This window comes from Panulirus ornatus, chromosome 2, assembly GCF_036320965.1.
Source record: "Panulirus ornatus isolate Po-2019 chromosome 2, ASM3632096v1, whole genome shotgun sequence".
Classification (NCBI taxonomy): domain Eukaryota; kingdom Metazoa; phylum Arthropoda; class Malacostraca; order Decapoda; family Palinuridae; genus Panulirus; species Panulirus ornatus.
Window position 1 is genome coordinate 26,019,939 of NC_092225.1, and position 111,170 is coordinate 26,131,108.

Consider the following 111,170-nt stretch of genomic DNA (forward strand, 5'->3'; position numbering starts at 1 on the left):
CAATACAAATGAGGACTGTCCGTCTTTTTTTTTCACCCCCCTTTGCGGCAGGGACCACCGGCACAACACGTAATCACCGCCTTTGGTTTGAGTGATAATTGATGTCCTCTCCAAACACATGTCGGTCTTCGTGTATGGAGTCGCGCTTGATCACGTGTTCTAAATGTGTTTCAATTTTTATCCCTCTTTTTCCCACGGACCTTGATTACATATGAAGCCCAGGTAACTGGTTCGTACTGATGAGGTGTTGGGCCGGATCGTCATCTGTGTGTTGGTGTTGCACATACGCCTTAATTTTAATCTTTTTTTTTTTTTCGTCCATGTTAACAGAGAACGCACGAGCAAGTTAAATGCCCTTAAAAAGGGCATCTCATCAACGATATATATATATATATATATATATATATATATATATATATATATATATATATATATATATATACATTTCTTGTAACTCCCCTGATGATGATGTGATTATTACACGAAAGTGCACTTGGGAACTTATCGTGTTTCATTTCCCCGTGGACTCATAGGAATATACTTGATCACGCGCAAAACTCTGGTCCTTTCCTATATATATAAAATATATATATATATATATATATATATATATATATATATATATATATTTCATTTCCCCGTGGACTCAGGAATATACTTGATCACGCGCAAAACTCTGGTCCTTTCCTATATATATATATATATATATATATATATATATATATATATATATATATATATATATATACATATACATATATATATACATATATATATATATATATATATATATATATATATATATATATATATATATATATATATATATACACCCAGGCGGGTAGTACAGGTAATGTACCTACCTGGTCGGAGGCTGCCTGCCACCTACTACCTTTCAGAGAGAGAGAGAGAGAGAGAGAGAGAGAGAGAGAGAGAGAGAGAGAGAGAGAGAGAGAGAGAGAATGGCCGTGTGTTCCTGAATCACACGAAGCTAAAAATATTTAATCTTTCTATTCTTTCGGGAATAGAAATTGCTCATAAAAGGTCGTGGCCAACCTCGGGTCATGGCCATTCTCGGGACACGACCTTCCTGGAGTCCTGGCCATCCTAGGGGTATGGCCATCCCCACCCCACACACACACACACACACACACACACACACGTGTACAAATTAGGTCATTACACACCTGAACCAATGCCCCGTACGATTATGAATAGGTAGTTATTAACCTGAACTCCCACACTCACCTGAGGCAGGTCTAACCTACTGTTATGGAAGCAACAAGCTAATTAACTGTTATTCTTAGACGTTGAAGAACAAGCTAAGAACCTTAAGTGTGAACACATCATGCAAACAGGTGTCCATAAACCAAGGTAAGGAACACACACACACACACACACACACTACGCACTACTACTGAACCACCACACAATGTGGACGACCACAAACACCTGTACCACCACAGGGAGGGCCGTGTTTACCACCAGGGCACACCACTAGCCACATCATCTTCCTCAGTTTCGCCAGGTTTTTACCGCCGAGTTTACCCCCTCACTTTACGAACAACAGCGGTCAGACTCCATCGTTTTTTAATCAGTTATTCATCACCTTTTTATTTTTCGTTTGATCTTCACAGCAACCACTTTAAGCTCTCACACGCAGCTAAACCAGACACGAGTGAAATTTTTCTATTGATCAGTAATCATCTTTTTTCTCCCGTGATTAACATCTGCACTCATTAACATCTGATATTTCTTTTCTTTAATCGTTATGTTGAACTGTGTTTGCTGGCTATAATCTCCAGGCGTCGGGGTGTTTTTTTTCTCCATGTCCTTCTAATGGTTTGAATATACCCACAAGACATTTGCTTGCCTTCATCCAATCAGCGAACGACGACAACCTTCACTAGGTTACACTACATATGACTAATACTCCTTTGCTTTTAAAGGTTCTTCTCCCACATCACTGCACAGGGAAGGCGGCCGTACAACTGCTGTCACATGTTACAGCTTGGGTGAGGGATAACCTCGTACGTGTTTGTTGTTGTTCTTAAATGACAGTCCAGCTTGCCTGCCTGCCTCTTGTTTACACGGTGTAAACAACACTGGTTTACCGAACTGACGAGAGCTGGAGCCAACGTGGCGCTCCAGCAGACATGACACCGTGTCGTCCTATGCCAAGATCTGAGGGGGGGGGGGGGCAGGAGGTGACACCTAGACGCTTTATGACACCTGTTGCGAGACACGACATCTGTGTGACACCTGTCGCGAGACACGACATCTGTGTGACACCTGTCGCGAGACACGACATCTGTGTGCACCTGTTGCGAGACACGGCGTCTGTGTGACACCTGTTACGAGACACGACATCTGTGTGCACCTGTTACGAGACACGACATCTGTGTGGCACCTGTTACGAGACACGACATCTGTGTGCACCTGTTACGAGACACGACATCTGTGTGGCACCTGTTACGAGACACGACATCTGTGTGGCACCTGTTACGAGACACGACGTCTGTCGAGACATCTCTGGTGTGTTCACACACACACACACGGAATCAGCTGTAACAGGTGTTCGTTACACACGTCCGGGGAAAACCTGTTCGTAACAAAAGTCACTAATTCATTACCGGGCAATAAAAAGGTGTCAGCAAGTCAACATGGGGGGGTGTCAATACAGGTGTTACCAGTGTCAACACTTGTGTCAACAGTACGTACCAACACAGGAGGCAGGGGGGGGGGATGATGGTGTCAACACTGGGTGTCAATACGGGGTGGCAACAGCTGTATCAACAACAGGTGTCACCAGTTCTGTCAACGGGAGGTGTCAACAAACGGTGGCAGCGACAGGCGTCATAATCAGGGTGTAAATGCGTGATGCCAACACGGGGTGCTAACAGTAGATGTCAGCACAGATGGCAACAGCTGGTGTCAGCACAGGATGCCAACAGCTGGTGTCAGCACAGGATGCCAACAGGTGGTGTCAGCACGGGCTGCGAACAGCAGGTCTCAGCACGCGGTACCAACGGTAGATGCCAACAGTAGGGGTGAACAGGTGATGCCAACAGTAAGTGTCAACATACGGTGGCAGCAGTAGGTGTCAACAAACGGTGTCACCAATACCTGCCAACAAATCGTGCCGACAGTAGGCGTGAACACGTGATGCCAACAGTGTCAACACATGGTGCCAACAGCAGGTGTCAACACATGGTGCCACCACTGGTGCCAACACGGGGCATGTCAGGAGGTAGCAGCTACACACCCACACACACACACACAGTATAGCCTGGCAAGGTTAGGTCGTCGGCCGGTGTGTGTGTGAGTATGTGTGCGTGCGTGTGTGTGCGTGTGTGTGTGTGTGTGTGTATGTGACGGTCGGGGGAGGCTGCGGGCGGGCGAGCGTGGCACTGGTGGCCCTGCCTGTCAGGGGTGCCACGCAAGACTGTGGTGCCAGCCAGAGGCGGCCAGGCCCGGCACCAGTGCCAGGACGATCCTCCCCTCTCCACTCCCTTCCTTCCCTCTCCCCCCAAGCACCACCCACCCCTGCCTCCAGCAACGCCGTCCTTAAAGGTCGCACAGGAGGTGGCGATGAGAGAGAGAGAGAGAGAGAGAGAGAGAGAGAGAGAGAGAGAGAGAGAGAGAGAGAGAGAGAGAGTTGCGTGGAGAGGAGCAACTTAGGGAAGACCCGTCGCCCGTCTTCCGTAACAGGTCTCCCGTCACCCGTCAACACCCTCCCCACCCGTCAACACCCTCCCAATCATTCCTCCTCCCCCACAAACACACCCTCCCTCCACCCGGTATTAACTCAAGCTTTGGTTGCCTCCTGCCGCCTCGCCCACAGGTAAGACACGGTGTGGGCGGCCTGGCGAGAGGGACGGAGGGACGAAGCGACGATGAAGCTACTCATAGGCGACGCAAACAGTGACCAGGGCGGCCGTGGAGACTGCGTGCCTACGGAGAGGAGGGAGGAGGTGGGGAAGGGGGGTTACGTGTCACGTGCCGCGGGACCTGAGCTAGCCAGAGTCACCGGGCGACTGAGTGGCTAACGATGATGACGATGATCCGTCTCGAGCACGAGCGGTCCCGGACCTGTCCATCACACACGCCACGGCACTCACGTCCACAGGGACCAGCAGTCAGACATGCTGCCTTGATCAATGCATAAAGGAGCGACCCAGGTAGTGCAAGAGGTGCTGTATTGATAGCCACACACACACACACACACACACACACACACCGTACCTACTTGCACACACACTGCACCTGCCCGTGGAAGGGGGGGGGTACTCAACCTTCTGTGCCATCTGGGTCGACTGTGGACCGACTGCCGCAACCAGGATTCGAACTCATGCCTTCGGTACCCCCCCAGCAGTCAGAGAACGTACAGTTGGAGGTGAAGCGCACTTTGGGCGTATGGCCGCCGGCCAGCCTGGCTCGTGGCGTATGTAGTAGACTGGAAGCTGAGACAAATAATGGTTCAGTTATTATCCACGATGGACCACCAGTCACACCAATAAGGGTACTGTCTGATTGTGGTGGAGGGATTCTCAGGTCTGTTTCTGGTGTTCCTACAGCCTTAGATCTGAATGGCATACAAAGCTAATATATAGATAACATATTACCCGGGATATAGGATCAGGGAGAGGTCTTAAAAGCAGTGGTGAAAGATACACACAAGTGTACGAAAAAGATCAATGAAATAACTCTTGTACCATAGAATAGTCAACAGACACCCTAGTAGACCACAGCCGAGATGAATACAGGAACCAGTTAAGTTCTCGCTCATCACAGTGTTGACAGATGAGCTCACAGCTCAGACGAACCATCTCACCACCCTCTCATGTGGGTCGAGGCGTCCTCCCCAACAAGAACACTGTCCAACTCTTTACCATCTGATCCCCTTCCCTCGTCATGCAAGGAATCGAAACACACAAAAGTGGACATAAATCTACAATCAGCCCTGCTCTCTCGCGCGCCAGGGTGACAGTGGCCGATCCCGACTACAGACGAGTGTAAGAGGATAAGAACAGACGATCTAGAGTACACTGATGCTCATCTTCTGACGTACCTCGCACACCGAGAACAACGTCGAACATCATCAGGAATTTCAGCACTCCCCCCCGACAGAAGTTTGCCTACTGCCAGGCCATTGTCCTAGCTGAAGTACGGTTCTGATCAGACAAGATACCCGGCCCTGATCTGAAGGTACAGCGAGTCTTGGCATTCGATGCTTCAGGTGGGGGATTCAATCCAACGTTCGACCAAAACCTACAGCTGGAAGTGTTCTACACCGTGTTGTTCTGGTGTCTTCCTTGTATAAGTGTAACATCATGATGTGAAGAAATGTTTGTCCATTATGCTGTCGAAATTATCTAGCGTTTTGAAAACTTCCGACTGATTTTTATCTGAGAATAACAACGTCATCACAGATGCACCACATCAGAGTTGGATCCGACACCAATGCACCTGGGTCCAACACCCTACCACGACATAGGAGGGCCCCCCCGACACCCAATAAGACGTGGGTCCGACACTCTGTAAAATCCCGGGTCCGAACACCTGAGAGCACTTGGGTCCGAAACCCGAGCAAAACGCAGGTCCGACACCCTACGAACATACGTGGGTCCGACACTCACTCACCTTCCCCTTGAGCATAATGGACCGGGAAAAGAAATAAAAAAAAATCAGTAACAAACATGACCATGTCTGGGGCTAACTGGAGGTGGGCGACAAGACGACGACGATGAGGACGACCATTCCACATACATGACAGGGGACAGGAGGAGGAGGAGGAGGAGGAGGAGGAGGAGAAGGAGAGGGGGAGTTAACAAAAATAAAACGACGCAGCCAATCAGGGACTCCCTGTGAGGCTGGAGAGACTGGCAGTTGAAGGAGGAAAAATAGGAAATGCGGAAGCCTCGCGTGCAATGATCACGTCTCTCACTCGTGAGGCAACGTCTCGCTTGAGACGCGGGTAATGTTCGTTTTAACTCCCTGAGTACGACAGTACACGACCCTCGAGTACGACAGTACACGACCCTCGAGTACGACAGTACACGACCCTTGAGTACGACAGTACACGACCCTCGAGTACGGCAGTACACGACCCTTGAGTACGACAGTACATGACCCTTGAGTACGACAGTACACGAACCTCTAGTAACACGACAGTACACGACCCTTGAGCTTGACAATACACGACCCTTGAACACGACAGTACACGACCCTTGAGTACGACAGTAGACGACCCTTGAGCACGACAGTACACGAACCTCGAGTACGACAGTACACAACCCTTGAGCATGACAGTACACGACCCTTGAACATAACAGTACACGACCCTTGAGCATGACAGTACACGACCCTTGAACACGACAGTACACGACCCTTGAGCACGACACTAGACGACCCTTGAACACGACAGTACACGAACCTCGAGTACGACAGTACACGACCCTCGAGTACGACAGTACACGCCCCTCGAGTACGACAGTACACGACCCTCGAGTACGGCAGTACACGACCCTTGAGTACGACAGTACACGACCCTTGAACACGACAGTACACGACCCTTGAGCACGACAGTAGACGACCCTTGAGCACGACAGTACACGAACCTCGAGTACGACAGTACACAACCCTTGAGCATGACAGTACACGACCCTTGAACATAACATTACACGACCCTTGAACACGACAGTACACGACCCTTGACACGACAGTAAAAGACCTCCGAGCAAGAGGGTACACGGCCGTTGAACGTGACAGTAAACGACCTTTGGCTTATGATGACCTTTGACCTGACCCATGAACCCCTTCCAGACCTTCTCCTGACCACCACGCTGCCAGGAAACCTCCAAACAAACCCCTTCTCAGACCTTCTGACCACCACACTGCCGACGACAACCCTCCCTCCCAGAAACTTCCCTTAATCAAACTAGAAATGGGAAAAATCATGTACGACAAACCGTTTTTGAAAGACAGAGAATACCCGTGTAACACTAGACCTCCCGGTATAACTGGACGAGACAAATGAGAAACACCGTAGAACATCCTGCATGAAGCGATGTTGGTGGGTGTGGAAGGTCTTGTTCAGCGCAAGCTAACACAGGCAGCCACACAGGTGCGTGGCGGCATCGTAAAAGGTCGAGGATAGAGAGGTGATGGAATGAAGAATTTCCTTTTATTTTTTATTTTCAAAAAAGTTGTCTGTTAAGACAATGCGTTGCGCTGGTGAAATGCGTAGCCTTCCAGAAACCAGCGATGGACGTATGGCAAAACATTGGAAAATAAAATCCCGAATGAAAACGGGGGGGGGAAAAAAAGACTTGAATGTGAATGAAAGAAATGCAAATGAGGAGCTTTGGGGAAAAAGTCTGAATGGAAATCGAGAGGGGTGGAATAACAAGCCAGTGTCAAAGAAAGTAAATAGGTGAAGAGGGAAGACCTGTGTGTGTGTGTGTGTGTGTGTGTGTGTGTGTGTGTGTGTGTGTGTGTGTGTGAAGAGTGAACTAAGAGTGAACTAAGCCAGTCTAGAGGGGGAGAGGTTTGTCACACAGAATGATGCATGTTGAGAGAGAGAGAGAGAGAGAGAGAGAGAGAGAGAGAGAGAGAGAGAGAGAGAGAGAGAGAGAGAGAGAGAGAGAGAGAGAGAGAGAAACTAATTGGGGATGATGATAACGTGAGACACACACAGGCTCCACTTCTCGAATCAAAGACCAGATGAGTGACGAACAGGTGTCGAGGAGAGGAGGGAATCAGAGAGGAGTACAAGATTACACTGTAAGTAACGCGACCAGAAGTCAAATAATTGAGGGTGGATGATGATGATGGTGGTACTGTGACTGAAACGCTGAACAGACAACGGACATGACTTTAGTAAGCTACTTGAATGGACTTGGACAATATGAACAGGGAAGTATGGAATAGTGGCCGGGTGCCTGATTGCCTGGGCTGTTAAAAGTTATTGTAAGAATTACAAATGAACAAGTCTCCTTACCAGTAACCAGCTGTAGCAAAAGGTGGATAGTAAGATATTGATTGATGGCGTCGAAAAGATAAGCGAACCCTTTGGTAAAGAACACGATAGGCTTCGAATGGGAAAAGGGCGTGTACATCAGATATTTGCATTTAGATAACCAATGGAGAAAATTCTTGGGGAAAAAAAATATAACGGAATTTGTAAGCAACAATTACGGTTGTTAAAAACGCATATTGTTAAAGTTTACAGGGCAGAGGTCACTGGAAAGTTTTGACAGTTGCATATGGAACACTCTTCATTGTCTTTTAATATCGTTAAAAGCTTTCGTAAAGGAAGGTGTTCGCGTCATATTAAACGGTGTCACGGGTGAGTGATCTGAAATAAATATGGTAGGGCGTCTGGGCTGTGTAATATCACCGTAGGTTCAGTGATTTTATGGATGGGACATTGTCTTGCCTTAGCTTGGTCCTCCTGCAGGAACCATGAGTGGTCCTAACTCCCGCATGGACCCTTGATGGTCCATATTTTCTTTGTGTAAACTGACCACACGAGGCTAGACCGTTATGATACCTCCTCGCACAGAGATAACTGTGGAGTTCTCTTCCGTCTCTTTGTCTTTCACATATCCTTTCCATCTTTAAGAATCAGTTCTACGAACTTCTGAGGACCTCGAGTTAAATCATGCTACATGTTTCTGTTCCACTTCATCCACGATGGGCCATGAGTGCGAGGCTTCACAAAAAAAATAAAAACTCCCCTTTAATCCAGGTCAGGTCAAAGGCCAGACCTTCATACCCAAGAGTTGTACAGTCGTGTCATGCTGAAAAGGTTAATGCATGCAAGCGATAATTCACACGCGGCATTCGGTGTCACGAACTCTGCTGCTCCTAGCCATGTCCACACATTATTTTTTTCCCCTCGTTTCGCACAAGATATGGCGCATTGGTTTTGTATGAACTAAAATGCCATACTCTCAGGAAACCTCCCGTGATCTCTTCTCCACCACCACCAAGGAATAAATAACAAAATACTTCAATAATCATCGTTTCGTTATAGTGAAATGGTGGTACTATTGGTGTCGTGAAAGAACGATATACAGAAGCTGGTTTAGAGCAACTGCTTGCCTGACTTTCTTTTTTTCTTTTTTTTGGTACAATTTCTCAAAAACGAAATTTTGACGTGTACACGAAAGCTACACATTTAGCAAAGGCCACTGCCACAGGTAGAGTCCAACTCACTCGGCAACTAAAGAGTGGGTCGTTCTGATACCTATTTTCATATACCTGAAACCTTTGGACCCCTCTGCCCCCATAAGTCCTTCCAAACAACTATAACCTATTAGCTCTGTTAAAAGACACGTCTTTCATTTCCTCCGAAATTCTGAAGTTTTTTCACTAACTCTACAATTCAGTTAAGACCCGCATGGACGGACGGAACCTCCAACATAAATAGAAAACATCTCTAACAATGTTGCTGGGAGCAAAGCTAAACTAGTATTAATCTACAGTTAGAAAAAATGGAATGAATAACTGCTGCTGGCTTTAAGAAAGTCTTGTTAAGCCCTTTAGTCCCTTGATGATGAACATCACAAAACGGGACTCTTTTTTTCTTCTCCTCAGTCCCACAAACATCCATCTTTAAATGCCTCCTGGTTATCCATGAACTTCAGACGTTAACTCAAACCTCAAAAAATGTTGGTTGGAAAGAAGTTTGGGGTTTCGGGCCACTCAACTATCATTGAGACCGTCTACGTCACGCTACAACCACCAACCGAAAAACCTTCGACACCTTCTTCAGTTGTTAAGGATAATTCCAAAAGAACATATCCTCCCACTGGCCATATTGACGTCACATGAGCCTAGAACAACTCCCTGTGTTAGCGCTATTCTGGCGCAGCACCTGCGTACTGCCAGCTTCTTTACACTGTCTATCTTCTGCAAGTCACGAGATATGATACTCTTTCATTATCATATTAACTAAAAAAAAAAAAAAAACTCGCATTTCATCTTACCAAGGAAATTTTCTCGTCCAATAGTGGTTTTCACTTAAAGTTAAGGGGAACCTCAAGCTCCCCCAGACTTTCTTCTATCCTGCAACTTTCTCCTTGTTCCTACTTTCTTGTAAACTTTGCTTTGGCCAAAGAAAGTGTCTTTTGCTACACTTTACTCGAGAAAAACTCGGCAAGGAACCTCTAGACTTCTTTAAAGCCGCCATTACAAAGTAGAAGGGATGGAACCTACAATGGCTGGGTATTAATGATTACAAAAGAGAAAAATACCATCATGCACATACACATATAAATATGTATTTCAAAATATGTATATGTAACCATTTAATAATCGTATATATGGACATGATGTATTTTTTTCTGTATATTCATGATCCTTACGACGGATCAGCTGTAGTGTTGATACCGGTGGGGGATGGGAAGCGAGCAGCAGCCGCCACAAAACGTTTGACTTCCAGTAGATGGGAATGAGGCTAGTATTCAGCACTGATCATGGTAAGCCTTTTTCCTCAAGATTTTAGAATTCGAAAGGAAAGTTAACCTATGTTTTCTAAGGTTCTGACCGCAAGCCTTTTCCTAACGTTAGACATAGTGGAGTCGTGAACACCAATGATGGTTCTCCTCACCGAGTTCATTAAGGGACGAAGCGATGGGAACCTTTGGGGTATCAGAGTGGTATATTGGTCTATCAGAGTGGTATATGGTCTGCGTCATCCCATACATCACCTGTAACTAACACAGGCGTACCATCGTGTATTACATGGTAAATGTGTAGTTTCAGTCAGTACACACCTTGCAGGCGTGGTATGGGGTAGGTTAGGGTTGGGGGGAAGAGATATTCCTGCCTCACAGCATTCCTTACACCAAAGGGTTTATGAGGTAGTATAGGTCTGGCTTAATAGCTGGTGCTTATCGAGTCAGGCATGCATGTGCATTTTCTACCTTTGGTATCCTTATGAAATGGATGTTAGGTGTAGCAACTCTTAGTTCAAAGAGTTAAAGCCCTCACCAAGTGGGCAGAGCTTTGAATTAGAGGGAGGTAAGATCACTATATCAACAGGTCAGAGTGTAGGGATTCTTTTGGTATCACACGTGAAAATGAGTCTCCTAGAACATAAGGCGTCCCAAAGGAATTTCGTAATGTCCTCGTGTTACATTTGAACATCTACAAAATGACCGCTGCAGACAAGCATCAACATGACTGTTAGGATTCGGAAGAGCTTTACTTGGATTATAACTCGGTGGACAATGAAATGAAGGTGTCATAAAACAAAATTACCTGACTGTAGGGCCTAGGGGTGGCTAGCTCCTATATTATTTTTAAGACGTACTAAATCAGAAGCACCTGCTTTGTAACTCTGGATTGAATACAAATGAATCCAAGTCCTACAAGTTAATTGGAAGAATTCAAATAACTATAAATATAAATGGAACCTGATTTTTTACCTATGAATCATAAAGTTTATAGGTTGTGAAAACTACATTTTTTTTATCCATAACAGTAATGCTACATTTTTCATGATGAAAAAATAAGGTATATTGTGGAGCTTTTTTTTAGCACTTTTCCCACCTTTGCAAGCAGCCATTAATGGAAAATGTGTGCTTTATTCCTACTTCTGTACCTATGTTAAGAAAGTATAGTTAGTAATAGCACAGGGTGGGAGGATTCCCCCTCCCACCCCATTTAGTCAGCTCCTGTGACACAATGGATATACACAGATAGCATGCTTTTTACTTTCTCCTCTTTCCCTATGGATTATTATTATTATTATTATTATTATTATTATTATTATTATTATTATTAGTCAACTGACTTACTCCTAGAACTATGATTACCAAACTAGTACATATTATTGTTTTAGTGTGCACAATACATTAATCACAGGTTAAGTGATCACGCAACACTGGTATAAAACTCTTTCCCCATACCACACAAATAGTAACCACAGAAAAGTGGAAAATATATATAGTCTAGTTGTCAAATTGTGGGAGGTGTCATTAAGTGGCTTTGCTGGAAGTGTTTACATAAATATCCTTCACCCATGTTTTAGAAACAAAAAAAAAAAAAAAGGAGATCCAGAAGTGTGTAAGAAAGGCTATAAAGCTGTGATTCCTTTTCTTTGGTTCATATTTCTCCTATAGTAATACTTTAACTTTATAATTGGGTTCAGTCAATGTTATGTACATGCCACTACATATTCTTCCATAGAAAGCAAACAAGCATTTTTTATTCTTCAGTGGACTCGGCCATAAAATCCTGCTTTCCATATTGTGTGTACCATTTCTCTATATTTTTAATGAGTTTTAACATAATACTGATTAAAATTTTTTCTCAACAGTTGCCTTTATCTCTACTGAAGACTGCACAGAACCATCCTATGTTGGTGGAGTTAAAGAATGGAGAAACCTATAATGGTAATCTTGTTTCATGTGACAACTGGATGAACATTAACCTAAAGGATGTCATCTGCACCTCTCGGGTGAGTTACATAAACAGGTTAGCTTTATATTAGCAAGATGTATTGATATGCATTCAGGTACCTAACTTGGGCTTTTAGATTCTGTTTTATACACAAAAAGAAGGAGCAGAGAAGGAGGCCAAGTGAGGCTTTTCCCTCTTAGGCTCAGTCCTCTGTTCGTAACACTACCTCACTAACACGGGAAATGGCCAATATGTAAGGAGAAAAATATATATATATATATATATATATATATATATATATATATATATATATATATATATATATATAGGGGATGGGGAGAAAGAATACTTCCCACGTATTCTCTGCGTGTCGTAAAAGGCGACTAAAAGGGAAGGGAGCGGGGGCTTGGAAATCCTCCCCTCTCATTTTTTGATTTTCCAAAGGAAGGAACAGAGAAGGGGGCCAAGTGGGGATTTCCCTCAAAGGCTCAGTCTTCTGTTCCTAAAGCTACCTCGCTAATGCGGGAAATGGCGAATAGTATGAAAAGAAAAAAAAAAATATATATATGGATCTGGAGAAGGCATATGATATAGAGTTGATAGAGATGCTCTGTGGAAGGTATTAAGAATATATGGTGTGGGAGGAAAGTTGTTAGAAGCAGTGAAAAGTTTTTATCGAGGATGTAAGGCATGTGTACGTGTAGGAAGAGAGGAAAGTGATTGGTTCTCAGTGAATGTAGGTTTGCGGCAGGGGTGTGTGATGTCTCCATGGTTGTTTAATTTGTTTATGGATGGGGTTGTTAGGGAGGTAAATGCAAGAGTTTTGGAAAGAGGGGCAAGTATGAAGTCTGTTGGGGATGAGAGAGCTTGGGAAGTGAGTCAATTGTTGTTCGCTGATGATACAGTGCTGGTGGCTGATTCATGTGAGAAACTGCAGAAGCTGGTGACTGAGTTTGGTAAAGTGTGTGGAAGAAGAAAGTTAAGAGTAAATGTGAATAAGAGCAAGGTTATTAGGTACAGTAGGGTTGAGGGTCAAGTCAATTGGGAGGTGAGTTTGAATGGAGAAAAACTGGAGGAAGTGAAGTGTTTTAGATATCTGGGAGTGGATCTGGCAGCGGATGGAACCATGGAAGCGGAAGTGGATCATAGGGTGGGGGAGGGGGCGAAAATCCTGGGAGCCTTGAAGAATGTGTGGAAGTTGAGAACATTATCTCGGAAAGCAAAAATGGGTATGTTTGAAGGAATAGTGGTTCCAACAATGTTGTATGGTTGCGAGGCATGGGCTATGGATAGAGTTGTGCGCAGGAGGATGGATGTGCTGGAAATGAGATGTTTGAGGACAATGTGTGGTGTGAGGTGGTTTGATCGAGTGAGTAACGTAAGGGTAAGAGAGATGTGTGGAAATAAAAAGAGCGTGGTTGAGAGAGCAGAAGAGGGTGTTTTGAAGTGGTTTGGGCACATGGAGAGAATGAGTGAGGAAAGATTGACCAAGAGGATATATGTGTTGGAGGTGGAGGGAACGAGGAGAAGAGGGAGACCAAATTGGAGGTGGAAAGATGGAGTGAAAAAGATTTTGTGTGATCGGGGCCTGAACATGCAGGAGGGTGAAAGGAGGGCAAGGAATAGAGTGAATTGGAGCGATGTGGTATACCGGGGTTGACGTGCTGTCAGTGGATTGAATCAAGGCATGTGAAGCGTCTGGGGTAAACCATGGAAAGCTGTGTAGGTATGTATATTTGCGTGTGTGGATGTATGTATATACATGTGTATGGGGGGGGGGGTTGGGCCATTTCTTTCGTCTGTTTCCTTGCGCTACCTCGCAAACGCGGGAGACAGCGACAAAGTATAATAAAAAAAATAAAATAGTATATATATATATATATATATATATATATATATATATATATATATATATATATAGTAGGTACAGTAGGGTTGAGGGTCAAGTCAATTGGGAGGTAAGTTTGAATGGAGCAAAACTGGAGGAAGTAAAGTGTTTTAGATATCTGGGAGTGGATCTGGCAGCGGATGGAACCATGGAAGCGGAAGTGGATCATAGGGTGGGGGAGGGGGCGAAAATCCTGGGAGCCTTGAAGAATGTGTGGAAGTTGAGAACATTATCTCGGAAAGCAAAAATGGGTATGTTTGAAGGAATAGTGGTTCCAACAATGTTGTATGGTTGCGAGGCGTGGGCTATGGATAGAGTTGTGCGCAGGAGGATGGATGTGCTGGAAATGAGATGTTTGAGGACAATGTGTGGTGTGAGGTGGTTTGATCGTGTAAGTAACGTAAGGGTAAGAGAGATGTGTGGAAATAAAAAGAGCGTGGTTGAGAGAGCAGAAGAGGGTGTTTTGAAATGGTTTGGGCACATGGAGAGAATGAGTGATAAAAGATTGACCAAGAGGATATATGTGTCGGAGGTGGAGGGAACGATGAGAAGTGGGAGACCAAATTGGAGGTGGAAAGATGGAGTGAAAAAGATTTTGTGTGATCGGGGCCTGAACATGCAGGAGGGCAAGGAATAGAGTGAATTGGATCGATGTGGTATACCGGGGTTGACATGCTGTCAGTGGATTGAATCAGGGCATGTGAAGCGTCTGGGGTAAACCATGGAAAGCTGTGTAGGTATGTATATTTGCGTGTGTGGACGTATGTATATACATGTGTATGGGGGTGGGTTGGGCCATTTCTTTCGTCTGTTTCCGTGCGCTACCTCGCAAACGCGGGAGACAGCGACAAAGCAAAAATATATATATATATATCTTCTTTTCTTTTCTTTCAAACTATTCGCCATTTCCCGCATTAGCAAGGTAGCGTTAAGAACAGAGGACTGAGCCTTTGAGGGACTACCCTCACCTGGCCCAATTCTCTGTTCCTTCTTTTGGAAAATTAAAAAAAAAAAAAAACGAGAGGGGAGGATTTCCAGCCCCCCGCTCCCTCCCCTTTTAGTCGCCTTCTACGACACGCAGGGAATACGTGGGAAGTATTCTTGCTCTCCTATCCCCAGGGATATATATATATATATATATATATATATATATATATATATATATATATATATATATATATATATATGTTGAAATGTATAGGTATGTATATGTGTGTGTGTGTGTGTGTGTGTGTGGACGTGTATGTGGGTGGGTTGGGCCATTCTTTTGTCTCTCTCCATGCGCTACCTCGCTAATGCAGGAGACAGTGACAAAGTATAATGAATAAATAAATAACGTTGAAATGTATAGGTATGTATATGTGCATTAGTGGACATTTATGTATACGTGTGGGTGGGTTGGGCCATTCTTTCGTCTGTTTCCTTGCGCTACCTCACTAACGCGGGAGATAGCGACTAAGTATAATAAATATGAAATAAATATATATATATTATTATTATAATAATACTTGATTGCCATTTCCTGAGTAGCGCCAGGAAACAGACAAAGAAAGATTCATACACGTACATATACATAACACATACATATATACATACACATACTCAGCCATATACGTACTCATGTATATATTCACACTCGCTTGCCTTCATCCATTCCCGGCACCACCCCACCCTACAGGGCTCCTGAAATGCTCAGGAAGCCATTCACGTCCACTGAGCAGGACCACAGTCAAGAAGTATGGTAATGTGTGTCACTGTTGGTAAACTGTTTCTGACACTATGGGTCCTCAGATGACAAACTTATTTCTGTCACTTCTAATTAGGCATGATCACCCTTTATATTCTCCTTGAAATACCATTTGTGGCACTTTGGGAGAGATTTTTAGTAATTTTTGAAATTATTCATTATACTGAGTTGTATAAAAAATATGTCAAGGGATAGAGGGGATTGTGTGCTGACCAGAATTGGGACATTGCTCATTGTTTAATGTATCAAGATTGTGATTCAAATGATTTTTTGTATCATCTGAAATGATTTTGGTCAAATATACTATATGCTGGATGTTAGTGAATGATTAATCTTACTGCTGGTTTTTTAACATGTGCCCAGGATGGTGACAAGTTTTGGAGGATGCCAGAGTGCTACATTCGAGGTTCTACCATCAAATATTTACGACTGCCAGATGAGGTAATTGATCTTGTAAAGGAAGAAGTTGTTGCTCGCGGACGTGGTCGTGGTGAGAGCAGAGGTCGTGGTGGGCCTGGCCGTGGTCGTGGTGGACCTGGCAGAGGTGAGTTTGGGTTAATTGTATTTAAGTGGTGTTTATTCCATACTGTTTCATGTCGCTAAGTATGAAAATCAATGTACAGATTCTAATGGACTAAAGGCAAATATATATAACAACAGAAAAATTATAAATTTTGAACTGTATTGGGGATCCAGAGACAAAAATTACTCAAGCTTGTTTTCGTACAAGCTTCCCATATGTAAATGGAATCATATTCCCCATTTCATAAATCTTTTTATAATTGTTATGTACTTGCCTTGTCTCTTTAACAGTAAAATACAAAACTTTTTTATGATATGACTGGAATATGAACATTGCATTTTCCCTCATATGAGGTCATTAGTCTTGACCTGAACTAAAAAGTGCTTATATACATTCCTGGTTGGCACAAACCCAGTAACATGCATGATAATCACTGCCTCATTGCTGTGGATAATAATCACTCTATATTACTTGTTTTTCCTTCCCCCTTCTTTTTTCTTGGCCTTAAGCAAAAAATGATGCAGTTAATGGCCACAGAAATAACAAACATGATTTACAAAGTGAATACCAGTCGGATAGATAAATAAGTACAAGAGTACTGTTGTATTGGGTTGATCTGTTGTGAGGAGGAAAAGGATATGGAAGAAATGGTCATGTATCTATATAATTCTCATGAGATTAGTGGTAGTTAAAAACAGAAAAATTGGAAGATGGAGCTCGGGAGAAGACCTTAGGTCCAGTATTTATCGGTATGCAGAGACAAGATTTTAGAAATGTCTTAAGTTAGAGATTGTGTTAGCCATACTTTAGAAGCTGAAATTAGTAAATTTTAATAGCATTCTTCATATTTACTATTTAACGTTTTTCTTTTTTCTTAATAGGTGGTTTTGGAGGCCGTGGTCGAGGTGGACCACCAGGTGGTGGTCGTGGGGGCCCTGGGCGCGGTGGCATGAAGAAAAAAGAGGGTTATAAATAGCCCTTTACATTTAGATATCTCTCTTTTTTCATTTTTGTTGAATTATGAATGCAGGCTGTTCCAGTGAGATTGCTTGAAATAAAATTATAAAGATAATATTTCAGTAGCAGAGATTTAGTCTCATCACATTGGAATTTTGAGCTCTTTAATAATTTGTACATTACTGCTTCAGTATGAAAAATATAGTAATACCTTCCTCAGTTATGATTTGAGAATGATGAATTCATGGCTTCAGTAATAATGAAAGTGTATTGTGTATTGTGATAATGGAACAGCAGAAATTTTCATTTTTAAGGAAGAATAATTTTCAATAAAGGATTATCCTGTTGCTAGTGGCTAACATGGATTTTATTTTCTATACTCTAGTCAGAATAGAGTTAAAGGTCTGTCACAATCTTATTATGATTATTATAAATTGGTAAAAATTGAGAGGGTGCTCCTTACGCTCACAGTGCTTTGATCAAGGACAATTCAAATGAATTGTCATAGCATTCAGTTGGAAACTTATGTTCCAACATTGCAGAATTTTTGCATTGCATACACGTCTTACAACACTACGTCTTAATGTTGCCTCTTACCGAAAAAAGTTGTTCTTTTAATTTTGCTAAAAAGCAGGGAAGCATTTTATGTATAGAGGGAATGGAAAATAAAATGATGTATGTAAAAGTGGGTGCTTTGGAATTATTAGAATAGTAAAGGTACTTAAAATGGCAAAAGATCATGCAGTCAGAGTTCTTCACTAACAATATTGGTGAGTCTAAATGGTCAAAGTTTCATTGCTTTATAAAATTGCAACACTACATTGTGAACTTTTATTCCGTTCATTTTTTATCGAAGCCAAATAGCATTTTGTCTTTGATGTATATGTAATAGTTGGTACATAAAAAGTTCAAGTCCTGTTATTATATTGTCATTTAATTTTCATGAAGAATTCAACATGTGTTTCATTGTTGAGAAGTCAAAGAAGTTTTTATAGAAACAACTCCCTTTCTCAGTTTTATAAATAAACAGAAAAATTTGTTTGATTTTTCATGTCCATTATGATAGACATATATAAACTTTACACTGGACGCTGAACTTCAGGAATGCTTTTGAGGCATTTATAGACGAGCATTGATGTACACTCAGTAAAAAAGTATCTACACAATGCATGTGAAACATTATGACACCGGATCACGTAAATACTGAGGAAATTGTGTCTGACATGCTACACACTGGTAGCCCTGATGTCATGTGGGTACCAGATCAGCTACTAGTGACATATTCTGTCAAATATTTAGGGTATGTTCATCTGTAACACCTGTTCGGCATGTTGCCAAACCCACCATGATGTGTTTCAGTGAACAACAAGCTGCCGGGCAATATCACAAATGCTGCAGCCCTCATTATGAAAAGCTGCAATAGCTCTACTTGTTGTCTGTGAGGTTTCCATTATGACTGTGGCATTGGTAGCTGACAATGATTATATAAGCTGAAATGCCACAGTGTGGGGTGTTCCATGAGTCGAGTATGAAGCTATGAAGCAAATCTCAGGCTTCACAACATTCACTGTGTGGTTCAAACTTGAAGGACCAACCACTGCCAGTCTTACCAACCCTCCAAAAACATCAGGAAATAAGCAAATCATTACAAAAGGCATCGGACCCAATGTACACTGATACTTTTTTTTACCCGGCATACCTAGTATGCAGAAGCTTAAGATATATATCACTGAAATCTATTATTCTGCGCATGCCTTAATGTAGCTTTATGTATCCAAACATAACTGACCTCATTCTTGTGCTAACACATTAACAAGATTGTATCCCACATCATCTCGTATTAATACTCTGGTTTTCCTTTCCCAGGTTAGTGAAGTAGCGCCAGGGGTAGACAAGAAAAAAAAAAAATATATATGGATCTGGAGAAGGCATATGATAGAGTTGATAGAGATGCTCTGTGGAAGGTATTAAGAATATATGGTGTGGGAGGAAAGTTGTTAGAAGCAGTGAAAAGTTTTTATCGAGGATGTAAGGCATGTGTACGTGTAGGAAGAGAGGAAAGTGATTGGTTCTCAGTGAATGTAGGTTTGCGGCAGGGGTGTGTGATGTCTCCATGGTTGTTTAATTTGTTTATGGATGGGGTTGTTAGGGAGGTAAATGCAAGAGTTTTGGAAAGAGGGGCAAGTATGAAGTCTGTTGGGGATGAGAGAGCTTGGGAAGTGAGTCAATTGTTGTTCGCTGATGATACAGTGCTGGTGGCTGATTCATGTGAGAAACTGCAGAAGCTGGTGACTGAGTTTGGTAAAGTGTGTGGAAGAAGAAAGTTAAGAGTAAATGTGAATAAGAGCAAGGTTATTAGGTACAGTAGGGTTGAGGGTCAAGTCAATTGGGAGGTGAGTTTGAATGGAGCAAAACTGGAGGAAGTAAAGTGTTTTAGATATCTGGGAGTGGATCTGGCAGCGGATGGAACCATGGAAGCGGAAGTGGATCATAGGGTGGGGGAGGGGGCGAAAATCCTGGGAGCCTTGAAGAATGTGTGGAAGTCGAGAACATTATCTCGGAAAGCAAAAATGGGTATGTTTGAAGGAATAGTGGTTCCAACAATGTTGTATGGTTGCGAGGCGTGGGCTATGGATAGAGTTGTGCGCAGGAGGATGGATGTGCTGGAAATGAGATGTTTGAGGACAATGTGTGGTGTGAGGTGGTTTGATCGTGTAAGTAACGTAAGGGTAAGAGAGATGTGTGGAAATAAAAAGAGCGTGGTTGAGAGAGCAGAAGAGGGTGTTTTGAAATGGTTTGGGCACATGGAGAGAATGAGTGATGAAAGATTGACCAAGAGGATATATGTGTCGGAGGTGGAGGGAACGATGAGAAGTGGGAGACCAAATTGGAGGTGGAAAGATGGAGTGAAAAAGATTTTGTGTGATCGGGGCCTGAACATGCAGGAGGGCAAGGAATAGAGTGAATTGGATCGATGTGGTATACCGGGGTTGACATGCTGTCAGTGGATTGAATCAGGGCATGTGAAGCGTCTGGGGTAAACCATGGAAAGCTGTGTAGGTATGTATATTTGCGTGTGTGGACGTATGTATATACATGTGTATGGGGGTGGGTTGGGCCATTTCTTTCGTCTGTTTCCGTGCGCTACCTCGCAAACGCGGGAGACAGCGACAAAGCAAAAATATATATATATATATATATCTTCTTTTCTTTTCTTTCAAACTATTCGCCATTTCCCGCATTAGCGAGGTAGCGTTAAGAACAGAGGACTGAGCCTTTGAGGGACTACCCTCACCTGGCCCAATTCTCTGTTCCTTCTTTTGGAAAATTAAAAAAAAAAAAAACGAGAGGGGAGGATTTCCAGCCCCCCGCTCCCTCCCCTTTTAGTCGCCTTCTACGACACGCAGGGAATACGTGGGAAGTATTCTTGCTCCCCTATCCCCAGGGATATATATATATATATATATATATATATATATATATATATATATATATATATATATATATATATATGTTGAAATGTATAGGTATGTATATGTGTGTGTGTGTGTGTGTGTGGACGTGTATGTGGGTGGGTTGGGCCATTCTTTTGTCTCTCTCCATGCGCTACCTCGCTAATGCAGGAGACAGTGACAAAGTATAATGAATAAATGAATAACGTTGAAATGTATAGGTATGTATATGTGCATTAGTAGACATTTATGTATACGTGTGGGTGGGTTGGGCCATTCTTTCGTCTGTTTCCTTGCGCTACCTCACTAACGCGGGAGATAGCGACTAAGTATAATAAATATGAAATAAATATATATATATTATTATTATAATAATACTTGATTGCCATTTCCTAAGTAGTGCCAGGAAACAGACAAAGAAAGATTCATACACGTACATATACATAACACATACATATATACATACACATACTCAGCCATGTACGTACTCATGTATATATTCACACTCGCTTGCCTTCATCCATTCCCGGCACCACCCCACCCTACAGGGCTCCTGAAATGCTCAGGAAGCCATTCACGTCCACTGAGCAGGACCACAGTCAAGAAGTATGGTAATGTGTGTCACTGTTGGTAAACTGTTTCTGACACTATGGGTCCTCAGATGACAAACTTATTTCTGTCACTTCTAATTAGGCATGATCACCCTTTATATTCTCCTTGAAATACCATTTGTGGCACTTTGGGAGAGATTTTTAGTAATTTTTGAAATTATTCATTATACTGAGTTGTATAAAAAATATGTCAAGGGATAGAGGGGATTGTGTGCTGACCAGAATTGGGACATTGGTCATTGTTTAATGTATCAAGATTGTGATTCAAATGATTTTTTGTATCATCTGAAATGATTTTGGTCAAATATATTATATGCTGATGTTAGTGAATGATTAATCTTACTGCTGGTTTTTTAACATGTGCCCAGGATGGTGACAAGTTTTGGAGGATGCCAGAGTGCTACATTCGAGGTTCTACCATCAAATATTTACGATTGCCAGATGAGGTAATTGATCTTGTAAAGGAAGAAGTTGTTGCTCGCGGACGTGGTCGTGGTGAGAGCAGAGGTCGTGGTGGGCCTGGCCGTGGTCGTGGTGGACCTGGCAGAGGTGAGTTTGGGTTAATTGTATTTAAGTGGTGTTTATTCCATACTGTTTCATGTCGCTAAGTATGAAAATCAATGTACAGATTCTAATGGACTAAAGGCAAATATATATAACAACAGAAAAATTATAAATTTTGAACTGTATTGGGGATCCAGAGACAAAAATTACTCAAGCTTGTTTTCGTACAAGCTTCCCATATGTAAATGGAATCATATTCCCCATTTCATAAATCTTTTTATAATTGTTATGTACTTGCCTTGTCTCTTTAACAGTAAAATACAAAACTTTTTTATGATATGACTGGAATATGAACATTGCATTTTCCCTCATATGAGGTCATTAGTCTTGACCTGAACTAAAAAGTGCTTATATACATTCCTGGTTGGCACAAACCCAGTAACATGCATGATAATCACTGCCTCATTGCTGTGGATAATAATCACTCTATATTACTTGTTTTTCCTTCCCCCTTCTTTTTTCTTGGCCTTAAGCAAAAAATGATGCAGTTAATGGCCACAGAAATAACAAACATGATTTACAAAGTGAATACCAGTCGGATAGATAAATAAGTACAAGAGTACTGTTGTATTAGGTTGATCTGTTGTGAGGAGGAAAAGGATATGGAAGAAATGGTCATGTATCTATATAATTCTCATGAGATTAGTGGTAGTTAAAAACAAAAATTGGAAGATGGAGCTCGGGAGAAGACCTTAGGTCCAGTATTTATCGGTATGCAGAGACAAGATTTTAGAAATGTCTTAAGTTAGAGATTGTGTTAGCCATACTTTAGAAGCTGAAATTAGTAAATTTTAATAGCATTCTTCATATTTACTATTTAACATTTTTCTTTTTTCTTAATAGGTGGTTTTGGAGGCCGTGGTCGAGGTGGACCACCAGGTGGTGGTCGTGGGGGCCCTGGGCGCGGTGGCATGAAGAAAAAAGAGGGTTATAAATAGCCCTTTACATTTAGATATATCTCTTTTTTCATTTTTGTTGAATTATGAATGCAGGCTGTTCCAGTGAGATTGCTTGAAATAAAATTATAAAGATAATATTTCAGTAGCAGAGATTTAGTCTCATCACATTGGAATTTTGAGCTCTTTAATAATTTGTACATTACTGCTTCAGTATGAAAAATATAGTAATACCTTCCTCAGTTATGATTTGAGAATGATGAATTCATGGCTTCAGTAATAATGAAAGTGTATTGTGATAATGGAACAGCAGAAATTTTCATTTTTAAGGAAGAATAATTTTCAATAAAGGATTATCCTGTTGCTAGTGGCTAACATGGATTTTATTTTCTATACTCTAGTCAGAATAGAGTTAAAGGTCTGTCACAATCTTATTATGATTATTATAAATTGGTAAAAATTGAGAGGGTGCTCCCTATGCTCACAGTGCTTTGATCAAGGACAATTCAAATGAATTGTCATAGCATTAAGTTGGAAACTTATGTTCCAACATTGCAGAATTTTTGCATTGCATACACATGTCTTACAACACTACGTCTTAATGTTGCCTCTTACCGAAAAAAGTTGTTCTTTTAATTTTGCTAAAAAGCAAGGAAGCATTTTATGTATAGAGGGAATGGAAAATAAAATGATGTATGTAAAAGTGGGTGCTTTGGGATTATTAGAATAGTAAAGGTACTTAAAATGGCAAAAGATCATGCAGTCAGAGTTCTTCACTAACAATATTGGTGAGTCTAAATGGTCAAAGTTTCATTGCTTTATAAAATTGCAACACTACATTGTGAACTTTTATTCCGTTCATTTTTATACGAAGCCAAAATAGCATTTTGTCTTTGATGTATATGTAATAGTTGGTACATAAAAAGTTCAAGTCCTGTTATTATATTGTCATTTAATTTTCATGAAGCATTCAACATGTGTTTCATTGTTGAGAAGTCAAAGAAGTTTTTATAGAAACAACTCCCTTTCTCAGTTTTATAAATAAACAGAAAAATTTGTTTGATTTTTCATGTCCATTTATGATAGACATATATAAACTTACACTGGACGCTGAACTTCAGGAATGCTTTTGAGGCATTTATAGACGAGCATTGATGTACACTCAGTAAAAAAGTATCTACACAATGCATGTGAAACATTGACACCGGATCACGTAAATACTGAGGAAATTGTGTCTGACATGCTACACATTGGTAGCCCTGATGTCGTGGGTACCAGATCAGCTACTAGTGACATATTCCATCAAATATTTAGGGTATGTCATCTGTAACACCTGTTTCGGCATGTTGCCAAACCCACCATGATGTGTTTCAGTGAACAACAAGCTGCCGGGCAATATCACAAATGCTGCAGCCCTCATTATGAAAAGCTGCAATAGCTCTACTTGTTGTCTGTGAGGTTTCCATTATGACTGTGGCACTGGTAGCTGACGATGATTATGTAAGCTGAAATGCCACAGTGTGGGGTGTTCCATGAGCCAAGTACGAAGCTATGAAGCAAATCTCAGGCTTCACAACATTCACTGTGTGGTTCAAACTTGAAGGACCAACCACTGCCAGTCTTACCAACCCTCCAAAAACATCAGGAACTAAGCAAATCATTACAAAAGGCATCGGACCCAATGTACACTGATACTTTTTTTTTACCCGGCATACCTAGTATGCAGAAGCTTAAGATATATATCATTGAAATCTATTATTCTGCGCATGCCTTAATGTAGCTTTATGTATCCAAACATAAATGACCTCATTCTTGTGCTAACACATTAACAAGATTGTATCCCACATCATCTCATATTAATACTCTGGTTTTCCTTTTCCCAGGTTAGTGAAGTAGCGCCAGGGGTAGACAAGAAAAAAAAAAAAAAAGGCCTCATTCACTTGCATCCATTCTCTAGCTGTCATGTGTAATGCATCTAAACCACAGCCCCCCCTCTCCTTAACCAGACCCACAGTCTTTTCCATGGTTTCCCCTGAACATTTCGTGTGCCCTGGTTCAATCAGCATATCATTCCGTGTATATCACATCACTCCAGTTCACTCAATCCCAAGCACAGCTTACACTTTTCCACATGCTCTAGCCCGTTGGACTCCAAACCTTATTCAGTCAATCCTTCCATCTCCAATTCAGGCTTTCCACTTGTGACATATATTTCCTCTTTTTCAACCTTTCCTCACTCATTCTCTCAATATTTCCAAACCATTTCGCCACACCCACTTCAATTGCCCTAACCATACACTTCTTATTACCACACCTCTCTCTTACCCTATCATTACTTACTTGATCAACCCAACTCGCACTACACATTATCTTAAAACACTTCATTTCCAACACATTCACCCTCTTCAGTAAATTTGCATCTAAAGCCCATGCCTTGCATCCCAAAACCTTCGCTCTATCACCCACCCAATACTCATTTCAGCTCCAATGGTTTCATATTCACAGTCATGGTCATTCCCACATATCTACAACACTCCAAGTTTTCTCCACTCAAACTTACACCCCAATCATTCTCTGCACAGCTAAATCTAATAACCTTGCTTTTATTTATTTATGTATGTACATGATAAACATATGACAGAAAGTGTACGATATGAACACTCTAAAGACGGCAGTTCAGGCTGAATATCAAGACATTATGGTGAGATATGATGGAGCTTGGATGTAAGTGAGGGTGATAAAACAGTGATTCATTTGAATTTAATGCCCCTCTCCCTGGCTTTAATCCCCTTTTAGTGAGTTTTCAGAAAATGTTGCTTTTATGATATATAATATGTGCAAGCTTTTGTATCAATTCGTTATTTTTGGTTACACCCTCCGTACAGTAAAAATAATTAAGTCTACCCGCTAAGCAGAAAATGTTTTTTGTTGCGATGGTAAACTTAGTCATATGTAAAAGTCATTTAAACTATTGGAATGTACACAAAAAATATGAAATGTGTAGCTAAACTACATGTACATTATTTTTGTTTCAGGTTCGCTGTTTCCAGCCGCAGTGAAACATCGCCAGGAACTTAATATGTATAATAAAGAAAGCCTCTCTTATGGCCATTTTCTGGCTCATACATAACGCTCCACAACCAGGTCCTTATAAACTGTCGCTTGGTTTCACCCTACCGTTTCTTATTTCCTGGTTCAGCATATCGCCCCCCACCCCCCCGAACATCACATCAATCCAAATAATTCCATCCCATCCAAGGCTCTGTTCTCTCACCCTCTTGAATACTTAGGCCCAGGTAACTCTAAACCTCTTTCAATCTCTTCTCGGTCCCTACTTCTGCAACCTCCCTTCATCTCTGACACGTAGATCCTCTTTGTAAACTAGTCTTTGCTTATCCTGTCCATATTTCTCAATCACAGCGACACATCCTGGTCAGCTCTCTCAAATCATACTACCACATCCTGCTCTCACACTGCCATTCCTTACACGATCACCCCGCCTCGCAACATATAATAACGCAAAAGTATTTCATTTCAAACACGTCCACATTCCACATCGAACGTAACCATAAATAGTCGTCCCTTTTATCTCTTGATTATATTCATAAATCCTACTCCAATTTTTCCGTAATTTCAACTCTATCTATTTCCATCCTTCGTAATGCCCTTTTCTTTTGCTTCCTTCCTATGGGTAAAGCTTTCTAACACACACACACACGGGATGTTTATTTTTCCTTCCGTTTTCTTGCTAGCGCCCTACCATCTTGCCAGCCAACGCGGGTCCTTCCCTCGCTCACCTTTCATCACCCACACCACCTTCTGTGCCCTTCTTCTCACACACGCTGGCTGCCACCCACTGTAAATGCTGCCTCGGATATACGCCACATCCCACAATCCAACCTTCCACACGTCATCCTCAAAACTGTGGAGCCGGTCAGACATTTAGGAAGACCCAGACGACAAAGATTCTCCCTGGGCTAGAGTACTCTGCACCAGTTTGGTCTCCTCGTCTGAGGAACCACACGGAACTGCTGGAAAGCTTTTAGTGCAGAGGAATGCAACAAGAACTGTAGCAGACCTGAGTGGAATGAGCTACGAGGAGAGGAGGGAAGGGAGGCCCTCAGTCCACCTCTACTGTTTTAGACTAAAGGGAAGACTTGAATCGCTAAGGAAGCCGTGATGACGTTACCACAGAAGGAGGATCGACAAGATAAGACAACACAATGAGATGTGCACGAAGAGACGTGAGGAGGAGGTGTACAGAGGGGCCGTTGTGGACCCGTGGAACAAGCTGAGCCAACAGGAGGTAAATATGACTACCATCCTAAACCTCTGAAGAAAAAAAATCTGTAAAGCTTAAAAAATACGGAGGCGGGATGCGGGCATCTCAGGTGTCATGGGACAGCTCCCTACCCATACCGTACAGACGGGTAATAACACTGTCCATCCCATACACGCACACACATACACACACACATCCTGCTTGGCATTTCCGCTGGCAGACACACACACGTCCCCTCATACTGTCCCTCCCACACATGCTTTCCAACAACACGGCCCCTTCCCGAGACACATAACCCCCCACCTCCATGGCACACCTACTCCTAAACATACCCCCTTCAACCTACACAACCCCCCTCATCAGCCCACCCCATCATCCCACGCCCTCATCAGCCCACACCCAATCATCCCACGCCCTCATCAGCCCACACCCGTCCGGCACATACCCCTGGTCCCACGGGGCAGGCGACCCACTTCCTTCCTGTCAGTCTATATGTGGCGTGTTCCCGCAGCCGCCCACCACCTACCCTACACCACCCACCACTCACCCAGCAACACCTGGGATCTCTCCCTCGAACCTGCCTGACTCCTCTCTCTCTCTCTCTCTCTCTCTCTCTCTCTCTCTCTCTCTCTCTCTCTCTCTCTCTCTCTCTCTCTCATAACACTTTGATCTGATTTCCCTGCAACCCTTTGTCACTGCTCCTCCCACGAACCTTGGCGTTGTCTTAGTTCCTCTCACCACCTCCCTCCTGTCGTGACCCTGAATTTCCTCTCTGTCGTCGCACGCGCCCTCGGTCAACGCTCCTCCTCCTCCTCATCATCCCGTTCCAGGGGACACACAGATGGTAGGGAAAAAAAAAAAAAAAGGGCAAGACTGGCATGACCAGCCAACAACAACGGTCTGCTGACCACTGGGAGATACAGCAACCCAGGAGCGTCTCGGCGATCGTAGTCACAGGAGAGATAAGGAGAGAGGGGGGTCAGACGAGACAAGATTCTCAGAGGCGATCCACTGGTCACTGAGCAGCGAAGCAGCTCGAACGAAAACGTGAACCCGACCTAACCTACCCTAACCTGACGCTGGTCTTGTGAAACGCGACCCTTCCTCAGACCTAAAATCTTTAAACAGACACAGAAAAAAAAGGGAGAAAGTTCTGTCTCTTCACCTGCAGCAAAATGTCGTACGTGATGCTAGCGTCTCAACAGTGTCGGACACCTGCGAACTGCGCCGGGCCAAACACCAAAACCACCACCTCGGTACAACATGGCTACGACTGCCGTGGACGACCTCGATGCTTTGCACAACCTCACATTATTATCTCTCGGACGCAACAACACCACCACACTCCCCTCCCAACAGCCAGCCACGGCAATGCTTCATCGAACCCTCCCGTCATGGGATCGTAACTCACGCTATTTGATTCATGGCTGTAATTCGGGTTGGAGGTCACCCGTCTTCCTCCTCCTTCAGGAGTAGGCTTTACCTAACCTTCCGCCGTAATGCGTTGATTCTTGGCTACCGAATCCCCGTCTCCTGGTTCATGGCACTGCACGTATTGTTGAGGTCTATGTGTACTTGGCATCATTTTACTTCCTCTTCACGTCTGGTCTCATCTCTGATTTGCATGTAACCAATACTGACTGACCCTCCTGTATGGTCCTGACAATATCCAACAGTTTCCCCTCATAATCTTCATACTGTATGAGGAGGTGGCTTCACCTCTACTGTGATGTCCAATATTACTGTATCCTCATTCTGTGTATTCCATTCATTTCCGAGTCTTCTACTATGAACGTTCTTCTTCACATATATTCTAAATGTTCTCATATCATGGCCTCTAGTTTTGTTCCATCTCTGCATCTTTCAAGAGGGAAAAAAATTTGCACTGTCTACATGAAGCTGATCTAATACCTCAAGACTTGCGATTAGGCCACCCCTCGCTTTTTTTTTCTTAACATTTAATCTGGTAGCATTTCATTATCCATGTCTCAGACCAACTTTGAAGCCTGTCTGGGCTTTCTATATCCTTTGTAACACTCACATACCAGCCTATGGCAGGTGCCTGCTTTTCGACCGGCCCCGAGGGAGAGGATGAACGGCTGGGGTGGCTATAGTCCTACTTTCGCGCCCAGGCTTCGAACCCGGGACCGGATCGTGCGTGCAATCAATCAGGAACGCAAGCTATTACTCAGTGGTAACTCATGTATTACGAAATAACCGGATATATTGCAGCAGCAGGTGAAGGGAGGGAGGGAGGTGGAGATGTCTATGTTTACATCGCCGTGTTGTACAACTTCCAGTATTGGCAGAAGGTTTGATGGGCAGTCTTGTATTTAAAAAATTTATACGAACGCAAATATTTTGACTGAGTGCGTTCACGATTTGAAAAAAAAAGAAATACAAAAGCATATATAGCACTACTAGCAACATAAGTACGCAAATGAATATTTTAAGTTAATGAGTAAATATAATCTAAGCCATCGAACATCGATAATGGATTACAAAGGCAGAGGTACTGAAAATAATCACACTAATGAATGCCCACGAGATGTAAACAAAAGCGCGGAAGCGTCGGCCATGGCGGGGGCAATAAGACGGCCCGGGTCAGGGGAAGGCGGCCATTACTGTCGAACAAAGGAAGGTAACGTTCGGCCGTGTGGAGCCATGCAGCAGCAGGAAGTGGTGGCCACGTTAGCAATGATTACCTCGTTAACTGCCATGAGTACCAGCCACACGGTGGCCAGCTGGGAGGGGCCATATACCCTGTCAGTGTGGCCAGGTGGAGACCCTGTGCCCTGTCGAGGGCCATGTCCCCTGTCGGTGGCCAGGTGGGGGCTCATGCTTGCTGGGGGCAAGGGAGGGAGGCCAGGAGGAGCTGCAGGGGAGATAGCTTGAAATACCGGAGGAAGAAGGAGATAAAAATGATGGGTGAGAGCCGAGGAGAAATAGGGGGGAGTTAGGGGAGGAGGAGTGGTGAAACTTTAACCACGCGAAAAAGAGGAAGAAGAGGTGACTGGAGAAACAGGAGAAACGAACATAAACGGAAGAGGTGAATAAGAAACATTAAAAATGTTCGGGGAAACCAGGATTGGCTAGAATGAGCGAAGAAAAGAATGCGAAAGATGAGAGTGATGTAAAAACAATAACCAAATGCACTCTTAAAAACGCTATCGGGCCAATGCTGCATCCTCACACCTCAGTCACCTTCCCTTCTTATCTTCTCTTGCTAGATCGACGTTTCGTCTCAACAGCTTCTCGTCAATTACCTGAACAGGATACCCCCGTGCAGCAGAGCCAATAGAACATCTCTAAACCCCTTTTTCCCTTTCATTTCTCTTTCCACTGCTTCTTTTCCCACCTCCGGTGGTGGCCTTTACGATCCCACTGTAACGCCTGATCCATCTTACAGACTACAGATGCTACAAACAGTTAAGTCTGCCTCTACGAAACTGGGAGTCTTGTTCCAATGCCAACAATTCATCTCTTCCGACTACACAGAAGACTGATTCGACCTTGTGCAGAGTGCTGCTCTCACAAGTGTAATACTCCACAGAACTGGGTCTTGGCCCACTGAAAGGGCCGGGGGAAAAGGGGCAACATTCCCGAGGGCCCCAGACCCTTCGTGTGTGTGGGGGGGAGGAAGGGGCCACGGAAGAGTTTAGTTTAAATTGAAAAATATCATTAGTGGGTTTTTTTTCTATACTGCCTTTCACTGACGTGCCCCCCCCCCCCCCCTCTCCTGGATGGCACTAAGCGGGGGTCATAGAATGCCAACCCTTCCTCAGGGGGCCCGCGTCGGTTCTCGGTGGCCCCTTCTTGGTCGAGTCTAAACCAGTCCGACATATCAGCTGGCCTAATCTGACCTCATAACTTGACCCACTTGCCCCACGGCGTATGAACTGCTGTTATTTCCTAATTCCGCAGGCATTGCTTTGGTTATCTGCTACCCCTGTGAACTTGCTGCTTGTAATGCCGCCCCCACCCACCTACCACCGTCCATGCCACATAATGCTGGTTGAAGTTACGGCATCAGCTGCTTGCTTGCTTCGTGGCCGCTGTCAACTCCAGCAGGATGCTGGTGGTGGTGGCGGTGGGCCGTTGTGACGTCTGTTTCTTTCCCAACACCGCTAAAGCTTTGGAACACTAAAAGTTACCTTCACACGCCTTGTCCCAACACCTAACACTTGACCCTTTTGGAAAGGCAGGTTGTTTTCCCCTCACAACACCGCTAAAAGCTTTAGAACACTAAAAGTTACCTTCACACGCCTTTTCCCAACACCTACCACTCTACCCTTTTTGGAAAAGCAAGTTCTTTTCCCCCCACAACACCGCTAAAAGCTTTGGAACACTAAAAGTTACCTTCACACGCCTTTTCCCAACACCTACCACTCGACCCTTTTTGGAAATGCAAGTTGTTTTCCCCCAACTTCCCTTAAGCTCTTACACTATTCGTCTTCTCGTGTCACTCTAATGTCTCCTTTGTTTTTCTCAGTCGAACATGCTTTCATGAGCTCGACCCCCTAATTTCAACCTGGCATGTGGGCAGTGGCCACCTGGATCTGATCATGGCTTCTGCCAATCAGGGGATTATCTCCAACCTCTCCTCAGGTCATTGTGTGTGGGTCATATGCCTGGTATCTCAGGTCAAGGGGAGGAGGTGCTCTGTGACTTGTCCTTCGAGCCCAGTAACCGTCACGGGACAACTTAAGGCGTCTGTCTGTTCATTTCACCTGGCTGAGGGGAGGTCCTTAGACTCTGGACTGATATATACCGACTCTTCTATTTCATGTTTTCCTTTCCAATGTGGGACGTTACATTTACCAGTGTGTTGTTGCACTCTTTGGATCATGTTATATATATATATATATATATATATATATATATATATATATATATATATATATGTATATATATATATATATATATATATATATATATATATATATATATATATATATATATATATATATGAAGGTTTAAAGGGGTATTTAAAAAGCATCGTTAAGGTTTGAACCCATATAAAGGTTCAGATTCCCTTGGCTCAGTCTTATGAATCTATGCCTCTAACGTGAAACAGCGCGCAAGCGAGAGCGGGTTCAGCGGGCAGGACTGGTTCAGCGGTCCGTCTTGAGCAACACGTCCGAGAGCCATTGTTCTGGGCCAGGGGGAAGAAAAGAGCGCGCGCGCGCGAACCGCACGACGCACTCCGCCCGTGTCACTGACCTCAATATCTACACCACGATGTACAGCGATTGTTGTGGGAGGGAGGGAGGTGAAACGGCGTCTCTACTGGTTATCTACCGGACATTTCTGCGCGACTTGAGATAAATCGGCAACGTTTTGCCATACGTTGTCTCCTCCTCTCCCCCTCCGAGAGCGCTTGAAGCGTTGTTCGTCGGACTGGCTTTGGGAGTCTCGGCACACGGGGAGGAGGGTGGATGGTCGTGAGAACGTATTGGGAAAGACTGTCTGTGCTGTCACATGGTCCAGCATGTTTCCACAGCAACAGATGAATGATAACTATTTCAAAATAATTTGGTTTTTTTTTTTAAGTTAACTTTTTTGCTGTACAAGAGGGTAAGTCCAGGCAAATTACTATCCTGTTTTTTTTAATCAGGAGGTAATGAGACGAATTATTTTTTTAGTTATCATGGGACTTTTATTCTAAATTACTGTTCAGCTTACCAGAGAGGGGAGGAGTGGGGAGGGAATTTCCAAATTTCAGACACAAATTACCAATAACATAAAAAGATATCAAATAACACTCGAACTTCGACAGGATTTCCAGATTTAATGTTTTTCTTTTTTTTCTTTAATCCCCCCGTTGGTAAACCTGCCGCAATTTTATATAAGAAAATGGACAATCCCAGACTGACCTTGTTCTACATACCTGGTGTGCAATGGCTCAGATAAGCTCTTCATATGAAGAATATAATCGCATTTTCACCACCATCAGAATTAAGGAAAATTACCTCACACGTAATGCCCCATATATATATATATATATATATATATATATATATATATATATATATATATATATGTGTGTGTGTGTGTGTGTGTGTGTGTGTGTGTGTACTCAAAGTCCTGCTATTTTGAAGATTTTGTGAGACCATTTTAAACTCGCTGTTGACGGAAAAGAAAAGCATGAGAGAACAATCCATCAGTAAAGATGATGGAACACAGTTATTTCAACCCGACAATAAAACGAGAAGACAGAAGTGGCAAAGAGAACGACCCCGCCCGAGAGTGGGTCAAAGAAAACGGGAGCTATGAAAAGTGGAGTCGGGGAAAGTGAGAGTAAATCATAAAACAGGAGGAGAGTAGGTTATTAGAACATGGGATGGAGGTGAGGGGGGGGGGAGAAAACATTATTATCTCCATGATTTTGTGAAATGTCACATACCGGGGTGGGGGGAACAGGGATATGCTTGTGAGAGAGAGAAAGTACGACCGCGCCAGGCATTGGATTTCGACATGAGCAAGCAAGGCTGGCGCGTTACCTGGAGTATATCATAATCTTATTGGTGCCTGTGACGAAATCAGTCTCACCTGGGGCAAGGCTAGCAGGTAGATAAAAAAAGGGCACCTATTTACGAGGACCTTGCCACGAGAGAGAGAGAGAGAGAGAGAGAGAGAGAGAGAGAGAGAGAGAGAGAGAGAGAGAGAGAGAGTCGATAAGTCTTATATGTAAGATATACCTACAGGCCACGTCACCGGGCAAAAAAAAAAAAAAGAAAATAGAATAAAAAGAATAACTTCAATCAAAAATTCCAACATGGACCGAAGGAGCAAAAATTCCAACATCGACCGAAGGAGCAAAAATTCCAACATGGACCGAAGGAGCAAAAATTCCAACATGGACCGAAGGCCCACAACAAATCTTGGACGTTCCCAGACAGATGGCCTACAACCCGCTGGACCAAGTTACGTTAGAGTCATTCTTTCGTTAACAACTCCGTATAGAGTGTTGACCGTCCATGCTGGTTTGCGTGAACTGGGAAAAAAGAAATACATCCTTGAAAAATATGTGATTATTACACGAAAGTGCACCTGGGAACTTACCGTGATTCATTTCCCTGTGGACTCATAGGAATAATATATATATATATATATATATATATATATATATATATATATATATATATATATATATATTCTTTTTTTTTTTTTTTTTTTTCATACTATTCGCCATTTCCCGCATTTGCGAGGTAGCGTTAAGAACAGAGGACTGGGCCTTAGAGGGAAAATCCTCACCTGGCCCCCTTCTCTGTTCTTCTTTTGGAAAATTAAAAAAAAACGAGAGGGGAGGATTTCCAGCCACCCACTCCCTCCCCTTTTAGTCGCCTTCTACGACACGCAGGGAATACGTGGGAAGTATTCTTTCTCCCCTATCCCCAGGGATATATATATATATATATATATATATATATATATATATATATATATATATATATATATAGTTCATACTATTTGCCATTTCCCGCGTTCAATGTGTAGAAAAAATATAAAGGAAATGTGACATCCACACTTTCATAACAACGTTTCTCAAGGTATTTACTCGACAGCTTTCTCATTAATAAAACCGCACACGACAACTTCTAATGGACAACCATCTGGTCGACAGATGCGAACTAGAGAGCAGCGTTCTTCCACAGGGGGAGTTCCTTATGACCAACATTATATACACACACACTTATCCGTACAGCTGAGTTATCAGGCTTAAGATATGCAGATAACATTAAGTAATGTGATACTTGGGAAGATCTCATGACATTATGAAGAAAGAGGAAAAAAGAAACTGACGACATTTACAAAATGGTGTCGATCAACATCAACAAATACAAGTCAGCCATCCTCAGTAACAAGCTGGTGAAATACACCAATAGGGTTAATGCTTCTCAGTGCTTTACAAGTTCAACAGTTCAAAGGGATGGAATCAATGAACACAGTAAAGCAAAATAAAAAAAGAATAAAACAGTTCAGTGGGATGGAATAAAAGATGTGTTAAATATATCACGAATACAGTACGGAGCACATTAACCAAACTTAACAAGATTCACACATAAAACACGTCTAGATCCAACCGTACATAGCGGTGGTAAGACAATGCCACACTTGCAACATCCTAACAGTCCCACGCCACGTAGTGAACCACACTAACCGACAATAAATTCCAAACGCATTCAAAATATATGGCGATGCGAAAAGAGGAGGAGCTACGGAGTAACCAACCCTTATATATAAACACCACAACGAAGCAACTTCGTGGACCACACGAGACAAAATCGCCTCTATATGCGAATCCATAAAGGAGGCGGGACTCTCTGGGAGGGAAAACTGTAGACCGAGACGAACTAGCATTTCTAAGGTATTATATCGGAAGAATGATGAACTGGAACTTATGGTCACTGACGTATAAGTCTCGAGGGACTATCAGAATAGCGCCACGTATCAACACACACACACACACACACGGGGTCGATAAATATACTGAAATAACAATAAAAACAAAGATAAAAGCTACAGATTATACGGAAATCAAAAGTCATCCCAGCTGGATAGACGACCCACCTGTATTCCATTTTCTGATCTTTAAATCCTTCTTGTTTCCCCAATCCCATAATTACCCTTTATTTTTAGTTTTCTTCCCCTGAGATAAATTTCCTTATCCCCGACCAAACTAAACCGAACCAACAACAACGAATTCGAAAAACTAAAATGATAACGCACATGAACTGCTTTCAATCAACTCCGTTAACAATGGTGAACTAGACGGATAAAGAAAGAATAACTACATTATGAGAATACATTAGTGACCGAAAATGAAGAGAAAGAACGGGGATTTCTGGCCTACATGTCTATTGTATTTTGAACAAAGAACAGAAAACGGAAATCCAACAATGCGATATTAAAGTAATTACAATTTTTGCAACACTTTCGCACTCACTTTCATTTAATGTTCACATCTGATAACAGCGAGCATATGCTGCCGTTTAAAGAAAAATATCTACTATGCCCGTTATTAATGCCAACAATTTAGCGTTCATTCGTAACTCTTAAATGGGTCTTGTAGCTATCCCATAAGAACTACATGAAACCTAAATAGCCTGACTTGTCCCAGCATGAACGGATAAACGGGGATCTTTAAGGCCGCTATGAAGTATTGGGTTAAAGAAAAAAAAAACACCAGGGTGTGTGACCTCTGGACCTGACCTGACCCCACCAGGAGGAGCGAGAATGATAAAGTTGGGTGCGCGAGGGTTAAATGTTCAGTACTCAGGTAGCGGGTATGGGGTAGCAGGGTATGGGGTCGAGGGGCATGGGTAGAAGGGTATTGGGGGGGTGGAGGGAATGGGGAATGGGGGAGGGGTGAAGGGATAGGGGAGGGGGATGGCGCGCCTCGTGCTCGACAGACAGGCACGCGCACGATGCACGTCTCACGTACCACACGTAAATATCTCTCTGCCCTGGGCATGAAGCCTGGCCCTTGCTGGTTATTACCACACCACAGTCGCTGACACGGGCGGCCGCCTTCATGGAGAGTAAGACTACGCCATGAGGATCATGTTGAACATGAGGTGGGCCCGATCGTTTTTAATGGAGTTAGGCAACTCGAAGAAAATTCCTGCAAAGAAGATGGACTCGTATTGGGCGGGACCTCAACGGCGGGAGGGGGAGGGCGGAATGAGTTGCCAGCGCGCATTAATTCTTGATAAATCTTGAAATACATCTACGTCAACCGCATTCTTCCCACCTCACGCAAACGTTGATTACCCCCAGGTACCTTAGCTGACGATGGCTACCTTCCAGGGGAGAAACATATACGGCACCGTGGTCGGGTATTTCGCTAGGAGAAAAAAAACTAAAAATGGTTCGCCAGAATAATCGTAGCAACCTCCCCGAGAGAGAGAGGGGGGTGTGTCAAAATATAGGCCGGGGGGTCTAGAGATCGCCAGAAGCGGGTATTCCACTAGCCTACATTACAACTCCGTGGAGAACGTTACGCGGAGATCGCCCCTCGATCGCTCTCGTTTTATCTCGGTCTAAATAGGTATGTGTAGAACCCACCAGTACTCGGTGTCGTACGGCTCCTTTCCGTCCATCCCCCCCCTAACACACACACGAAACCCCACCAGAAAGTACGGGGACAAAGGAACTAGCGTGAACCAGGAAGAGAGAGATGCGCGGTGATGGCGCATGACGGAAGCGGTGCGAAAAGGAAGAGGTTGGGGAATGAATGAAGGACAGGTAATGTGGACCGCCTGGGTTCAGCCTCCCACCGGCAGACGACAGATGTCCTGCGTGGCTGTAAAGCCCGGTTGCCTCAGCCTCCCTCCCTCCCTCAGCCTCTCCCTCGGGTGGAATTTAAGAAAGTGCTCAACCCGCACGGTGAGATATATTAATGGACTGATGATGGTGGCGCTGGTGTGACGACGCTTTAGGAAATTCCCTGTGTCGTGTATAATGTATAGTTCCCACACACACACACACACACACACACTCCCCTCTGCAAAGGTCTCGCCGTAGGGTCTTTCTCCGCCGTCTTGCTGGGAACCCGTCCGACTGCTGTTTTGGCATTCGAGGTGAGCAGCAGCCCGTGTGAAGAGGTAAGTCCAGAGCTCACCATCATGGAAAATACGTCCTCGACAGCGTCCGTGAACTGTGCATCGTCAGGGAGGTCTTCCCACACACCACGGGAGAGTACTTCAAGACGGCGCAACATGAGAGAGGGATCAGAAACTGGTGCGAATTTCAAATTACCATATAAAGTGACGTCGGGTTACTTTTACTGAAGCGTGATCCTTAGAATATATATCGTATCCTTATAGCTGTTTGCGTCGTGGGGGGGAAACACAGGTGAATTAAAACTCACGAGTGCAGGCAGTGTCTGTGAGCATCATAGTTATATAAAGGAAAACACAACAAGTGATCATAAAGGTATGATGAAAATACAGTGACATCTCAACCCTAGCAAGGAACTATGTTGAGTCGCATACTGAACACGTGGTGCCAGTGAATATAAGAAACCCTACAGTGACTACAGTGAATAAGTACACAACAGAAACATATAATGAACGTGTGACAAGAGACTAGCAAGAAACTTGCGAAGTGAACCCTTGTGTCTACGTGCATCCTGGAAGTTATTGGGATGAATTCACTGTGGTTTAAGCGCATGCTTAGACACTTGTACAGTGAGACGCAGTGTCTGTTCGAGTCAAAGAAACTGATATAGTGAGCGTTGATGGACGACTGCCGTACGCAAAAGCTGACTGGCGTAGAGAAATCATAGTTTTTTACTTTGGAAACTTTTTTGGAACGAGTAAGTAGAGAGAGAGTTGGGTGAATTCTAGAGACTTGTATGATGAACATTTCAAAGTGAAAGAGGGTCTCTTGGACATTACATAAGGAACACCCGGTGTCCATGATAGAAAATGGCATTATGAACAGGGTGGTTGGGTACATGCGAGTGGGATTTTACGTGATGAACAAACAGATCGTGGTTAGGATAGATAGGGTCAAGGAACAGTGTCTGTGGAAGACTGGCTAGGTGCACGCTAGCTAGAGAAACCTGGTCTGATGAATGTATGGTGTTTCAGTCCACTCTAGAAGCAGGCATGATGAACACTGGATGGAGCACACACTTTCTAGAACGTGGTTTGCCTTCTAGAAAAGGGTACAATGAGCACACCGCACATGTGCAGAACAAATGGTTGATGATTTGCAAAATAAATGCGACAACTCCAGTTTATGGATGACTGTAGAGAAAACGTGACTGCTTGCATTCTAGAATCGAAGTGAATGCGTAGTGACTGAGCGCGCGTTCAAGGACTATGAACACGTTGAACGTAAAAGTGACAGGTCAGACAAGATGTGCTCGTGTATCAAGCCCAAACTGGATGTGGATTTGAGAGATCAGTTTAATTAGAACTATCTTTTTTAATCGACAATTTGGTAGATGTTGTTATGAATACAAATTGGCAGCGTGCAACCCTTGAAAATTGGGATGATAATTACATGAAAGCGTGCAACCCTCGATACAGCACTGAAGTTGAAACTACTGTAATTTGACATGGCGTTTCACCCAACTGCTCTGTGTGATCTTAGTGGGCATTCGTGTGATCTTAAAGAACCGGTGTTATTTCACCCGTGGGAGACTTGCATGATCACCGAGAGTGTGTCCAGTGCGAGTTCTGAGCATATCATCTGACGAACAGGCGAGATTCTGAACGTGTGGTGAACTGTGTTATCTGGCATCTTGTGTGATCTTAAAGAGTACGTTCAGGGCATTGCCTTGCTCATTTCGACCATCTATGAGGTCTCAGCTCGGGTTATCTTGATTCAAGGTATGGTTCTGAGGACGTATTTGTACTTCATGTGATCTTGGTGGGGGCTATTTGGTCGATGGACATGTGTGTTTACCGTACCACCGGTTGTAAGGTCCTGGAGGACCAGCGCTCACACCATGTGATCTCACGGGCCTGCATTGTTGTTTTTATTCTAAATCTTAGGGGAAACGTGACCGCGTGTGTGTGATCCCGAGCACACGTGGTTATCATGACAACCCAGCGTGGTGGTCTACAGGACACGTTGTTATCTTCACCAGGTATTGTGATCTTGGTGGATAAACTCCCCCCCCCCCTTTAGTATGATGAGACGTTAGCTTTAGAGAGCCATGTTATCTTCGTGACTTGGGCCATACTGGGCCAAAAAAACAAACAAAAAAAAATTGACCTTCGGGATGGATGTGATCTTGGTCTTAGAGTTTAATATAGGGATCCTATGTGAATTTTTCTTCTATACGAATCGCTGAACAGCATTTTCCCTTGATCAGTGGCTATGTCATCATAAAAAAATTAATAGCGCGTGAACCTCTAGACGCTTGTCATTCTGACCAAGTTTACTTTAGAACTTGTTATTAGGACAGGTCACCTAATAATCTCATTTATTTTTTCATTTATTGCTTTTTTGGGGCCAACTCGCCTCGTGGTGATCTTCGGTGGCGGTTATCTGAGTTAGTGTTATCTGTTATCTTGACCATACGTCATCTCCACCCATGGCTTCCGGGGTAGGTGCTATGAGGGGCATGTGTTATCATCTCATGTGCCATGCAAAACCCATGAAGCTGTCCACTCACCTTCGGAAGCCGTGTGACCTCGATCGTGTCACTTACCTTCGGAACCCGTGTGACCTCGATCGTGTCACTTACCTTCGGAACCCGTGTGATCTCGATCGTGTCACTTACCTTCGGAACCCGTGTGACCTCGATCGTGTGATATTTATGTCTTCCTGTTAGCATGACCTTATGAGTCTGGCGCGATTCGAACCCCCCTGAAAAGCACGAGGGGTCCTCTTTGTGATCTTAGGAGCTCACAAACCCAAGGGATGTGTTGAACGCCAGGTTAAGTGAACGCCAGATTCAGTGAGCTCAGGTAGCTGGACGCTGCTGGCTTTGTGATCTTTGGCAACTGTATGGTCCCCCCTCCCCCTTCCTCCTCTCCCTCTCCTCAGACCACGTGATCTTGAGATCTGTGGGAACCACGTGGGTTTCTGGCTGTGATCTTGGTAACCCACGTGGTGATCTCAGACGTGATATTTCGGATCCGCGGAACCACGTGGTGGTGGTGAGGGTTACTGTGATCTTAAGAAAGTGATCCCACACAGTCATCTTGGTAATCTCCTACACGCATGTGTGTGTGATCTTACCAGCCTAATCTGGTCTCGTGTTATCTTGACCACGGGTTTCAGAGGATGGTGTGTGTGTGTGTGTGTGTGTTTTCACTTCGGTGGTGTATCGGTTGGCGTACCTGCCCGTGACGCATCCAGGGGTCGAGCGCATAGGTTCGAATCCTGGTTGCGGCAGTCGGTCCACAGTCAACCCAGCTGTTCATCCACACACACACACACACACACACACACACACATCCAGCTAGCATCAAAAATTAAATGATTTCAATAATATTAGGACCCTTCGTGATATTAGTCACCATGAGACGCAAGGCGAACTTCTGACCCGCGTGATCTTACCATGAACACGAGTCCCGTGTGATCTTAACCACGTGATCCCGGGCCCCGTGTGATCTTAAACACGTGATCCTGGGCCCCGTGTGATCTTAACCACGTGACACCGGGCCCCGTGTGATTTTAACCACGTGATCCTGGGCCCCGTGTGATCTTAACATGTGATCCCGGGCCCCTTGTGATCTTAACATGTGATCCCGGGCCCCGTGTGATCTTAACCACGTGACCCCGGGCCCCGTGTGATCTTAAAAACTGCGCCGTGTCATCTAAAAATATGTGATATTGGTAAAGAAATAAAAAAAAGAAGGAAATGAAAGGGAAGAATAAAGTATTAGATAAAGAACAGAGGTGAAGTTCCAGAGGATATGAGAACAAGATGACTAGAACAAGAGAGGGAAAACAGGAAGACACAGTCAAAGGGAGAGTAAAAGCAGGGAGATTACTCGGGAAAAGAAAACGAAAGCAGGAAGCGAATGGCAAGAGAGGAATGAATGCAGGAAGACAAAGTCTAGAGAAGAATGAAAGCAGGAAGACAAAGGCAAGAGAAGAATGAAAGCAGGAAGACAAGACCAAGAATGCGGGAAGCTGTGAGTGAGGGCAGAGCATGAACATTCTTGTGGGGGGGAGGGAGGGAGGGGGGGTGACGGCAGGGCGAGGAGAGAGGAGGGGGGAGGGGGTCCGCCGGATATAAACAGTCTTACAGCTCACGTAATGGCCTCGGGAAGAGATGGGGGGGGTGGAGTGAAGGGAAGGGGTGCACACCCCGCCGTACCGTCGTCTTTCACTGCTACCGGGGAAATATTATTATACCGTTCACTGCTACCGGGGAAATATCATTATCATCATCATCATCATTATACCGTTCACTGCTACTGGGAAATATCATTATCATCATCATTATACCGTTCACTGCTGCTGGGAAATATCATCATTATCATCATTATACCGTTCACTGCTGCTGGGAAATATCACCGTCATTATATCGTTCACCGCTACGGTGGGGAGGAGGAGGAGGGGTGGGAGGGGAATTCATATTTTGACGTCATTCGTATATACTGAGGTTTAGTATTATTAATTATCATTTTCGTATATACTGAGGTTTAGTATTATTAATTATCATTTTCGTATATACTGAGGTTTAGTATTATCAATTTTTTTTTTTTTTTCACCGTTCAACGCTACCAGGAAGTTGGTGTAGTCAGAGCCCACGCCAAGGATGGTGTTTACCACACCGTCCACTTTGGCCAAGGTGTGGCTAAAGTCTCACACTGTGTCGGAGGCTATACAGCCTGTTCACTGCTTCACCCCCACCATCCCCTTCAGCCCAACGACCTCTTTATCTAAAGACTCCTGCATGCAGTCCAGCGCTACGCTACTCCGAACAGCGGGTAGATGTAGACTCCTTCTGCATCGAGAAGTTCTTTTTGACAGCGAGTCTGTACTCCCAAACGCCCCGGCCTGGGCCAAAGGTGACGTTTTTCTACTCGCGGTGTTAACCCTCATGCACGCCATTATGTTCTCAACGCACTGGAACATGAAAACCAACACACCATGAAGGTCAAAGTACTAACTGTAATATATATATATATATATATATATATATATATATATATATATATATATACATTTCTTTCATACTATTCGCCATTTCCCGCGTTAGCGAGGTAGCGTTAAGAACAGAGGACTGGGCCTTTGAGAGAATCTCCTCATCTGGCCCCCTTCTCTGTTCCTTCTTTGGGGAAAAAAAAAAAAAAAAAAATATATATATATATATATATATATATATATATATATATATATATATATATATATATATATATGTGTGTGTGTGTGTGTGTGGAATAACCCTGGAGAGGATATTACCATACAGCCTAATAATGATGGTCCTCACCGAAATGTCAGGGCGAGATACTAAGACGTGGGAGCGTAGTAGAGTGAAAGTTATCTTAGAAGTGGGGGAGAACCACTGGGTCCCCCATCCGGTGGGTGCTCTCCCCACTGAGAAACAACCCCATCACCACCCCAAACCCATCCCCCTTCCCCTCCGTCTCGATGCATTTGTTCGGTGTATTTTCGTCTCCCACGTTTTCTGTTGCCGTTTCAATGGCACAGGTAATATATAGTTTAGTCAGCAGTACAGAAAACGTAAACGTCAAACAACACCGAGACAATAAATGTAAAAATATTCTCTCTAAAGTAGGCAAAACAAGTGACTCGAAAAACAAGCCGACCATCACAACAAACGAGTTCAAAACATACTTAGGATAACCGTCGTCAAACGTAATTGCATTTAAAGATTATCCAAACATTTAAATTACGGCTGCCATTTTTTTTTTCTCTCAGACAGTCACTTGTTTTGTCGGGTACTCTGAACTAATCCTTCGACTCGTTTCTTTTGTTTTTTAGTGTCATTCGGTTTCTTATATACGATCTCCAAGCCAAGTTTGTACGGTCAGTAGGTCACTCTATCGCCCTTCCTCATCGAGTCAATAAGGACGACGAGCAGGTCGGGGACTCGAGGAAAAATAGTCTTTATTGTGGGTTTTAAGTTAGAACTGGATTATTGCCAAGCGTCTGCAGATTCCTGCTCTGAGGAGAGAGACGTATTTACACACTCAGTAAAGTGAAAGTCGGGGAACTGATGGAACATGATGAGGTTAGCGAAAAATAGTGGTTAACCTAACATGAACTGTTCATATACACACACACACACACACACACATACACACTCACATACTCACACACACACACAAGGGGAGTGAACAACCATGAATAATCATAATTAGGAGTCGCTATGCGGGCGGCGGAACCTTGGCATTACAGTACCGACTATCTTGTGGTGCAGTCCAAGGTTGTGGTGGCGATGATGGGGGAGGAAGGAGGAGGAGGGGGAGGGAAAACTTGTGTTATATAAGGTGATGGTGGTGGTGGTTTGTGGTGAGGACGGTGCGTGCTGGCTAGTGGTGGTGATGGGGTGGTCTGTGGTGATGGGCTATTGCGATGACGTCTTCACACTTCCCACATCCCCCTCCTCCCTTTACGTCTGTTATAGAGAGCGGAAGAAGCAACAGGAAGCGGTCGGCCGGGCAGTGTTGGTGAGAGTGGCTGTGTTGTCAGGCTGTCACACACGTGATGTTGGCAGAGTGGGCAGTGACTTATGCCAATTCCTAACTCACTAATGTAGCACCAAAGAACTGAAATACAATTCTTTTTTTTTTCCTCCGCTTGGTCGCTGTTTACAAGTGATAATTACAATGATAATTGCCGCTACTGCTGTTAACATGAGGGGGGAGGCGAGGAGAGGGGGTGTGAGTGGTGGTAGTACGAACGATGTTAACTTGACCCCTTGAGCACGACGGTACGACATCTCGAGCGCGACGTTGACGACCCATGAGTACGACGGCATGACCCCCGTCAAGTAGGACGATAATACGGACCACTGAGAGGACGACGGTACGACTTTGAGGTAATGATCGTAAGGGCTGGCGCGGCCTTGGACCACACGATCGAAAAAAGAAAAGTGTGATGATCGAGCCGTGGCCAACGTAGCGTCCTCCTCCTACCTCCCTGTGGCCAAGGTAGCGTCCTCCTCCTACCTTCCTCCCCTGCAGAGTCTTTAATAACTAGCGCTCCCGCCGTTAGCCTTTTGCCGCTCCTCCGCCTGCCCAGGACCCCGGCGGATGTATCCCCAAGTCCATCACCGGAAGGCCGTCACGTGACGCACCGGAGCGAGACGATGTTGCCATACATGCGTCACCAACCAAGGTAGGGGAGGGAGGGAGGATGGAGGTAGGGGATCGTCAGCTCCTACAGGATAATAATTAAAAAATAAAAAAGTCAAAGTTAGTTATTTGTCGTTTACTATCGTTCATCTAGCACCATCTCACCCTATAACTGATAATTCACTGTGATAATTCACTATAACTGATAATTAACATATGTTCTTAGATTAATTTCAAAGTCTCGTAAGGTACACGGAATACTCATCTTTCATCAGTTCTTTTCTTCTTACGCCACATGAATATTCTCCTGTTATTAAACAATGTCTCAAGTATTTCTAACACATTAATTTTTTTTTTACGGTAAGAGCAAATCATATTCGTTAAGTCGTACCATATCCAGTGCGTCGGCATCGGAACCTACTACGCATGAGAGAGAGAGAGAGAGAGAGAGAGAGAGAGAGAGAGAGAGAGAGAGAGAGAGAGAGAGAGAGAGAGAGAGAGAGAAACACACCAAGTCTAAAGAGGCGAGTCCATAAACGACGGAGCAGAATACGAAAAGTTTTGAGAAAAATTAAGTGCGGAGTAAGGTGGGCGCCCGGAGGGGTTGGCTGAGGGCGGGAAAGTTCCACGGCGGGGCAGGCCACCTGTGCTCCCCCTCCCTCCTTCCCACAACAACACCGACCCCACCGCCAGCCTAGCACGAACCCGCCACCCTTCAATTTTTACCCCAGTTAAAGACGTAAATGTGGTTTAGGTAAATTATGCAGTTTTTTTTTCTGATCTTGAAGTATGTAGGATACTTGAGAACGCATGAGGAAGGCAGGCAAAACAGAATACGGTCTAGGGCGTGATGAACTGCTGCACGACAATAACATACCGTAATCCCACGTTCCTAATCTGCATAGGTGGATAAAGGATGGTTAATGCTGAATTTGCATTTACAGTCGGTAGTTCACACTGATCAGTTTTGTGCCCTGGGGGAGAGAGAGTGTAAAACATGATGGTGGGTGTGGTGGCGATGGTGGTGGTGAGAGGGAGGGAGGGAGGGAGATATGAGGGCGCCCGCATTAACAGTCTTCCCGCCAATGATCAGCTGATATCCTCCCCCCCCCCCCCCGGGGAAGCCCCCCCACACACACCTCATGACCTTCCATGTGCCCCTGGGGGAAAGGGAGAAAAAAAATAAATTCTATGGTCTATTGGGAGGGGTTGAGAAGTGCTTTCGACCCGACGTATTAGTTAAAAGAGACAGGAACTCAGATCCTGAAACTGGTGGCGTATTGGTCGGTAAAAACCTGTACTGACTGTAGCACAAATGTTTTCATTAGCCTCTGCCCGGCCGTAAACGATGCTAGGGCAGGTGGTGTGGTGTTACTAAGAACGTTAAAAGTAACGTTTCTCCACAGGCGATTCCTAGATGTTCCAGTGATAAAGAAAAACTTCTAAATATACCCGAAAACGCACCGTATATTTGTGAAAATTTAAGGGACGGGGGAAAAAAAATCTACCTGCTCTAGTTTTTCAGTGGTTTTTTCCGTACTATTTATTCCCACGTGAGCGGGTCAAGTATGGTGTTAAGTAGCAATTACCTATACTGGACAACGAGGAAATTATACACTCGAACGACCCCATTTTCATGAACATTTACTATTACCATACAACTTTAAGAACTTCTATATTTTGTCAATATTTACATACGTATTCTTAGTTTATTCCATTCACCCACGACTCTGACAAACCACCACATCTTTAAATATTCTCATAAAAAGTTTCTTGTTTAATATCATGTGTCCTCGTGTGTGTGTGTGTGTATGTGTGTGTCCATTTAACGTCGCTGGGAATATGGTCGTTCCATTGGTATAGATCATCGAAAAAAATAAATAAATAAACATGTATTACATGTAAACAATTCAGGGCATCTTTGAATTTCTCACCTTGATCTTATAATAACACGTTCGTCTGTCCGTGTTTTCCTTTCCCGCCATGAATGACGAGCTAAGAAGGAGCACAGCGGTGTACAGAGAATCACAGTCAGACTCATGTGAGGAACTATACCACATCCCCTTCTGTGTATGTTGTAGAGAGCGAATATGTAACCTTGCAGGCTATACTGTGCCTTCCAACCTAATATATAAATTGGGTTCCAGTTGTCTCAGGTCCTATATTGCACTGTTGGTTATAAGTGGCTCTAATTCTTACTGTCCAGAGGCGTGTGACATGGGTGAAGACCCCGAGGCATGATTATTACTCCTGGTGGTCCAAACATCCACTCGAGGGACAATGTATTTTAAAGTCCGTTACCCGTCCAACGCAAGGCCGCTTGGCAGCCCGTTTTCTGTACTGGTGTGTGTGTGTGTGTGTGTGTTACTTAGCCTTGTATTTATGTACCATATCTTTACTCCTGAGTATACACGTAAACACAGCAGTTTGTGTGTGTAATATTCAACGTTTTCTCTTTTTCTGTCCCAATCCGACAGACTGAAATTATGCTAGGAAAGACAACGCAAACGAGGCCATATATATATATATATATATATATATATATATATATATATATATATATATATATATATATATATATATATATACGGCGGGAGGGGGTGATGAGCAGTCTCTGCACACAAGCAGTGAGTTGGTGGTTTAGCGATTACCGATTATGTTCACATTGGTTGGGACGAAGCTGTTCTTGCAGCGGTCTGTAAGTGCTCGGATGGGTTCGATACCGTTGCTTAGCCATGAAGTGGAACTCTGGGACGAGTGTCTGTGTGTGTGTGTGATTTATGTTCATAAAACCTTTAGGGCCAACTGTAAACCATTAGAAATCGGTCTAGTTTAAATGCAGAGTTTTCACTCTTGTATTGAGTGATAAGAAGCTGTGATTTAAGAGAAAATATATCGCCTTTAAAACTTCCTACGTGGAATTTCTCTCCTATTAGTTCATTTTGCTTTTCGTTCAATCTATTATGCTGAATCTGGTACAAGTCTTGTCTCAAACACGCCCCAACGGTGGTAACATAATTCGTCCTTGTAGCAACATTTCGGTCGTGTTTGGGGGTGTTAAGATACACTTGACTTCTGTTATTGCCCCGGTATTTGCCTTGCGTCCGAAATCGATTCGTTACGGCAGCTTCGTAAGGCATCCTCTACGACCAGACCGACCTATGGTGCTAGGCTTGGCACGGGAGGCGAAAGAGGGAGGGAGGGTGGCGCTCGCGCCCACGGGGTCCCCGAGATAGTGTTGGTGGGCTAGGCTCTTGCGCCGCCACTCACACTGGTCCTCGGCTGCTAGCCTCACTTTCACTTCCGGATTCAATTCTCTCTCTCTCTCTCTCTCTCTCTCTCTCTCTCTCTCTCTCTCTCTCTCTCTCTCTCTCTCTCTCTCTCTCTCTCTCCATATTGGCCTTTCAACTCGTTCGGTAAATTACCACATGGAAACTGCCAACGTTCTCGGATAGGTTTGAGAATCATCCCAAGTATGTTTACATGTATGTATGTACGTATGTATGTATGTGACCTTTTGTTACTGCTGTTTTTGCAGAGGATGATTGGTTAAGGACTAGTGGTGCTGCTGTTGTTGTTGCCAGATGTCTCTAGAGCATATCTCCAGGTTAAGTAGGTTCAGCAAGGCTGTTATCATGTCCCAACCTTATCTACTTTAACCCAGACCCAACGCAGCCCAATGTCGTGAGTTTACTACTTACAATAGTTAATGGGCACAAGGGGGCAAGACAGAACATATGAAGATAAACGTTTCAGATGAATGTGGAGACCATTCACACACACACACACACACACACACACACACACACACACACACACACACACGGCATAAACTGAAAAAATGAATAAAAATCCATTGGTTTTGGGCTTGGCCACAAATTCACATTTGAGGTATTGCAGACATGACACAACTGGGAAGTCATGATAGTAATTAATTAAATAATCGAGCTTAAAATTAGGGTGAGCTATGGTGTGTGTGTGTGTACAGTGACTGGAGATAAGACATGATAACGTACATAAACGGTTAAAACAATGGGCAAAACAAGTGTATAACTCTCTCCCCGCAACAAACACACATATAGTACCACACAAACAGGGAACATGACATGGTATGGAAAAAAAAAACTACTTAAAAAAGGATGCAAATAAATGCTTTTACACTATACAAGGTTGGTGGACGACTGGAGGGAGAATGACAGAGGACATGGTTAATGCAGAACAAACCATATACGTAAATTTACGAAGCTGTACGACAGTTGAGAATGGGGGCAGGAGGCAGGGAGCGATCCCTCCCCGTACGGTGTGTGGGTAATCACACACTCCCACACTAGCGTAAAACTCCTCCCGTAACATAATCCGGCAGTAGTACAAGCAGGTAATTATACACGCATTCCAATACTGTACTTCCCGTTCCACTGACTACTTTGTGTGTGTGAGCGGAGTTTACAACCGACCAAATAGGTTAGCGCCGTTAAGAGCCGCGAGAAATTCACACTCCGTTCTCGTCGTCTGGTCTGCTGATCAGGATTCTTGTTCATACGTTCACCTTTCCTTCATCGGACACGTCACTGGGCTTCGTGATGACGCGGTGGTGCCGACTTGGGAGGGCGGGGGAAATGAGAGAGAGAGAGAGAGAGAGAGAGAGAGAGAGAGAGAGAGAGAGAGAGAGAGAGAGAGAGAGAAACACGGGAGTGTCGAACTCTCCGGACGGGACACACAGAAGGTGGAGGTGGTCATGCACACGCGCGAGGCAACAATAATAATAATATCAATAATAATACAATAATAATAATAATAATAATATCAATAATAATAATAATAATAATAATAATAATAATGCTAAATATAACGAACGTTTTCGATGACTTCACGAGGATCAAGGGGTATGGCTGGCTGCAGGTGGACTGTCTGGGGCCGCTACAATAATTGCGTCAGCCGTTGCTTCACTAGTCTTGCCTGTTACATACTCATGACTAATATATTTCCTAAAGATTTCTCCTCCCACCCTCCCCCCAATATATATATATATATATATATATATATATATATATATATATATATATATATATCCCTGGGGATAGGGGAGAAAGAATACTTCCCACGTATTCCCTGTGTGTCGTAGAAGGCGACTAAAAAGGAAGGGAGCGGGGGGCTGGAAATCCTCCCCTCTCTTTTTTTTTTTTTTTAATTTTCCAAAAGAAGGAACAGAGAAGAGGGCCAGGTGAGGATATTCCCTCAAAGGCCCAGTCCTCTGTTCTTAACGCTACCTCGCTATCGCGGGAAATGGCGAATAGTATGAAAAAAAAAATATTATATATATATATATATATATATATATATATATATATATATATATATATATATATATATATATATATACTCATTAAGTTATGTTTGGCTGTACCACAATCCTAACTCGATCTAACCTTACCGACCCAACCTAGCCCAGAAAACCAGCGAGGGGTCAGGCTCCCGAAGTAGAAGGGGAAGAAGGAACGAGAGGTGACACAGGGTGAAGGCGTGCACAGGACATGACACTGGGGAGGAACAATGTGGTTTCAGAAGTATTAAGAGGATGTCCGGACGAGGCGTTTGCTTTGAAGAAATACTCAAAAGAGAAACCGGTGGATCTGTATGTGGCATTTATGGACCTGAAGGAAGTATAGGACAGGGTTGATTGAAACGCCTTGCGTAAGGTCTTAAGAATATACGACGTGGGAGAAAAAGCTGCTAGAAGCATTTTTTTGTCAAGGTCTGTAAGGCGTGTGCGTACGAGTAGGAAGAGAGGAGAGGGAATGGTTTCAGGTGAGGGTCACCAAAGTAGTGTGTCAGGTAAAACACAAGGGAAATGTTGGGTCATGATTTGCCTAAACTGTCATATTGGGATTGCTTTTGAAACTGAGTTTAAACAATGCTATAAATATTCTGTGATAGTTCTATCGACAATTCCATGAAGCGGAGGATGACTGAATTCAAGAAAGAAATAAAAAGAAAAAAAAAAGTATATTGTTTGTGCTGGGAAAGTTCGACCACACTGTTGCTCCAAAAATTGTATCTGGTCATTCGCTCATTCACTTGCAGACGGAACCGTCATAGAACACAGAATTATTAAACAGTTCTAATAATGATAATAATATAAAATAATAATAAACTAATAATAATAAACTAATAATAATAATAAAATAATAAAATAATAATAATAATAATAATAATAATTATTATTATTATTATTATCTCAATACTAGCATTCAGGCATGGACATACATACACACACACAACTGGGATCCTTTCACAATCGAGAGAACTGCCAACCTGTACAAGTTTGTGAGCTCACTCATGACCCGACCTTTTGCCTGTCGTCACCCGACTCATGCATACATGGCTCTGGTCACCCCGACCCTTTCATCATGATGACGACCCCCCCCCCCCCCCCAAACCACTTGACCTTCCCGCCTGACCCCTCAACCTGACGAAGACATGTGGGGGAGAGGGGGGGGACTCTTGCGTCGAAGTCAGCGTTGAGCCGCAGCCCAAATCGTCCACGTCTGTGTGTGTGTGTGTGTGTGTGGGGGGAGGGTTGTGAAATACGTTCCGATCCCGGAATTTCCTTCCCGTTTTCTTCTCGAATTTCCTCTTCAGTCAACGAAGTAAGTCTGTTCAGTCTGTTGACTGGCGCTTCTTTATTGCCCCGGGGAATGGACTCATGGTTCGCCCTCAGTTATGCCCGAGGTTTTGTGAAAGCCCTTAAGGAGTTTTTGTGGGTTGTATGACACGTTGGTGAGATACGGTCGCGTCTCCGGGTTGGCGAGTTATAACATAAACTGTATCATCTGCGAGCTAGAGAGAGAGAGAGAGAGAGAGAGAGAGAGAGAGAGAGAGAGAGAGAGAGAGAGAGAGAGAGGGGTAAAAAAAAAAATTAACCGCCCGCTGGAACTATTTTGAAAGGACCTTACCGTCGCCATCTTGAAGTCTAGGGAAAGTGTGTCACACCAAGCAACCCCGCTACTGCTACCCCTTAAACCTGGTGCTCCGCCTCCCGGACCTAGCCCACCTCACCTTAACCCAGAGGCGGTGCAAGGTAGGGGAAATAAACAAAGACCAAAATAAACCAGTCGGCAAGATTTGACTCGAGACAAACTGGTGCCGACCGTCGGTGGATTAAAGAAGACAAACAAGTCTTCCCTGGCCCTAATATATATATATATATATATATATATATATATATATATATATATATATATATATATATATCCCTGGGGATAGGGGAGAAAGAATACTTCCCATGTATTCCCTGCGTGTCGTAGAAGGCGACTAAAAGGGGAGGGCGCTGGGGGCTGGAAATCCTCCCCTCTTTTTTCTTTTCCAAAAAGAAGGCACTTCCTCCTCCTCCTCCTCTATTCCTGTGGAAGGATGTGTGTGTGTGTGTGTGTATGTGTGTGTAGAGCTAGGCTAGCTGGGGATGTGCCTCGTACTTCGTGTGAACTACAGCATCTGCAGCAACAGATGATGACAAATATCCAATGGATATAGAGTAATGTCTATTTTTTTCCTGGAAAGTGACACATTATCTACTATCTGTGTGAACTTTCCCCCACGCCCCAGTGTTCTCTTTCTTCCAAGGGTTGAGGAAACCTCTCGCCCCAGCTTTCGTGTTCCCCTTTTGGTAACGACGGTGGAATTCGTCTGGTGTCTCTCATCACGGTTTAACTGTATGTAATGGTATGTTCATGTATGGCCATGTACTTACAACTTTCTATTTCCTCCTCCCCTCTCCCCTTAGGCATGTAGTCATCTAACAGTGCCAGACAGTGACCTCGATCGAGATCAGCCACCAAGAAGAAGCAACAGTGAAACCGGTTTGATGCGTCGTCGGGGACAGCTGGATGCAGGCACGGAGAGAGTCGGGCTCACCGCTGAGGTCCGCAAGACGAGGAACGTTGAGAGCATTGATGTGACGGCGGCAGCAAGCACCAGCAAGCAGCTCGGCCAGACACATACACACACACACACGCACACACACACACACACACACCACGTGAGGAACGACTGAACACATAAGACTGAACCGCTGCTGCTGACACGTCGAGATGCTGACGCAGTTTGAGCTGCTGAGTGCGGCCGGGGGCCTTGGCGTGGACGATGACGGCGGGATGACCGTCTCGCCCCTGGAGGGACTAGCGGAGTACCCTATGGAGCAGGCGGAGTTCGAGTACATCGAGACCAGCCTCCCGACCGACGCTTACTACGACATGCCACAGCCGTCGCAGGACCTGCGGGCGTCCCTGGCCCTCTCGCCATCGCCGGCACCGGCCACGCCCTTCAACACCTCCCTGTACGACACCAGCTCCTACGACAGCACCACCATCATCTACGACCAGGACAACATAGCCCATTTCGCCAGCGAGGTCACGCCGCTCACCGGGAGCCTCAAGTCTCCCCAGGAGATCAAGCAGTACGAGGATGAGATCAAGTCAGTCCAGGAGGAACTGAAGTTCGATGAGGACATGTCCAGCTACGATGGATTTCCGGGAACCCTCTACGACAGCAGCCCCAGTACCTCTGACGTCCACAATGACACCATAAGCTTAGGGAGCTTATGCGACACCTTAGACCACGAACATCATGTCACTAGCAGGGAGGAGCCGACGCCAAAGGCATGGGAGGAAGGTAAGGTCCATGGTTCTCTCATGATGACACTGTTCTTACTGACGGCAAACTGAACCAAAGTAAGATCATTTGGTAGAAAATTGATCTTTTTCTTCTTTCTCTTCTCATAACTGAACGCACAAGTTTCCCGTGTTCGTGAGGAAACGGGAGGTCCAGACGACTGGAAGGCCTCATTCACTATCTGTCATGGGTAAAGCACCGAAACCGGAGCTCCGTCTCCATAACCAGGTCGAATAAACCTTTCACTGGTTATCTCCAACCACTTCAAATCTCCTGGTTCAGTCTAATGACAGCACGGGTCGCGGCGAACCAATCCGATCTGTCCCGTGTGACTCCTTCCTTTCTTGTGTGTGTTCATGCACCCACTACTGGATGCCGTATTCACTCCATCCTTCCATCTACAATTCAGTCTTCTACTTTTCCTTGTCCCCTCTACCTCTGACAAATACATCCACTCTATCAACCTCTCCTCACTCATTCTCTCCATACACCCACACCATTTCAGGACACCCTCTTCGGCTCTCTCATCCATGTTTGTCCGTATTACCACACACACACATCCCTCTCTCAACCTATCATTTCTTACTCACATAACCCCTCCTCCTCTCACAGTGTATTGTTTTGAGACATTCCTGTTCCAGCACTCCACCCTCTTTCGTACATTCCCCTCTGTATAACGCACGCCTCTCATCCATACACCACCATCTCGACAACTGCATATGCCGTACCTCCGAGCATGCCTCCCCAGCGAACGATGTCTCTTTCCACGCATTCCTCCCACCCACTTCGGTGGTGGTTCCAATCGTTGTCACGACCACTCCCAGACGTTTTCTCCAAACTCCCCTTCCCGGTGAACGACGATTACCAAGTGGTGTATCACGAAAAAAATTAGGGTAACTAATTCGTAGAGCAACACACGAGAGTTTTCTTTCATAGCGACGATTCAAGAAAATTCATCAGTTTTCGGGGATACATCAACAAACCGAAATGGATAAAACTTACTTCGAATACCTTGACAAACAGTTGTCAAACCCAACGCCAGTCCACCACTTTGTAACCTCAATAAATCACTCATCACATCAACATGATCGGTAAGAATAATTCAATATCGTCTCATTTACCAACAATGTTGTCGACCAGAGTTTGATTTACATCATAACAGAAAGTAGTTACGTTGATGGTAAACTCACTCACTTTTTCTAACCCTTCGCTTCAACTTGCAACGAAAGTTACCCATGCTCCAATTCCTTTGTAGTAGTTTGTACGTAACCATCCAGGACAGTCGTCTATAAAACGCCTGTGAAACTCTATTCCCCCCCCAATTTTCTCAAAGTGTTTACCTCTATACACGTGGCTGTATCTCCTCCCTGGGTCAGGCGTCCTCTCTGATCCTTTCTTTCTCAGGTCCTCATTTTTCCACTTATTAATAGTCATCGCATTTTCCAGTTGCTGTATCATATGTACGATGTTTATTGACTTCCACATCTACTCAATCATAGTGATATTTCAACCATGACTCCATGTGCTCAGACTCGCTGAGAAAGGATGTTTTCATTTCTATGACTAACAAATTCTTTATGTTCAAAGTCCGCCTCTATATATAGCTTGGTGTATGTGTGCGCATCGTAATCCTGTTACAGCTTAGCTGGATGTTTCCTTTTGACAGCAGATTTAAGGGGAAAAAAAATATTCAACATCAAGAAAACTTGTGTGTTTGTGTAGCTTTTGTAACTTGCCGTCCAAACGAGTTATAATTATAACACTTGTGATACAAGTTTAGGAAACGAAGGAAATTCGTGTTAACGTTGGTTCTCATCCAGTACAATTTGCAGGTACAGGCAAGGGGAAGATCGGACCACTGCAGCGAAGAGCGCTAGACTCCATCTTCAGTGTGACGGAGAAGCCATCACGGGGACTAGTGCTGCACATTGCGTCGGAACTAGGCCTGCACCACCTCACTGTCAAGAACTTCTTTTCTAACGGCCGAAGGCGGTTACGGCGAGCAGCAGCAAGATTAAGCGATCCAGAACGTACAAAACGGGAAAACGAGCGAAGGAAGGAGAAGCGGAGGTTAGCGGCTCTAGCGTCAGCAGCACTAGCGGGAGGCGAAGGCAAAGGTGGAGGAGGAGGAGGAGGAGCTGGTGCCACCAGTAGCATTAAGGTGATGGCTCCTCACAGCCCACCTGCTGACTCCTCTACTACCAAGGACACTCCTGTGGTCTCGCCAGAGCGTAAGGCTCTCATGGAGAAGCTGGCGGACAAGGTTCAGAGGAGTGTGGCGCAGCGATCCCTGGCCGCCGACCCAGACCTCCTCCTGCCCAGCTCCACGGCCACGTTACTAAGCCACACCTCGCATAATTTCTTCTCACAACCCTCACATGACATCCTGGCCCAACCTCCAAGTGACATCCTGCCTCAATCATCGCACGACATCTTGGCAAATCCGGCAACCAGTATCCTCACACAATCATCACATGACATCCTGACACACACAACCCATGATCTGCTCACTCATTCACCACACGACTTCTTGGCTGAACCGACCCAAGACCTGCAAGACAGCAGTTCAACTCCTCTCCTGCAACCACACATTGATCCATGGAACCTGTTCTGATGACCTGTATTGCTCACTAAGCCGTGAAGTACACATCCCTGTTCCTAGCCCTAACCTAAACTTGAGTCCTCCAAGTGTTCTATGGACACTGAAACACTACTGTACAGTAATATATGTAGTGGCACTGACCCACTAGTTACACTAACGCTTTAAAAACAGTCTCAGGGTCTGACCCTCCCTTCCAAGACACTGTCATCTATTTCAGCATTTGTTGTTTATGTCATCATCATTTCTTGACATTTTCTCTTTTAGAGAACCACTTCATATTCCTTTTTCTTGGACATGAGGCGGAGACTCAAAATGAGGTCCTCCAACACAGACACTTACTGTAGACATACCTCTAACCTTCCAAAGTGTGTGCTTCAAGAAGCCATCATTATCCATGACACACAAATACACTCGCATTGTACCTAAAAGGTAAGCCAGGTACAAGCCTTTGAGTCAGTGGATCTGGCGACTCAGGTGATATTATGTAGCTAGTCAGTGAAGTATGTTAAGAATTATTTATGGGTTGAGTCAGGGATAGATTATCTTCTGTTTCTTAGTCCTGTGCAGTCAGCATCTGCAGCTCTTGACCTGCCCGAAGAAATACCACGGGTTCTAACAAAGACAGAATGACTGAACTACAACAGTCTTAAGGTAACCTATGTTAAAGGATGAATGTAAATGCTGATACAACTGAAATAAAGTTTCAACAATGTAAATGACATTTCCGTTTAGCTTCATCATATGTGAAATTGTTCTTCATCACATAATCAAAATAAACCACTCAACCAACTACACCTTACATTACAAGAATTGATCCTCAAGATGATGATAAGTATCTGGTAAAGTATCTCGACCATCCTTATCAAATACTAGGAAAATACAACCTCGAACCTCCAAACAAACGTGACACATACAAACGTAAAATGCGCCCATTATTTGCATTTTTATAAGGTTTGTTGAATTTCATTAAACGCGCTGGATGCCTTTCTTTTAATGTTTCCATTAGAAATGGCGGCATTTTATGGTATATGATACGGGGCAGTTATAGAAAATTATAAGAAATGAGGGAAAGTTGCTTTTAATACTCTAGTTCAACACTCAAGCACTATCTGTCCCACTACCACTACCTAACTAATAATACGACATATGGACGAAGAATTCAGGCCATAGATGGAAAAACTGCTCTATTTAGTAAGTAATCTGTACCTACCATGAACCTATAAAAAACAAAGGTGCGTGGATTACCACCAAAGATGGTTCTATCCCTAAGTCTAAAGTAATGTAAAATAATTTGCATAATACCCAAACCCCACTAGGAACAATTATGTAATTAGAATTATAACTAACAAACATTAACGAAGAGTTTATTTTCGTTCAACATCGAAATTATTCAGGGAAATGGTTACTTATGTGCTTTTGAGTTATTTGCGTTTATAGAAAGGCCTATTGATGGCCGACCTATCCTATCTCGTAATGGAACATTACACATGAAAACACTTCGTTTATCAAGGACACTGTGGGTTAATATAATGTAAAGTAGGTAATACACATGTACAAAATTGACAAAATCTGTATAAACCCACCAAACCTTCCTATCGATGAAGATTTATCTTAATAGCCAATATTCCAGGTGAATTATGTCATGAACACCTATGAAGATGCACCACAAGCCCCCAACCCCTCCATTACAATTAACACTCGAAGTATATGATCCACTGAAGCCGTTGAATTTAATGATGTATTTCCCCAACCAACAAAATGTGATATTTTTTCTACTTTTTACTGGTATTTTACTAGTGTACTACCGACTCTAGATACATTTACCTTGATATACAATATTACCCTTCCCGCCTCATTTGATCCCGTTCGAGGAAATGTAAGACTCTAATGTCATGCTCAACAATTATATAAACTCAACATTACGCAAACTAACAGCGATGGAGTTAGTTCAAAAACAATTACCACATTACTGAATGAATATTCATATTACTTACCTTATGCCAACTCTAAGACGTAGTGCTGGAATAATCAGTCACCTTAATTAAAGTGACGGGCCAAACCACTTCACATGTCTTCCAAGTAATGACACTTACATCTGACTACAGTATATACTTCTTGAATGCTACATTCGTTTTTCCTGCCATTTCCAATTATGCACGGCAATATTTTCAACCATTTTGTTCGCAGAATTTTTTTTGCTCTTGGTTCACGATGATGTCTACCGGTCCTCCTCCATACTTTGAAAAGTTCAGATCAGTCTCACTTTGAACACCTTTTTTTCCCCCTCGTCTCAAAAGACGTATGTCTTCAGGCACGAGTGACACGGACACAAACGTAAATTGATACTTGATTACAGCCATGAGATGACTTCCGTGGCACAGGTCACCCCAGTCCTGACCTGACCCACAAAGCGGTCGAGGAAGTCACCAACAAGTCAAACGAGTTCCCAAATTATTCACTGGACACTGAACAAATAAAATCACATTTACACATTCCATGAAATGTAACATTTCCGTAGGGCTATGTAGATTTATATTGACCATTATAGATGGGTTAGCCTTATATAATAAACGGCAGATTGCATAATTACAGTTATGGCGGCCAATGTTTTCGCGGGTCGCAACTTCAGTTCGATGGATCACCAATGTCGAAAATGAACTAATGCAAGACGTCCCGATTTTCATTGTACTCATGATTGTAGCTTCTATAAATTGTCAAGAAATGGTACTGATTTTCCTTTCAACTGCTATTGCTAAGACTGGCTTGTATCCAAGTCACTAATTTTAACGATGGCTGTCCATCCAACTTCGATCTACATATACTCTGAGGTATATGTAGGATGATGTCAAAAGTTCCTGATAGAGGAAGGGGTGAAATACTATCTCGCTTACGTAATCATGAATGCACAAAATAATAAACGACATGCAAGAATACTTTGTAAACAAGAAAACGCCGCACTTTTTTTTTTTTTCTAAGTTATATCTAATCCCTGTTAACTGTCAAATTCTCATAGAACTGACTACAGCTATTGTGGGGAAGTATGGCTATTATATGAAAATGGTGACCACTTTCTTTGTGAAAACAAATTTCATATGAGAAACATGGCCCAGAGCAATAATCATGAGCATCTTTAGTAAAAAAAAAAAAAATAAATAAATAAAATGCTTTTGCAAAGAGGGAAAGTTTCACTAACTTGTCAAATGTTTTATAATGCCAGTGAAACGTTTGGTGCTCTATTGGTCACTCCTAAGTACCACAGAAACAGTTGAATATATATATTTGTTTTTCACAGGAACTAAAAGGGGTGAGAGTAATAGTAAAATTTTAGAACCATTATCTTTATAGCTAATGCATGGTACATTACTGTACACTGTATGGCTGTGGGGAAGGGGGAGTGATTGCACCCTTCATCTCCCTTTGGGATAAGTCCCTGTCTATATGAATGAAGATAATATGAACCAAACCCTTTGGTATGTAGCACCTAGGGTACTTATCATGATAGAACATCCAAGGGCCATTTGCAACGACATGTACACAATGAATAGCAGACTCCATCTGTCATAGAGTTCGAATGTATAAAACATGGTTCCAAACCTTCTGATGACCAGAAACCAACATTTGTTGATATTTTCAAAATCTTGATGTGTTTGGTGTGCAGCATGATCTGGCCTCGATATTCCTTGATGTGCAGATCTTGGTCTCTCCCCAACATTCTCTCTGGATTTGAAGTAGATGAGGAAATATAACAATACTTAAATTTTCTTTTTACGTCAAAACTAATATAATTCTCAATATCACATACATAAAGAAAATTTTCCTTTAATAGAAAAATGATCGACTTGTTCTACAACATAACAAGAGACTTCATTTAAGACCTGCTAATGAGGTAACAGGTTATCAAAAGAGATCATTGAAGATAGGCTAGCTAGTGAAAAGTATAGCAAATACATTGTGTGTGGGTGGGCATTTCTATCAAAATTATTAAACTCTGCAGGAAAAAGAATACCTATAATTTAGAAACTTGAATGGTTACAGCAGAGACAACAGTGGACAGAAGTGATAATATTTATGCAGTTTGAAATGTGGCCAGCTTTGGTGATAAAATAATGGAAACAGGAACAAACAGCAACTTTATAGTATTACATGATGAAATGGCAAGAAAACCTTGCATCATCCTTATCAGAGATTTAATAAGGCATTTAGATACATAGTTTTGTGGCATGAATAAAACGAGGCAGTGTTAGCTTAGGTCTATGCTGGAAGACATCACTCACAAGGTACAGACAGAACGCAGTTAGGAACACTTAATAACAGTAAAGTTATTCAGGCTGTAACGAAAGTGGCAAGGGAAAAATCTTTCAAGAGCATTGGTAGTACAGAATCCTTACTAGAAAGCTCAAAGAAAGCTGCAGAAAGGTTGTGATAGCGGGTTCTCTTCCTAAGTGCAATGCAGGAATTGAATTTCTGAATACTAGATGTATGTGGCAGAGTGAAGCACATCTGCCTATTAGTAAGAGTTGACTAACCTATGGGACAGCTTGTTATGAGAGGAACTTCTTCGTTTAGGATGTCCTTCATGAAAATGGGGCTGGTATTACAAGGCTGGGCAGGATTCAGACGAGCACATAAAGCTGTTATTTACTAACAGAATATTAATTATGAACACAAGAAATCACCATCAGGCAATATCCTGGGACCAAAGAGTCTAAACTTAAAGGCTTAAATCACAGTCATTGTGCCCAAGTGAAACATTTACATGCTTTACACCAATGCCAGAAATACCCTAAAACAGTATGAATTGACACCAAATGCTTAATATATAAGCAATAACAAAAAACTGGATAAATTCCATAAAAAACTTCCAAGCACAGTTAACAATCCAATGGAATAATGATTCTAAAAATAAAAATAAGCTTTATAACTGGTTCTATTTACAAAGATACATGACAATCTATATGCAATTATGGTTAGGATTTTATATGTCAAAGCAGACAATGCACAGTGTACCAAAATGATGAATGATATTCATGTCTATTTGTATAGAAAACAAGAGCTTTGTATGTGAAACTGATATAAATATCAAACAAGCAGTAATTATGGGAAATATTAACAATCAACATAAATTAGGACAAGTGACCATGAGGGAAACAGATTAATAGATTAAAAAGAAGACTGCTTTCTAAATCAAACGGTCTGACACATAGCACAAAGTGAAAATGGATGTAGTGACATCTACAAACGGAAGCCTAATCAGTACATGCGAGGGCTGCAACAAACTAGGAGATAGCATTCATGATATTGTCAGTTTCACTGTAAACAGCTAATTTTATTGAAAATAAAATCAAGATTTCCAATCTCAGATTAGTCAACAAACAAACCCTTCCTAACATTGACTTAACTGCCATGTCACATAAAAACAAGGCAAATTTATGTCGCCAAGGTACACAAATGAGGTTTCTTTAGATCCTCTTAACTTCTAGAAGTGTTTCATCTACCACCACTCAGGTAAACTGGACCAGATTCTTAGGCATGCATACAGTAGAAAAGACGTTCAGACATTTCATCATATTTCCCCTTAAAGAATCAGTTTTCATAGAAGAAAGAAAAAGGAGAAGCCAAGTTAGATGAATAAAAAAATAATCAAATGTGTAAAAGAAATGCTTACAGGGTGTCTGTCAAGAGGGAAAAAAATCAAGGAACTTAAAAGTACATATCTTTACAATGATAGCATTGGAAGAAAATCACAAGCAGCGAGAATAACTATCAGAAGTGCATTTCTCATCATGAAGGAGAACCCAATAGAAAAATTTTTCAAATACACGAGAAGCAAGAAAGAAGGTGACTACGAGGGGTCTAAGACCCGAGGGGGGGTAGATATTCTTCCCTTCTGTATTATCACTTTTAAAAATATATAAACAATAGAAGGAAGATCCTAGCCTTTATTTCTTATTCATTTCATCCTTAAAGGTTCATTTTTTTCTCATTTCTCCCTGTGTGAAGCGCAGAGGCTGCGAATTCGGTGCCTAGCACTACCTCGCCAACACGGGAAACGGCGAACTGGTAATAGATTGATAGACAGGTAGATAGACATATCAATAATAGTATTTGCTCATTATCAAATGATAATGGCATACCAATAGGATTCAATAAAGAAATGGCTTCCCTTCCAAACAAGTATTTAACTTCTAGTGTTTACCATAGAAAATTTGTATATCACAGGCACATTCCTTAATTCTGGGCATCAAAAAAAGAAAAAAAGGATATTGAAAATAATGACCGCTGGAAAGTACTTAAATATCTACACAATCTAAACCTAAATAAATCAACTGGTCCCAATGATATCTCTCCAGAATGCTGAAAGAAGCAAGTCGGCTACAGCTTTCCTCAAAATTTTCAACGAACCACTCCAGAAAAAGAGAATACAAAATGAAACTCTACTGCTGTGGTCACCTCCTTGAAGTTCTAGTTGGGAAAGGCATCAGAGATATAGATACACAGACAGACAGATAGATCTAATAGACCTATACATATATGTATATTGAAGCAAATACTCATGCATGCAAAATCCTTCATTATTTCCTATTCACCAGAGTTTTCATCACACAGTTTTTCTACCTTGCACAACTCCACCTTTTCCACTACTATCATCACTAAACTTTACTCACAACAAATTGTCTAAAACTCATCCACAACTTTCTCTTTTGTGCAAACTCTGTTCCTACTATACCAGTAAACAGATCTTAATCACCACCATCCCCAAATTATATCTTTGAAACGTTCTGTCCATCTCCTACAAACATTATATCTTTTTCTACTTTTCTCCAAGACTTGTCGATTGCATTCTACTTACACATACCTCTCCATCTTTCATTAATATCCTAGTACAACTGTACACCTCGTTATTCTCTTTAAAATTCTGACTGATTTTTTCTTCCAAGATCATCATTAGCTTTCTTCATCTTGAAATATATTTTTCCAACATTTTAATTCAGGGCTGCATACTCCAAACTCTTCCCTACATCACTGGTCCATCACAATCCAGTGATGAACTTTGGGTTCCTGTTTAAGGGCTGGACAAAAGTAACATAGGGATTTGGAAGAAAAGCATATCACTGGACTGTTCCTGCTCAATAGCAGCAATCAGGATCAAGGGATGTGATGTGTGGCATACTTCTTACCCTACAATAATAAATGTGAGAGTGAAGATGGCCATGATGATCAGGGAAAATGTGGAGTAAAAGTAGATGAAACATTCTAGAAATGAAAAAACCTAAGGAAACCTCATCTGTTTACCCTGACATAAATTCACCTTGCTTTTCATGTCATATGGCAGTTGGTTAAGTCAATGTTAGGAGAGGTTCAGTGCAGCGTTCAGTGTGTATACTCATAGATGCTACCAATACAGCAAAAAGAAAGAGACAATAATTTTTCATTCTCTTCATTTGCACTGTGTAAATTTCAGTCCCCATGTGATGCTAAGTGAGGTTTTCCTAGGCATATTCCCCAGTCTATCTTCTACCAATTATATGAAATCCATCAATATGAATTTCTTTTAAATCTTTAGGTCATTTCTGTGGTGCTTATAAACTGGAACTTTACCAAACTTTGAAGAACCAACAACTTTTGACCAGATCAGTCATTGTCTAAACAGAATCAGTGCTCGTAATAGCTAAATTATTTCAAAACGAAACTAAGTGGTTATTAATTGCATCTATAACTATGCCTGACACTGATGGTAATATCAGTGTCCACTATTGATACATCAAAAGAAAATATAAATCTGTAGCTTGAAAGTATCTTTATAACTTAACATCATCTTTTTACAACCGATGTGGAATCTACAGTAGTAATGAATTATGGAATTGTAGATTTATTTTGAAGAATCAATGAAGACTGGTGAAATATAAGAGATTACCCTACAATACATGAAAGTCAAATGAGGGGAAGGCTAAGAAGATAAAGAAAATGTGTGTTAAAAGTAACATAACTATGTATACCCTATAAATCATTACAATGATAATCTTACCAAATATCTCCGAGCAAAGTGGAAGGCTATGAAGATCAGGAAAATGTGTGGTAAAGTACACCCTATAAATAATCTTACCAAAGATCTCCTTGTCAATTTAATTCAACTTGCTCTTGAAGATCTTTCTTTAAAATAAAAACTATACTCTGGATTTTTGTATCTGTGCATGTGCACACAGGAACATATTCAGCATGTGAATATAATCCAACAACCATTCTTCGCTAAAATGGTAATGCCCCTACATCAACTTTCAACTTCCAACCTCCAAAATAGATACAAATAACAAACTACAGCCACAGCAACCTATGGTCCCTACCCACTACAGTCCTAATAAATAGGACACATACAAAATACAAACTTAAGTCAAGTCTTGACTGACATACTCTTAAAAAACTACCCTGACAACCCAATCTCAATTCCACTTCACCAGATATATACCCAATCTGACATTACACTCCTCTGTGTACTGAACACCATCTATACCCAAAACATTGCAAACAGACTCAGTAGATCACCTAACCCTCATGCTAAAAAAGACACTGAACATTTACTTGTACATTCTGCTACATTTTGACAAACATCGCATTTCTGGACCTGGGAAGGTCCTGAACGGTGTACTAAGCTAGCTTACTAACTAATCACCTGTTACAGGAAGTAGGTATTTAAATTGAATGGCCCAGTCTCTTAACCGTATGTATATTTACCATGTCTGTATGGTCCACTGTTTGCACACACAAACACACATCAGCTTAGCCAAGTAACCATTGATCTACCAATCGCTAAGGAAGAATCATTGAATACCTGAGTTGGACGTAGGCCAACTGCCATACCCCAAGTTTCGAACCCATGCGGGTCAGATCCTAAGACTCTCCTGTGACGAATGGTCAGTAATGCTAAACACTAAACCAAGGAGACCCGTACTGATGTTCATGTCTACCATATCATTTGATCATTTGGTTTTACGAACTGCCACACTTTTAATGGTACGAGAGTTAGGTGTATGGGAAAAATAATACTATTTTCACTTAAGAAAAAAAACATCTGTGTTGGTAGTTCATACATACCTTTGAAATTAATGATGGCTTCCTTCATGCATTTCTATGGCCAAGTGTCCACATAATCTTCCACTCGCCGCAAGATGTTGAAGTGATAACTTGTAGGCCAACAGCACTGAGCTTGTTCAGGACCGTAACTGGATGGCAAGGCACTTTCATCAGGTCACAACCGTGAGCCAGTCTGGTGACAGGTCCAGTCACAGGACAGATAAACTCGCCATCTTTGAAGGTGAACCCCAGTTCCTTCATGACTCTCGAGTAGACATCAATCTGTAGTGCCCCACGAAGTCCGACCACAGTCGTGTCCTCCCGCACATAGTTCCCTTGCACCATCACATAGGCCATTCTTCCTGCTAAACAATCATTCATGTACTTGACCATTGAACTCAAATATTCCATCTTCAAAATGCATTACGTTTGGAAGTGATCATATGGGTATACTTAGTGTCAAGAGTACATTTCCATGCAAGGAAAGGTGTCGCAGTTTCGCCAGACATAAATAACGTAATGGACATTACCTGAACTGTGACTGACTAGTAATACTAAGACGTCTCCAGGAGCTCAACTCCGTGACACGTTCAATTGGTGTCAACTGATTAAGGATATGATGAAGAAGAGTAACTGAAGCACATACTCGTTAGTGAAGGCCACGAACACAGCGCCATCTCGATGTGGGCAACGCTAATGAAAAAAAAAAAAAAAGTGGTTGAGGGGGAATCATATTTTTTTTTTTTTTGCAAATGATTCATATGTCCACGAAAACTTTTACTTGACATGAATTTGAAGGAATTGCTGCGCTCCGACATTTCATTATCTACAAGGCAGAATTATTCCCTGTCTGTCTTTGACCAAACCTCTGAGTCACTGTTTTATGGTCGCTAAATACGCTAATTAAATCCATGTCATACAGACTATCTATTTATCTATCTCTCTCTAAACTGTCACAATATTAACCTTACAGTAAGATGCGCGTACAGTCACATCTAGAAATTTCTCTCTCTTAAAGAGACCAAAAATTTCCCCCGATTTATGCGGGAGCTGGATGTACGGTGCTGGGGTTGTATGACGATGCTAGCAACATCTCTGTTCCTATCGTTCAACTGAAAGTCTTGTAGTTTTCTTTTTTCTTTTATCATTAACACTTTACCTATCATCTGATATGGTCAGGATTGCATTATGCTTTTGACTGCGTCATGTTCAACACACACAAACACACACTGTAGTCTAGAAAACTGCATTTGTGATTCTTTCCTCTTTAAATAGCCATCGTTTACCTTCCTTTGGAACGTCTCTCGTGTTCAGACCATGGGCTCAAAATAGATAAAACAGTTGACATAAAGACTTTTCCTTACTATGAGCGTCAGAATGGTGACTATTTTGACCACTATCTACTGAGTGGAGGAAAATCGTAATTTCTCTGATGTTTTTTCTGGGGAAATATTCCATTTATTCATCGAAATGTTTCTCGTTAATGCATATAATAGAATACATTAAATACGTAGTTATATGAGATTTGTTTTTGTATGTTCTTTGGCTAATTCAAATGTGGTTATAACAAACAATTCCTTTCCTTTTCTTTCAAACTATTCGCCATTTCTCGCATTAGCAAGGTAGCGTTAAGAACAGAGGACTGGGCCTGAGGGAATATCCTCACCTGGCCCCTTCTCTGTTCCTTCTTTGGGAAAATTAAAAAAAAAAAAAAGAGGTGAGGATTTCCAGCCCTCTGCTCCCTTCTCTTTCAGTCGCCTTCTGCGACACGCAGGGAATACGTGGGAAGTATTCTTTCTCCCCTATCCCCAAGGATAGAAACAATTCTAATTTTGATAATTATCTCTATCTCATTGAAACATGTACTCCCACGTTCCTGCACATCCAATTTTCATTACAGTAAACATTCAGTTTGGGTGGAAAGGAAACCAGTTGTAAGGTGATATATTTATTGGTATTTATTGGTGAAGGCTTTGTAACTAAATTTACTTGAAGGACAAGACGCAATGCAGTGAAAAACCATACAAATGAAAGCATGTGTTGATGAAGACACGATTTTTAATGCATGAAGATACTGCAATTAGAAAGAAAACAATAAAACTGCCAATTGCAATATTCAAAGCACTGCAATAACAAGGACACAAACAATGCGTGTACCATTCAAAATCAAGAAACACTGACACCTACCATAGAAAATATTCAAAATACTGATATAGCATGGACATAAGCAGAGTATGCATGCAAAAGCAGAATATACATGCCAATGTATACCATGCACCTTCTTGGGGAGTTAGTTGATACTGCACTGTACTGCATTGGGCTAACAGACTGGAATATGATGTATTTTGATTATATATGCACCTTTTGTATACAATGCAAGCAAAGTGTAGTTTTCATGACACAAGAGTTAAATGCATTACAGTAGAGTGCGATAGCACATGTAACAATATCAATTCATGCATTTTAGTTGTGTTACGCAAAGCTGTGTTGTTTTACTCAATTATTGCTCTTAAAATTATCTTAATTGATAGCCGAGGCTCTGAAATGGTTTCTTAAAACCACAACTATTACAAAGTCGACCCCAGGCGGGACAATTTTCCTTGATCGTTCGTGTCAGTTCTAGATAAGTCCTGAAAAGTTGAATCCACAAATAGCAATCCTCAGCCAAACTATTGTAAATCTAAGTTTGTAGGTTAACATTACCAGTGGGTATTCTCACCGTGGTAACCTAGTGTGGTGCTCTGGAGTGTTCGTAACTACACGATCCTGGTGCATCCCACCTGCTCAAGTCGTCCCCAGGAACCACCACCACCTCTACCTCACAAACACTCTCCCTGGAACTCATGTTGACCCTCCTCCATAAACGATGATACGAGAGTAACAGCAAGCAGGTCGTTAGCCAATCAGGCCATGGCGCCACCAACGCCGACCTAGGAGTTAAAAAGTCTTCCACTTGAATCTCGTTGTAGCACCAGAACTGCTCACCACACCTGTATAGTCGTCGCTGGAGTGCGTGCGTACGTTCCTCTACCACCGTGTGACAACAGCTGTGCCTCCTCCTCCTCCTGTCCGCTCATGATAACCAGGCAGGATGAATCAAAGACAAGACAATCCTCTACATTTTGAATTCTCTCTCTCTCTCTCTCTCTCTCTCCAATCCAACTACCTAAAGCGCCCCTTGTCACTTGTGGCCAAACGCAGCATTAAAACAAAACAACATAGCTTTGCGTAAAAAAAAAAACAACTAAGATTAATGAATTGATATTGTTACAGTATAAAAATGGTGGATGAGTATCTTTCTTCTGGCACACAACATAAGGACGCCCTACACTAACCATGATCACCTTGCTGTGAGGATCAGCCGATTCAAAGATGATAACTGTCCAATTGACGATAAAAGCCTCATGAAGTGGACGAGGGAGATAGAGAGTAATCAGCTCGCTCTTACTACACCTTATTTAGGTTTTTCTCTGACCTTCTATATATGGTGTTTGCCGTCAGCCTGGTCTGTGACGCTGTGTTAGGTTACACTGAGTGCAGTGCTGCCAGACGTGGGGAAATTTCCCTATATCTAGGGAATTCTTGGTATTAATGGGGAATTCAGGTTTCATTCTGAATACCTTTTTTTCTTTTACTGTGAATTAGATATTCCTTCAAAATTTGGGGAATTTTCACTGGGAACCAAATATCTTTCTTTATAGTTACATATTACTTCTTAAAGAACTTGTCATGTAGCATTACCATAAATGGTTCATCTATGGAAATGAAATTTTAAAGGTTAACAAAATGAATAGTATCTAAGATATTTATTATACTTTTTAATTACAACATCCTACATTCACGGTCACAAGGCCCTTTTTGGGTGTAGTTTGTAAGTAACTTGTCAGTTCTGTTCTGTTATTCGTCGACCTTGACTAAACAGACATGTAGTATACGGGATTATGTCCAGCATCTAACGCGCTCCACTGGTCGTATAAAGACAAGGGTTCACAGGAAGTGTACAGGTACACATCGCGAGTCACAAGGGTTCACAGGAAGTGTACAGGTACACATCGCGAGTCACAAGGGTTCACAGGAAGTGTACGGGTACACATCGCGAGTCACAAGGGTTCACAGGAAGTGTACGGGTACACATCGGTCAAGGGTTCACAGGAAGTGTACGGGTACACATCGCGAGTCACAAGGGTTCACAGGAAGTGTACGGGTACACATCGCGAGTCACAAGGGTTCACAGGAAGTGTACGGGTACACATCGCGAGTCACAAGGGTTCACAGGAAGTGTACGGGTACACATCGCGAGTCACAAGGGTTCACAGGAAGTGTACGGGTACACATCGCGAGTCACAAGGGTTCACAGGAAGTGTACAGGGTACACATCGCGAGTCTTGGGAGTCAGCCACCTCAGCCCTTGTCGGTGCCAAGTTAGCAGCCTCACTGATTCCTAAGGCTACATGGAGGAAGGAAGACCTTTATATGGGGTTTTGTATCTCTCTAATAGTCTAACATTCGGATAAGATTCAGTATAAAATTGTTGATATTTGTTCAGACAGCGAGTCCTGTTGACGGACACGTTTCTGCCCTGATATTTGGCAGGAAGAGTTTCATAAAGAAATATGTAAGCAACTCAGTTATTGTCCTCAACATTTACTTGTCAGAATTCATATAATTATATAAGAGTACAATAACGTGCAAAATACACTCAATGTTTCTATTTTCCCCACATCATTCATGAATAAAAACGTTAATTACGGCTATAACTCATATGAATATTAACTACAAACGGAAGTAAAGCAAGAGATGGAAACTTATTCAATGTGGGGAATTTTGCTCCTGAGACCTGGGGGAATGTGAACCAGAGCAGCTGGTAGGCGGCAGCACTGAGTGTGTGCCTGGTTCTCATTTCAACCGCTGGCAGAGTCGGTGTGATTCTGAATGATGGAGCAAGTAACCGCCCATCGTCCGTACGTACATACGAATTTTTTTTTCCTGTTTTGTACTGAACTTAAAACGAAACACATTAATGTGACATAATCCCTTAAGATGATTTTTTTTTTTTTTGAGTCAAGGAGGACAAAAGTATAAGAGGGTAGGTATGCATGATCTCTGGTGTACAAGTCACGAAGTGGTTGTTGATTGACTTTTTTTAGATCATGTTGTTCATTACAGCCATGGTTATTTTGCAGAAAAATGGTATATGTGACTGTTGTGGGTATGCCCACCGCTGATAGAAGTCACGTGAGTGTGGTTGGCCTTCAAAGTGTACTGGAGAAAGATGTTTTCATGAGAGTTTTAACCAACCTAGGAGCTACCTTCGAAAACGGAAAGTTGTTCCTTAAGAACGAATGCTCCCCCAAAGTGAAAACCGGCAGTGACACAGTGGAAGTATATGATAACACAACTATAGTCCTGAACAAGCTTAGTGCCGCGGGCTTTGAAGTGATCACTTCAACGTCGTATGGCGATTTCAAAGTCATCTGGACACTAGGCCGAGAGAAATAGAAATATCTATCATCTGAATGCAAGACCTCGTTAGCTTTATGGGTATGTATAAAGTCAGCAAATGTAGTTTGCTATAAATAAATAAAAAGATACTTGATGTATCAAGGCATCAGTTTAAAATCGTGTATAATGGGTATTACTACAGTTTCTTCAAATACGTATTATTGATGGAGATAACCTGCATTGTTTGAAGGATCTTAGATGCCCTGTTGAGGAATGATTATGTTCTTGTTAAACGTATGAGTGCAAAGTGGGACAGGGCTTATTTTTTCTCTCGCTGTCTATTTTAAAGCGTCCAACACAACACTGGTAGAATCTCTAATCTCTCTCTCACACATATTCTTTCTCCTCTAGCCACAGGGATTATATATATATATATATATATATATATATATATATATATATATATATATATATATATATATATATATATTATCCCTGGGGATAGGGGAGAAAGAGTACTTCCCACGTATTCCCTGCATGTCGTAGAAGGCGACTAAAAGGGGAGGGAGCTGGGGGCTGGAAATCCTCCCCTCTTTTTTTTTTTTCTAATTTTCCAAAAAAAAGGAACAGAGAAGGGGCCAGGTGAGGATATTCCCTCAAAAGGCCCAGTCCTCTGCTCTTAACGCTACCTCGCTAACGAGGGAAATGGCGAATAGTATGAAAGAAATATATATATATATATATATATATATATATATATATATATATATATATATATATATATATATATACATGCACATATTCATACATGCTGCCTTCATCCATTCCTACCACACATGACACTCCCCCCGTTTGCGCAGAGGAATCGCTAGGAAAGAACAAGCACATTCGCCCACACTCAAGATTAACTGTCTTTGTTTAATGCATCCAAACCACAGATCCCTTTCCACACACAGGCCCCACAAAACTTTCCAATGTGTAATTACCCCAGATACTTCACATGCCCTGGCCCTGGTTCAATCCATTGACAGCACGTCGACTCCGGTATACCACATCATTCCAGTTCGCTCTATTCCTAAATAATTTAGCATTAATGTCACATTGTTGAGTATGATAGCTTGACTGCAGTTATTGTCCAAGGGTGAATTTGGAGTTCTCAAAACTTGTAAGCCCTGAACCATTGCTACTTTACCAATACAATTCTTTCCATTTGATCATATCAATAACAGACTCCTATCACATTCAAACAATTATATTTCCATATTTTTTAAGTCAAATATATTATTCATTTTGAACAATTCAAGTAAACACCTTTGGCAATATAATTGTAATTGTAGTATTTCATCCAGGTCAGTGGATACAAAACATACCCTTGCAGTTTGTATATTTTTAGTTAAAGCGCTGTGAAATTTTTGTCAGAGTTCCCCCCTTGCCGCCCCCTTAGTTTTTACCACCCTACTCAAAGATGACCACTGGAAGGCTCACAGGATCAGTGATGGCCCTCACCTAACAAACACCAGTCTCAGTTTCCTTGTGTATTATCTTTGATAAAGGTTTGGATAAATTAATCAGCCCTTTAAAAAGACATTATAGTAATATCATCAACACTGCAGCATGTTCTATAGCTGAGTTCTTTCTCTTGGTGTCATGGTTGGACCAGTATGTTTTGAGGACTGGGTTAAATACAGTCATGATACTTTAATGATTATGCCAATGTGTAGTATTTCTACACAAGCTTTAAATTGCACTATAGTAAATTCAGAGAAATGTTTTGAAGACTGAATGTGGTAATATATGTTCTCAAGCAAGGCCATCCGTATGAATATGTAGAAGAAAAAGTAGTACAACTAAGCAAAATTTTCTCTTATTTGAAATTTAAAGTTTTGTGATATTTTAATTTAGTAAGAATGTTTACATGTAATACTAAAGTTTCAATTTATATCAGGTCCTGAAAGACTGTGGGGAAGAAACAAACATCTGTAAACAAAGGCACAATACTGAAGACAAGTTCTACACCAAAATGATCATTATTTTGACAAAATGAAAAAACTCATTTTCCGATCATCAAACTTAGAGTCAAGATTTCACATTATGATCGTACATCTGCTGAAGGAGTGCAATTCATTGCTCTGCTCAGAGATACACCAAGTATATCTAGGGAATGTGCCCTTATAAATTACCCTTGAACAGTCTATGGTGACTGAAACACTAGAATATGGATACCAGTGGGTTTCATCCTTATTTGCTTCATCAAAGGTTCAACACCTGTTATCATGTAACTCAGGTTGGAAGTGTTTGTTTAATGGTAAATTAAGTCTGGATGACACTCATAACTGTACTTACATAGAGAATTCTGTGGCTATTTACAGTTATACATGTTAAACTAAAGTTCTCTTAAAAGTCATCACATTTATCTGTAAAGAAAATTGCTTAATACATGACTTAAGACATAAAAACATGATATTTACACTGGTTTTATGTGATCTTCAGCTTCCCTTGTCTCGCCTTTGGATCTTGACAATGCATACTCTATCCTGCACAGCCATGAAACCTCAATCACTTATTATATCTCCTGCATCACAAACAAGGGATCTCAGCAATGTCTCTTCTCTCTTGGAGGACAACTATGACAATCCTCTTGTGGCAGTGGAGTAAAGGCATGGGAGCCCTACCTCACCTCTCTGCTCCTACACCAAGCAGTATCATCTTGCCCATGAACTGCATCTCTCAGTAATGATTAATGTAGCATTGTTGTCACTACATTTATCAATCCCTATCCTGGTCATCACATTTGGAAGAAGCGTTACACTAAGATCTAACAATGGTGACCTCTGTAGTGACTGAGGGAGGGGTAATGTGCAGGACTCAATAGTACTCCTTGCCAACCTCTCCCACCTCCCCATTTGACTTCCCAGCTGTGCACAGTGGCTGCCCTTTCCTTTTATTTTTCCATGTCCTGGCAACAGTAGTCCTACCCAAGGAATGTTACTACCAGCCTGCTAATCCTTCAACCTCTGGTATTCCAACATTGCTGATGCAAGCTCCAAAGTTCTTGCCTGCAGCCATTGTTTACATCTTTCATCATGAGAGAAACAGTGGTATTTACAACATAGCCTGAAGGACCTAGTGGCTTGAACAACCTCCCTCTCATACAGCATTCCACACATTCTTCCACCATTTCTTTCTCGTAACTCAAGTGCTCTTCCTCTCCATTTCCCTATATTGTAGTGTTTCTGTCACACCAACTCCTTTAATCGTACTATCACATGTTCTTGTTAACTTCCCACCTTGCAGTCTTTCCATTTCACCCCACTCTGCCACTTCACAATTCGTTCCCTTTGCATTCCTTGCTTTACCTGTACTCTCTCGACTAAATCTTTTCTTTCTACTGTTTTGATTCTTTCTTTTTATATGCTAATCTACTACCTCACAAATGATTCCATACTATGGCATCAGTTCTATCCTTCCATGCTAATATGACATTACCATTCTTATATCTTTGCTTCATGATACAGATACCTTTTTCTCACTTGCTGTCTCAAGATCATGAATTTCTTTGATGCTCATAATAATGTCTTAAACTATTCCTAAGCTGCAGTTGGTTCTTCCATACTCTTTGATTATGAGGCAACTCCATCTTACATTCTTTGCTTCTTCCTACTGATATTCCCCTGCCCCCACCTCTTCTACAGATTCTTGGACATTGAAGAAATCTCGCAGCACTTTCCAGGATATATCAATATTTCAACCTAAGAATGTATTTTATAATCTTACATGTTTTTCAGTTTATCATGTATACCAACTATAAAAGTGTTTTATTTTTGTCAACAGCATACCATGATTATGTGTGCATTCATTAATGTCTGGAACACTAAATCATAAATCTCTGTTCTTTTCACTGATTTGCCAGACTTATGTAAGACAGGAACTCATAATACCCTTAAAATGCAACAGATGACAAGTTACACTTCTATAGGACTTCAGGCAGATTAAAGGGAATTTTCAGTGGGTAAGTATTACCTTATAGAGAGGATGAGAAAGGTATGATAGACAAAACTGATGAGTAAAAGAATAGCAGTATATCCGATAGGCGAGAAAATGCATGTTGTATTACATATGATGAGGCTACATGAGGCAGTACACAATTGGGCAATAGTATAGAGGAATCTATTGAGATGCACAGCTGCTTCCAGTTTTGTTCTGCCTTTACACTACCGTAATTGTAAAAAAGGCATACAAGATATGAACAAATTATACATGTAAATAAATACAACTGCACTCCTCTTTTAAAATTTAATCAGTGGCATATATACATGCTCTCTGTTTCAATTTAAAAAATGCAATCAGAAGCTCCTACTAAAATGACTTTCAATACAAAACAAAATATCAAAGTGGTTAAAACTGGAAAATCAAAGTTTTTCTATATTCTTAAGAAACCAAAATGAGACATTCATTCCACTCTAGCAATTACAAAGCTAAATATACAGCCCAACAAGTACTAAGTATACCATCTATATGAGTTATCTATCATTTTGTTTAAGTCCATTCTCATGTAAATGGAGTGAATCAAATGTATACAACCTGTCAGTGCACTCACACAGCTTGAAGACTAATATGAAATTCCTACCCTTACACCCATGTAAAGTCTGATGATGATGCCGAGAAACAGTTTGACTGCTACAAACAAAACTAGCAAAAAATATTACAAAAAATTAAACTACTAAACTTCCATATGTTCAAATAAAAAGTTTTCTACACCAAGAAGCATCAGTGATATGGACAATAATATTCCTTGTTACTTTACTGACATACAGTATAAGGAATTATAGAATTTCTATGTAGTTATGCATCATCTGATATTTTCCATATACTATAACCCTGAATGTCAAACACACCTAATCTACCTTTAATTCAACAATTCAGATCTAAAGTCTGTGATATAGACCCTGCACTAATATTGATATGAAACAAGTCTTCTAGTGTGGTATACCACTCAAGATATCTGTCCAAGGCCTATCTTTAATGATAATTACCTGGATGTCCTTTACACTATCACGACTAACAACGACCAGCAGATTACATTCACTGTCATATGATTCCATTGTACAATATAAGTTCCAAGCCCTAAGATGACTAAGATGTTATATTTTCCATATTATCAAGCAAACTTTTTGATTTGGGTGGTGTATAGTTTGGGCTCAGTGCTCGTCCTCGATGTGCAAATGTGTAAAATGTTGGTCTGTTCCCCACAGTTTCCCAAGACCTGTAAAAGACAGAAGCATATTATATAAAAATTCATTGAGAATGTGTACCACTTTACCTATGTTAGAACTACTTAAAAAACTGTCATATTGCAGCAAGAAAATTTTTTATAAAAATAACGTCATGGGTAGCCACAGATAACAACAGGTCATTCCATCTACTCTGTGCACGTTCATCTTAGCTGACTTAAAAGCAGGAAAAATTTCTACATTTTGCACCAAGGCCTCACTAACTGATGACTTGTCAAGTTAAAGCATAATTATGCAACAGTTTATACTATACATCAATGTATTTTTTCATGGCTACTAAATTTTCCTGCCCTAGCAAGGTAGAATCAGGGACAATGACTAAATATACATTATCTTTAATCTATTCCCACTGAGATATACATAAGTACAAAACTGCAAACAACCTCACAATCCAAACAAATAATTTAATTACTGGATAACAAAGAAGACAAAGAACTTTACAAGAAATGAAACCTCATAACTATCAACTTTCCACCCCAAGATGATCTTTCAGGCGTGATGTGTCTACTTTCATCCTTGAATCTTAACATATGACATCTTCACTAAATCTGATCAATAGCTATTCTCTTAGTATCACTCCTTAAATATTCTTAGAACTTAAAGCATCACATTGAATCCTTTACATTGTCTTTTAGCACACTATTCATTCTTGTAGTTAAAACATACTATGACTGAAGTTCACCAATCTCTCATTTGCCATCATTCTTTAAAGCCAAAACATTCTTAAAGTTCATATATACACCATTCAAATGACTTCGATACATTATGTTACCTTATATACCTTTCTCACTTCATCATTCTTTATCTCCTATGTCCCAGTATTTAAAGACAGTTACTTACCTCTCCAGTTGCAATTTATTCAAATAGGACAGTGAAACCTAAGGTCTACTCAAAAATCATCTGTCTGAATATTCCATAATGCAAACTCCCAACGTTTCTTACCATTCATCAAGGTTCTATCTTCTTTTTTGTTTATTGTGAACATTACTCCCAAATACCTCAATTTCTTAAAAAAAAAAATTACCCAAATTTTCTGAGTAAAACTGGTTTTATGATGATTTTAAAATACCTAGCTCTTATAATGAAAAGCTGTTCTTACATGCTTTTATTCCAGTATCCAACACCACAACTCATCACTTCCTCAAGCTACTTTTTAATTCAGCAAGCAGAACATCAGCTGAACACAGCAACTAGGATGAGTTCCAATAGGTTCTAAAATGGTCCAGCCATACACCACAATCAACCCATTTCCTTTCCATACAGTGTGCATTGTCCCGTCTAAACAACACTAATTAACTATGACAATTTTATACATCCATGGTATACTTCCCATTTAAATCACATCATTTACTCAAACTGCTTTCTCTAAAAAAGTGATACATCAATCATATATACTCCCAATAACAATAAATTGTATCAAGAATCATGAAAAACTTCAACAGTCTTGATCTCAACTTCAATGTGAGACCACATTAGTCTATTTTCATCTGTACAAAGGATACCTTTTCATCAACAGGACTGTTAAAAAAATAATGACTTAACACCAGGAGTAATTGAAAGCAATACCATAAAAATGTTGCAAATAAACTTGACAAATACCTTGCTTCAAGTCTAAGGCTCGTGTCATGTATGCTTCTGTAGTATTAAATAATTTTAAAGTTATCTATTTACTTCCCTAATATCTTCACATGATATTCAGCATTTCCAATCTCTTCTATAACCATAATGCTTTTCATTAGCATTATACAACAACATAGTACCTGCCTATGTCAACTGTAAACATACAATGGGTAAGACAGAGAACAACAGGGTCCCCTGCAAGGTAGGAAAAAAAAACGTGAATTGAGAATAAGAGAAATTTTGAAAAACATTACTAATACGGCAAACAATGACTTGAAACTCTTCCATAGATTTCTTAAAGGCAAACCATTAATTAAAGAACAAATAAGTAGACTGAAGGGCCCAGAGGGATGGATTGTTATAAAGAGAAGAAACATGCAGAGCCTAATGCTACATACTGATTTGTATTTACAGTACTACATACATTACTGCCAACAAGGATATGGGAGGGAGGAAAGATCAAGGAAAAATATGTTAGCTATTGAAAGACCTAGCTTCGTATAAGGCACATGGTCCTCACGTAATCTAGGCGTGAGCTGTGTGGATTGTGTTTAAATTTTCAACAGGACATCTCATTATTTTTATCAAGAGTCTAATGGAAGAGGGATCATCACCAATGGAAAGGATGATAGCAAAATGTTAAGCCTCTTTTCATAGAATATGGAAAATGAAAAGACTGTACAAAAGTACCATAGGTAGGCAAACTCTGTAAAACTTTGGAAAAGATAGCAGGGAAGGAAACAGATTTATAAAGAAGCTGCAAAGAAAAAACTGCTAAGGTGTAGTCAACAAAGGTTTTGAGGTATGATGTTATGCATAATTAACCTAAACTCCCATGACTGAGTGTGCATGAGCCAAGAAAAAAATGCTAGATGAACTATGCTCCTGAATTAAAAGGAGACACCTGAAACTCTGCACACAATAGGCTGGTAAAAATAATTCAGGTATGCATTAGATGGGGAACAGCTCTGGTGTACCAATAATAATGTGAGCACCCCTTGGTGCTCAGTGAATTTGGCTTCGATAACCACAAAGTAAATGAATAACTCAATACTTCTCGCACTGAATGCAGAAATGATCCTTATATGGAAAAACCTGAGCAAGTAGCTAATGCATTCCAACTGCTGACTGCTTCTCTCCAGTAAAGAACTAATAAAGTAACTATCTCATAAAAACCCAACAGCTCCTGCAATTTCACACAGAGTTAACTGGAATATGGCAAGAGAGCAGTCCCACTGGTCAGAACAATGTATTCTGGGAAGAACAATGTATTTGAATTTATCAATCGGCTAATAATTTCAGAATTCAACTTAATGAAGTTGGTGACTGAATAGAGAATACAGTTTGGGTTCCTCATTAGGATTTCAGCATATGGTGACTTAACTTTATGGGCTTTATCTAAAAGGAAGGAAACACTGTTTATCCTTGGGTTTTATACTCCATGAGAAACAGACAGCATATCTATCTGAAACATAAATCTACAAGCCTAACTACTGACAGTCTAACAGACTTTCCTCTAAGCAAGCACTTTTATCATCCCAGTTCTGTTCTGAAGAGTGTTTGATTCTACACACTTCCTTTAGGGAAAATCAATAACAGTCTGATAATCAACACTAAATATCAATTCATTATCTATCAAGCTAGTGTTTCCATGAGTATCATCAATCACCCTACTGTATGAATGTGGGGTATATGATAATGATTACGTTACTAAGTAAACTTCAATGCAAGTCGATCACATATCTGTTGTTTAACTCCATTAAAGCAAGTAAACAATACTACTCAGTCAGCGTTTGGTGGCAATTTTCTTTCTCCCATGATTTACTCAACAAAACAGTGCTGTTGATCAACTAGAGGAATACAACTTAAAGATATTGTTAATGGTCATCATGATACTGGTGACACAAATTTTATATTTATACACTGGCTGAATACAGCTGATATTTTGCTACATGCGTACCATGTATTGAAAAATCAAACTCACTTATTTTGCAGTTGGACATTAGCTCGGATCTCCTTGAAGTCACCAGCAATGTGTAAGATGCCATACATTGCTAAAAGAAGACTCAGTAGGCCTTGAACACCAATCTGCAATTAAACAATTTTCAGTCTTCACTCTGACTGATGTTGGTGTAAAAAAAAAATATTTGTACACAATAATATACTCAGCCATTACCCTGAATAAAATCTTTATCAAATACAATTTCTACTATGAATTAAGGGAATGTATTTTCATAAATCACTCTAAGAATACAGATGCGAGTTCAAATTATAAATACATACTGTATGTAAGAATTCAGTATGTTTTGTTTGTAAACATGTAATGAGTGGCTTCACTGCCTAGTGCCTTTCAAGTGTCCAGGCAATGGATCCTGAAGGAAAAGCTGCTGAACTGATGACTTTGAAGCCTGCATCCCGAAGTGTATTGAGGACATCAGTTGGAAACATATATGGTTGTAGAACCAGTACCCGCTTCCCACAGCTTAATGTATTGCAATTTCCAAATGAGCCTGGCCTTTTTGAAACAACACCCCCTTCTCCAAGGACAAACCCCAAGGCCTCTAGAATGCAGCCATATACATCTTCACGTCTAAGCAGTGCAACATCAAGGCCTTCAACATCTACACCTGCTTGACCGGGAGTACCTTGCACAATCACATATGCCATTTCTGTATTAAATATTCATGCACTTCCTGAACTACTCAAAAGGTCACACTAAAAGTTTCTATTAATTCATAAAAAACCATATAAATTTCAGTCCTTCAAATGATGCTTTCCTTTATAACAAATGTCTAAGCCATTCCCTCATGCAAAGTATCACTTATGGTAAATCATTTCATGATCAATGTATTCATGTAAAGAATTTTCGATGTCAAAAGCCTTACAGGTTCATATGTGTATGTACTTCTAAATTCAACAGTATGTTATAGGTGGATTACAGTGATCCAGGCACTACACAGTGACTACACGCACGCTAAACACTGACTGGTCACAAGTTCCTGACGATGTGTTAGCTAGCAGTTGTGAGACTTTGGATTACAATGCTGGAAGTATGCCACCACTGGTACCAGCATTTGAGGGGCTTCTAAGCCCAGCCCTTTTTACTATGACTCACTGAAAGTCGTAGTCGGCAGTACTGTTTCTATATATATATATATCCTATGACCTAATTCTTGGCTGTGTCACTACACATCTCTCTGCCTGTCCATACCAAGATCCCTCTAACATTCACATACAAATATCTTCATATCTACTTTAAAAAAACAAAGTGAATGGGTTTTATGTTAAAAAAAATCCATAAACAGGTAGAAATTTTGGCAAACACATTAAAGAACATTGCTTCACTGAGGTTTTACCAAAATGGATAACCTTTACAAAACAAACAAGAAGGAAAATACTTTAAAAAAAGTTGTAGATTCAGAAAACAACTTTTTTTAACATAAACTTCTATCAAACTGTTGCTTGAATATCAAGTTTCTGATCACTCAGTTACTAACATTTTCAATATTTAGAACTTTAAGAAGGTAATGAAGATGTTCCAGTACAGTAATACAAATTTTCAAACTTTACTGATTTTTTATTCACCTGTACTTATGAACAACAGCTCACTTTATTTACCAGAGTACAAGCACACACACACACACTCACTACCTTGCTAATGCAGGAAATGTCGACTATGTATGAAAGAATATATATATATATATATATATATATATATATATATATATATATATATATATATATATATATATATATATATTTATTTATTATATTTTGCTTTGTCGCTGTCTCCCGCGTTTGCGAGGTAGTGCAAGGAAACAGACGAAAGAAATGGCCCAACCCACCCCCATACACATGTATATACATACACGTCCACACACGCAAATATACATACCCATACATCTCAATGTACACATATATATATACACACAGACACATACATATATACACATGCACACAATTCACACTGTCTGCCTTTATTCATTCCCATCGCCACCCCACTACACATAAAATAACAAACCCCTCCCCCCGCATGGGAGAAAGAATACTTCCCACGTATTCCCTGTGTGTTGTAGAAGGCAACTAAAAGGGGAGGGAGTGGGGGCTGGAAATCCTCCCCTCCCATTTTTAATTTTCCAAAAGAAGTGGATCCAGCACTCAGAATGACTGGGTTTGCAATAGATGAACTCAACCAGATATACACAGTACAATGGAACATTTCCTATTCTTTACATGTCTACCTAATTTTTTCTTTTTTACTCTTAAAGTATACAGTACTGAAAAATTCATATCCTGAACATACTTTGGATTTGGGAATTGTCTTCAAAAATATCAAACATTTCTGAAGCATTCAACATCAGATTTATACTCACATCAGTTGGTAGAGAAGTAAAATCTTGTTCTGTGACTCTCATGTATGCTCGATCTGTGCACCAACAGACATCCACCACATCAGCATGAAGGTTGTGAAATAAACAAAATATCAGAGACACAAACTCTTTTTCTTAACCCTTTGGCTGATCAATGAATTTCCAGCTGCAGTTCTAAAATGAAGAAATTCTCAAACAAAATATGAAAATGTAAACTGATCCTTTTTTAATACTTTTTAAGAAACTAAACCATTTTGTTTCCATGTCTTCATATTTCTTGAAAACACATGAGAGAGAGAGAGAGAGAGAGAGAGAGAGAGAGAGAGAGAGAGAGAGAGAGAGAGAGAGAGAGAGAGAGAGGAGAGGAGAGGAGAGGAGAGGAGAGAAGAGAAGAGAGAGAGGAAATGAAGAAATATGAAAAGTATTTACAGGTGATGGTTGCAGGCTGGTATAAACCTTTTGAAACACTTGGGTTTAGAGAGATGAAAGCAGCCTGTTGTTGCCAATTTGTAAACACTCTATCAAAATCATTGTTTGTTGTATCGTATCAAATACGACATGCTTACACAACTTGACATTATAACATCCATAAAGTATCTAAATATCAATAAAAACAAAGAAAAAAGTTAAAAGAATCACTAAGTAGGTGGCGACTAACAGATGTTGTCATCATTAAAGTGTGAGGTTTCAGTCAACTGCCACATGGCATAGCACCTTACTGGGCCCTAGTCCTGTTTCCTGTGTGAGAGAGTGCTGGCAAACAGCATGGATGTACGAGATTTGGACAGCTATGGCCTACGGTCCTATTTGGTGGTGTAAACAGTAATAAGATTTATGATTAAAGTCATAACTAGCAGCCTAAGGGTTAATATGCATGTGAATATTATTACACCTACACATAACATAGTACAATATTATCATTGTTAACAGTAACAGTTCAAATTCAACACAACTTTTGCGTGTAATGCATACACACCAGTTTCAAGACCATATCACTTGTCTCATCCAAGAAAGTTTGTATGTATGTTAAAAAAGCAATAATAATATATATACAAGTACAGTAATAGTATACAAGGAAGTTAAGAGCAGAGAAGAGAAGCTATTCAGCAAGTACCATAGCTATAATTGTTCTGGGACCATTACTCTTCTTGATATATGTGAATGACTTACCAGACTGTAGGGATTCCCACTTAAATTCACTTGCAGATGATGCAAAGTTCATGGAGAGCAAAATATGTGAATCGCATATATTTACAAGGGGACCTTAACAAACTCCAAAATTGGTCTGCATCACAGATAATGAAGCTAAATCTAAGAAAATGTAAAGTAATGAGGATAGTCACAGTGCAAGAAGGCCCAATGTGATTATTAATAAACAGGAAATAAGCTGCAGGTATGTGTGTGGGAGAAAGATTACAGGGTAGACATCATCCTTTACTGTGCTAGGATAAGGAAAAATTCAACACACTGTTCACTTTATAATATTACTTGTTCATATCTTATGTTAGGTCAAAACTAGAGTATAAGCATGCTTCTCATGTTTGGTTAACAGACCTAAAGAAACAGAAAGACCACACAGATAAGGTTCAGAGAAAGGTTACACTGATAGTAACAGAATTATAAAAGATGAGTTACAGAAAAAGGGTTGAGGCTCCTAAATAAGCCCACCATGAAAGAAAGAAGAGTATAAGGTGATTTGTTTACAAAACAGTGTTGATGTAGACAAAGAATAGTTATTTGAGAGATGTAGTGGCAGAAATACTTAAGGATGGGCCATGAAATTAAGTTACATGATAGCAGAGAATGTCAAGAGATGGGGCCCTACAGGTGGAAAACTTCTCGGTAAGGCATAAATACATATTTAGAACTATGGAATTCCGTAGGTTAAGAGATGGTGTAACACAGGTATAAAACTTTCTCCCCCTAACAAACATACGTTATCTAAGCAGCCTATAGGTACAGACAATATAATCTTTAGAGTGTGACTGCATCACTGAACTTTATAATCAATTAGGGCAATCCACAGAAATACTTGAGGACTGTAGAACTGATGAAATACACCTGTGATACTGTAGGTAACCCAGCCAAAAAAACATACGACAACTATTTATGGATGCATCTGCTTTAGTTCACTGATATTGATGATAATGGTACCATTGAATTCCTAACATTAATAGAGATAATGTAAAGTGGGGAATTTTTAGGAGTAACACCTCCTAACCCACCAATATTAACTTCTCATGAAGTGGGCAAGGCTTTTACTCAGTGGGACACTGTGGCATAAAAGCATGACATCACCTGTTCAAAGTAAGAAATCCAACAATACCAATTCCATCAAAATCTGTTTACTAGAATAGAAAGAACGCCTATGGCTTCTGGAAGTATTTTGTGATAGTCTTTGTGAGTAGCAAAGAGATGACGATATAAGGGGGTTACAATGATCTGAGCATATGTATGTAAACATAAGGGCATTTGTAGATAATAAGAAAAACTATAAAAACTTCCCTAACTTCTTCCAACAACCCTAATTTACTATAATGTCAAAGGTAACTGGAAAAAATATTTGAATGTTATGTCACCTGCATTCAAATCCTGGGAAGAACGTTTGCAAAGTATGTTTTGTCTTTAATGAGTGTATGTACTTCCTACAGCTGCAAGCAACTCATATGGGTATATCTGTAGGAGACGGACATGCAAGAAAAAAAAATTATAGATAACGATAATGGTAACAATAAAACTTTTACAATGTTCAGAGTGTTTATAGCGTGTGGTATTTCAGAAGTAACTCTTCTAACTCCATCAAGGTTTTATAAAGTGGGCAGGGCTTTGAAGCGCAGGGAAACAGCGGAGTAAAAAAAAAACACTCAAAAATGAATAACTAAGAGTACAATTGCATTCATAAGAATTTAACTCAAATCCAGCCAGGCGTATATGAACAAGTGGGACACCTACAGTCTCCTGATATTTTCTAATGTCCTCAATACCAGAAAAGTAACCGTCCAGATATTTTCTGATATCCTCAATACCAAAATAGTAACCGTCCAGATATTTTCTAATATCCTCAATACCAGAATAGTAACCGTCCTGATATTTTCTAATATCCTCAATACCAGAATAGTAACCGTCCTGATATTTTCTAATATCCTCAATACCAGAATAGTAACCGTCCTGATATTTTCTAATGTCCTCAATACCAGAACAGTAGCCGTCCTGTGGATGGCCAAAATACATTTATTTGGTACTCGGTCTGATTCTGGAGAGCTTTATTCGGTTCCTATGTTGATAGACAAACAGAACGAAGCTGTAACACAAGAAAGTCCTTTCCAGCAATTTTCACAGAGAATGATTAATATACTACATTATCCTCCCCTGATCTAGCTTTCAATATGTAAACAGTCCACTCATATATCTAACATCCATATGATTTTCTTGTGGTGTCCCTCAACTGATGCACTTAGTTTTTCCCCCCTGATATTCATAATCCTCACTAATATAACTTAATTTCAAATTACATAATAAAATGTGATACCCCCAAACCACGCTCCACGACTTAGGGAAACACGACAAGGCAGAAGAAAATCGCTAAACATTCAAAACCAGTTTCAGTGCGAAGCAAAGCTGGTGATTCAGCTTTACCCCAAAAAAAAAAATAGAAAATTGAATTCGTGCTGCTTACTTAATTACTTACGCTGCGCAGCAGAGTAACCTGCGTGGAAAAGGGAAAGAATTCCTGCCAGAAAGGCTAATCTAGCCCACACCAACGCCATCTTTGTTTGATCGCTTACTCGCCCAAACCATCATCACTTTGTGCTCATGGCATTTCACACACACACACCCCTCGTTAAACTTCAAAATAACATGACAGACAAGTGGTTTAATGAAAAACTTCTCAAGATTCATTTCTTTATCCTAAACTCCATTTGTTAGCCTATCGCGTGGAACATTGCAGATTAAACCGATCCTAAACTGTTTTATTCCTTTTTTTTTTTTTTTTAAGCAAATAGACGAAGGGACTCTGTGGCATTGTATATTAAGGTATCTCCATAACGACAAATATGCAGTTTAGAGCTATTGGACGAAGCTTTTTAAAGAGAGCAGGAGTTTTGCTTCCAAGGTGGACATCAAGAACGCTACTTCGAGGATGACACAAAAATAATATTCGGTTTCATATATGAAAACCCAGTTCAACCCAAAATCATTTACCAGAATTCTATCCACTCGTTTTGATTCTGCTTGAAACACTTATCAAGCTCCATCAGCTGTGTCAAAAACTGTCTAATCTTGATGTACCATCTGTTTTTTTCCCCTTATGTATTACGTCATTTCTATAAAACGTCACGTCGCAAACATAAAGTTATGTACACGTTTAGTGTTGCTGGGGAGGGAGTAATGAGTCCAACATTTCTGATGATATTTTGATTCCTCCTTAGTGTGCCTTACAAGTGCTTCATTATATTAAACTGTATTATGGAAGCGAATGAATATCATAATTGAAAAAAGAAAATCTGTCTACCTCGCCCCCACCCACCCACACACACACACACACAAGTAGTGGCAAAAACATTTTATACGTGATGCCCATAAAGCCGAGCATTATCTTTTATATACATAAGTGAATGTTCTATATATATATATATATATATATATATATATATATATATATATATATATATATATATATATGCCTACATGGCAACTTTACAACCCACTCCAGGCAATGCAATTGCGTCAGTTCAGCTCAGTTATGCTGCTTTGGCAGTGGTAGTCAACCTCTGTAGGTTTGAGAGTGTACTCTTGACGTTGAGAGGTCGATATACATTAGCCCTCTCACACCTCCTTTGACGTGGAAGATGAGTCTGAACAGTGAGTCAATCTCACTAGTTCTTGTCCGTGCGTCAATGTGCGTCACGACTCAAGCATTTTCCCTCTCAACCGGAAGTTCGGAGCGCAAGTCTACCTGTTTTCTGCCTGTTAGACATTGCTCGTCTTCCCTCGGGCCAACGTCTTTCTCAGGAGTGATTTGACGGTGGCAGCAGCAGCAGCAGGTGCTCTCGTCATTATTTATTCCATGACAAAAAGAATGAAGATATTGAGGGGGAAATGTGGTTAAGGCGGCTAATTTTCTGCACGTCAAAATGTGTCGCTGAGTGAAATGGACTCTTAGGCTTTTGAAAAACTTTACGTGAATGACAGCAGAGGATTTTGTAACAATAATTAACCTTACATGTAGGACCTAGAACTGCGAAGAAGGATACAAAATTAGGAAGAGCCTGGCTAAGTTACTCGACGTTATTTCGCTTCAGGGAACTCGTATAGCAGCCTGCAGTATATATATATATAATGAAGGTATCCAAGCAACGCATTATGAATAATTAAAAAATAATGCAGCAGTAATATTTATTTAACTTATTAGCATAAAGTTTCGCTTTGTAAATTCTAAACATGTAAAGTTGCGTGCTACCAAAATATTATAATGTGTAGGGAATGAAACCGGTTACAAATATTATATAATCACATCCTCGGTTATATTTCTCGACAATATAAATCAACTCTTCAATTCAATTTTTGCCGATAAGAAAGTGACTGCCACAGGGTGCAACTGTAATTACTAATCTACAGAAATGAGTGGCACAGAGAAACTGTTTCTTTATTTTCCATCCACGCTTGAGGGATGGCTCTACACATCTACTTCATTTCAAGATAAGTGCCAATTTCCTCACACTGTCTTGGTGTTGTGGAGGGCAAATACATCATCATTCAAGCCCCATTTCACGGTGACTGTTACTCTCTGTTAATGACAAGTCTAATCTTAGCAAGGTTCTATTATGCACTCTCGCACGTGGACGCAGACTACAACTTTTCACATTTGTAGATGTTGGCTGCCATGGCGGGGTCTTGCAGGATGCTCTGCTTCACATGAAATCCAGAGGATGGCGGCATTTTGGGCCTGCCTGCTACCCGGACTGAACAGGGCGATGACATATGTGTTTGTGGTCGACGAAGCATTTCCTCTAACATACCGCATAATAAAGCCTTATCCGGGCAACCACGAGGAGATGGGAACAAAGGAAAGGAGTATTCAGTTGTTATGAGAGGTGCTTGTGTACATGACCCTCTCAGGGGAAACCAAAGTTCCAGAAATGTTGACACACCACAGGGAACATTTGACCATAAAGATGAGAGGATGATAACCTTACTTGTAGCTGGAGATGAGAGAGCAGTTCTGAAATGTCATCCTGCCTTCCTTCCCAAAACCGTACAGGAGAAGACAACAATGAAGGCGATTCAAAGAGTTCCTAGCCCTTTAAAGTATTCATAGGTGGATTAGACTACATTTGGGAAATAAGTACATGTAATCTATATATATATATATATATATATATATATATATATATATATATTCTATGTAATTTCGATCCCTACCCCTATTTTCGGCAATTTACATATAGCATTTTCAAGCGAATTTTGAAAATGTTTTCAACGTTTTAGGAAATACGAAGAAAAGAACACGTTTTATATATAAAGGTAGTGTATCCTATCTATCTATCAATCTCTCTATCTATCTATCTATCTATCAATCTTTCTATCTATCTATCTATCTATCTATCTATCTATCTATATATATATATATATATATATATATATATATATATATATATATATATATATATATATATATATATTCTAGTACAATATTTAGACAGTTGTATACTACATCGTTAAACGGAAAGGACCCTCAATTACGTGCAAGTAGAAAAAATCATAACGTGTGCTGGGTAGTGTACCGTACATTAGAGTACAAGGTACTATGAAACATACAAACCAGTGTACCGAGTAACATATAAATTGCTGTGTCGTGCACCATGTAAACTGGTGTACCGTGTACCATGCAAACTAGTGTCGTGTACTACTAAGCCATCGACATTAGTGACATATATTTTTCTTTTACGTAATTTTGTGTCACCTATGCTGTAAATGCCCACTTGTATTGTACGGGGAGGGAGTTTTACACTTGTGTTGCTCCGTCTCCTGAACTTTCTAATTTTGTCATATAAACATTTCAGCTTCAGCAAGCTGTCCTTTCAAAATTTTCACTGATTTCATACGTCCAGTTACTGGCATACATCGTTACATCATTTGTGACAATTTCGTCGCCTATGTCATGGTTTCCCGATGTTACATCATTTGTGACAATGTCGTCCCCTGTCATGGTTTCCCGATGTTACATCATTTGTGACAATTTCTTCACGTTATGACTACCGGATGTACCGACTCGGCATTATTCTAAATAATGTGTGTCTGTCAACGACAACAAAATGGTTTGAAATTTTTTTAAAAGGGATCCGTTCAACCCTTACTCTTCTTTCTTCCATGGTGGACAAACCAGAAGCGTATAACCTTCCCCTGTGACTCAGTTCTCTTAATTCCAACACCACCTTTGTTACCTTTCACTGGTCCTTGTGTTAGTTATTTGTGACTCTTTCAGCGTGTTAACAAAACTTTGATAAGCGTGTTTTAGGCTGGCCCACCGTTGAGTATGTGCAACTTGCTGAATATTACTTGATCCATATAACTGATCGCTGTTTCAGTATTTGCCAACAGACACTTTGTTTCTTTTATTAGTCTCCCAAGTCGAGATCCTGGCAGCAGATTGCCGTAAAAGTTGAGTGACTACCTCGACTTTCTTAAACATAGACTCCTGTGTCCCAACTTTAGTACGTTTATTCGAGTTCAATTTCATCAACCACGAATTAGACCAACTTTGGAGTTTGCTTAGGTCCCCTTGTACGGTGGTGTAATCCTCCTCCCCCCCACCCCACCCCCTCGCTTTTCTTATGAGTTAAATGTATAAATGACAGGGTGGCAGGTATACGAGTTAAATTTATAGATGACAGGGTGGCAGGTATAGGGTGTCTGGAAAGTGGATGTACGCGGATTAATTATGGCAATTGGTTTTTGTGTAAAGGGAAGAAGTGGTGGAACTGTGGCAAAACGAATGAAGACGATTGTGTTTGAATTTCTCAAGAAAATGGGTGACGGTATTGTCGACTGGTTAGTCCGAAATTGCAGGGTATGTGTGGCTCAAAGTCGGGTGCCTCAGGAATTGCAAGGAGTGACAAAGAATGATTTTCGAATTACAGAGGTACACGTTTTGAAGTATGCTTGGTAAGGTGTATGGAAAAGTGGTGATGGAGAGTGTGGTAGTAGTAGGCATAAATCATCATACCAGGGGGAGAAGCAATGGGAATTTAGGGGTGGTAGAGAAAGTGTAGACCACTTGTTCGGTTTGAAGAATTTCTGAAAAATACTTAGAGAATAAGGAATTTCGTCTGTAGTACTTATGGATCTCAAGAAAGCTTATGATATGGTTAATAGTGATACTTTGTGGAAAGTGTCACGAATACCTGGTGCTGGAGGAAACCTACAATACGCAATAAGTCTTTATCGAGAGAGAGTAAGGTGTGCGTGCTGGTAGGAAGTGAAGAGGGTGAGTGGTTTCAGAAGATGAGCACATGTTAGTGGTGCGTATTTTCACCATAGCCGTTTAATCTGTTGACAAATGGACTAATATTAGAAGGCAGTAAATGAGAACGGTTTAGGAGGTTGGGGCAGGTGTACAGTACGCTGAGGGTAAGGGAGGGAGGAAGGCCTGGGAGTTGAGTTAATTACTGTTTGCTGATAACTCGGCTCTGGTGGCAAACTGCCAAGACTGGTGTCTGAGCCTGGGAGAGTGTGTGAAAAGAAGTCGAGTTAATGCGAGTCCAAGTAAGGTTATGAGGTTCAGCAGAGGGGAAAGACATCAGTTTGAATGTGATTTCACATGAAGGGAACCTGGAGGACGTAGTGTGTTTTTAAGTATCTGGAAATGGACTTAATAACGGATTACTGGAAGGTTCCCGAGAGTGAGGTGGTTAAGAGGATTGGGAAGGGTTTGTTGGAGGGTTCCTGGCACTGTAGAAAAGGTTTGGAATATATCATACCAGTAGGAAAACGGCGTAATCGTCTGGTTCAACCGAGGTGGTACATAGTGAGTGATGTATACATGTGTTTGGAGAACGCGCGCGCGCGCGCCATTTATTTAAGAATTCTTAATATACCTAAGACGGACAAAAACACAACATTTGGGTAATAACCTGATGTCTTCCCTAACTAGGACTTAAGTCTTTGCATGTACTAAGACTGAAATTCAAAATATTAATTGATACATGAAGGATCCACAAGAAGATATGTTTAAGCATGTTCTCGTATCTACCAAGCAAAACAAACTTTCAATTGGTTAACGAATAAAAAAAAAAATCAAATAAATGTATTTTGATACAAATTACATTATATTTAACTAAATAAACACACTGATTTAAATTACATATACAAAATACAGAAATGCTAAAATCTAATATTAAGATTATTCAATATATGCAAAGAATCTTAGAAAAATATTTTCATCTATAAAAAAAAATTTCAATTATTTCTACACTTTTATTTCGAAGAACCTTGCATGTGGTTCCGGGTTTCTCACTGATATGAATAATGTGCTTTCACATCAACCATAGTACAAATTTCTCTTAAATATTACAAATAATAAAGTTACATATCAATAAATTATAGAAAATAATATGAAACACAAAAATTACTGTTATATGACTGAGGAGACGATGCGAGACATATATTACTGAAGGAAAGAGCATTCAGTTCCTTACTCGCCTCTCGAAGGTAATGTTTATGTTGTAATGTTTAATGCTACAGGTTATGGCAGCGGGGTGACCCCGGTGTCTATTTCGATTCCTTGACCGTTCTATTAAATCTTTATCAGCTTACGTAGTTTTAAGGCTTGTTCCTTATGCGTAAGGAAGGAATGGTGTATGAACGGAATGCTCATGGCGTTGGTTGGAGACAGGTAAACAAATCAGTTACTTGGCGAATGCCTTGTAGGCGCTGTGCTGCGCCTGATGTTGAAAATAAGTGTTGACAGTAACATTCCATTATCGAAGTCAGCCCAAGCTTTAATTACCCTTACCCCCCCTTTTTTTTTATTTATTAATGTTACTTCCGAATGCTTGCAGCTTCAAGTAAAGATTGCTAGACTTAATGCGCACGTACAGAGGGAATGGATTGAACAGATGAGAATATAAACTTTGGAACGAGAGAAAATAGACTAAATTTTGCAACAAGAGAGAAAATTGACTAAACTTTGGAACAAGAGAGAAAATAGATTAAACTTTGGAACCAGAGAGAAAATAGACTAAACTTTCGAACAAGAGAGAAAATACGACAGGGTGTTTCACGGAGTACTTGATTTTACGGGACACACACACTGTACCAAAGTTCCTGTGAAAGTGACGTAAACTTTTCCGTACGTTTGAAAATGTTTCCAATCAGCTTTCTTGGCCTAAGTCCACCTGGGCGGCCCCCGTGAATGCGCCATGGTCAGGAACGCTAAACCAATACACCACGGGACCTGCTATCGACAATGACAGATCTCATAAGTTTAACACTTCAACTTTCTTACCTCCTGACTTACAGTTACAAAAAAACGATACAGCCTCTGTCATTCTTACAATATGAAGTTTTATTCACCGCGAACGAAACGTTATTGCAATATCCTTAATCGGTAATTTTTCGATGCGTGAAGTTAAGCGTGGGATGACTAAGTGCCATCATAACCTTTTTTTTTTCTGATGTTGAATGCTCCAGTCACAGACAAGAGTCCACATCAAAGCTAGGCCTTAACTGAAACATAGAGAATTATGAAACAGAAAAAGAAAAGGCAAGGAAAAGTATCAACGAATTTAAAAAAAAAAAAGTGAAAAACCTGTCTTTGGAAATATGGCGGGTCGTAGTTATTGGGGAAGACATGAAAAAGTAGAGAATCATAAAGCTTCGATGTGTTGGGAAAGACGCAGTTAACAAAACGGCCCACCCTTGAGGTACTGATGGTCACACAAGAATCATGTGACGCAGCGGCTTGCCGAGTATTGCGTGGTCTAGTTAGAGGTGGGGGGCAAACAACCAGCCACCTCTCGGGGGCAAAAAGCAACGTAATACCTATATAACAGGGAAAGTGAACCAACACTGCGGCTTAGGGTAAGGAGGGTCAAAGTTTGGAAGTTAGCCTGGAACAGTTTATAAGGCGAACTGCTTTCGACTCAACTCTTGTCAAGTAAGGATGCAGAGCTAGAACCACCCCAAATGTGAGAGCAGTACATCACACAAGAACGAACCAGTCCCTTGTATAAATGGAGCAACTGTTCAGAAGAGAAGTTTCGCCATCAAAACAGGAAAAACCAGTTTCTTAGAGGCAGACTTGGCTATTCCTGTAATGTGGGGCTTCCAAGAAAGACTGGGTGTTACAGTAATATCAAGTATGTTCACTGAGTCAAAAGGTGGAATTACAGAACCGTCAACGTTGAGACGAGAGTTGTGAGGAGTTTTCGATAGAGATGGGTAGACACTGGGTTTTGGAGGCATTAAACGTACAGGATTTTGTCTATCCCACTGAGATACCTTAAGTCTGAGTTTATTGACGAAGCTGTGTCAAGACGAGATGCAGATCGAGTGACAGAAGAGGGAGCAGAACTGAAGGATGTGGACGAACGCAGAGTTGAGTCATCAGCAGATGAGTACACTGGATTATCTGTGAAGGGGAAATTGTTGATAAAAAAAAAAAGGAAAGTGTACGGGACAGGACAAAACCTTGAAGGACATAGCTGTGTCATGGAGAAAAGGGTGGAGGCTGAGCCATCAACAACCACAATTGATATATAGGTCTGAGAAGAAGCTCAATATGAAGGAGCAAGGTAAGGGAAGCCAAAAGAGGGGGAGGTGAGAGATGAGGCTATGATATACCCGGGGCATGTGGTGACCATGATGTACATGGGGTATGTGGTGGCCATGATGTACATGGGGCATGTGGTGACAATGATGTACATGGGGTAATGTGGTGACAATGATGTACATGGGGTAATGTGGTGACAATGATGTACGTGAAACAATGTTAACTCTTCTATATCACACTGAACAATGAAGAAGTGAAAAACAACAAATACCTGTTTAAAAACTGATTGACCAGAGGAATATCTTGTTGCTTCAAGGCCACATGTGACTAACGTTAGTTTCATCTCCTAGTTAGGATAATGTGTAGGCATTAGTCTTCGTCCACTTGTCATCTTCCCCTTACTCTCCTCCACACAAAGCTTTAAGAGTCTTACCTCAGCTGCGACACACAAGACTCCAGCAGAAGACCCACAATGGTTCACTGGCACAGCACAGCCAAGGCGATCCCTCTGTCGTTGGGATGTCACCCCAAGAGAATAACAAGGTCTCAACTATCCATCTTACTCTTCAGAACAACATTCAGTAATTGTAAGGGTTAACACGATACCATGAACCTCATCAAGAGTACGATGGTGGAAGTCTTGAAAGTGCAAAAAGGAATGAGACGACGAGATCATTTTTCACTGATTTTCTGCCTCTGTTCACTTTTTAAGAGATGAGACACACAGTGGAGAGAGACAGAATCAATCAGTTATCGTCTCTCTTAGCATCGACGGCAGCGCTGGAGGACAGGCGGTGTAGCAGGGCCTGGATGAGCCTCCTGGCGGGGTTGTCGTCGTCGAGGCTGCTGCCAATGAGGTCCAGATGACCCTGGAAGAGAAGCAGTTTCTCCCGCTGCTGGCGGATCTCCCTGTCCTTCGACCGGACCACCTCGGTCAACTGGGTCACGGAGGCGTTCGCGGCGCTCAAATCCTGACGCAGCTGCTGGATGTCGCTGTCGGTCCTGCGAATAACCTTGGTGCACTGGGTGTTGACGTGGCGCAATCTGCGCACCTTCTCGTCGAGGTCCATCATCATCCTGGGGTCAGGGAAATATAAGATGACATTAGCTTCAAGGGTCGTCCATATCAGTAATGGGTTTCAATCAAGAGAATTCGTATCTATACCTTTAGTTGACCCAAATGTTCAAATTGCATTATACTTGCATTATACACATGCCTGTGGCTTCCCTCCCCCCCAAAAAAAAGAAGAAATCTAAACATTCGTTAAATCCTGTCCATTTCTTGCGATGGCGCTGATGTGCTTCGGTGAAAAACACCTAGACTAAAATAACTGAAGGTTGCCATCTGAAGAAAATAACTGAAGGTTGCCATCTGAAGAAAATAACTGAAGGTTGCCACCTGAAGAAAATAACTGAAGGTTGCCACCTGAAGAAAATAACTGAAGTTGCCATCTGAAGAAAATAACTGAAGGTTGCCATCTGAAGAAAATAACTGAAGGTTGCCATCTGAAGAAAATAACTGAAGGTTGCCATCTGAAGAAAATAACTGAAGGTTGCCATCTGAAGAAAATAACTGAAGGTTGCCATCTGAAGAAAATAACTGAAGGTTGCCACCTGAAGAAAATATGACTGAGCAACTGGAACATTTGGTAAACAAGACACTTTATATCATCATTTATTCCAAATATGAATACACGACCCTGACCTTCACTGTTACACACTAAATACAAGGATCACGAAAACCCATTTCTTCCCCCTCACCTTACAGACCCACCCTCCCTCCCACAGATGTGAGGTACCAAAAAATGACTTTTTCAAACTTAACTTTATACCATTTCAAAGGTCTGACCCCTCGTTATCGCGAACCATCATACCCTAGCACCAGCCAAACCCTCGTTAATGTGAACTATCATACACCCTCCCAGCCAGACTTCTGTGTTAATGTGAGCCATCATACACCCTCCCAGCCAGACCTGTGTTAATGTGAGCCATCATACACCCTACCAGCCAGACCCCAATTAATGTGAACTATCATACACCCTACCACCCAGACCTCTGTTAATGTGAACCATCATACGCCCGCACCACCCTGACCCTCGTTACCATGAACCATCATACTCCGAGGCCCAACCTAACCTGTAGCACTACACTCCCTGTTATCATCAGCTTCCGTTTTCTTCCTCTCACCTTTTCTTCATCTCTCTGTTTTTCCGGGCTAAGACGGCGTTCATCCTCTTCTTCTCCTTCTCTGGGTCTTCCAGTGGTTCCATCTCGTATAACTTGGCCTTCTTCCTCCTCCTCGGGACATGCTTGATCCCTTTCGTACTCCCGACCTCGCCAGATTCGTCGATGGTGAGCGCCACATCTGTCGTGGTGGAAAAACGCGTCACAGTGCCATCCAGTAGTTTACACTTACGTCCAAGTTGTTACAGAAGGAACGGACTACAGGAATATATATATATATATATATATATATATATATATATATATATATATATATATATATATATTATCCCTGGGGATAGGGGATTAAGAATACTTCCCACGTATTCCCTGCGTGTCGTAGAAGGCGACTAAAAGGGGAGGGAGCGGGGGGCTGGAAATCCTCCCCTCTCGTTTTTTTTTTTTTTTTTTCCAAAAGAAGGGACAGAAAATTGGGCCAGGTGAGGGTATTCCCTCAAAGGCCCAGTCCTCTGTTCTTAACGCTACCTCGCTAATGCGGGAAATGGCGAATAATTTGAAAGAAAGATATATATATATATATATATATATATATATATATATATATATATATATATATATATATATATATATATATATTGGAAAGGATCGCAATTATGCGCGTGATCAAGATATTCCTATGAGTCCACGGGGAAAATGAAACACGATAAGTTCCCAAGTGCACTTTCGTGTAATAATCACATCATCAGGGGAGATACAAGAGAGAAATATAACAGTCAGTTGACATACAAACTCTTAGGAAATGACTGTAAAGATATGACTGTGTATATCTGCATCGTACAGGAAAAGGTTCATACACCGATGATAAAGTCAGCCAATTTTACAGTCAGGTATATACCTCCCTGGCGAACGTGCTAGGTGGACAATGCTAACACTCTCGGTCAAGAACAAAGGAGCTTTGACCAATGTTAATTTTGATGTTACTGACACAAAATATGTCTCCTTAAACAACCAGTAACCCAACTGCTAGCATCCACTTTACCAACCAGACGTTAACTGCGCGTGAGCTCATTCAAACCATGGCCTCTGCGGTGAACTGCCTAACTCACAAAGGGAGATCCTCCGGCAACACCTTTGTTTACCCTAGCGCATCTGGACTTCTCCTAACGTAAGTAAAACATCATCCTAATTCAGGCCAGTCCCCCGTATCTCACAAGGTCTAGTGTGTAAACAACATGACTTGTCAATTCGCTGCTTACGTATATCGATAGACTACTATGGGGCCCGAAGGTTTAAGGTGTGTATTAGCCATAACGGTGTCATTCTCTCCCAACACGGAAACCAGCAACAAACAACAACAACAATAACAACAAAAACAAAACCTGCCCTTGGCCCAACCAACTCCACGTCGTATCTAATTCATAAGGATACGTCCACACATGTTAGACATAACAGAGGAGTCATAACCAGGGTTGATCATCATGTTAAACTTGCTTGCTCTCTGCTGCATTCATGCCCCTCCAACAGACGTGGTCTGACTTTGAGGGCATGGCCCACGCCGCTCAAAATCACGTCTGTAGGCGAAGAAGAGGATCGACTCCCTTTTAAAAGACGCTGAAAGACCAGTCAGGGGCAATCTTATGAAGTACTGCCATCGTTTCGGGTTCTGTATTCTAAACCCACAAAAAGGTGGGAAATCATTATTACCCTAAAGACGACAGAGTCTCTCTATCAAGCCTCAGGAGCACTGGTAGGGTTGGCTCCATCGTGTTAAATATATGTTTTTTTCTTCCCTTACACGTATGACTACTTTTGAACAACGGGACACAATATTCGTTTTATTCATGATAAAAACTAAATCAATCGCTACATTAGAAGAAAACAGTAGCTAAAACTAAGCTATAACGATTAAAAAAGAAGAAAAAAAGGCTATAGCATCAGTCGCTAAATTTAACGGCAAAATCGCTGGGAGTGGGAGGGAGGGAGTGCTTGACGCCATGCGTCCGGGGGCCGGGCCACACACTCGCTTAGTAAGGCTCGCTGTTCCATAAATAAACCTCTCGGATCCCATATAAGTCTCGCTATACCGTCTTCTGTTTAGACAAAGGCTGCTGTGACTCAACTGGAAACAAACTTGAACCCCATGTATGGCGGGTGTTTCGTGGATGTCCGCTAAGACCGCTATCTTCATTGGTCTCTCAAGCCCTCTTCATACATGGTAATACGACCTCTTGAGCACGACGGTACGACCCTTGAGCATGGCAGGCCATTATACTTAAGGTCGTGCCAACGCGCTCATGAGCCGTGCTGTCGTGTTCAAATGTCGTGATGTGGCGCTCAAAGGTCATGCCGTCGTGTTCGACGGATTTATCGTGGGGAAAAAAAAAACTTTGCCCAACAAAGTGGAAAAAATGCATGTCTTCTACGTGATAGTCTGTGGATCAACGAACAACAACACAGCCCCCTAAAGAATGGTACATAGATTAGGTACCTGGCACAGGCTAGTGTGTGTGTGTGTGTGTGTGTGTGTGTGTGTGATTACCAACTTCTACTGTGTTTCCCTAACTCTTCAATTTTCTCTGCCGTCATACAGCTTTTAAAAACTTGTATGCTGTCTGCATTTGTCATTTTATCACTCAGTTCAATCCAATCATCCGCAATTCTTAAACAATATTTCATTTTTTCTGAAATGTTTGTTGCTTGATTCGTCCTCTGGTAAAAAAAAAAAAATGTTTTTTCCCTTATATTTCGAAAAATTCTTCACTGGTTTTATTATTCGAAGGGAGTGATCAGGTGACCCTGGTCTCTATCGTGAGCAAATCTATGGCACCTAACCTCTTAATTGGTACCAACTTTGCTGCCAAGCTCTGGGAACAACCCCCCCCCCCATCCTCACTGTCATTTCATTGTTTTTACATCTTACCAGCAAGGGAACTTAACAGCCACTGTAGTGTTGGCTTACTCCGCCGCTATCAGTAACCCTCCCAATACCCAGGAGGGTATCAGGTGATCGCCTATCACTTGTGTGTGAGGGAGACCAGAGACCCCTAGAGACAAAGGATGACCTTGGAAAGTGACAATGAGAAAGAAGCAGACGTTTTCCAACACTGGTAACTCTACCTGTGACCCATGTCTTTGTACTGAACACACACGAGGCCCTTAGCTCAGCCCACCCTTCAGTTATATATATATATATATATATATATATATATATATATATATATATATATATATATATCCTTGGGGATAGGGGAGAAGGAATACTTCCCACGTATTCCCTGCGTGTTGTAGGCGACTAAAAGGGGAAGGAGCGGACAGCTGGAAATCCTCCCCTCTCGTTTTCAGTTTTCCAAAAGAAGGAACAGAGAAGGGGGCCAAGCGAGGATATTCCCTCGAAGGCTGTCCTCTGTTCTCAACTCTACCTCTCTAACGAGGGAAATGGCGAATATGTATGTATGTATGTATATATATATATATATATATATATATATATATATATATATATATTATCCCTGGGATAGGGGAGAAAGAATACTTCCTATGTATTCCCTGCATGTCGTAGGAGGCGACTAAAAGGGGAGGGAGCTAGGGGCTGTAAATTCTCCCATCCAATTATTACCTTTCTAAAAGAAGGAACAGAAAAGGGGCCAAGTGAGGATTTTCCCTTGCATTTGACGGCGTAAACACCCAATTGTTGCATGATTTGGTCTACTATTTATCAAGGTGTCATTGTCCTGGAAAGCAACACTGCAATCTAAGACATGTTCTAAAAACATTGCTTGCAATGTTGCTTTCCGGTACACTAACACCATCAGAAAGACCTTAATAAATAGTAGACCAAATCATGCAACAATTGGGTGTTTACGCCGTCAAATGCAAGGCATGTAGATATATTTATATTGACCAGCAGGTAAAACTGTAACGGGAAAGTGTTATCGGCACCGTCATTCAGTGCGCAGGGATGACCACAAAAACCGATCTTGAAAACACCATTATCTTGTACACCGTATACTGATTATGCCACATGCAACGTCATTGAATTTGTCTTAATTACAAAGACTAAGAAATTTAATTTGTCCCAGGCAATCCTTAAGCCCACCCTAGCATTAACTAAATCACTGTGAATTAGCAAAACACGAAAACAAAAAAGTTCGATACACGCAGCTTGGTACCAAGGTCAACCTCCGCCACTTTACGCCCCCCTTCCCCCAACCCTTTATCACTCTCCCTTACAACGGTTCTGAACAGACAAAGCAGACAGTGCTCGGTCTATAAAGGATTGGTGTCTGCACTGCGGGAATCTAGTGTGATGTTGGGATTTCAATAACTTTGTTAAGTACTGGTGATCTGATGAGGTGGATTGTCTCCACAAAACATGTCGTGGCACATGTATAAAGAAAAATATTACTTGTCAAATAAAATTGTATGAATTACTGAAGTGCGGTTTCACCTTCATGTATGTATGTATGTATATATATATATATATATATATATATATATATATATATATATATATATATATTATCCCTGGGGATAGGGGAGAAAGAATACTTCCCACGTATTCCCTGCGTGTCGTAGAAGGCGACTAAAAGGGGAGGGAACGGGGGGGCTAGAAATCCTCCCCTCTTTTTTTCTTTTTAATTTTCCAAAAGAGGGAACAGAGAAGGGGGCCAGGTGAGGATACTCCCTCAGAGGCCCAGTCCTCTGTTCTTAATGCTACCTTGCTAACGCGAGAAATGGCGAATAGTTTGAAATATATATATATATATATATATATATATATATATATATATATATATATATATATATATATATATATATATATATGGGTGAACTGAATACATGGCGACTTCTGGCCCATCACTCGAACTTAACATATACATCAGACTAATATTTGCATAATTCTAATACACTCAAAATGTATAAATCATCTGCAACCTCTGCCCCACTCCATACATGAGTGGATATACAACAAAGTAATTCAACTGAAGTATTACAGTCAACAAAACTACCTCTAGAATGGTCACAGACCCAACCCGTAACAAGCCTAGCTAAGAAGGAAATGCTTACACTACCATCTCTCAAGCGTGTGGCGCCTGTCAAATGAGTCACCACTCATCACATGCCAGACTGGCAAAGCGTGATGAATTTCACAAACACACACAAAAAGAGGAAGGCACTCATATGATTCATATAACCCAAAGAATCTACACAAAAGTGCTTGTGTTTTTTTAAATTGTATTTCATATCCTTTCAGTGGATTCCGGTGGAGGCTTTTTGTGACAAGAGTGAAAACAAAAAGGTTTTGACTTGTGGTTGAATTTAGAGGTTCGAATAAATTAAGTAGTTACATTACATACGGTTATGGGGTTAAGTTTGGTTTGATACAATCATGTAGTTTAGATTAGGTTGTGGTTAGGTTAGATCAGTGTAAGCGGTTAAGTCTGACTGGAAGTAAAGGCCTGTCTACACGAGCGGGCCTGATCGGCGGGCTTGCCCGTTAACGGGCATATTTGACGGGCAAACGATCAAATTGCCCGAGAGCCCGCCGAGCGAAATCACTGAGCTGGTGCCCGGTAGCTGGAGTTTCTACCCTGCCAGCGCAAGATAATATCGTGAACCCACAGCGGGCCTTCATCCCACATCCCACGGCACAGTAGCACAGTGAACATTTAACGATGGCAGCCCAGGATAACTCTAGTGAGCCACCAACAATTTTTTGGTCTAAAGCACTTACTAGTACTTTGATTGACCTTTATCGTAAGAATCCATGTTTATGGAATGTGAAGCTGAAATGCTATAAGAACAGCGACAAACGCATAACAGCAGTGAAGGCTACTGCTTGTGGAGATGAGAGAGCATGGTACTTCCGTTACGACGGATGACATAAAAAAGGAAATGGACACGCTGCGTAACACGTAACACGAGACAGAAATGTTAATAGATATGACTCATCAAATTATCAATACCCATTATATAGGTATAGTTACTTATATCACAATGTCACAACATTATTTACACGTAACATGTTTATAACAGATTCACTTACATGTAAGTAGTCAGCCTTCAGCACCTCGTATATGGCCCTACATGTTTCTGGTATTATGCGGGACAAGCTTTCCTTTGATATGCGTGTACTGTACTGCAACTCCGAATAATTAGATCCACTTGCTAAAAAACGCAGAGTTGCTTCCAGACGAGCTTCTGCTATAATGCTGTTTCTCATAACTGTCTTTCTTCACTATGTATGGCTCCACCTTTGATAACAAGATGTAAAAAGTACTTACACTCATCCTCAGGTAATTTCTGAAGTCGTGTTCCTCACTACTTTGTAGTTCATGAAGTATTGTTGCAGTGCTTCCAAACATACTTCTTTTCTTTCACCAATCTTTACACCATATCCTTTTCTTCTTGAGACACAAAGCTATTATCATAGAGCACAAAATCTTTTTCTTGACAATGCTAGGCACCATGGTTCTCGTACCGCACTCCACCCGCTACTGGCAACATCGTCGGGCAGGCCCGGCTGTTCATCACTTCGGTCGTGTGGACAACATTCACGGGCAGGCCCGCTCGTGTAGACAGGTCTTAAGGGTATATGAAAATAAATCCGGGAGTCATATAGTTCACGTCAGTTTCTTCCATTAAAAAAAAAAAAAAAAATTCAGTGGCATGACGGAAATTTCCTTACATAAGTCACCAGTCGACCTCCCTAACATCCGAACGAGAAAATCTCAACTTGTAAAGTTCTACTGAAACTGTTCATTTAGGGAATGCCATGTGACATGTATCACATATCCATTACAATTACTCTCTTAACTTCCACATACAACATGCACGTGCCACTCCATTTGAACATTTGAAGATCTTGTGATTAATGTAGTTGTGTATTTCTTCATACATAGAATCGTCTGCTCTGCTTTTCTACCAGTTTTGTCACCCGCCCCACACGACATACCTGATCACGCACAAATGGTGAGCTGCAGGTGGCTTTCTACATGACAATCAATATCTCCGACCCTCCATGAGTTACTGGGAGTGCCCAGCCACCATACCATTTCATCTGAGCACACAGAAACGGATATCACACAGCTACGACCACACGGGTAAGCTCCCCCAGCCGTGGACACAGATTGTCAACAAACAACTCTAGTGCTGCCCCCTGCATCTGCTCACTGTGAGAGACGCTCCCCTTCCGTGGGACAGGTTATGGAAATCGTCTACAGAAATTCCATGGGTCAGTGACAAGGTGGCTATCGTTTCGGTGATGAAAGACCCATCAACAGGGGTCAAGAAATAAAAAAATGCACCGAAACCACAGCTACCTAACCACATCCAGGCCCACAGACTTTTTCGTGGTTTGCCTCAGACGCTTCACATGTCCTGCTTCACCATTTCCATGCTTGTAAAACAGCATCTTTCCTTCCCCACTTGATCGCCGTTTTCCCGCGCTTACGAGGAACCGCCAGGAACAGACTAAGAAAGGCCACATCCACTTACATCCACACGTGAGCAGTCATGCGTAATGCATCGAACCACATTTCCCTATCTACATCCAGGCCCCACAGGCCTTTCAGTGGTTTACCCCGAACGTTTCAAATGCCCTGGTTGTCCACTAACAGCACGTTAGTGAACCCCCCCTAGTATGCCACAGCGTTCCCTTGCACGCCTTTCACGCTCCTGCCTGTTCAGGCCCTGACCGCTCAAAATCATTTTTACTCCATCCTTCCACCTCGACTTTGGTCTCCTGTCCTCCTTGTTTCCTCACTCATTCTCTCCATATGTCCAAAACATTTCAGCACACCCTCTTCTACTGTCTCAACAACACTACTTTTATTACCACACATCTCTCTTACCCTTACATTACTTACTCGGTCAAACCACCTCACACCACATTGTCCTGAAATGTTTCATTTCCGACACATCAAACCTTCGCACAACCATATCTACAGCCCATGCCTCGCAGCCATATAATATCGCTGGAACTATTTTGTCAAACAGTCATTTTTGCCCACAGATATAACGTTCTTTCCGCACATTCTTCAATGCTACCAGAACCTTCGCCCCCTTCCCCACCCTATGAAGCACTTTCACTTCCATGGTTCCACTCGCTGCCATGTTCACTCCCAGATATCTAAAACACTTGCACTTCCTCCAATTTTTCTCCCTCTAAACTTACATCCCAGCTAACTTGTTCCTCAACCCCACTGAACTTCACAACCATGCTTTTGTTTGCATTCATCCCTAACTTTCTCCTTTCTCATGACCCCTAGAATTTAACGAACCCCCACGGATTTCCATCGAGTCCTGGGGTCTAGTAGAACGACCTCCTCGTAAACCCTTAGTCGAGCAGGACCACGCACCGGGAAAAAACGACAACAAACGATAATCTATGAAAAGAAAAATATTTACTTATATTTCTTGATTATTGATCATATATCATCAGTTTTTAAATGCCATTTCCCGTCCTACCGGGGGACCCAAGGGGCTCTGGAGGGTTCCTACCCCAGGGAACATCTTATTGGTGTCACCTGCTTATGACGACCCCTGGGCAGGAGGTCTGCTGAGGATGAAAAAGCAACCATAGACATACGACCGGGAAAAGCGCTGTTCACCCTGAGTAAGACACGATCTACCAGGTGCCAATCCACAATTACTTCAATTTACAATCCGTATTTAGTTGACAATCGGCATGATTAACATTTGTATAATTAACCCATCTAGAGTACATAATATCTTAGTATATGTTTAGGTCATTTGTCGCAATATATATATATATATATATATATATATATATATATATATATATATATATATATATATATATATATATATATATATATATATATATATATATGGTGTGAGGTGGTTTGATCGAGTAAGTAACGTAAGGGTAAGAGAGATGTGTGGAAATAAAAAGAGCGTGGTTGAGAGAGCAGAAGAGGGTGTTTTGAAATGGTTTGGGCACATGGAGAATGAGTGAGGAAAGATTGACCAAGAGGATATATGTGTCGGAGGTGGAGGGAACGAGGAGAAGTGGGAGACCAAATTGGAGGTGGAAAGATGGAGTGAAAAAGATTTTGTGATCGGGGCCTGAACATGCAGGAGGGTGAAAGGAGGGCAAGGAATAGAGTGAATTGGATCGATGTGGTATACCGGGGTTGACGTGCTGTCAGTGGATTGAATCAGGGCATGTGAAGCGTCTGGGATAAACCATGGAAAGCTGTGTAGGTATGTATATTTGCGTGTGTGGACGTATGTATATACATGTGTATCTGGGTGGGTTGGGCCATTTCTTTCGTCTGTTTCCTTGCGCTACTTCGCAAACGCGGGAGACAGCGGAAATAAATATATATATATATATATATATTGTTGTGGTATGAGAAACGTGAGAGGTGGGCAGATTAGAAAGGGTAGTGAGTGGTGGAATGAAGAAGTAAGATTGTTATTGAAAGAGAAGAGAGAGGCGTTTGGACGATTTTTGGAGGAAAGTAGTGCGAATGACTGGGAGATGTATAAAAGAAAGAGGCAAGAAGTCAACAGAAAGGTTCACGAGGTGAAAAAGAGGGCAAATGAGAGTTGGGTGAGAGTATCGTTAAATTTTTGGGAGAATCAAAACATGTTTTGGAAGGAGGAACAAATGGGAACATCGGTGAAGGGGGCTAATGGGGAGGTAATAACAAGTAGTGATGAAGTGAAAGGGAGATATAGTGAATATTTTGAAGGTTTGTGGCAGATATTGGGTGTTTTGGTCGGTGCGAAGTGAAAGGGTTAGGGAGAATGGTTTGGTGAACAGAGAAGAGGTAGTGAAAGCACTGCGAAAGATGAAAGCCGGCAAGGCGGCGGGTTGGGATGGTATTGCTGTGGAATTTATTGAAAAAGGGGTGACTGCGTTGTTGACTGGTTGGTAAGGATATTCAATGTATGTTGGTTCATGGTGAAGTGCCTGGGGATTGGCGAAATGCATGAATAGTGCCATTGCACAAAGGCATAGGGGATAAAGGGAAGTGTTCAAATTACAGAGGTGCACGTTTGTTGAGCATTCCTGAAAAATCATATGGGAGGATATTGATTGACAGGGTAAAAGCATGTACAGAGCATCAGACTGGGTAGAGCAGTGTGGTTTCAAAAGTGGTAGACGATGTGTGGAACAGGAGTTTGCTTTGAAGAACGTATGTGAGAAGTACTTCGAAAAACAGATGAATTTGTATGTAGCATTTATGGATTTGGAGATGGCATATGATAGAGTCGATAGAGATGCTTTGTGGAAGGTATTAAGAGTATATGGTGTGAGAGGCAAGTTGCTAGAAGCAGTGAAAAGTTTTTATCAATGATGTAAGGTATGTGCACGAGTAGGAAGAGGAAAGTGATTGATTCCCAGTCAATGTCGGTTTGCGGCAGGGGTATGTGATCTCTCCATGGTTGTTTAATTTGTTTATGGGTGGGGTTGTTAGGGAGGTGAATGCAAGAGTTTTGGAGAGAGGGGCGAGTATGCAGTCTGCTGGGTTGAAAGGGCTTGGGAAGTGAGTCAGTTGTTCGCTGATGATACAGCGCTGGTGGCTGATTCGGGTGAGAAACTGCAGAAGTTGGTGACTGAGTTTGGTAAAGTGTGTGAAAGAAGAAAGCCGAGAGTAAATGTGAATAAGAGCAAGGCTATTAGGTTCAGTAGGGTTGAGGGACAAGTTAATTGGGAGGTAAGTTTGAACGGAGAAAAACTGGAGGAAGTGAAATGTGTTAGATATCTGGGAGTGGATTTGGCAGCGGATGGAACCATGGAAGCGGAAGTGAGTCACAGGGTGGGGAAGGGGGCGAAGGTTCTTGGAGCGTTCAAGAATGTGTTATCTCGGAGAGCAAAAAATGGTTATGTTTGAAGGAATAGCGGTTCCAACAATGTTATATGGTTGCGAGGCGTGGGCTGTAGATAGGGTTGTGTGGAGGAGGATGGATGTGTTGGAAATGAGATGTTTGAGGACAATATGTGGTGTGAGGTGGTTTGATCGAGTAAGCAATGAAAGGGTAAGAGAGATGTGTGGTAATAAAAAGAGTGTGGTTGAGAGAGCAGAAGAGGGTGTATTGAAATGGTTTGATCACATGGAGAGAATGAGTGAGGAAAGATTAACAAAGAGGATGTATGTCAGAGGTGGATTGAACGAGAAGTGGGAGACCAAATTGGAGGTGGAAGGATGGAGTGAAAAAGATTTTGAGCGATCGGGCCTGAACATGCAGGAGGGTGAAAGGCGTGCAAGGAACAGAATGAATTGGATCGATGCGGTATACCGGGGTCGACGTGCTGTCAGTGAATTGAACCAGGGCATGTGAAGCGTCTGGAGTAAAGCATGGAAAGTTTTGTGGGGCCTGGATGTGGAAAGGGAGCTGTGGTTTCGGTGCATTACACACGACAGCTAGAGACTGGGTGTTAACGAATGTGGCCTTTGTTGTCTTCCTAGCGTTACCTCGCTAGAGAGAGAGAGAGAGAGAGAGAGAGAGAGAGAGAGAGAGAGAGAGAGAGAGAGAGAGAGAGAGAGAGAGAGAGAGAGAGAGAGAGTTTAAGCTGAACCGTAGAGTAATACAGAAAAAAAGTAGGGAAAATGTCAACGTCTAACATTTATATTTGAAAAATTCAATGCGGAAGAGTTAAACAGCTATAAACATCTCTTCAGTCATCCCTCATAATGGCTGTTTCGAAAATCTTGGGGCTACGTTATTCTAAATTGTAGAATAACATCCATTAGAATCTATAATATAGTCATGCGGGCTAAGGCACGTGCGTCTGCAATTGTTTAGCAAATTATCAAACTATGAAAAAAAAAAAAGAAGTTTGAGAAATATGGTACTTTTGTTAGGAATATATCCATCCTTGAAAGATTTGAAGGAAAAAAAAAATATGATATCGCCCGTTAGATTGATTTCAAAAGACATGCCTTCATGATCGGGAACTAACCAATGAAACAAAAGACTTACCATCATCGCTTTCATAGCCGTCGACCGAGACCCTCTTGATGTTAGCAGATTCATAGCTACCGGGATCCGACTTGAGTCCCTCTCTCTTAAGGTTCGTAAGCACTGACTCATTCCTCTCCGCTACCTGCTGAGCCTTTACCGTACTCCTACTAGGCTCCTCCTCCTCTACCTGCTCATCCTTCTCCGTACTCCTCTCCGCTCCCTGCTGATCATCCACGAAGTAAAGTGAACATGATTCTTCTTCGATCTCGACGATCCCTGATCCCCCAGGACTGAACTGTATGCCATAGTTGGACAGGAGGCTGTGGATATAGTCGTCGTAAGTAGGGTCAGAATGTGGTGCTGTCTCGGAGATCTTGCGTAGCCTATCGTATGAGTTTCCACTGCAGTATATGTGCTCCATTTTTCTTTTTCTTTTTTTTTTTTGGCTTAGAACGTGGGGGTAATGTCGTCGTTTTTCAAAGGCAGGTAAAGATAATTTGCAAGCATCACTCTATCTCATATGGTAAGAACAGTACCAAGACGAAATAAACTTCGTTTCCTTTACAGAGCAGGTTACAATGCAACTTGCCAATGTGGCGCAGTAACCAGATGCAAGAGCACACATGTTTGTTCCTTGTAAGTATACCTGTATATGTGAACAGGTTCGACATACGCATAATTATTCACTTGCCACCTTCATAAAGTTGGTTCATGGCACATTAATCTTGATCATTTTCCTTCTAGAATTCACTTTTCCATATGAATCTATGGGCCACTTGCTTCACTCCCATAGATCTTCACCAGCACACATAACCAACAGGTTACAGACGCTATGATAGTTAATGTATAAGATGTAGAAGACGTGATGCTGGTAAATTCACTTATATAACTGACAATACGTTTTGAGTGCAGGGAGTAGAGCAGCATGAAACGTTTTAGCACCTACGGTTGCCACATGCTCGATAAATGTACCCAATTTTATCCTACTATATCTTTCCTGGGCGAATTGGTGGTAACATTAATTCCATATTTGTATAAAGTGATACAAAAAGATATAAATGTAAACTTCATCAACTAAGTATTTTCTGTTTGGGGTGTAAAAGTTGCCAAGCAACCTTTACTTCGTAATCTATTCACTACCTTTACACATATTTAGAGCCCCAACTATCAAGTCTTTTAAGTTGTATCCAAAAAATCAAAAGGAATATACGTTATATCTCCAGAATATAGAGGCTATTTACTTTTCCTTAAACCTTCATGGGCTCAGAGAGGTGTCAGTCGTATATGGCTGGCTGCTGCTGCGGGTGACATTGATTTGGATAATGTGATTTACCTTTATTTTCTTTTTTTTTTTAACTTTCCTTTAGGTGAGCATTGATATTTTTGTTAGTGTGTGTCACCATTTAATCAATCCCATTTCTAGCTTTCCACTGAAAATGACTCTCACAGAAGAGCAATAAAAGAGGTTGTGAAGAGAGATATACAAAGCTCGTGTAAACCCCTACCTACGCTGAGTCAGGCCGCACAGTTCACAAACTGGACATTTCTTGTGCTACTGCCATCATTGTGATTTCTGTCTTTTTTTCACTTTCAACTCCGCCTGTCGTCAAAAAATGAGGAACAGGATTCTAGGGCTGGCAGTAGGTACACACCCCTGGTTCATAGATGATATAACGAACGAAGGACATTGATGCAAAACGTAGGATTAAAGATGCATTAAAGAAATATAATTAGGTTACTAGGCAAGAGTTGATAGGGCAAAATAAACATTTTGAAGGAGATACATTTCTAAATAAGAACCTTATTTCATTGGGTGCACAACGTCTCTTCTGCCCCAAACTTGTGGTGATGTGGAATGGTGGCCAAGTTGCCGGTAGGAGATATCTTTGAGTTGCTTGATCGAGGAGTATTGATGCAAAGCTTGACCAGTCAGGACTAAAATCACAAAGAGAAAACCAGAGAGAACGGAAAAAATAGACAAACTCACGTATACTTAGTGCTTTTGTGAAGTCGCTCAGCAGCACATACGTGGCCCCCAGCTGGCGTGTCGTCTGAATGTTTACAGTATTCGCGCCATGTTCAAATCATGGATATTTAAATTACAAAGACAGTACAAATCAAACACACCTTATATTGACAGTTTTGCCTAAAGATGTACATCGGGAGGTGAATGGTGCTGCATGACTGACTTTTATAATGGAAAAAAAAACGTAACAATGGCAATGGGTAGACCTCCAGGGTAAATATGGTTCTCGGGGTAATTTAAGTGGTGCAATTTTTTTTTCAGTCTGTAATTCGATTTTCAAATCGAGTAAAGCTATATATGACTTACCTGTGGAGTCTAGCAACGACTGATTTTTCTTTTCCAGATGCGCCCTTCCCTGGATAATGCCATCTTATGTAATGTTCGAAAGGAAAAATATAAGAAATGAAATATAAGATATAAGATATATCCTTGTCCTCATGATGTCGAAACGTTAAGATTCAGATAATACGAAGGATTTCAAACAGCAACAGACCACTATCGTCCCTCGGAAGCTGTATGTGATACGGGAAGATAACAGATAATGGATTAGTCTGGGAAAAGTTGGAGGGCTTACAGATAATTCAACGAGGAAAAAAAAAGTTAAACATACAAGTCCGAAGTTGGTCCGATACATGGTTGATGAAATTCAACCCCAATGACTTAAAAATAACAAAGACGAAAGAAGTAAAAGAAGATCCCACTACGATTATCTCTCATGAATTTGAATAGCAGCAGTTTTGAGAGGGACTTAGGAAGAGGATATTGTAAGCAATTGGTCATCAGAATCTCACCTTAGGAGATTCATGGAGATGAGATGCTATCTGCTGGTAAACATTAGAACTGCATTTAAGTAGGAGGATAAGGAAATATTCAGTAAACTGTTCCTGTGCCTTGTTAGACCAAAATTAGGATATGCATTTCAAGCATGGCCACCATACTAAGACGAACCGTAAACTAACAAGAGAAGGTGCAGAGGAGGACAGGAATGGTACCAGAAACAAGAGAGCTGAGTTACAACGAGAGGTTAATGGTCATAATTTGTTCATCATGGAAGAAAGAAGAGTAAGGGGCGACGCGATCAAACCTTTTTAGTTTTGAAACCAGTCTG

General features: G+C 41.5%; 4 protein-coding genes and 2 long non-coding RNA genes across 16 annotated transcripts; 3 read left to right on the forward strand and 3 right to left on the reverse strand.

Annotated features, from left to right (window-relative positions):
* Positions 1-10,352: 10,352 nt before the first annotated feature.
* On the forward strand, positions 10,353-24,109 carry LOC139754589 (U6 snRNA-associated Sm-like protein LSm4). 2 transcript variants are annotated; one of them, XM_071672009.1, is made up of 4 exons: positions 10,353-10,487; positions 12,332-12,472; positions 21,961-22,141; positions 23,000-24,109. In XM_071672009.1, exons 1-4 carry the CDS (start codon positions 10,485-10,487, stop codon positions 23,092-23,094), a joined length of 420 nt encoding a protein of 139 aa, XP_071528110.1. In that variant the 5' UTR covers positions 10,353-10,484; the 3' UTR covers positions 23,095-24,109. The 2 variants fall into 2 exon arrangements, with proteins under 2 accessions (XP_071528110.1, XP_071528100.1); XM_071671999.1 differs by lacking the exons at positions 21,961-22,141; positions 23,000-24,109 and adding exons at positions 16,413-16,593; positions 17,454-18,567.
* LOC139754603 (uncharacterized) lies at positions 22,007-68,909 on the reverse strand. 5 transcript variants are annotated; one of them, XR_011713908.1, is made up of 4 exons: positions 68,752-68,909; positions 65,438-65,781; positions 58,342-60,064; positions 22,007-22,132 (listed from the first exon to the last, which is right to left on the reverse strand). It is a non-coding gene; the product is annotated as an uncharacterized lncRNA (long non-coding RNA). The 5 variants fall into 5 exon arrangements; XR_011713909.1 differs by having other exon boundaries at positions 65,438-65,778; positions 68,752-68,908; XR_011713910.1 differs by lacking the exon at positions 68,752-68,909 and adding an exon at positions 68,136-68,540 and having other exon boundaries at positions 65,438-65,778.
* Positions 37,242-57,063, forward strand: LOC139754569 (uncharacterized). Of its 5 annotated transcripts, none has more exons than XM_071671947.1 (3): positions 37,242-37,388; positions 52,859-53,745; positions 55,578-57,063. In XM_071671947.1, the coding sequence occupies exons 2-3, from the start codon at positions 53,166-53,168 to the stop codon at positions 56,357-56,359; spliced, it is 1,362 nt and encodes a 453-aa protein (XP_071528048.1). In that variant the 5' UTR covers positions 37,242-37,388; positions 52,859-53,165; the 3' UTR covers positions 56,360-57,063. The 5 variants fall into 5 exon arrangements, with proteins under 5 accessions (XP_071528048.1, XP_071528087.1, XP_071528067.1 ...); XM_071671986.1 differs by lacking the exon at positions 37,242-37,388 and adding an exon at positions 37,567-37,585; XM_071671966.1 differs by lacking the exon at positions 37,242-37,388 and adding an exon at positions 37,704-37,726.
* Positions 68,910-70,234: 1,325 nt separating the features above from the next.
* On the forward strand, positions 70,235-74,668 carry LOC139754611 (uncharacterized). Its single transcript, XR_011713911.1, has 3 exons — positions 70,235-70,377; positions 70,600-70,957; positions 72,804-74,668. It is a non-coding gene; the product is annotated as an uncharacterized lncRNA (long non-coding RNA).
* Positions 74,669-75,137: 469 nt separating this feature from the next.
* On the reverse strand, positions 75,138-85,969 carry EMC5 (ER membrane protein complex subunit 5). Its single transcript, XM_071672022.1, has 4 exons — positions 85,828-85,969; positions 82,143-82,195; positions 79,754-79,857; positions 75,138-76,121 (listed from the first exon to the last, which is right to left on the reverse strand). Exons 1-4 carry the CDS (start codon positions 85,904-85,906, stop codon positions 75,992-75,994), a joined length of 366 nt encoding a protein of 121 aa, XP_071528123.1. The 5' UTR covers positions 85,907-85,969; the 3' UTR covers positions 75,138-75,991.
* A 5,218-nt stretch (positions 85,970-91,187) lies between these two features.
* Positions 91,188-108,972, reverse strand: LOC139754614 (uncharacterized). 2 transcript variants are annotated; one of them, XR_011713912.1, is made up of 4 exons: positions 108,055-108,972; positions 96,100-96,277; positions 94,184-94,989; positions 91,188-93,771 (listed from the first exon to the last, which is right to left on the reverse strand). XR_011713912.1 is itself a non-coding variant. In XM_071672072.1 (3 exons), exons 1-3 carry the CDS (start codon positions 108,455-108,457, stop codon positions 94,659-94,661), a joined length of 912 nt encoding a protein of 303 aa, XP_071528173.1. In that variant the 5' UTR covers positions 108,458-108,972; the 3' UTR covers positions 91,188-94,658. The 2 variants fall into 2 exon arrangements, 1 of the variants encoding a protein (XP_071528173.1); XM_071672072.1 differs by having other exon boundaries at positions 91,188-94,989.
* Between the last annotated feature and the right edge of the window lie 2,198 nt (positions 108,973-111,170).

Bases quoted from the DNA above. Each gene is read 5' to 3' on its own strand.
- LOC139754589 (XM_071672009.1), top strand. The intron at 12,473-21,960 runs GTGAGTTACATA...ACATGTGCCCAG, and splicing joins ATGTCATCTGCACCTCTCGG to GATGGTGACAAGTTTTGGAG. The intron at 22,142-22,999 runs GTGAGTTTGGGT...TTTTCTTAATAG, and splicing joins TCGTGGTGGACCTGGCAGAG to GTGGTTTTGGAGGCCGTGGT.
- LOC139754569 (XM_071671947.1), top strand. From the start codon at position 53,166: ATGCTGACGCAGTTTGAGCTGCTGAGTGCGGCCGGGGGCCTTGGCGTG. The intron at 53,746-55,577 runs GTAAGGTCCATG...TACAATTTGCAG, and splicing joins GCCAAAGGCATGGGAGGAAG to GTACAGGCAAGGGGAAGATC.
- EMC5 (XM_071672022.1), bottom strand. From the start codon at position 85,906: ATGGCGTTGGTGTGGGCTAGATTAGCCTTTCTGGCAGGAATTCTTTCC. The intron at 82,196-85,827 runs GTAAGTAATTAA...GTTGGTGCACAG, and splicing joins AGGTTACTCTGCTGCGCAGC to ATCGAGCATACATGAGAGTC. The intron at 79,858-82,142 runs GTGAGTATAAAT...GTTTAATTGCAG, and splicing joins TTACTTCTCTACCAACTGAT to ATTGGTGTTCAAGGCCTACT.
- LOC139754614 (XM_071672072.1), bottom strand. From the start codon at position 108,457: ATGGAGCACATATACTGCAGTGGAAACTCATACGATAGGCTACGCAAG. The intron at 96,278-108,054 runs GTAAGTCTTTTG...CCACCACGACAG, and splicing joins CGGCTATGAAAGCGATGATG to ATGTGGCGCTCACCATCGAC. The intron at 94,990-96,099 runs GTGAGAGGAAGA...CCCTGACCCCAG, and splicing joins AACAGAGAGATGAAGAAAAG to GATGATGATGGACCTCGACG.